General features: G+C 36.4%; 7 protein-coding genes and 2 pseudogenes across 12 annotated transcripts; 2 read left to right on the top strand and 7 right to left on the bottom strand.

The window, feature by feature from the left end:
* Positions 1–9,988: 9,988 nt before the first annotated feature.
* On the bottom strand, positions 9,989–15,921 carry LOC121322787 (annotated as a pseudogene).
* A 3,985-nt stretch (positions 15,922–19,906) lies between these two features.
* Positions 19,907–20,574, top strand: LOC121323016 (annotated as a pseudogene).
* Positions 20,573–28,270, bottom strand: LOC121323111 (ciliogenesis associated TTC17 interacting protein). The gene is made up of 9 exons (XM_041263901.1): positions 28,185–28,270; positions 27,172–27,357; positions 26,802–26,857; positions 25,297–25,383; positions 24,788–24,955; positions 24,315–24,439; positions 22,186–22,262; positions 21,532–21,620; positions 20,573–21,213 (listed from the first exon to the last, which is right to left on the bottom strand). Exons 1-9 carry the CDS (start codon positions 28,252–28,254, stop codon positions 21,004–21,006), a joined length of 1,068 nt encoding a protein of 355 aa, XP_041119835.1. The 5' UTR covers positions 28,255–28,270; the 3' UTR covers positions 20,573–21,003.
* A 3,247-nt stretch (positions 28,271–31,517) lies between these two features.
* LOC121323015 (probable hydrolase PNKD) lies at positions 31,518–40,589 on the bottom strand. The gene is made up of 9 exons (XM_041263734.1): positions 40,543–40,589; positions 39,668–39,783; positions 39,111–39,223; positions 37,792–37,850; positions 36,894–36,986; positions 34,575–34,738; positions 33,559–33,645; positions 33,174–33,289; positions 31,518–31,954 (listed from the first exon to the last, which is right to left on the bottom strand). Exons 1-9 carry the CDS (start codon positions 40,587–40,589, stop codon positions 31,781–31,783), a joined length of 969 nt encoding a protein of 322 aa, XP_041119668.1. The 3' UTR covers positions 31,518–31,780.
* Positions 40,590–41,732: 1,143 nt separating this feature from the next.
* On the top strand, positions 41,733–51,003 carry LOC121323113 (protein lifeguard 3-like). Of its 5 annotated transcripts, none has more exons than XM_041263907.1 (14): positions 41,745–41,759; positions 42,065–42,068; positions 43,566–43,605; positions 45,110–45,500; positions 46,250–46,347; positions 46,978–47,042; positions 47,460–47,513; positions 48,334–48,384; positions 48,476–48,515; positions 48,652–48,689; positions 49,000–49,087; positions 49,369–49,464; positions 49,951–50,004; positions 50,117–51,003. In XM_041263907.1, the coding sequence occupies exons 4-14, from the start codon at positions 45,167–45,169 to the stop codon at positions 50,261–50,263; spliced, it is 1,065 nt and encodes a 354-aa protein (XP_041119841.1). In that variant the 5' UTR covers positions 41,745–41,759; positions 42,065–42,068; positions 43,566–43,605; positions 45,110–45,166; the 3' UTR covers positions 50,264–51,003. The 5 variants fall into 5 exon arrangements, with proteins under 5 accessions (XP_041119837.1, XP_041119841.1, XP_041119836.1 ...); XM_041263902.1 differs by lacking the exon at positions 41,745–41,759 and adding an exon at positions 41,877–41,937 and having other exon boundaries at positions 42,062–42,068; XM_041263904.1 differs by lacking the exon at positions 41,745–41,759 and adding an exon at positions 41,923–41,937.
* An 806-nt stretch (positions 51,004–51,809) lies between these two features.
* si:ch73-71c20.5 (DUF4748 domain-containing protein) lies at positions 51,810–53,246 on the bottom strand. The gene is made up of 3 exons (XM_041263908.1): positions 53,175–53,246; positions 52,506–52,728; positions 51,810–52,222 (listed from the first exon to the last, which is right to left on the bottom strand). The coding sequence occupies exons 1-3, from the start codon at positions 53,221–53,223 to the stop codon at positions 52,054–52,056; spliced, it is 441 nt and encodes a 146-aa protein (XP_041119842.1). The 5' UTR covers positions 53,224–53,246; the 3' UTR covers positions 51,810–52,053.
* Positions 53,247–54,221: 975 nt separating this feature from the next.
* On the bottom strand, positions 54,222–64,412 carry LOC121322626 (zygotic DNA replication licensing factor mcm6-B-like). Its single transcript, XM_041262796.1, has 17 exons — positions 64,223–64,412; positions 61,286–61,432; positions 60,919–61,032; positions 60,313–60,562; positions 59,847–60,012; positions 59,318–59,463; positions 58,352–58,502; positions 57,966–58,107; positions 57,551–57,692; positions 57,157–57,264; positions 56,849–57,004; positions 56,610–56,738; positions 56,329–56,490; positions 56,014–56,152; positions 55,554–55,718; positions 55,130–55,269; positions 54,222–54,958 (listed from the first exon to the last, which is right to left on the bottom strand). The coding sequence occupies exons 1-17, from the start codon at positions 64,318–64,320 to the stop codon at positions 54,839–54,841; spliced, it is 2,475 nt and encodes an 824-aa protein (XP_041118730.1). The 5' UTR covers positions 64,321–64,412; the 3' UTR covers positions 54,222–54,838.
* A 632-nt stretch (positions 64,413–65,044) lies between these two features.
* On the bottom strand, positions 65,045–94,466 carry LOC121323268 (aspartate--tRNA ligase, cytoplasmic). Of its 2 annotated transcripts, none has more exons than XM_041264236.1 (18): positions 94,313–94,466; positions 89,725–89,821; positions 88,938–88,967; positions 88,359–88,416; positions 87,025–87,117; positions 85,191–85,293; positions 79,269–79,371; positions 78,862–78,942; positions 77,471–77,530; positions 70,745–70,856; positions 69,431–69,565; positions 68,410–68,557; positions 67,763–67,909; positions 67,265–67,307; positions 66,667–66,747; positions 66,459–66,570; positions 66,012–66,083; positions 65,045–65,508 (listed from the first exon to the last, which is right to left on the bottom strand). In XM_041264236.1, exons 1-18 carry the CDS (start codon positions 94,333–94,335, stop codon positions 65,417–65,419), a joined length of 1,590 nt encoding a protein of 529 aa, XP_041120170.1. In that variant the 5' UTR covers positions 94,336–94,466; the 3' UTR covers positions 65,045–65,416. The 2 variants fall into 2 exon arrangements, with proteins under 2 accessions (XP_041120170.1, XP_041120171.1); XM_041264237.1 differs by having other exon boundaries at positions 66,024–66,083.
* A 7,661-nt stretch (positions 94,467–102,127) lies between these two features.
* LOC121323684 (C-X-C chemokine receptor type 4-like) lies at positions 102,128–104,628 on the bottom strand. The gene is made up of 2 exons (XM_041264876.1): positions 104,517–104,628; positions 102,128–103,765 (listed from the first exon to the last, which is right to left on the bottom strand). Exons 1-2 carry the CDS (start codon positions 104,526–104,528, stop codon positions 102,698–102,700), a joined length of 1,080 nt encoding a protein of 359 aa, XP_041120810.1. The 5' UTR covers positions 104,529–104,628; the 3' UTR covers positions 102,128–102,697.
* Between the last annotated feature and the right edge of the window lie 13,427 nt (positions 104,629–118,055).

Genomic DNA, 118,055 nt, shown 5'->3' with positions numbered 1-118,055 from the left:
CTCCGTGATCCCGAGGCGTGAGAGAATGGCTTCTTTAACTTTGACATAGTCCCCTGCATTCGTGGCCGTCAGGGCTCGATATGCTGCCTGAGCTTCCCCTGTCAGGCAGGGTGCCAATTTCATGGCCCAGTGTTCCCTAGGCCACTCTGCAGCCTCTGCCACTCTCTCAAAAGTAATCAAGAAAGCCTCGGGATCATCTTCCGAGGTCATCTTCTGAAGATTAGGCTGAGCTGCAAACATCCGGGCAACCGCTCTCTCTGATGTTGATATTGATAGTTTTTCTACCAGCTGTCCCAAGAACTGGGCGAGCTGTTCCAGGTGCCGTGTCTCTCTCTCCTCTCGCTTCTCCTCCTGCTCCCTAAACATTGTCAAAACTGTAGCTGGATCCATTTTCACTTCTGACACCACGTGTGAGGCGAGAGTGTATTAAATGGAATGTCCAGACAGTAATTTATGTGTACAGAAATAAAATAATTTATTTTTATTTTCTATACACAACAAAATGGATTAAATAACAAAAGAAAAACAAAATGGTGTGAGGGAAGGAGTGCAGGGGTGGAATCCAAAACAAACTGTGATGACTCGTCTTTAATTTGTCTTCGTGGTGACCATACATAAACAAAAAAAAGACAAAAGAAATGTTAGTGTTTCAAAAATCCCGCTGCACAAAACCAGACTCTCCCTCCACCCGTTACTCCTCCTACTTTACTTTCGGACCAACCCCGAACACAGTAGTACGTTCCCTTTAGTATGTAATGTCCCGCCTCTGTAGTCAGTGGAACACCAATCCCCAACCGACACGTGTCCTTATCCTTCACTTGACTCCAGTGGCTGGAAGTTACATACTCGTACTTCCGCCCCTCACCAAGGTGCCGCCCCTCAAAAGATGACTTTTGCCATGGTCACGAGATCTTGGTAAGGGAAGTCCCGAGTTGGTTTGATGCCACCTACTGTCGGGAGGCTGAATCACAGACCGAAACCTCATCACAATAGCGGTAAGAAGCCCGAGTAGTGGATCTGGAATCCGTGTTCCTCTAATAAAATTTTCTTTGAGTTTCTCACTTTCATTTAATCATTGGGAGTTTATTCTGTTTTTTTTTCCTAAAAGTTTTAGTCTTGTGTGGAGAATTACTGCTAATGTTTTATACATGTTAAAGCCAAGTAAACTCTGACCAAAGTGAGGGTACGTGCCTAGCAAAAATTGCAAACAAGAAAGAGTAGGGGCCAAACTATCTGCCCTATGATTTGAAATCTAGACCTAGACACGCAGCCAATAAAATGTAAGGAATGTGTGTGATGTGAGCTGGCTTTGCCTTGTCATCAGATATACGCCCAAGACTGGCAACACCAAAAGTAGGCTATTCAGAGCATCAATGCTTGTCCAGTTCCCATTTCCTAGATTCATCCCAGAACTGTCTAATTGGCTTTTAAAATATATTTTTGCTAGTTGGTGGACTTGCTGGAGCACTAGTGTTGTCTGCAAATGTTACATGATTGCCAGTTTATCCTCCAGTCTATATCCTCTTTCACACTGGCATACACTAGCTGGGTCGGAACCTACCCTGTTCAGGGCCCGGTATCATGTGGGTCGACTACGAGATTTCACACAGCTTTTGATAAAGCAGGGTTGACCTGGGTGACAGACGCAAGAACACAATACGCATACAGACGCTTCCATCCATGCTTCTCTGGACTGAACCATCGGCCCAAATGTTGATTAGAGCAAATGTTTCTTCATCCCTGCTGCAATCTGGCTCATGGTGTGTCATTTACATGTTGGCAGTAAAGAGCAGAGGTCCGGGCACCCATCCCAGTAGCAGCCAATGGAGTACATACATCCTGCACTTTAAACAGTTGCAGGGTCATCGTCTCTATTCACTTCATATTTTGACTCATCACAAAAAATGTAAAGCACTGTACATTTGGGCCTATTTAAATAAAAAAAAAAAATATTTGATTGAGATTCAGATTGATAATGAAGGTTAAACAAGAGTGCTTTTTGTAACATTACAGAATGGGCGAAGCCTTTAAAAGAGAGCTCTTACGTTATACAAACTTAGAACTAACAGGTATGTTTTGTTTATTTAATTGTGTTGAACACTAGCATGTCGTTTATTAACACTTCAAGCCGTTTTGTTATTACAGAGTAGCTTAAAGATGGTTTTGTATTATGATACACCACCAGGAAATGTGTAATATATTAGATGTAAAATGTAGATGTATTGTAGATGCAATTTACGTCACTGGTCATAAATGTTACATGAAATGTCTTGTGAAATTGCCAAGGGTAATTTTAGTATAGACATTTTAAAAAGATGTTTTATATACATCACATACTAAATTAATTCCTCAACATTATTAGAGAATTCTTATGCAATGCCCTGTTGTAAATTCTTAGTTGAAGTCTTAAATACAGAGCATACCTTAATAAATTTACACTGGAAATTCTTATTCTTAAATGCTACACTTGTCTTGAACCTCATTGGGAGATTGTTTAGTTAGAAAGAACAATGTAATGATCAACTATTCCTTTAGCATCCTCACCAGGTGTTTCTTTTTATATTTTTGCATGGAAACTGATGTTTCTTATCACCTTATCTTTAATGAACAAAAATGTGAACACAAGAATCAAAACAATTATGTTTTTAATTCTGTGGTGTTTCTTTTTTATTATTATTTATTGTTTTAAATATCTTAGAGTTCATTCAGGTGGTGAAGCATTTTGAGGAGTATAGGAAGAAATGGCTGCACTCAGAGCTGGAATTAATGAAGTGCAGGGACCTCGTGTTCAGGATGGATCTGGATAAATCAGCACTCGAGGTCAAGCTGAAGCACACTCGAAACCAGGTTGACGTGGAGATGAAGAAATGCCACAAAGCAGAGACAGACTTCAAACATCTGGTATGCAGTCTTTTAGTGAATGTTTTCTGTAATGTTCTCTCAATATCAAGAACATTTATCTAATTAAACTTCCATTTTATATCCTCACGGTAACTTGCTAGAGGTTTTGTGAAACTTATTTTCTTAACTAGTTGGATAAAATGGCTGCTAAATATTGTTGTCATAATTCAGCAATGCATAATTAATTGTGCAAAAAAAAAGTACCACAGCTGAAATTAATTTATTGGCTCACTTCTAGCTGTGCTATTGTGACTGTATGGATTGACCACAACCACAATACCTTTCCGATGGTATTCAATGCAGTGCAAATGTGCTGAGAGCCAGCTGGAGATAAGTGCAAACAGCAGTGGTTACATTAAAATAAACAGTGTCAAGTTGTTTCTACTTGGTTTACATGTTGTTTATTCTTCTGGGGGTTACCATCATTTGATCTATGTGTACCTCTTGTACACAGTGAACATTTTTGGTCATTCTCAGTTGTGTGATATACCGGTATGTTGTGATCCACTATAAGCCATTAGGTATGTTTATGCTATAACTGAGAGACATGTCAGCAAACCAGCGCAGGAGGTTATGCTGTTTGTGTACCAAAGAGTATATAGTATGTCCTTTATTTGTGTTGCTGTTGGTGCAGCAGCTGCCAGATAACATTATGACATAGATGTGACTGCTCTGAGGAACATAAGCTTCAGTCTTTCATCACATTTTCACTTAAATTATCCTGCTATTGAAATTACAGGTACATCTTGGATGTATCCGTTTGCTACCAATGCACAATGACTGAATGGGATGTTGTTTTACCTGTTTTAAATTTCTGCAATAGTGGCATCCAATGTGTTTCCAATCTTTTAAATTGTAACTTTTTTTCTTTGTTTTTGCCAGTATTAAAAATAATAATTCTTACACTATTAGATGTAGTACTTACCCTTAAAGATATTTTATTTTTGATCAGGAGTGGCAGGTGCAGCTAATTTGTGATGTTCTCATGCATGATGGCAAGTCTTACACATATCTGAACGAGCAACAGAAATTGATGCTGGCTAATTTCAACACAACAGGAGGGATTGGTTTGGTACTCGCTCCTGGTGGAAGGTAAGCAGGGATGCTTTGCAGTAGTAGTGTCTGTTTTGTGTTTCTTCAAATTAATCACACAATAGGGGGGATGATACCCTTTTGCTGTAATTCTAGTTAACTCGTGCTGTAAAACACTCTGCTGTTTTCTATAATTTGCTGCTTGTCCAGAATGACAATGTTTTCAGATCATTACTCCACCCCCTACCCCATCCAGATTGTCTGTTATCAATGAATAATCCAGCTCTTTCCAGTCTCACTCTGATTATTAGTTATGACGGAACAAACAATGACCTGGTATACTTCTTTATAAATCCAAGGACACGAGAAAAAAGGGTAGGATTCTGTTTGTAAACCAGTTTGTGCACCAGTAACAGGGTTTTATTGGATGCTCTGGTTTGAAGAATATTTTATATTTCATGGGTTTATATTATCAAGTGTGTGAGAGAATTACATTCTAAAATGTATTTGACAAAAGTTGCTACATACTGTATCTAGTAAACTTTCTGTCAGTTTCTAGCATTCTTCCTTTGCTCCAGGTGTTGCACCATCGGTTCCAATAAAACACACTCGAACTAGTGTTTGCTCGGGCGAGTTGTTAATATCTACTGAATGTAAGTAAATGTGGGTGTTCGCTCCTTTTCCATATAAATATATTTAAAACACATTTGCCTTTAAGCTCAAATTAGGTGTTATTTGCAACATTAAAATATTTCACTAATTTACCTAATTCATCTAGATAAAGTATTGTGTCATTAAATGAAATTCCAGCTACTTTTTAGACAGAGGGCAGCAAGTTGTCAGCTCCCATTGGAAACATAATTCATCAATCCCCAGGTCCTCCAGTCGTCATCATCCTTGCGCTGCCAGTTTCCTCATGTGGAAACCTTGCTGTACCAGATAAGCAACATTTTATTTGATTGGGCAGCAGAAAATACCAGTTCTCATTTTACAGACAAAACTAATTGAGAAGATTTAAAATAACTGGTTGTTAGAAACCAGTGCTAACTTGTATATCTTGACTTAAATCCATGGCAACAGGCGGGTTCCTAATGTAACATGGTGCTTAAATCCACTTTTTTTATGAATACAGTCCTAATATTTTTTGCTTTAAAGTGTAAGAATCAATAGTAACTAAAACTAGTTACTTTATCAGACAAAAGGGGGCACCTAAGAGGAAATCATACAGGAGCAGGCGGCTTTCCACTTTAACAAGTAGAATGGTTTTAATCCTTTTAAAATCCTTTTTGTATGTAGTTTTCAGCATAGGGTAGCAAGGCACAGTTGTTTAGTTATCCAGGCTAGTCCTAGTTTCTGTAAAATTATCTAATGCAGAGTTGTAAATAATGTAATACAGAACACTACTAACAAAATATATGATTAACTCACTAGGGTTGCTCAGTCCAGTAAAAAAAAAAAAAACTGGTTTATTTGTTTTTTATCACAACAATGCCACCTTGTGGGAAGAATGTTAACTAAGTTTAGTGTTGTCACATTTGTTGGTGGGGGGGGGGGGGGGGGGGGGGGGGGGGGGGGGGGGGGGGTTCTAAACGGCACTGTAGGTTAACACTACTTGTCCAGTCAAAAAGCTACTTTTGTTTTCTCTTCACAACAAACCAGTTTGGACAGCCAATGTAGGCAGGCTTCATTGTGTTTAAAATGTTGTCTGTGTTGGTGCAATAGAGAAATTAATGGGAAAATCCAGATTTAAAAAAAAAAGACCAGGTGGCGCCAAGTGATTTAGACACATGATATAATATTTCAAATAGACCAGACAAGTTTTTTTTTTCTTTTTCTCACTTGTTAAATGTTTTTTTTTTTTTTTCATGCAAGTACGTTCTTCTATGAAAGAGCATGTAAGACATGAAAATCAAATGCATGATGTATAAAATGTATCTGCTGGCTGTACTGATGCAGATATGGGTTTTGCCTGATAAACATAACATGTAGACATTGACACATTGTTTTTCTCTTTTATTGTAATAACATAACATAAGAAATGCAAAACCATTTTCAGTTTACATATTCGGTATTTAAATTGAAGATAATTCTCTGGCTTGGTGCAAGACTTTCTATGTTGTTTGTTATGTGCACATGACCTTAACAATTTGGCATTTGTCAAGTTATCAAACTCTCGTAGCATTTGGGGAACCAAAGATGCCATCTGTTTTGTTGATGACTGAAATGTTAATCTTTGAGTGTCATTATTCAGGTTTGCCTTTTGCAGTGGGTCTAGAAATACCAGTAATGTAATTTCATTATATACTGTAGAGATGTTTTGTGACAAAAAGCATGTCTACCTCTTTTATAGCCTTAGTTATGTTTGTGGAACCCCTGGTCTTGCCTTTCGGGTTATTGCCTCCAATGCCTTTTACCCCCATGCAAAACAGTACGTATTCTGCACCAAGCTATTCCCTGCAGTAATCGTTCTGTGAACTAATGTTTCGGAAACAGAGGAATGAGTTACAGAGCTTACTTTATATTCGGGATGTATTCTATACATTATGCTGACCTTGTTTTTTAAGAAATTAGATGCAAAGTCTTTCTTGTATTTGAAACCTTCAAACCTGGGTCTGTTCTAGGGAGTTGTGGCAACATTTTCTCCTTCAGGACCAATGATTCCATCATTAGTAGCTCAGTGTTTGAATGAAATAGAGAAGCGAGAACGACACAAGGTAGCCATTTAGTTTCTGTTCCTCTCCTCTCCAATTTTATTTCCACCAGTAATTTGTAATGTCTAAGAGGATGTGTTTATTTCTTTGTAGACTGCAATCTAGAGTGCCTGGCTGTGACCATACAGTGTGAGAGCTAAAGGAGAAATACATGCATGGAAAAAGGTTTTCTCCTCTTGGTAAAGTAGATGACATTCAAGTGGTCTGAGGACTTCAAGGACTTTCTAAGGAAATTAAAGGAGCTTCTTGTTACATTTCACCTTCAAAAGAAATTAATGGTTGCAGGTGGTGTTTTCCAATTCAGAAATGCAGTATAACATATTTGAAGTGGAAAATGGTTGTGTAAGACAAATCTGTGTGTAGTCTACTTCAAGAAAACTTCACATTAGGATTTGTTATACTATACATAGTTGTTGTAACAGCATACCAAAAATGTAGCTTTAAACTGGTTAGTAGAATTTATATCAAGTAAGCAATTATAAAAAATAACTTTATTTTCCTATTACATTTTTAATGTTTGGAAACACCACTATCCTCCACCCCATTTCCTTTTCCTTCTCCCTGAATATGACTTCATGGAAGCCTGTCCTAAATTGCATTATTTAAACCACCAGTATGAAGAAGTTAAGTGCTTCTCTTGGGTACTTTTTAATACAAACTAGAAAGGCACGATGTGCAAGGCCACAATTTGAAACATTTTGAAAATTAAATGGGTAGCATTGCCTAATTTGTTTGACATTTTAAAAAGGCCTTTCAATAACTACAGCTGATGCTCATCTCCGGTGCAGCGCAGCATCAGAACTGACATCCCTGTTGAACTTGCTCTCCAGTTGGTTGATAGCCTTCCGGTTTGATTTTATACGCTTCAGGTTTTCTGTTAAAAAGCTGCCCATCAAGAACTGACCTGGCAAAGTCAAGAAGGCCAGGGATCAAAGTAATTTGTTTCCCTAACCCTGAGAAGCACACTAAATCATTACAAGCAGATGAGCTACTTTACATTAACAGCCCAGCTTACAAAGTTCACGCGTCCTGCTTTACTTGTTACTAAGCTGTTTTACTTTGTAGATATTCTTGATGATGACGGCACTCTGGCCACACACAAGGCTATTCAAGAACCTACTCAGCTAAACAAGGAAAATGGCTTTTCTCATGCTACACCTCCAACGGTAAGGATGTTTTTCAATACAAGTGAATATGTTGTCAGCTGTCCATTTACACATATGTACATATTTTACCGGCGACGTATTTCCAAATTTTACCCAATTACTTAGTTTTTTGTTTGCATTGGAAACTTATTTGAGATTAGGCTGCCACACGTCACCAATATGTTTTATGTACTCCTAGAGTTCACTATAGAACGGCAGGTAAATTAGAGCTACAGTCCATTTCCACCACTTGACAAGTAAATAAATGCATTTCTCTGAGGTTTTGTAAGATTAATGGTCTTTTATCGGGTTTTTTTGTTCATTGAGCCAGCTGTCCATGGAATCCAAAGTGGTCTACAGTGATGCAGCAGTCCTGTTGGTATCATAAATTGTGGTGTGGTCTGCTGCCTACCACAGATTATTCCTATTAATCAGAGGACTAGGACAGGCCCTTATTTCTTTGTGGGGATCCCTGTTTTTACACCAGGCAGAATCCAATCCCAGGGCTGGATTCAACTATTGGGTCAACCAAGGCCACACCACATGATTTCTTAGACTACTATAGAGTGCACTGTAACTGAAATGTATTTGCAATTACTGGTTAATGTGGCCACTATTCATTATCATTCAGGTTTTGTTATAAAGGATAACATGACAATCAGAATGCATTCACAGGGATGCACACAACGTGAAACCTGTCTTTCAATCCATTTGTTTTCCTCACAGAAAATGACTTTTATGATTGCCTTATGTGGTCCCATAGCAACAACATAAAACAGATACTGATTTCATAGAACATATCGGGGCTGCTGTTTGCTTCTCTACACACAGATGCCTTTACCGATATATTTTCTCTATAGTGTGACGTGCCCATACTGTAAAATGGGTTTGATGAACAAACCTTGTATAATGTGTGTCTGGAATATGTTAATGTTTAATTAGGCCAGTTATAATTATTGTATGTCTGTCCTATAAATGTAAAGAAAATTATATATGTGTTTGTAGTGCATGAACATGTATTTTATAAACTTAAGGTTTTTTTTGTTTTTTTTTTTCTCCAAAATGGTTGTTGCTCTTTTTCTGTCCCTTCCTGCTGAGTATTGGAATCAGATTTTCATGGTGGAAAATAATCCAGCACCATGCCAACATCAATATCCAGAGCATGGAAAAGGGTAAACTACTACAGGCTGTGTTTAATTAAATCTGTACTGCTAAACATAGGACCAGTGCACATATTAAGTTACGTAGTTTTTGAGTAGAGCTTGGCAGACTAAAGGAATTGGCATTGTCTACATTTGGCGTAGTCCTTTAGTTGTATTTTCATTTTGTTTGTGTCAGAAAAAAAAAAGTGTTCCTTTTTTTGTTACAAGATTTTGAGGTTAAGTAAAGGTGGGCTTTGTTACGAGGAGTTTAAAATAAAAAAATACACAGAACATCCTAACTTTATTATGATTTTTTTTTTCATATGCCACTTGTTCAAGCCATTGATTTCTCCCGAGATGGCTTGTTCCTAAATACCCTGTCAGGGAGATTTAAAACCATCCTTGGCACAGCATTCTCTCCTGTGTAAGTGTGGTTTGTGTGTCTATCCCTTGTCACCACAAAGCAAAGTGAAAAAAAAAAAATCTGCAGTTGCTTTCCGCCAAATAAGGTTTCAGAATTGCATTTCCAATAAATATTAAATGAGTAGTTCGTAGACGCAATTATTTTTATTTATATTTTGGTGAGGGCACGAAGGGCTACATTTTAATGCGATAGGAATACATGTATTTTAACAACTTTGAAATTGGCAAACCTAAAGGCATTATTTTTCAAGAAGTGTCGGACGACTAAAATGTAAAACCTGCTTGGAACTTAATTTCTTTCAGATATTGATTACAATGCACTCATGTCCAGGTTCAGTAACAAAACCAAGTCAGAGCAAGCTAGAAAAGTTTTTCACATCTCCAATCCTGAAGTAGGTTAAAAAAGGAGCAGGGCAGGCTGCGGAATATCATGTAGCTTCGTTGAGAAATCACAGGGTCTGTTCATGTGTAACACGTGAAGATGGCTTATTTTAAATGTTTGAATCAGTTAAAGAACTATCCCTTGTGCACTGTAATAAATGTAGTTGAGGCATGATAATCTTTGGGTAAAAAAATGAGAAACACAAAAGTAGAAAAAAAATGGTTCATGATTTTTATTTATTTTTTTATTTTTTTATCTCCAATCATGTCTGTGTGTGTGTGTATAAGCCCATGCACTGGTATTTGAAGGGTGATGTCTCTAAATGTCCTCTTTCCGAGAAGGAACGTAGCCTGTGCTTGGCTGGCATGACTTCTGCAAAGAAAAGGATTGTTCAGCGCTGGCTTCCTCCTCATCAGCTCTCCACGCGGCACTAGACACAAGCGTTTTTAGACATTATTTTTCTGGAGGTCTGGCGTCTATGGCTGATACCATACTAATGTGGAGGGACTCTGCCACTGCAGCGTAATATTGTCTGTACCTGAACCCACAGCTTATTTATTTCTTGACAACCCATGTAAGGGGGAGGGAAGGATTATTTTACCAATGTTCTTCTGTTCATTTTGTGCAATATTTTTCAATACTAATTTAATTACAAAAAAAACAAAAAAACTATCAAAAGAAATTTAAGAATTAATTTTACTAAATATTATTCAACTACTGTGTTGTTGTAGTCTTTTTTTTTTCCTTCCCCTTTGTCCCTCCCAAACTAATACTTTTACTAGAACATTTTGTATATTAAATATTTGTTTTGTTTATTATCAATTATATGGGAACTTACTATTTTTTAAACACAATGGTTAACACTGTCAGATATGCATGTTTAACAATCTAGAAACATTCAGATTTTTGTAAAATGCATTTACTATGTTGCTGTTGGGTATGCTTTGATGGAGGGGGAGGGGGGTACTTGGCTTTTTCGTCGTGGTAAATTTTTATAACAAATTGCACTTTTAAGTGTGACTCTTCTCTGTAATAACCTCTAAGTTAATAAAAAGACAACCATTAACTGAACCATAACTGCTATGTTATGCACTAAATTAAGCTGGTAGTTATAAAGCAAGAAATAAAACTGGATTTACATAATGAACATTTCTTAGAACTAATGAGATTTCACACTCCAACAAAGTCCTTCGGGGAAAATTAATCATACAGCAGATCAGTGTATTTTACAGCTTCAGCTGCTGGGTGCTGTTGTGACATTACATATTGGCATTTGTATTTAACACACTTCATACAGCACTTGAATTCCCAGAGTATAGTAACATGGCGGGTGTATTCACACTGGGTCCATTTAGAGGGTTTGGTCTGCACTCAGTACAGTTGGTGTGAATAACAAAGTCCGCTTGGGAAACGAACCACACCGAATCCACCTAAAGAGGTGATCTCTGTCTCTGCTAAATGTCAATGTGAACAACTGGAAACTAACTATACAAGGTAACCTGAGTCGGAAGTTAACATTTCACATGTAGTTTAGTTCATATTCTGAGGAAACAAGTATAGCAAAACTTTGGTAACTTCTTTAGGGTTACCAGTAGGGATGGGACGAATACAGTGGTTCTGAATAACAAATTGTGACCTTTTAATCAGTGAACCAGTGAGTTTCTCGTGGCCGATGCAGATCTGCAGATCCACATTATAAACACATAAGCATAACAATAGTGTGCAACGTCTTCAGGCAGGGTTTTAAACAAATCCCTCTTGTTACAATTCTTCAATCTATTGATGTTGAGGTTTAAAAGTTTTAAAGTGAGAGGAGGCAAAACATACATGATGATAACTGGCCAGTGAAAAGCCGACAATTCCCTTTGAATCGAAAGCACTCTGCAGAACCTAATGACATCATTTAAGAGCTTCACTGTGTTCAAATGAAATGTCACTTCTGGTTTTTGTTTTAGTTTTTTTTTTTTTTTAAACTCAACCTGAAGATGTTACACACTATTGCTATGCTTATGTTTTTATAATGTGGATCTGAAGCTCTGACAAAAACTTGGTCAAGCACCAAAATCCAAGCTGAACTGGACAAAACTCACAAGAATAGTACAGTATATTCAGTCTTTTCTTAAATTATTTTGTTTAATGCAGGCAGTAGGATAACTGTGCAGAACTGTATTAGCAACGTGCTTCCCCCAGTGCTTTGTTCCCCAGCAATATGCAAGAACCTAAAGGGGTTATTGCATATTGCTGGGGAAGAAAGGGGGGAGAAATCAACATAAAAAAGAAGACTGCATCAAAACAAGGAAAACAACTCAGGTAAGACAACCATTAAATGTATTTATCTAAATGCTAGAAGTATCAGAAACAAAATTTTAGAACTTGAAGCTATTGCACTAAGAAGTAACTATGATGTGATAGGTGTTACAGAAACTTGGTTGTCAGAGTGATGGGGACGAATATAACATTTGTGGGTTTACACTGTATAGGAAAGACAGGCTGGACAGAAGAGGAGGAGGGGTAGCGCTATATATAAGAAACAGTCTTGAAGCCCAGGTGTTAAACCTGGACAAATAAAATAAAGCCTAATCAATATGGGTCAGAATAACAGACAAAAATTCAAAGGGCAAAATAATAGGAGTATGCTATAGACTGCCACATTCAGACGGTGAGCAAGAGCAACATCAATAGCAGCCATCTTTCAATATGCCTGGCAAGGTATTGAAAACATCCGGTTCACACACCATAAAACTGAGTTCATTTGCAAACTGCACCGTAAACACAAATGAACTCTGTCCAGAAAAAAAAAAAACTGGAAAAGAACCAAAAAAATATAACTTTAGTTTGCATTCAAATTAACCTTTGCTCATAGACAAGTGTGACAGCAAGCAAATTGACACACTGTTTTAAACTAAACGAACCAGACCGAGTCCATTATAAACAGACTGAGTGTGAATGCAGCCTTTGATATACTGTTGGGTGAAAGGCATGTGGTTGTGGCTTGATCAGAGATCAAGATGGTGAAAAGTGTTTGTGGTCTTCAAATTACAATATTTTAAGCAATGCTGTGTCCCACATAATTTCTCATCTTCTGTAAGCCAGGGTTTTTATAAAGCTCATTTATGATAGAAAGCTCCATTTCATCTATTTTTTTTTTTCTCCAGCTAAGTTTCAAGGGTTAAAAACTTTCCATTTTGCATCATGTGTACAAAAAAAATGCAGAACAAATTCTACAGAATAATTTGGTTTTTAAAACCTTGGTTGAGATCTTTGTGAGGGAGGGCAATTGCACTAAGAATGATTACTTCTGATGGAATGTTCACATTACAGCATGTAAAAAAAATAATAAAAAAAATATTTAAATTAAAAAACAATCATGTAGAGGCATATCTAGAAATACTATCTTAAATTACACTGCACTACTTTACACAATATTTGTGTAAATAATGTGGAATAGGGTCCATACTGGAATATTTGACTTACCCAGAATAGTTATTGAAGGTATAAGCTTTCCTTCCCTGAATAGTGTTTCACTGTCTATTTTGGCATAAGGGTCATTAGGATTGGGACCACTGGGAGTCCCTTCAACTCTGTCCCATTTCCCGATTGTGCTGTCCCTTCCCACAATGCTATTTAAGACACAACTGTGGTCCTAAGTGACAAATTAAAAGGGGAGGGGGGGGGGGGGGGGGGAGTGAGGGAGGAGTGTATTACAAAAGCCAAAGTAGCACCCTAGTCTATCAAATAGAATTGAATTATTCTGAAACCTAAGGCATACATATTTATATAACTAAAAACACCCTTTTTTTTAACCACACAATAAGATGCAATCCGCATAGGCTATATCGTGCTGGTCCTTAAGGTAAAGTGACAACAAATCTCAACATTTATAATGGCATAGCCTTGCACTGCCTAACGCAGTCCTTGCAAAGACAAACAGGGACCAGAATCAGTCAATCCAGAACTACAAATGTTTCACTCCTACCTGCAGCGTAGCTCCATGAAGAATGATGGACTCTCTTACTCGAACCCCAGAGCCTATTGTCACTCCAGTGCCAATAGAGACATTACGACCCAACTGAGGGGAAACATTTGACGATTAGCTAAAGTACACGAATTTACAATACTTCATCAAAACCACAGCATAGATGTTAAATGCATTGGTAATCTATTGCCTTGTACAAGTAACAAAACACAGCCTACCACAGCAGTAGGGTCAATGTTGGCAGTTGGATGGATATACACATTTCCTAGAAAAGAAAATATGTACATAAAAATATAAAACAAATATAACAGGAATAATTATTGTTGTGACAAAAGCCATGACCCAGAGAATGCATTCTTCTTTATAGTCCTAACCTCACAATTCCTAATGGTAGGTCTTCCTTCTTCATTGTTGGCCAGCCTTTCAGGGTGGGTTTTGTTATACTGGTTTAGATATAGACGGCTGGCATAAATTGCTGATCTATGAAAGTTACAGCAAAGATTTTATTAGCTGAGTCTCCATCACTCTGATGATTAATTGAGCCACTATGATTACCTAAGTAAAAAAACTGCTTACAGAACAGTCTCTATACATGGACTGACCCCTTTTTTCAATAGATGTCATCTTACAACCATTTTAAAACAAGCAATCTACAGGAGAACATGGTTACTGGTTAATGTTTTAAGTTATGTACATTGTATAGCACCCCATCTATTATTTATTATAAAAACCAGTTAAATAAGAATAATTTAACAGTTTGCCTAATGTGATGTCATTTCTACCTGATAAAATGCAATTTTAGATGATCACTATGTTACGTCAATAGTAGGGTCTAGTTTATACATATATATATTTTTTATAATTCAGCACTTAAATAAAGAAATAAAATTAAATTAAAAATCTTGACCTGACAAAAGATGTAGTTGTATTTCTGGAATAAAATCAATCCAATTTGGTTGTTCACTTACCCAGCAGATTTGATCTAGCTCCAAAACTGATCAGTTTTGTACACATAAAGCTTTCCGCTTCCTGCCAGTGCTGTAAAGATATCTTGTTCCAGGTGAATAACTTCTGCTCGCTGCCAGCCACTCATCTGTTCCTCTCTATTGAACATACGAGTGCACACACACTGAAGAACCACACAAACACCTCTTTACCCTCATCACTGGCCCCACAAACCCATGAAAACAAACACATTTACACAAACAGCTTGAAAAAACAAGTAATCTTTTCAAATATTTTTTATTTGCATTATTATGCACGTCAAGTATGTTTTTGAGAAGTAATTGCTGGTGATTTAGAGCGGTGTTCATCAACATGCTAATTAATAAATTACAGAGCCTAGATACTACTCTGGCAATTTTAATCTTGAAATGCATGGATGGTTTTCAATTTATCACAAGCATGTATAGCTGTATGTTGGATTTTGACACTCTAGGATCTGATCTGATCTGAGAGATCCTAGATATCATATATATATATATATATATATCTATATATAATATATATATATATATATATATATATATATATAATATATATATCAAACAGAAAAAAAACATGAATAAAAAAGAGGATAGGAAATGATGAAAAGATAGAGACCGCAGATATCTTACAATAAGAGATCCTGTTGATTTTTTTTCTGGAAAACGAGCTCAATGTGTTGAAAGATTTCAGGTGTGAACAGGTAAATCCCACAGTTGATGATATCACTGACAAATATACTAGGCTTCTCCACATAGTGCAACACCTGCATTAAAAACAATAAACAGACATGTACACCCTGCTTTTATAGCATTCCTGATAAGGTAAGCATCACACTAGACCCCAATATGAACTTGTATGGGTTTTCACTCACAAAAGACTGTACTGAGAAATACAAATACACACAAAATAGTGCATATGGCATTCTATAACTAGGATGTTCAATTGCATATATGTCTTACCTCATTGGTGTATTGATTTTCCACAATACAGACATAGCTCATGGACTGTTTTCTGTTAGCCTGAAATAAAATAAATAATATATTATCCTTTTGTTAAAACAAGTATAGCTTTGACAATGTTATCAATATTTACAAAATACCACAAAAGACTACCATTGCGTATTGAGGCAAGCACTTTACAGATTGGAGTAAGATACATTAAACCCCTGAGAACCATAATACACCCCCTACTCGATATATCGCGGGTGTTGGGGTCAATACAAATCTGCTATATATTGAGGGCTGTGATATAGCGAGAGACACAAAGAAAAACAAACAGGCTAATAACAAATACTGTACAACCACTCCCTCGTTTTATTGTGGGCGTCAGGGTCCAGTATAAATCCTCTACGCAAACCGCTTTTTCTCATTTTTCATATAAAAAGCAGCACACCGTTTTAATTCGTACTGCGGAGGGAAACTGCTTCTCATCAACTTAAGTCTCCAACTAATTTCATTAATCTTCCTCTCCTTTCTCAAATGCCCAAACCGCTGCTTTGAAAGAATCCTGAGCTGACGTCACTGCCCTGTGACTTTTGCTAGTGCATTGCTTAAAAAAACGCTTCAGCAAGTAGATATTTAATTTACTTTGTGTTATTGTGCAATGCATGTGTATATGATACAGTACAATATTAATGCTTTTTTTTTTAATTGGTCTGTATATCTTAGATTGTGATGTGCAGTACAAACAAAACGAACAGTAATTCAAAGTGAAACTGTCTATGCATAGTGCAGCTAAGGCATGCACAGTTAGACTGTAAAAATGGGGAGCCAACTCCAGGACCGTGATATATCCGAATCCGCAGTATAGCCAGGGCCGACAGAACGAGGGTGGTGTATTTGCATAATTCAGTGTCCTTACTGTTGTTCCCAAAATGACATGACATCTCTAGAAGTGGAAATACAGAACATACATCCGCATTCATAACAAAAGAATGCCTCAGGGCTCCCTGACAGGATCTGATCTCTGAACTGGTAAATACCACCTGGGGTACTCAGAGCTGAATACTCCTGAAGGTACCTAAAGCAAGATTAATAACTGTATTAAAACACAAACACTAAACACATGGTTAATATGACTTGGCATTCATTTGTGAAAAGGCAATCATGGAATACAAGCAGGTCTTGTAAAATGTGATTAGCAAAATCCACATCAACATCCTGGACAAAGATTAAACTAAAGATCAACAAGTACAAAATAGAACAGTATTTTTATTATCTTTTGCAGCATACTAAACATAACCCAGGGATTTCTAGCAACAGACTTCATTGGAACAAAATAAATCAGCCAAATAATTCAATAAAAAGTACTGTTTCTTTTACGTGATGGGGATTTTGAATTCCTGCTGTGCACAAGACGGGAACCGATTGAGCGCCTCATTTGGCTGATAGAACCCCACCAGTATCATCTCTTTCATGTTTGGTACAAAAAAAAAAAAGCAAATTTGGAAATTCTTGTTATTGTGAATGAAGCTCTCAATTCATGGCCAATTTTACAAACATGTGCATGCAGTCACATCTAACATGCACAGAGTACAATTATATATATATATATATAATTACAGGCGTCAGTTCTATGTCCTACATCTACAGAATGCAGAATAAAATGTTTCATCAAATTAAGTGAGCAGGTGCCAAGAGACAACCATGACCTATATTCTCAGTAATTTGAATAGCACACTTGTAGCACATCTGAAGATTTAAGTTCATTAGCCTGATCATGTAAATTAGACATGTAATCCATACATTTTATTTAATTGAAAACTTTTCAGTCAGCTTATCTTTGTAGATGCTTCAATGTGGTGCTGGAGCATTGGGATCCTGAACAGGGAACAAGGGCTTTGGAACCTCAAAAGAAAGAGGTCTAAAACGAGTCCTGTAAAAAAAAAGGGGGGGGGAATAGCTTTATTTTGTTTTGGAATGCTAAAAAATAGATTTTATTAGCTTTTTTTTTTTTTTTAAATCTTAGCTGGGCAATTAAATGAAAACAGGTCTGTACCGTACTTTAAGCCCATATACAATGATTTACAAACTACTGTACTAAAAAATAAGGAAAAAAAAAAACCTTAAAACCTATCCTCATGTTATATTCGAATTCCAGTGCTACAATGCAAAATAATGAACACGTAACAATATCTGCTATTTTAATGGTTTTCATTCTTCATTCGTTTATACTTATACTTCAATACTGACAAAGAAGGATTATATTAACTGAATAAAATGTATTGCCAATTGCAGTGAGACTGCAATTGGTAATACAACATATTTATTTTTTTGTACTGCCCGAGGGTATTAAAAATACACTTAAAAAAAAAAAAAAAAAAAACCTGATCTACACCAATAGTATGCCTTCAACTGGAAGCAACGGTGTTTTATTTGTTAGCCTTTCATCTGACATTGCCACTTCATCCAGTTTGTAGCAATATTTGCTATTTACACAAAATAACGTTAATAATGTATATTTCATTTATATTACGTTACCTTTCTGAGGTCCTCCTATTACACTATGTAACACAATTTTTGTTCCTGGGTAGTAAGTGTTATTTCCTAATTGCTTATGACTCAAAAGTATAGAAAATGGCTATTATTCCCCACAAACTTTGCTTTTGTGACCAGGACAGTGATATTTCGAAATATCACTATTTCCAATGGGAAAACGGGCAAATGTGTGTCTTTTCGTTCACATAAAGTCAGAAAAAAACAACATATGAATCCAAATTAACATGTATTTATACTAAAGTAATACAAAAATGACTACATAAGATTTAGAAGTGAGTAGTTTTTCGAGATTTAAGATTATACTGTATTTGCAATTAGGAAATAACACTTACTACCCAGGAACAAAAATAAAAATAATAATAATATAATAATAATAATAATAATAATAATAATAATAATAATTGTTACACGGTGTTATATTAGTATTACAGCTTTAAACATCATTAGTTTAGAGCCTAAATAGTTTGAAATGGGGAAAAGGATTAAAAAGTACTAATGTCAACGTTTTACTGGTAATGCGACGAACATTCAATTAATACAATGTAAACCTATATTACATTATACATTAATTAAATGTTTATTATAATATTTAAACACACTTCAAAATAAAAATAAGACCTTTTTTGTGTATCGATATTGTACACAGTACCTTGGAAATGATGATGCGTTCAATCAAAAGATTACAAACTGGCATTACTTCACACTCAACAGCGATTAAAGGTACTGTGCCATGTAGTGAAACGATTTAAAAAGAAACATAATTTACACACTGAATAAATTTCGTAGATACGGAATTCACACGTTGCTTTTAAGACTTCCTGTTACATATATACACAGCTCTGCAGATTCAACAAGACGACTTTCCGAGTTCTCGTTAGATTGGGATTGTGGGAATTGTAGTTTTAACATGAAGCGCAAGGACTTCACATGTTGCGGTTATCAAACTTCATTGACTGATTCTAAAACGAATGCTGTTTGCGTAATATAACTTTAAGAACATTTCGGCACACTGTTTTAAAAAAAAATAAAACAGTCGCACAATGAGCTTACTTGAGCCTAATCAAACCTAAAGCTTACTGGATCCCAAATGAATTAGACCTCTAAGTGTTTAATCAGGTATCTAAACAGGTGCATACAATCAATTAACCCTCTAAAATGCAAACAATAATAACTGAAACACCTGATTCATCCGTGGAGTATATTTCACTTGTATATAAACCACCAAGGAGGTACACAAGTCTTAAGTCTATTTTGTTACAGCTTGTGTAATTGTAAACAACAGTGGAAGTAAGGTAGGTTTGGGGTATTTTATTTTTATTTATTTAATGTATTGCTATCGCATGCTAGCGTTGACTGCAATACTGTGTGTCTGAGATAATATCCGTTGAATTGCTTTCACTTTTACAGTTTTAACTTCAGAGTCTGCAGGATAAAACGGTTTTAAGAGCTTTTAAATTAATTTATGATTGGGCTTATGTTAAAATCTTTACTTGCAGCAGTCCTGGGAGTAAGTATGGTCATAACTTTAAATACAAGACCTGTGATTAATTGGCTTATTGAAATGTATAAAAACAAAGATTGCATGAAACAATTGTAAAATATGAAAGCAAAAAAAAAAAAACCTGAAAGGGGTTAAGATTAGAATTGAAAGTTCTATGAAAGCATTATATAGTATTGTATTAACTGACCATATATATTAACCCAGTGAAAATGAAGTCTGCTGCTGTCAAAGTGACAAACATGGAGAAAAGGACTGCCAAAGCATCCCATAAGCTAAAGGGCAAGAGAGCGAGCTACACAACCTATATCTATAGGCTTTTAAAACAGGTATGCTATACCATTTTATTTCTTTTCCATGGAAAAGGAACAAGTGCTGGATGAACATTCTTGGAAATCTAGTTATGGGTCCAACAATATTGCAGTAGCTCGTTTTCTAGTTTTGAGTTACACTAACTGGCCTTTTTTAGAAAAGCATGTTAACTACATTCTTTATTTAAGAGGCAGTACTAATGTGTGGAATGATGATGCAAAAGGCCAAATTGCAGTGTTCTCCCTTAGCCATAGGTGTGGCTGTCTATTTTATGTGATTTCTCATCTTTTACAGGTTCATCCAGACACTGGAATCTCTGCCAAGTCAATGGACATAATGAACTCCTTTGTGGGTGACACGTTTGAGCGTGTAGCATCAGAGGCAGCCAAACTGTCATTGTACAACAAGAGACGTACCATCACCAGCAGAGAAATACAGACTGCTGCACGACTGCTGCTCTCTGGGGAAACTAGGAAAGCATGCAGTGCCTGAGGGTACTGACTCTGTAGCAGAATACACTAGCTCAAAGTGCACTTCCTGGAAACCTTTTTCAATGTTATCTTTTTAAATTGCAAAATAAAATTTTTTTTTTTTTAAAGAAATGGTTTGTCTTCCTCTGAATATTGCTGTTGGCAGCCAGGGTCCCCCAAAAGTTTAATGTCACTGCTTGCAAACATGTCTTTTTCCTCAATTTGTTTTGCTGCCTTTGACTTCCTTCTGCTTCCACTTTCTATAGTTTACCAAGATGCAGGTGGAGTAAACAAAATTTAAGGGGCACATACTGCATGATTTCAACAGCAAGAAGCAATTAAGATGGTAGCTAGTTGGTGTGAATATTGTAGAAATAGAACTTGCTACCTCTAGCCTTTAATTCAGTGGTAGTCATTATGGATTATGGCCCTTATAATTTAAAAATAATCACTAATACACAACAATTATTCTGAAAGACAACTTTAAAAATATATGGATAATTTTTCAGACCACAGTCAAAAATAAATCAATTGTTTTTAGTTACATGATTTGCTTTGCTTGTTTGAAAACTAGTTTCTAGATGCTTCTGTGATGAAAATGGTGCAAAATAATCTGCAGCAAACACGAAGATGTCCTCTGGTTTTCTGAGTAATAAAAACTGAAGGAAATCTGCCATTATGGCTTTCAGCTCAGGGTGATGTCTCACATATGTAGCATGATTTGCCTTGAGCTCTTCCTGAAATAAAAAATTGCATGTTAAACCTGAACACATTTATTAGAACCGTTTACAAATTGATTTATTTTCACAAAACAACTGAATTAACATTACAGCTTTAATATCAAACATAAATTTGCAATCTGATGTTTCTCTTTTTGGAATTTTGTTTAAAAAAAAAAGTCCTGCTGAAACATTTGTCAAAGAAGGTATTACTTTATTTCACTGCTCACAAATTATTTCCTATTGTCTTAAAAGTTATCTTATAGCATTTTGAATTCTATATTAATTTGATTAACGACTGATCCCTTTTCATAACGATTAAATGTGCACTGTTACCTTTCTATCAAGAAATTTGGAGTACAAGTGCATGTCCTCCTCCCAGATCAATGGCTTCTTCTCAAATACTGGTTTATGCTCATCCTCCTCTGCTCAATTAAAATGATACACATTAATTCAGTGTCTTGAGTGTACAGATAGAATAATATTTAAGTACAGTCAGCTTAAATAGGAAAAACCATCTGTTCATAGTGATCTCTAATCAATTCCCACGCGTACAGTAGGATGACAAGATGAAATATGACCCTATGGACTTGGGGTTACGGTTAGGGTGACACTTATTTATGTTTAGATAACTTTAATTATCCATTATAAGCACCAAGCTGATGGTTAAAATGGTCTAAACCTGAATGACCGTTACCCTAACCTCTACCCCAAGTTGACAGGGTCGCATTTCACCTTGGGATCCCTCTCTACATACGAGGATTGATCGAAGAGATCACTATAGACAGGTGGTTCTTCATAGCAGTTGACTGTACTTAAATTCATAACAATATAGGGGAAATATCAAACTATCAGCTAGTTTCATGGACCCAGATTAGAACTAAACTTGAACTTAACCCACCAGTTTAAAAGCATTCTCCCAAAATTGTAATATGATTTATGTTTAACAAATATATTTAATCCATCATAACACACTTTAGATTACTGTACCTTTTTCTTTTAGCAATGGCATTTGTATAAGTCTCATTGTCACAGGAGATCCAATTTGTACTCTGCTTGTTAAATGTCTGAACAAAAATGGAATTCAAATAATTAGAGAGATTAACTATTATAATATTTTTGTAAGTACAAAGATTGAATGTGCCTTAATTTCATACTACATGTAATGCCTTAAATTGCTTTTAGAAAAGACCTTGTAGTGACATTGGCCTGAAATCACTGACATAAATCTGGGGAAAATATTTGGCTGTGCCAAGGACCATGTTTATAGTACAGACAATAGAAACTGAATGGAAAACTGCTGGAGATGGCATCCATCAACACAATAGAATGCCCTTGAAGGTGAGGTTTAATTGAAATACAGTGCTGTGAAAAAGTATTTGCCCCCTGTCTGATTTTCTGCATTTTGGCACATTTTTCACACAGAATTTGGTCAGATCTTTTTGTGGTTTGTAGTAGTATATAGAGAGAGTCTGAGAGAGAAAAATGACACCAAAGTTTGGTCTTCTTTCATTTGTTTGGTGTTTAAAGGTAATCAAACATATACTATTCAGGTGTGAAAAAGTTATTGCCCCCCCCCCCAGTTAACTCAACCCAATTAAAGGGATAATTAGGGTCAGCTGTTTGAATACTTTGGTTAACAATCAGGCCTGATTTGGGCCAACCCTGCCCGATATAAATCTGACTAATTGGCCCTTACCATCAGAGTGAAGTTGTCAGCACACAGGTTCTAGAGGCATATCATGCTACGATCAAAAGAAATTCCTGAAGACCTCCGGAAAAAAGTTGCTGATGCCTATCAGTCTGGAAAGGGTTACAAAGCCATTTCTAAGGCTCTGGGGCTCCACCAAACCACAGTCAGAGCCATATTGTCCAAATGAAGAAAGTTTGAGAGTGTAGTGAATCTTCCCAGGAGTGGTCGTCCTGCCAAAATCTTTCCAAGAGCAAGGCGTTAAATCATCCAGGAAGTCACAAAGAACCCTAGAACAACATCCAGGGATCTGCAGACCTCTCTCGCCTTGGCTAAGATCAGTGTTCATGACTCCACCATCAGAAAGACACTGGGCAAAAATGGGATTCATGGCAGAGTAGCAAGGCGGAAACCACTGCTCACTAAGAACATGAATGCTCGTCTCAAGTTTGCCAAAAAGCACCTGGATGATCCTCAAGAGTTCTGGAACAATGTTCTATGGACAGATGAGTCAAAAGTGGAACTTTTTGGCCAACATGGGCCCCGTTATGTCTAGCGAAAGCCAAACACTGCATTCCACAATATGAACCTCATACCAAGGGTCAAGCATGGTGGTGGTAGTGTCATGATTTGGGGATGCTTTGCTGCATGAGGACCTGGACGACTTGCCATCGTTGAAGGAACCATGAATTCTGCTCTGTATCAGAGAATTCTACAGGAGAATGTCAGGCCTGAAGCTGAAGCGCAGCTCGGTTATGCAGCAAGACAACTATCCAAAATACACAAGCAAGTTTACATCAGAATGGTTAAAAAACAGGAAATTTAAAATTTTGGAATGGCCTAGTCAAAGTCCAGACCTAAACCCCATTGAGATGTTGTGGCAGGACCTGAAACAAGCAGTTTATGCTCGAAAACCCACGAATGTCATTGAGTTGAAGCAGTTCTGCATGAAGGAGTGGGCCAAAATTCCTCCACGGCGCTGTGAGAGAGTGATCAATAACTACAGGATGCGTTTTGTTGCAGTTATTGCTGCTAAAGGTGGCGTAACCAATTACTGAGTCTGAGGGGGCGGTTACTTTTTCACACTGGGGCATTGGGTGTTGCATAACCTTCTTTAATAAATAAATTAAATAAGTATCAAAGTTTTTGTGTTATTCAGGGTCCCTTTTATCTAATATTAGATTTTTGTTGAAGATCTGATAACATTCAGTGTCAAAAATATGCAAAAATGCAGAAAATCAGTTAGGGAGAAAATACTTTCACGGTACTGTAGGTGGACCACTCCTTAGTGACAATACAGAGCATCAACCAGACACACCAGTAAGTGTCAGAACCATTGCAGACACTCTATTATGCAGCGTCCCGCTATATAAATGAAACAAAATTGCAGTAAATGTACTTCAAAGTTTTAACAAAATTGTATACTTACCCATCAGAAAGGAAAAAGAAGTGCCACATGGAAGGTAGATCTTTCTCTGACTGGATAGCTCTTTCAATTCCAAAAACCTCCATAACCTCCCTCCCAACTGTCTGACTCCTGAGCCCAAGCTCTTTCTACACAAAAATAATAACAGTACGTATTATGTAGAAAGGGGAATGTACGTAATACTGAGATTCATAAAAACAGATAAGAAACATGTATGTTTTTTTTCACAGAACTGCTGTGTAATGGTCTGCAGTAACCCCTGAATGACTTTTAAAAACTGACTTATACCCTTACAGAAAAGTTTAAAACCCCTTGAAGAAAAAGCAATGGCAAGGCAAGTTCGTAGATTTTAAACAAATATTGCAGTGCGGTCCTGATATCTGCTACCACTGTCTCTTAGTACAAAACTATTGCATTGCCATTTTAGTTTCACTCCATTGCCATTACAGTAAATATAATTTGGTAAGAGTACTTACAAAAGTGGATGTGCATAGATGCGTCTCGGTATCTAATGAAAGAAACACCATGTTTTCCGGAACAGCCTTCCTTTTAGCAAGAATCCGTAACATAAGAAGATTTGAAGCCTCTGATATAAATCCTTCCACAGAGCTCCAAGGAAATGTAAACGTGTGCCTCTTCTCATCCTAAAAGCAAAATATGATCTCAAAATGTCACGGAAATGGGTAACCTACTTAAACCGGACATCTAGATTTTGCAGATTAGTTCAAATGGCCTGAAAATCAGCTTTGATTTGAATTACTTAATTTGAGCTAAAGGCTAGAATGTGTTATTTTATCTATACCTTGATTGAAAAGTTTCCATCTCACAAAGGTCGGCAAATAAAACCAAAGCACCCACTAGGTGGCACTAAAACATATTTAATAATGTATGTGTGGTCTTGTTTTTAAAGTATTTCTCATCCAGTCCAATGACAATAGGTTTGTTTAAATACAGAATGTATTGGTCTTTTTTTTATTAAACTTACTTGTCCTTCCGTGACAATTTTGTTCACTACCAGCTGATCTTCCTGTCTGACCATGTATGACTTTCTGTCCAAAGGGTGATCCTTTATCTGCAATGGGAGAGTGACAACTTTAAGCAAACTGGGATAGTTAGAACTGGTTAGTTATTGCATTATACTATTTAAAGTTTACCTAATTAAATTACTTACTTGATTATAAGTATCAGACACTATCTTGCTTTTTACTGTTTCACTGTATAGATAACCACTAGATGGCAGCACCAGCTATTTGGTGCATCAATTTCGTGGGAAGAAGACTAATTACACTGTGTGACAAAATTTTTTTATTTTTTTTTGTTCCTGGGTAGTAAGTGTTATTTCCTAATTGCTTATGCCTCAAAAGTATAGAACATGGCTATTACTCCCCACAAACTTTGCTTTTGTGACCAGGACAGCGATATTTCAAAATATCACTATTTCCAATGGGAAAATGGGCATGTGTGTCTTTTAGTTCACATAAAGTTAGAAAAAAACAACATATGAATCCAAATTTGTACTACTTTAGTATAAATACATGTTCATTTGGATTCATATGTTGTTTTTTTATAACTTTATGTGAACGAAAAGACACACATTTTCCCATTTTCCCATTGGAAATAGTGATATTTTGAAATATCACTGTCCTGGTCACAAAAGCAAAGTTTGTGGGGAATAATAGCCATTTTCTATACTTTTGAGTCATAAGCAATTAGGAAATAACACTTACTACCCAGGAACAAAAATTGTGTTACATAGTGTTATTTGCTTGATGCTTCCAAAAATAGCCATGATAAGAAATAGTATTTATTTCCTGTGGGTGTCACAGGAACTGTGACTCAACAATTTCTAAACAATGATCTTAATAGTACACACAACGTCACAAATGACTTGATTATATAAAAATACCCGAGCCATTGTGATTGTCGGTTGTTACATCATCCCCCAGTTTAATTGTATAATTTAAATGCAGTACAATTGTTATGTGTAGCAGACATTATCACTGCTTTGGCCATGTGGACAAATAAAGCTCCAACACTGTTTGCTTTTCTGTGACAGCAACATAAATGTTGATATTGACCAATCACATAAGTTTTGTTAATCTCTATCAAATGTCTACATAGAGAGCTGTGTGATCACTCAGGCAGTTATGGAGATGCAGATGGATCACATTAGTTTACTGCAAAGCTACGTCTTACTTGGTGCTTATCTTGGCGACAGCCGAGTTTAAGTCAGCATGAAGTTCAACATCTCCGCTCATGTAATGGAAATCATAAATATGTGCCTGCAGCTGTTACTGTGCGATTTGAAATGGTAGCCCTATCAGCCCAGAGATGGTCTAACCTCTCCTCTTTGTCTATATTTGTATGCTAATTCTTCCAAAAGTGAACTGTGCCCCGTGTTGAGTGAACAGAGTCCACCTCTTCATAAATGATTCTGTGGTTTAATAGATGCAAATAAAACAATAAATGCAAATATAAATATAAATTTACCTTCACATATTCATGATGATGTTGCTCTAAAGTTGCAAGCCTCTTGGAAACATAAGCTGTTAATAAAATACATTAACAAAATGGTTAACTATTAGGTATGTTGGACAAAATGTACTGCTTATTTTTTTCAGATATCATGCTTATATAGACAGTTGAAGAAAAATGTTTGATCTTAAATGCATACGTTAGGTTAATTAAAAAAAAAAAAGGTTAATATTCTGTAACTTTTTTCTGAAACTTTTTCAGATTTTACAAAGGTTATTGAAGATACAAAAAATACAGAATAGTTAAATATTAAAATGACTTACAACTTAAGTGATTTTAAATTTGAATGTATGATACTATACTAATCCATGTATATCATACCTACCCATGATAGATGTTCCACATGGTATATCATCAATACAGCCATGGCTGTTAGCATGAATTAGATAACAGTCCTCATCATGGTATGTTGCCTGTTGAATGGTAATAGTGAATTCTCCAAGTTCTCTGCCTGTGTCTGAAATTGTGACTAAGGAGTCAACAAACAGACATAGCTGCAACTCCTCTGGCTCTAAAATGAAAGGTTTTGTTTTCATTATATGCTTTAATGAAATGGGGGAAAAAATAAAAATAAAACTGCATGTTCGTCGGATGTGTTAACTGTAATATCCAGAGTCACATTACAAAGACTATATTAAAACAACCCACTCCCAAATACATCATAATAACATCTTAATATAAAACAATCTTTCTTGTCGTTACTTTCTTGAAATTTAAAGAGTTCTAACAATGTTATGTGTCAATACAGTAGGTAACAACTCAGATGTCTAACATTGAATCGGCATTCTATGCTTCCACACAAATATTAATGCTTTCTTTCTTGAATGTGTTTGCACAATGGAAACTAGGTTAATATACATCTACCTCACTGAATACAAATAAGGAACCTACTATTCTAAAGTGCTCCCACTGTCAGCACCAGACAGATACTTACCATGTGAATAGATCAATGGATGGGTTTTAACTCATAAGCTTCCGACTGCTTTTACTCATTTCTGGCAGTGAGATGTGCCGCAAGTTAAACGCATTTCCAAAATACAACATTAAATCAGACGCCCTATACAGGGTGTGGCCAGTTATTAGCAGCTGTTATGGATCATTGATAGACCCAATCAAGCAACGTTTTGAAAAAATCTGAATGTGATAATTAACACCATAAAGTGCTTTGGACATTAGGCTTAAAGCATTTAGTTGTTAGCATTGTAACTAATATCCTGGAATAACTTTGAACGCAATATGTCCCACTGTCTTGCGTGTTCAGGAAGACTGATAGTCTGAGTGGAAGGAATGAAGCACATCAACTTTAGAATTTCACTGTAGAATGTAGTTGTCACTTACCAATGGATTGCAGAAACTCAATAGCTTCAATGCTAGCTTTTGGTACTATTAGATCTTTCAGTTCTTCCATGAATAGACCTCTTTAGTGTCTATTGAGATGTCTTTTTAGATTTTTTTAGTTATATATAATACTATATATATATATATATATATATATATATATATATATATATATATATATATATATATATATATTATGGAGATGGATACCTATACCTATCTACTGTATATATATATATTATATAAGATATATATATATAGATATATATATCTATATTATATATATGATATATATGCATGCTGTATACCATATTATTATATTGGGTTAATACTTTTATACATTTTATGAATCCATTATCTTATCTTTTATCATTCAACACAGTCCACAGTCCTCATTCAAAACACGTTAGGAACAATATGTGGGAAGGTGTATATTTTAATAAATAATCATACCAAAACCCATTCAATTACATTGTTCTGTTTAATAACGTTTTGCTGTGATATGGACTTCTGTTATTGTGCATTGTCTTATATACATAGAAATGTCAGCAAAAGTAAATAGTAGTATTTGCAATAAGAGAATGTTAAATGTTGGGACTGTTTTTGCTCGCACAGACCTTCCTTTAAAATATGCTGTGCTTAAAATAAAAACGACTACATTTACATGAAACGTACTATTTAAATAAACATCTAAGAAACATCTATCGTGTTACCGAAGTACTATGCGCACATTTTGAAATTCCAGACGTAGACTCACTTTAAGAGAATTTTTATAAACTGCAGTGAATATCAATTACTTTCAATTTTTAGTTGTTTACCTTTTTGCAGAATGAACCGTATGGTTTTGGTCCAATTTAATTTAATCCCCGGCTTCACGATGTAGTCGATTCTTAACTCTGCAGAGCTGTTGCCGTGACAACAGAAGCTGCTTGTCAACAGGAGGTGTCATTTCTTTTAAAGAAACAGTAACGTATTTTTTAACACAGCTACGGGGTATTAGGCGTGCAAGTCATTATCATGAAAGCACACCATTCCCCCCCTTATATCTTACAATAAACACGTTAACTTATACCTATAGGCCAACATTAATTTATATCTTCAGAAAGTGTATAGCGCATGATAGGTTAGTGACCGGATCTTACCACGGCTTGTTTGTTATCACCAAACTTTAATAATAATAATAATATAATAATAATAATAATAATAATAATAATAATACTTATAATAATAATAATAATAATAATAATAATACCTGTAGTTACTACTTTTTATTGTGGTTCCAGTACACCCAGTAATATGGAATTATCATAACATATGTGGTCTACTCTAAGAAAGCCTTGCCAAAGTAGGGTAAAAAGATTAGTCAAGGTTTTACCCAGATCTTTACTAGCATTAAGAGCAGAACACTTGAGATTCTAGGCGCTTCTGTTGCAGAAATATAAATATGTTCGAGAAAACTTGAATGCATTTTTTTGGGTGCCTGTCGCCTTAAATCACAGCTGAACCAGACTGTCAATTTACAAAAACTGTTATATTTTACAGTCTAAAATTCTGAAATGTTCAGATGCTGTTCCCAACAACCCCATGGATGCACTGTATTAATTTCAGAATTACGACTAAAAATAAATAAATAATGTTTTTCTTTTTTAAACTGACATCAATTAGGTCATACCACATGCATTATTTATAGCTATCATTATTTATAGCTATCATCAGATTATGATATATATATATATCATAATCTGCACGTGTAATACGTTTTAACACATTCAGTTTGTATTCATATTGTAGATCTCGGCTCCCGCAGGCTAGGGCATCACACTGGGCGAGGCAGTCCACTCGCGGGCGGTAGGCAGGCTGTACATCGGTATCGATTCTATGCTGAAGTGCGAAAAGTCACCGGTTCGCGCCTACTCTCCGTCTGTGTGTTGAGTGCCTTGCCCTGTGAGATGCGCCGGCCTGCGGGCACCGAGATCGCTACAATATTATGAATGAACATACTGAATGGGTTCTTAAATCGTGTTACACGTGCAGATCATGATAATATAAATACACTTGGTGAAACAACTGTAAAGCAAACTTTTTTTTTTTTAAACTGTAACTATGAAATACAATAACTCTGCCAAAACACAATTTAAAATCGTTAGTGATTCACAGCATTTTATTTTATAAACGTGTACTTACAGTTCCACCTTTGTGAATGTTATATTTGAAGTTTGATTTGCTCTTTATTTTTATAAACATGTGGCACATTGGCTTGGTTTACATGCACTTGAAAATCGACTCTGCAGCCATGACGCTGTATTTAAATGAAGTTAAACTATAAAAAAAGAAACTAGTGTGTAAACAGGTATATGTACATACAAAACTGTAAAAACAAAAGTAGTTTTTTAATCTAAAACGAAAGTAACTTGATTTATCTCGCGTGTGTTACTCTCCTACCTTGTACATCACGAAGGAATTGATGGCTGCCAGGTCCAGTAGAGATAACAACAGGCTTGTATATATAAAAACAAGCTGAATATTGTAGGTTATTGTTGGAGAAACATGCACCTTTAAGATTATTTTGGTAGCATGAAACATAACTACCATGCATGATGAATACTTACATATATTGTAATGGCCATAGCATGATAGTTTAGACTTGGGCAAATACAGAGTTCATACCCAGCAAAGAGGACAGGAGGCGACTCGGGGTACCTCGTGGGCGACTCTGGTTCTAGCATTAATGAAATTTAACTTTTAGATGTTCCACAAATACACACAAATATAAATTCTAAGTAGTTAAACTTGGAGAAATTATATTTTATATAATTTTGGTTGGAAAGGTAACCATACAAACAAGTAACTAATGTGCGGCATAATTCAAAATGTACGCAACAACACGTGAATTCATGGTTAAATGTTTTTATCTTCATGGCAACGCATAAAGCTCTTCTCTCGATACTCAGAGTCATGCATGAAGCTCTCCTCACGATATTCAGAGTCCTTCTTTTCCTACTTACTAAGCAGACACGGAAATTTAAATATCCCCTCCCCTAAATGACTGTGAATTGAGTAATCTGCACTGGTATGGCCGATTTTTTTTTTCTAAATCAGAACTGCTTAGCAAAGCATTTCCTGAAAAGTAGGGCAAACAGCTGGTGAGCAAAACTATTATGACTTGTGTATGTAAACGCCACCTGTGCTGCAAGAAAGCACCACAATCATTCAACATCTGCTACTAAACTGTATCACGACTATCCAACAAAACAGTTTTATATTAAAAGGAAAAAATACACAATGTTCTGTATTGCTTGATGCTAAGCTTCATCCCACAATATGCCTGTAACACAGCCATTCTACTACATTGCACTGTGTTTGATTTTTCACAGTACAAAGAATGGTCAATTTGATCAACTGTTCTAAAAACAGACCAGCAGAAATGAAGATCTGCAACTTTTTTCTTTTGTTAATATAAACAAAATCTTCTTGGCACAGCAGACTCCAAATAATATCTGCTTTCCAGTGTCTATTTGAACATAGTGATTATAACTGGACCACATAAATCCTCCCAAAAGACTTTCTTTCTTCATTTTTGCCACAGCAGGTGAGCACTATCTTCCTTTAAAAACGTCCTTGCGTCTGTGCACCTCCTCCAGAACTCTAGCTCTGAACTTGATCCAGTCCTCCTCACTCTCTTGCTGCAGCCCCAGAGCTTGATGAAGTTCAGTTGAGTGGCTGCGCAGGAATGGGTTGTATTCCTTCTCCTCTCGGATAGTTGATGGGCACTGCAATAAAAAGGAAGCAGGGTAAAAAGTTAAAAAAAAAAATTTTTTACTTTATTTTGTGTATTTCACATCAACTACAAAAGAACAGAAGGGTGTAGTGTAAGACATATTCATGTCAGGACAGTGAACCTGGGGCATCATGGGAAGCCAATACCAGTAGTCACTACAAGTGGATATACTATAGCCTATTAGATGCTGACATTTGAAAGAAACCAAAATGCACTGTTAATGCCCCCTAAACCCACCTGTTGTAATTCTGCCATGAATACTACCAATAATCTACTGACCTGCCAAACATACTTTCTAATTACCAAGTAAACAAGTTTGAATCCAACACTTATTTTCTTTACGATAGCAATATGTCTTGGTTGCCTACCGCTGGTGCATCTCTAATCTCCTGGCAGTGGTTGGAACCACTGCTCAGCTTAGAGCAGTCATCTAAAGTTGCGGCAAGCTAAGTGTTCAACCCCACCTCTGAACAAAACCCGTTTTTTTCCTTGTCATGACAGCCTCATCCATTTCACACAGCTTAAATGCGAAACTTGGAGCAACAACAGGGCGTGTACAGATACTACACAGTAGCCATGAACTTTTTCAAATAACTGAAACTGATTAGAAAAAAATGATGCCCTCCCTCCCTTTATTTTGCAGAATAAACCTAATGAGCACGCTGGCAGGGTTACAGAAAATGCAGGGTAACAATTACTCATGTGCTCTTTTGGTTTTCCGAGCTGCATTTTAATTCTGTGTTTCCATATTAACACTCTGGAAACATTTTACACAGTATAAATTCTGTATCAAAAACATTTATGTAACAAAAAAATAAATAAAAATGCTGATACAATTCTTTCCCACTGAGCTCCGACTCAATGTGCTGAAAGCTGCGTGTTACTGTGCATCTAATCTCCAAAAAATAATAATACATAATAATTTGTTATATAGCGCCTTTCATAGTGGACCACCATCACAAAGCACATTATAAATGTAGGCTGTGAACTGTGCATTATATGAAAAGTCACTTACAATAGGACAGTGATTTAACATCTCATCCAGAGGTTGGAGCACAAGGAGGTTAAGTGACTTGCTCAGGATCACACAGTGAGTCAGTCAGTGGCAGGGGTGGGATTTGAACTGTTAACCTTCTAGTTACAAGCCCTGGACTTTAACCACTGGATCACACTGCCTCCTAAGGCACAGATATGAAATGCATAACACTTACAGTGCACATATTCCCCTCTCTCTGCTGTAAAACCCACTGGAACTTGTTTTTCCGAGCTGTGTTGTTAGGCTCGACCTCAGCAGCAAACATCAAGTTATCTTCTGCATATTCGTGACCTGGTGAGCATGAACAGAAAGGATCCCAAGATTACACCCCAGTTACCACTTCCAAAGCTAGAAAGAAGTGCAGAAAATACACATATACAGGAGTAGCACTGCGGTTTAGTTGAATTGTGAAAGATGATGACTATTGTCAACATGTACTATGAACAAGGAGGTTAGACATAAGAGGCACAATATGTAATTAACCCCTTGGGAATAACCATGGGTTTACTGAATTTAATTGTATTTATTTTTTGTAATTGAATAGCTTTTAAAATCAATACCTGGCCACAAAAGGGTTTCATCTGCCAGAGAAGCAACAGCATCCAGCGATGCCAACATTGTTGTGGCATTCCCCTCAAACATTCGCCCTGAAACAGAACCTCAGATACTTCAGAACAAAAACAAAGCTACAGACATCAAGATGCAGATTTTTACAGCTCAGACAATCAGGTGTCACTCATGTTAAAATAAAGAGGGCAGTGTGGCCAATATTCACAATACACAGCTACTGTGCCAAATTAATGGCAGTCATAGTAGTTCACCAATAAACTGCACTCAAATAACCTTGTAAATGTTAATGTGGCAGGGCAGGGCCCTGTCTGTAAATAATAATATTGTTGTGTGGTGATTTGGTGGTGGTTGGCAGGGATGGGGTTAATTTCCTATCCCTGCCAAAATACATGTGAGAATGTGGCTGGAGCGAATTGAATAATTGATAATTAGGCTCCAACCAAATGCTATAAAAATGGGGAAATTCGTTTGTTTGGTGGAGGTGTTTTTTGGGTAGTGTTTTGTTTGACTTTTTGATTGCCTTTTGTTTATTAAACAGCGCAGTGGCACTTTAACTGCAGCTTCCTTGTCTCTGAGTCTCCTTGCCTGCCAATACCACCTGGGCCCGCAACGCTATCCTGTCACAATTAAATATGTAACTAAAATGGTGCCTGAACTGCATATTTTTCAGAAGATGCTTCATACTCACAAGAAATCTGATATCACATGACATTGTTCTTAAATCTGTGAGTTATTCTTTACTTCATAGCATTTTCTTGTCTTGTTGCAATTAAAGTAATTGTAGCTAACAAAATAGTTCCACAAAATGTCTGAACCACACACACACCTATTAATTATATAGGTCTCTTGGGGGAAATGGTTTCGCTTGGTGCTTACTATGCCAGGCAAGATAGTATTTACTACAAACCCTCATGAAGTCTTTTCAGACAAAACAATGTTTAAATCAATAACTTAACATGGGTGGCTAGAAACCTGAGGGAATAGGGAAATAAATGTTAAGATTTACCACAGCCAGAAAGGAATACCAGGTCTCCTGAGAACAGACTAGAAGGACCGTCAATGGACTTCCCATCAAGAAGATAAACCATGTGACCAACTGTGTGTCCGGGAGTGAAGAAGGCCTGAAAACGTAGCCTGCCAATCTCTACTGAATCTTTATCTGAGAGAGGACTGAAAATGCACACAAGAAGTAAGAGTCATACATCTGCCCATATGACTTCTTAGACATTACAACATTATATTCTGACACATATCAAGTCCAATTTCCACCGTGTAGGATGATCTGAAACAAAAACACATTGGAAATGTGAAAAAATGGCAAGTTATTAAAAGTGCACAGCCAATTAAAATGAAGATATCAAAACCAAGCCAAGTTTAAAAAAAAAAAAAAACATTGGGGCAACCTTGTCCAGCACCAAGCAAACAGGCACAACTGACAAAGTGGTGCAAGTGATGACTCCAAATCTCCAAAATATAACAAAGTCCCGATAGGTCTCAGCTGGTTGACTTCATCTTTCAAAATACTGCTTGTCTCACCTAATTGTGTAGCACTGACATAAACACAACACGCTTGCAAACTGAAGGTTATAGTTTCAAATCCCATGCAAATCAGACTTTTTTTTTATAGTCATCTAAATTATTTTTTGATATAGACATCACAATGTCTAGTTTGCTCTAGTATATTTCCATGTTGACAAAACAAGTTAACTGGGGTCTGCAAAAAAATATGTTGGGAGAAAAAGGGCATTTTTACCTTACTTTGGTGACTTATTTCTCTTACTGTATGACAGGTATTGACTTTCCATTCTATTGACAAAACAGTCAATTGCCACTTTTACTACAAAACCGGCTTGTTCCGTGAAAAAAAAAATGACGAAGTTTTGGGGACTTTTTGTACATTTGACTAGGAATGAGAACCATATCCTTTCACCGGTCAAGGAACTGCGCGAAGTGACGGTGAACCTACGGTTCACAATGGCAGGGAGAGAGTTAAGCTACTTTGGTCTACTTTGACATACGTGCTTACAACCCTATATATTAGCCCGGGAGTTACTTCAAGAAAGATGAATGTCCAAAAAAGTCTCTGGATACCCTTGTCACCGGTAGGACATTTGACGGATGCCAATGCCGAACACATCGTTTTTGTATGATCCGTCAAAAAGGCGAACAGTGAAAATTCGGATTAAACCACACCCCACCAAAAAGGGTTTTGTTTGACAAGGAACTACCGTTCCTCTCAATTATGCTAAACCAGATAAAACTGTACTGCAAGATGTGATTAATATAGTGGCCTATGAATTTCTAATTACATTTTCTTCCCTGAGATCTGCTGAGAAAGTGGCCATGCATGTAAACCAAGCCTACAGGTTAACGGCTATTCTTGTTATTGTTAGCAAACAATGACTAGACTGGAGTTTGCAGAAAATGTCTTTATTGGATAGATTTTTAGTGTTCCAAACAACTGCTTGTCACCCTATGTATGACTTTATGATTGTAAAGGTCAACGGTAAAAGCCAGTAGATCAGCAACTCCTAAACTGGAGATTCATGAGCTAGAAAAGCCAACTACAGTACCAACAGCAGTAACCATTTCACAGATTTAGCTCTGCATTTCTGCTAGAGGGATATTTTTTTGCATTACTATGTTTTGCTAACTGCTGATATTTAAAAAAAAAAAAAAAAAGTGAACTCCCTTTTTGCTTGAAATTGGCAAAACTGATCATTAACAAAAGGATAAACACACAGTTTGTAATGCCCTTCTAAATATAGCCTACATGGTTTGAGAAACATAAGCATTAGAGTACTGTACTATGCCTAGACAGAAGAGTAATGAATAAAATGTTTTACATTACTGAAGTCAGAGGCTGGAAACTAAACGGAAATACAGTTACGAAGAATTTTGTTTTACACCACAAGTGTAGCAATCCCTTATGTTCCAGGCAGGAAATGTCAGCTTCTAATCGTGACTTTTTGTGGTTAAAGCAAGGAAACAGCTGTTTCACTTCAAAATCTTCCAAAATAAATGTCAGTCCTTAAACAAAAAGGAGTGCAAATATACAATTATAAAGCATAGCCATTCACTGCCTTGGAAAACACAGACAATCTCTTTGTAAAAGATTAAAATGCAAGCATATCTTCCTTTAATGGTTAATCCTGTTACTAGTTTAATCTGTAGAACACAACCAATTGAGAAGCTGAGTGGAGCGCTGGTGTAAAAGTGCTGTCCACTTCCAAAAGTTACACACTACTGCTGAAGCATTTTGAATACAAAGTACAAAAAATATCATGACTCTGGATATCTGCTTCTGAACCAGATCAGGACTTACTTCGTGAGCCCTGGAATGTTATCCGTGGCATTCCCGTAGACTCGACAGGAGCTGTGCAGCCTCCTTAGGCCTTTATTACCTCCACTGTGATCCCTAGAACAAGAACAGAGTTACCATTGAACCTTGCATTATACACAGAAACTCCCCTCCAAACACACAACCTCTTGTAAAACTGTTTGAACTAGATAAAGACATTTTCAATGTGTATTGAAAAACACAACTGTCTTTGCCTGGTGTAGTTACCATGACATCAGCTTATGCAGTACTCTAGTTTTAAAACATATGGATTAGAAATTGCACTGACAATAAAACCCTGGCCTCCTAATAATGTTAAAATCTATGTCTTGCTGAACCTTTCACAGGCATAGGATAGCAGCCACCCTTAACGTTCACCCCACTGAGCTTGATATAGAAATATAGCTAACTCAGAACAAGCCTTGAATTTACAACCTACAAAACTGCAACCAGGAACAACCTACCAGACTGAGGTGTGCAGTGGTGGAAGTTTATTACTGCAAAAGCTATCTAAACAATATTGAGAAAACATGACTGAAGAAAGAAAAAAAAAACATGATAACCTAGAATTTAATTTCTTAAGAGAACCTATCTTAGCCTCTTATAACCAACCCAATACAATTTTCTGAAAACAAATTTCACATCATAAAACAGTATTTAAAATTGGAAAAAACCCTCAATAAATTCCTCCACAATTTAACATGAACAATCCTGGACCTTCAACAAAACCTTAGAATGCACGTGTTTCAACAAAACTGTACCAATCTTCACTTGAAGTGTAATGCAATAATATGGTTGATATTATAATTGTGAGAGGTTGCTTGCCTCAAATCAATAGCATTTTAAAATGACTGCCCTGCTGCAATTGTTCAAATTCTCTCACCAGTGTTTGTGTGTGCATAGGATTGCTTCCAGAGTCACTCCTTCCTGCTCCAGGCATGCCTAAAGGAAAACAGAAAACTAACTTATTAAAATCACATTTATCTTTCTTTGTAACCAAAATGACTGCCCTCCACAAGGATTACAGTAATGCCACTTGCTGTTCAAACTAACAGAGCATCTTTGTTTTATTAGTGGTATCTTGTGACGGTCTGAACTTGACGCACACAACATGCACACTAATTTATAGAGGGGTACATCTCGCAATAAAAGAACCTGGAAAATAAAGTCTAATGGAGGCCCTGGACTCCAATTATACAGGCAGCAAAGGTAGGAGATCCTGAAACCATTTACAAGGATATACAGTGTATTTATTAGTGTCAGGGTATGATAGGGCTATGAGAAAAATGGGTGCTTGTAAATTCATACTGCAAGGTCTTTAATGTAAAGGACAGACAGTTCAGATAACGAAACTAAACTGACCGGACTTCCAGCTCTTCAGGCAATGGAATGGATATATTGCGATAAATGGGCCAATGCCAACAGTGGCAGGAGTATCTCAATCTTATTCAGGTCAAAGGCCAAGCAAACCAGATGGTCACACAGCGTTGTCGGTACAGCACTGAATTTGGAAGGTAGCCAGGGAGAGGCTGCATTTCAGTTAGAAATACTCCCACCCAAGACAGCAGAAGCTCACAAGATAAATTATTTTAGTTACTTTTTTTTCTATGACCTGTATACACAAGGGCTGGTGACAAAGAACTTGCATTAATGCCCTTCAGAACTTGCATGAACGTTCTGTAGACTTTACAGCATTTACAATGATTTCAAGTGGAAGATGGATAATTTTGACTGGAGATCAAATCTATATTTACATCTTTTGCAAAGTCTTTAGTTTCAGACTTCCGAACTACGACATCACTCGTAAACATAAGGTTATGGGCTGCTGTTCCGGAAAGATATGGATGAAGCTCTGCTCTTCGCAGCTTTAAAGCTCATACTTGTGAAGCTGGTTAGTGGAATTAAATGATTTCTTCATTCACAAAGATCACATGTTCTTTGGTGACACGCAAATACAGTACTAGGTTTACAAATATGCATATGCAAATAGCTTTATGCAATCACAAGCAATATGATATATTGGATACAGTTTGCATGTTGTACTGTATTCGAGTCTGTCTATCAACAAACTGACCCAAGAGGACTCTAATAGTTAAACAGCAGTGTGTATGCAGCTAACTGCAAAAAATGGCAATACTTCAAAATGAACCAGTATTCAGAACTTAAACACATTTCTGCTTCTAAACTACAACGACCATTTACCTGGACCATTTCTGGATCAGCAGGATCCACGACCACAGCAACATTTGATGTTGTGTCAATAATCAGGTAACTGTAGTTATCTGTCAATACGGGAATCGGTACAATTTTCACATCTGAAATCAATATAAAACAGATACTATGTAAAAATACAAATAGGCAAGGCTACCTGTAGTATATGAACTTTGTAACATGAAGGTGGTATGTTACCTGCAGGTAATTTGAAGACCAAGTACCCAAAGTGCATAGGCAAAGACAATTTTGAATAGCAAATTGGAATAAAATAACAAATAGCAAGAAGGAAAAGTTACTGATGTTCTGCCTCGTTTCTTGCTGGTTTTATTCTGTCAAATAATGTTATTGCTCTATGAAAATGTGCTTTTGAACTTACAAGTCCCAAGTTGGTAGGAAACTCAATGGTAGTATCATTTGAAGTTCTACACAAAGCTTTTGCTCATGGGTTACTTATTCAAGTAAATTAAACCTGTGCGAATGAGACCCATTACTATATGTGTCTTTCAACTTATGAATGAAGCTTTGCAAGTTCAAGTGAATCTTACTATTTCTAGTCGTTGGCTGAACCGTAGAGTGGCCTGACGGAAAGCGTTCCCGAGCTTTCCTCACCTGCCTCTTATAAAACATATAACCCAGTTTAGTTTTTGTGTACAGCGTGTATCTGTGATAGAAACAAAATAAAGGTGAATATAGTTTACACAACTTAGGGAAAATGTGTTAATTTAGGTGAACTGCATTTAAAAGTGTAAAAAACACCCATTTTTGCTGAGCCAAAAACTCGGATTGCCTTCATCATCATTACAATTAGAGAAATGTCATCACCCACACTAAAATCCAAGGTGAACAAGGTTATCACCCCCCCCCCCCCATATATATATATATATATATATATATATATATATATATATATATATATACACACACACACACACACACACACACACACACACACACACACCTACTGAAAAAGCAGGAAAATGAAAATCTGAATTTCTTTCCGGTGAGCCCTACACAGTGATATTTCTGGAAAGAGGAGTGTGTTCAGTAGAGGAGAAAACATTTTGTTTTTCTTCATTTTTGTTTTCTACCAAAACGTGTTACACCATACTGTGAATATGTACTACTGTTGTTATCTACAAAAGTTCTGAAGTAATAAGTTTGCAACTTAACAGAGAAAGTTAAGTCAGAGCGAACGTAAATCATGGGTAAGTGTCCGACACAGCCCACATTGTACCCCTGACTATGTAACCTGCATAATAATGGGGGGGAATCCTAACAAAAAACATGCAAAAACTGTGAATGCAACTACTTAGCAGGATCTGATGGGAACGAATGAATCAGCCAGTATTTTCTATCCACCATAATGACTTACCCTGCTTATTTCTTCATAGATTGATCAACCACATTGCAATGCCAATACCTTAAAGCTAGAAAGATGAACAAAGACACCTGCAGTAAGCCTACCATTATGTAATTCTGTAGATATGTGCGTGCAGGCCACCCCTAAGTCTTAACTCATGATGCAAAACAGCTAGGTTAGTAAGACATGGTGAGACACACGATCTTAAAAGAACGTGACTTTACTGACATGCTAACACCTGGGTATTGTCTCATCAGCCACAACTGTTCAGTCGCCTCGATGGCCAGTTATTAAATTCAGGTTTATAAATAACAACAGGGTATAATGAAATCCAACAAAACACCTACACAATTTAATGACTTAAATAATATAGTTGTTACAGTAAGGAATTACTGCAGAGTATTACAGTAACAGGATCAATCAGGTTTCATTCTGAACTGAGCAGTACAACAGCAGCGCAGTAGCGTTACTGCGAGTGCGTTCAAGGTTTCGTAACCAGAAAAGTAATTGTTTCTCCTTTTTTTTTTCTTTCTTAGTCACGCGATTCTAAACAGGGGTTTCTCTGTCCTTGCCATCACCCTTGCACCTACACCCCAAAACCAACGGCTCCTTCTCGTAACGCTGTACTGAAAGCAAAGGCAAAACACACCAAGAACATACACCGGTCTAGCAGAGCCATGGCTGTGGGCGTAACCTCTACCGTATTGTCAGAAAGCGCCTCTCTTCGCTATCACGTGACAGTGATGTCTTTTTTTTTTCGGAGGTAAAATGACTGCATTTTACTGACACGTACAGAGGTGTCATTCTCTTATTAAAATCCCCATTGAAGATGTTGCACAAAAAAAAGTTAATTGTACGTCATACTGTAATTAAATTATTTGGTTAGTGTAATGTAATCGTAACCCAAAGTGTAAATTAAGACTTGCAACGTACATTCTTTAAACACTTTTTCTTTTGTATATGTGTAGTATTTTATATAATTTGCGTCTGGTGGACGACAAAGCAACCAACTGAACTTGTTTCTGCAAGTATGTATGTTCTCAGAAATCATAATTGCAAATAATATGGAGTATCGGGGAATATGCGTTTTGATTCCGAGTCATCTTGTCAGTTCTCGTAATTCTTCTTAATTGACCGATTACCATATTAAATTTATGTTCAATATCCAAAATCCACAACTCCCCCCCCCCCCCCCCCCCCCCCAAAAAAAAAAAAAAACTTTTTTTTTGGTTTCATTTTCCTGAATACGCTGTTACAAGGCAATCGGCTTGGTTTGGGTAAGCTAGTATAATTGCTGTTATAGTTGTTTTGCTGGCAAGTTTTTCGTGTTGCTGGATCGGATCCCAAACTCCTCCTTAATGTGCATAACTTGATCAAAACTCAAGGAAGTGTCAATTACATTACATTAATTCCAATAGAAATCTTGAAAGACTTACTTGGGAAAGGGTTTATTAGGTACGGATTTACAACTTTTTGTAAGGAAAGGGTTCATCAAGTTTGAAATCTATTGTAACCAACATATTTTTTCACTTGTTTCTACCTTTTCTTCTTTGCGTGTACCTGTATGGAAAACCACAAGAAGTACTGTAAGTAACTAGAAATAATACATATTCTACTACAAAACTGTACTTTACTTTTTTAAATTGTTATTTTTTATTTTAACACATTATATTTCAAGTTAAATTGTTTACTTTTACCGAAAGAACAAGGCGTGGTGTTCTCGCTTTAATTTTGGTTTATTTAGTTGGGTGTGCTGGTAATTGATGATTGTTCTAGGTATGAACAGATAGAATCGATTTTAGAAGTCAAACATAAATTACACGCTCGATTGACCTTTTGAGTTGAATAGTTTAATGCTCCTCAGCATGGTAATTATTTCACTTCATTCCGATGTGGTTGTGAACCTATTTTAGCCCGTTCTCTGGGAGCACAATTGTATCAGCATACAGACAGTACTAAAAAGTGATTGTAACTGCATACAAATTACATTGGTCATCACACGGATGGTACTGGGTCTTATTTAGGTGTTTTTTAAATTTAATTTTTATATCTATGCGGTAGAACTTGTTTATTATCATTTGGGTAGCTAGTGGAGCGACTTCGTAATTATGCTTTATGTGTTAGATGACACAATGTTTAGTGTACTCTACAAAAAAGCAATTCACTGAAATACTAGTATTTGGTGTCATTATTATACAGATGCCTTTTTTGTTCGAAATTCAAATAAAAGTTTCGTTGTATGCAGATACTCATTTAAACTATAGGTCATTTAGCTACTATTAACACTGTGCGTTTACAAATAGGATTATTTTCCATCAAAGTCGGAAATCTTGAAATGCGTCTGTAACATTCCATTGTTCCGGTGGAATATTACACAAGGTAAAATGACAATTTATGTAGCCGCACCTCGAAAACAAACATTGGGAAAAAAACACTTCCGTTACACTGTAGAGGTTTTGGCTTCTGGGTGGAGTTTAAATGAGCATATCACGGCCTGCACGACGCAATTAAGTTCCTGCAAATATTAAGATAAGTGCAAGTAAAGGCTAGTAAGTTAGGTTAGAGTTGAACATGACATAACATGCCTAAGAGTTGGTATTCATTCAAAGATCATTATTTTTTATTATTGTTACAAAGTGTTTTACTGTCTCCCAACAGTATGTGAACAATTTACTCTCTGTAATGGAATCTTCTCCTTGTGGAAACGCCTCACAGTGCACCAACGCCTAAACATGAACATATGAAGTACTTTAGTTAGTAATGCTAAACCCTACAGCAAGGGTGGAGATATGCATTGGCTTTATCTGAGTGGTTATAAAACTATTAAATGTACTCAAGGGTAATTATCAAAATCAGATCGGAGTTATTTTCTTTGATCGTTCTTGGTTATGAAAATCAGTCTAATGTTAACCAGCGTTTTATTTCTTTTTAAATGTCAATTGTCTGACCTGTTCTAAACCTTAGTGACTTCCAGGGACAGCTTCCAGCTTGGCTGGCTGATTCACACATATTCAGGAATGTGTTTAGTTTGTGTTTATCTTGTTGCCATGTGATTTATTTATTTATTTATTTATTTTTTACAGCACTTCATGTTCCTGAACCAAGTGGATAGAAATATTGCAAGTGAGTTTTACAATATTATCTACAAGCCCACAGTGTGTTTTATTTTTGGTGGGCCAGGGCATGTCACACTTGAGATTAGCTTTCCCAATTGTAATAAAACTTGGTAAGGGCATTCTTTAACACAGATTGTACATTTTCAAAATGTAGGATATGCTGATCTATTTTTGCATTATTTATGGTCTGATTGGGTGGGCTGCAGTAATGAATCTGCTACTATCTTTAGAACTGCTTGCTAAAATTAGGTGCATTGACATTTGTTATAAAGAGTGATTACACTTAATGTGCCCTACGTTTTCACACTGACTCCAGTAATGTGCTATTTATGTCCTTGGCAGGGTATGTACAGTATAAACTTTTACCTTGCGTGTTGTTTTTATTTTTTGTTTTTTTTCCCCAATTCACTGTGCCTTGAAGTTTTCGTTTAAACTTCACAATATGAAAACGCATATGCAGGTGTTGCTAAAAGGTTAACCAGAAAGTCCACATTTTCATTAGTATATGGTGTTATTGTCCTATTTTACGTTACAAATTTCAATTGTGCAATTGGAGTAGCAGACTGGTTTAATAGCACCTATTTATTGCTATTTAAACAGCAATTGGCATTGGCAGCTCTAGCATGCTCATACTTTGCTAGTCTGTCTGAAAACTACTTGTGGATGAAAAATGTGTACTCCTTGTTTTCTGTTAGTGCACCTCCAGAACGACTGCCCACAAAGAGTGTTGTTCCACAGTTTAAGTTTTGATCATCATAGTAGCAATGAGTTCCACAGTTAGTGTTTTTGCTGACAGGTACCAGAAAGAAAGTCAGGGTTCAGGGTTTATATAAATACAAGTTTAATAAGGAGCCCCGAGTGGCTCATCCAGTTAAAGTGCTGCCGCTGGGAGCGCCGGATGAGTTGCACAGCTTGGACGGTGCCAGTTCATGTCCAGGCTGTGCAAAGAGGTTGAGCTTTGCTGGGGACCCCGAGTGAGACGTCACATTGGCTCTGATGCTCCGGAGGGGGGATGAGAAACTTGCAGGGATTGCTTCTCCTCATCTCGCAACAGCAAACCCTATTGGCCAGACACCGAGAACATTCATCGCCGTAAAAGCGATTCTGGCTTTAGGCTTGTGAGATCGAATGACCCTCACACATCCTCAGAACGTCAGTACTGTGTGGGGACTTGCTGAAAAAAAAAAAAAAAAACATAATTGGACATTCCAAATTGGGGGAAAATAAAGAAAAATGATAATTGGTCACTAAAATAAAATACAAATAAAAAAGACGTTTACTAAGTACAGTATGTGCTTTTACTGGTAATGGTATAAGTAGCTTCCATAAATACAAGAGGTAATTAAGTAGGCAGAGTACAGTACATGTCATATGTATATTATATGTGGATGGGCAAGCTAAACCTCCTGTCAAAATTGAAAAAAATAGAGTAGCTAACCTTTGGTCTTTACAGAAGGCTTACTTTGAATACATTTTCTTGAAGCATCTGACATATGTTTTATTTTTAACAGCTTAAAGGAAAGAAATGTAAAAAACGAGCCAAGGAGTTGAGGGAAAAGCTTGTCCCCATGTCAAGGCCGGATATACCCCCAGGCTATGAGGATGCAAATAATCCTCTATACCCTCCCCACTCTGGGGGGTATCCTCACCCATCACCATATGGTGGCTTCCCAGCTTCTAGAGGATACCCACAGCCAGGGGGGTACCCACAGCCAGGGGGGTACCCACAGCCAGGGGCGTACCCACAGCCAGGGGCGTACCCACAGCCAGGGCCCTACTCCCAGCCTGGAATGTTTCCTCAGCCAGGAATGCAGCTCAATCCCAACAATCCGGCTGGAATGCCCCCCATGATGCCCCCCATGATGCCCCCGATGATGCCACCAACTGCCCCCCTAAACGGAGGTATATTCCAACATACGAATAAAGTGTTTCAGTGCTGAAGTACTGTTACAGAATCATATACGTTACTGTGTGAGAAGCAGTGTAAATTGGGTTCAACAAACAAATGTGGTTCTCCCCATATTAGTGACAAAAAATATTTGAGTTATGTTTACTTCAGTCATCTATTAGTTTCTTTTTGTCAATAAGTGCAAGCATTGACCGAACAGACAAATAATATTTATAAATAATGCATATGATTTCAACCAGTCAGAGTTATAACCATACTACACAAGACAGTCTATCCTAATGTATTAACTTTTATTGTAAATAAAAAGATCATACTGAAGATCTGCTTTTAAATAGAGAAAACTGTTTGTTTTTAACTTTATAACCATTCAATGAATGTAACTGTACAAACTGTTATTGTCTTTACAATATGGACAGTTCCAATAGGAATATGCAGTAGGTAAGACACAGTATATGTACAGTTCCAATAGGAATAGTATATGTTTCTATTTTGATTCTTAGACAGTACATGCAAAAAGGGCTAAACAAAAGACAAACTTTACACTACCCTCCTCAAACCATTGTGAAGTCATAGTTCAGCACAATAGTTAGTATTATTACTGTCATGCATTCTACTATAAAAATATGTTTTATAAGCAGCAAAAACTTTACAACTATTGGAAATATAAGCTTGCTTTTGTTACATAAAACATTCAGTAATTAACATGACCAGCAGAGCTTCAAGCAGTGTGATTGCTTTACAGATGGTAACAGAACATATGATCAACATGGTGATAATACTGAAGGGTTCACTGCAAGCAACTGGAATGATAAGAATGTTCGGCATGCTTTCATCCGGAAGGTGAGAACCAAATATTACAGCGTTAGTTCAACATTAGTGCTGGTTGTGCATTTTACTCTTGTGTATTGTCAGTATACTAGCATGGTGTTGCGAGTGAGAGAGATAGTTGAACCAGACATAAAACATAAAACCAAGTCATGTACCATAAAAACCCTGCTTAATGAAAAGCAGAACTGTTACTGTATGCAGCCCAGTGCCCTGGTCTGATTCAAGAAATTCCACTGCCCCACCCGATAATGAGCTCATGGAAATTAGTTCAAAGAGCTGCCTATTTATTGAAGCAATGGTAACACTGAAATCAAATTGTTTACATGCTTAGTTTTATGGTTGGTACAGTATTCGTTACAATGGCTGTTTCTGCAGAAAGTAAATAACATGTTCCTTTCTGAAATGTTGTATTGATATAGTCATCTTACTTCAGAAAAGAGTTAGATTAAAAAAAAAAAAAAAAAAATCAAATGCTGAGAAGTTTTGAAATATAAAGCAATACAATAGCTGATTTCCAATCTTAAATCAAACCTAGATGTGCAATGTCTCTGTTAACATGTGGGTTGGATCATATACAGTACCTCTGCTTGTAGGTTTCAATGTTTTATGCTGGAGGCTGAATTGCTTGTGTTTTCATAATAGGTATATCTCATCCTGGCAGCTCAGCTACTTGTTACAGTGGCAATTGTGGCCATCTTCACATTTTGGTAAGAAACAAAAGCTGTTAAATAACTTAAGAATTAAGATTATTGGGCTCCCGAGTGGCGCATCCAGCAAAGGTGCTCCACGTGGATGTGCCCTATAGTCTGGGGATCACAGGTTCAAGTCCAGGCTATGTGGACTGTGCATAGCCAACTGTGACCGGGAGTTTCTAGGGGGCAACCAAGCAGTGGGCCAAGGATACAGATAATAATTGGGCATACCAAATTGGGGAGAAAAATCAGGGTAAAAAATTGGTGACAACTAAATTTATAAAAAAAAAAATTGAGATTAAAATACAAATGTCTTCTATTAGTATCTGTTAACTGCATTTTTATAAGAACTGCCTCGTCCTTTGATGTTTTTTTAATTAAACGATTGTATCATTACTGTACTGAAACGCAGGTTTGTTTTTTTATTTTTAGTCACCCAGTGAAGTCATTTGTCCGCTCATATCCAGCTGTGTATTGGGTGTCTTAGTAAGTATCTTTTTGCTGCTCACAGCTATGTCAATTATTTAGATCAAGTATTAACCTATTGGCAACATTCCATCATAGAATTTTTAATCTTCAATCACGTGGAACACAAGGTGGAAATACTCATATAGGTCCACATATAGCACCAGTGAACAGCTGAAACATTAACCACTTTCGTTTATGATGACTACACAGATTTATTATTTTATTTTATTCAAACATTCAGTGATATATACATGAATTAATGAATGAGGCAAAGCAGGTAATAACCAAGTACGTGGTGTGTGCAGATTCATTAATAATGAGGTTTTGAATTGGGTTGCAGTCACATGGGGTCGGCTTTTCCGGTCATATGAAAATCTTCAGCAGTTATGAAGCCAGTTTCTTTATATATAATAGAGAGAGAGAGAGAGAGAGAGAGAGAGAGAGAGAGAGAGAGAGAGAGAGAGAGAGAGAGAGAGAGAGAGAGAGAGAGAGAGAGAGAGAGAGAGAGAGAGAGAGAGAGAGAGAGAGAGAGAGAGAGAGAGAATTTAGATACTTTTAGCATGGAAAACTAGCTTCAGTAACTACAGGAAAGTTGGTATAGGGGTGTTCAGCAAACTGTTGTATTATTAGTACAGACAGTATAATGGCAGGACAGTAAAAGACCTATAATGAATTTGTCAGGAACTAATTTCTTAATAGCATCCCTAATACCCTCATATCACACATTCTGTTATTTTATTCCAGTTTCTACACTTTCATGAATACTTCTGATGATACATTTTGCTGAATTGCCCTGAAACAATTAGAGATACATACTGTACCTTGTCCTTTTCTACAGTGGGATTTTCTTTGTAACCTACATGGTGTTATCTTGCTGTGAAGGGCCAAGGTGAGCTGCAGTTTACACATTTCTAGTGCTCATTGTCATCTATGTTTTAGAAGAGTTTGTGTTTTGAGAACATTTCTTTTTCTATTTTTAGGAGACGTTTCCCTTGGAATGTAATTTTACTGGCAGTATTTGTAAGTCAGCATTTTCAAAAATGAAGTTTAAATGTGAGACAAGGGGTTAACTATATGATAGCCCTTTAATTTGAAAGTTAACATCAGCGTATAATTAAAACAAATAACATAACATAATCTCTGTTTTCCCATGCAGACCCTGGCTATGTCCTACATGACTGGAACAATTTCAAGGTTTGTAATATGTGTAGCTGAAATACGTGTAAACATTTTAGGGGTTATTTTAGAGTTTCTGGTGACTGTAACAGAGGTACTTTTTAATGGGTTTTAAGTAACCTAAAACAGTGCATTAAGAATTTTGATTTCATGTCACAGAACATGAATGTATTACTCTAACTACATAAGTATATTTTATGTTTAACCGTATTTAAGTCTTTAATAACTAACTCTATATTGGGGTGCAGTGTAGGACAGGGTCTAAAGGAGTGGATTGCCTTCCTGTTACTTATAATGTTCTTGATACATTTGTAATCTTTGTTTGCAGTTACTATGACACAAAGGCTGTGTTTCTGGCCCTTGGCATGACTGCAATTGTCTGCATCATTGTTACTGTCTTCTGTTTTCAAACTAAGGTAAAGGTATCGTTTTATAAGTTGTTATTTTTTAAAAGTTGGTTAATTCAGGTGGAAGCAGCATTAGAACAACCTCGGTACTAAACAACAAGATTTGTAATAAGTCAACTGTATTGACCGTACTTCAGATTGTACAGATATTGACTGTAAAACAGCTGCATACCCATTGCTCAACCAAAGCATATGGATTGCTAATTGATTGGTGTGATTGACAATTAGAATTCTGAGGGTTTTTTAACATTCCTTTTGTGTCATGAATGACACATAACATTTTGTCTCAGGTGGATTTCACATCATGCGGAGGCCTGTTCTCTGTCCTTGGGATTGTTCTCTTTGTCACCGGCATCATCACTACTATCGTACTGTCATTTAAATATGTAAGTGGCTGTGCTGTCTTATTACAATGAATATGAAAACTGAACCCTTACCCTTTAGTGAAATATTATGTAAGCCAACAATAAGCAATCTCCAAGCCTATCTGTCAATCAGGAACATACAAAAAGATACCCCCCACCCCCAGTATTTCCTCTGAATGGCTCTTGCATGACAAAGGGCTGTGCAGGTGTTGTTTAGTTGAGAGTATTGAACACCACCATTTGCACAGAGTGACCAACATGTATTTTGCATTCGTTGATCGTATTCATATTATTTGCATGCTATTCTAATGTCTTTCTTTTTGATAAAGGGAACTTACTAATTCATTTTTAGCTCTTGTTTTTGACAAGTTTGAGAAATAAGTACCAAAGGCCCAGGGAATAGTTTGGGCACAGTAGAACACATGGTGTGTGTGTGCATTATAACTATGTGTTTGTGTGTGTGTGCATTATAACTGTTATTGAATTGGGTTATTTTTGTTACCCCAGATTCCATGGCTTCATATGTTATTTGCAGCCCTTGCAGCTATTATATTTACTCTGGTGAGTAACTTGTTTTATACGCATATTATCAATTTCTGTCTGTTTTACCTGACTCTAGTGATAAAGCGAATGTCTCTTTCTTTCAACTTATTTTTCTTTTGACACTCTACAGTTCTTGGCCTATGACACACAGCTGATCCTGGGCAATAAGAAGCATGCAATCAGCCCCGAGGAATATGTTTATGGAGCTCTCCGATTATACACTGACATCATCAACATTTTCACAAACCTACTGCAACTCATTGGGGCAATTAAATAGGATTGCTGCAGTGTCCAGATTGTGGACTACAGCAATGATGCTATATGTTAACTGCTTTGATCAAAAATTTTACCCTATTGCAGTAGCGTGTGTACCAGTATATTACATATATTTGTGTGGATAAGGTGTATTTTATGTTTGTACGTTTTTCATTAATACCTACATCACCTCTTTTGGTAATGTTATATTTAAAGTTTCAATCTCAAAACCCTTTTCAAGGTTAACTGAACTCATTGTTCCCTACAAATATGCAAAAAATGAACTAGTTTACTGGATTATGTCTGATTAGCATTGTGAGTGGATTACTGTATATGATTTGTTATGGCTTACTAACAATGTTTGAATGTAAAACCAAATGGAATTTCATGATATGAAAACATGCATAAAAAAGGGTTGCAGTTTTTAATCAAAATGTCAGTCTTTGGAGTGTTCAGTTGATTTTGTTGAATTAGTTTAAATGTAGTATATTCTAGAGTACTGCTGCCATGTACAAAGCAGGCACCATTTAGTTTATTTACCATGTATATATCTAGTACTTTTCCAATATAATTAAACTTAACTGATTGTAACAACATCACTATGACGTTTTTGTAAGTGGAAAATACACTTATGTTACTGTACTAAGCTGGACCAGTCATCATAGGATTGTCCAAGTATGTTTGTTTACAGGATGTTAAAAGTGCTAAAAGGCATTGTTATATATCTTTTTAAAATATATTCAATACACTCTTTGAAACCTGTATGCATTGTTCATGTGTGTTGTCCTAATAATATGAACATAAAGGTTATACATTTTCCCCATAGTAAAGTTTTGAAAATGTGGTACTAATGAATTCCCAAACTGTAGTACTGTGAAGAAAAAATACTTACTATGGGTTCAACATGACAGGTTTGTACATGTACTGTCCCTGAGAAGTCCTAAACTGAGCAAAAGCCATCTTATATAGAAGTATATGATGTACATTTGGGAGAAGCAACTGCTATAAAACTGAAAGGGTGCAGGATTAAAGTGGGTAACTAAGGTGTTGATTCAGCAGTGTCAATTACTTGTGGCTCTTTCAGTCCACTTTCTGTACAGTCCAGGACCTTGTTCTGACTAGGTCCTCAATTATTGAACTGAGTAGCCCAGTCTTGTTTAGTTTAACTCTCATGTTCAATTCACTAATTAAGGACCTGTTTTGTAACATGACTCCTTTGAAAATCCCTTCATCAATGAGTAGCCCACATATTTGAACTCAAACTTCTTATCAACACTGTAGGGAACAATGGTTTGAGTAGTGTGTGTTCACTGGCTCACTTTCAAAAATACTAGCGTGCAGCTGTTTACAATTTCTGCATTTTACCAAAAATCCCTTGTAAGCTAATATGTTTAGATACTTAAAAGTTGTTAAAATCCTAAAATACAAAATATAATATTACTATGACACAGCAGAAAAAGATCAAGAAATTGAATCTTAATACACCAAAGGCCAACAGATTTAAGATACAGTGAAAACTCCAGGTTGGTGAAAACAAATTTACAGCAAATAAGTTCAAATGTGTGTTATTTTAGTGGAATCAAGTTTACATTTAATTATGAATACATTACATGGCAATCCAACAAAAATCAAAATGTATAAAGCACATTTCGGTTAAAGTACTGTAATTTTGAATAATGCATTTGTCATGCCATGCCAGGAGCTGACTGCTATTAATATAAAAGGTTTTCTAGTCATCCTTATAGGCACACAATATTTACAATATATGTCCTGATTTTAACTTTGGTCTCAATCTTTTTAAGGGAAATCCAGTCAGGGCCTTGGGTACTCTGTGTTCTGTGTCCTGTGTCTGTCACTCTCATATTCTCCTTCATTGGATTTCTTCATCCTCTGTCGTATTTTTAATTGTTTTAAGCGATTCTTATCTACCTCTCGCTTGACAAGAAGAAAACCAATAATTCCTGATGGGAGTCCTATAATCCTGGAAATAAACAAATAGATAATAATAAATAAAACAGTATTAATGTTTTAATGGGAAATTTTTGACCTGCATTTTCAGCACAAACAAATGTATTTATTAAATCAAAACTGTAAAGGGCTCATATTTCTAGTCTGCGTTACCTCTTATGATGGAAATGTATTTATTTACTTAAGTATCCTAGAACTACTATAGGACTACCTTGAAGACAAAAAGTAGATGAAAATACAAAAAACAATCTTGAGCAACTATAACAATAATCAATCTCAATCTCTCTCTTAATTACCAGGCAAGTCCAACTTTCATCATGGGGTTCTTGGCTTTCTTTTTTGGGATGTACTCGGGTCCCTCTATACTGGGTTTCCCCGACTCTGCTTTGGAACACATCAGTGCGCCCCCGGGGTTACAATGGAGTGATCTGCTGTGCTGCCAGGCTGAACTTTGGGCAAAAGCATCAGTAGAAGGCAGAACCCTCCAAGTAATGCATTTGGAGGCGGAATTCAGTATTCCTGTATAAAAATAAATGAACAGTCTGTCACATTTTAGTTACTCATAAATCTAAAATGTCTAACTGCTCGCAACCAAAAGCAAGATGTTGTTGAAACAAATTCCTATCGCTTTTTAAAGCAAACAGTAACGACAGTGTTCGCGTTCTATTTGAAGTGCCTCATAAACTGAGAGTCATCATTATACTAGTGTACAAGTACTGTCCATTCGCCATTAAGTAGACGGTTATGGTCCAAATACGATACAGTGTTTAACTAAAGGGTAATACATCAATGAGCCAGTTTTGTGTAATTTTTACGGTAACTAAGCGTTGGAAGACAAACTTCTGTACTGCACGATATATCATCACACGTCTACACACACTGGAAACCAAATCTTTAAACTTAGTGTCAAGACTCAATACCAAATTCTAATATTGTGACCATGTTGTCATATCTGACTTTCTTACCCTTTGCAGCACTTGACCCCATCACTCGTATGATACAGGACGCAGCCATGTTTGTACTTATGAAATCCCAGAATGCACCACGGACTTTTATAATGAGAGAGAGAGAGAGAGAGAGAGAGAGAGGAAATTCTGGAGATCGTTTTTCTGGAGAACATTTTCTTTGTCCATTCTGATACATTGTATGATATTCGTAACAGGCCGCCCTAAATATATGTAAACTGCGTGTGTTCCACAGCCTGGACATATACATATAACACAAATTAACTGCCTCTTATATATGGTATATTTGTGGTGTATTTTAGTCCCGGTAACTGGAATGGCATTTTGTTTACGTGTTTTCTGAATCTCTTCCAGAGTTAAAAATAAGTGTACATTTTTTTGTCATTTTCTAGTGTACTCGAAGTGGGTAAATATGGGTACTTTAGAATATTAGTGTACTGCATCTAAAGCAATGCAATAGTGTTTTTTGTTGTTGTTGTTTTTTTAAGGATATGCAATAAGCATATATCATGCGGTTGCAAATATGCAGACACATGCAATGCTCTCCTTTTAAATGCTCACAAACAATTCTCTTTTACATGTACCTGTTCTTATGAATATTATTGAATCAGAAACACACACAGCAAAATCAACTTAAAGAATGATACAGAAAGGAAACATTGTTCATCCTGGGTTTTAAGCTTTACATACATCACCATACAGACTTCAACTTATTTTAAACTGTACCCAACCAGACGGTTATACAGTGTACTAGAATCCTGTTTTCAAGTCATTATGGTCAGTTATCAGGATTTGGGTCTATTTGACCTGACAGAGGTTCCCTCACAAATGTTTCTCTTGGCATTATCTGAAGTACATTCTATAGATAATCCTAAAACCTGGGGTCATAAACCTATGCACATAATTTTTATTTCATTTCAGAATGTTTAGTATTTTCTCCTACTGATTTTGTACAGAAAGGTCAGTGATAGATAAGCAACATTTTCAACATAAAACGTGGTTTAATACTGATTTTAAAAAGAAAATAGAAGTTTAGAGAGGCCAAAACGCTATCATTACTGCGCTTAACAATGAAATCTTCTGAGGTTTTTAATATAAAACCATTCATACACTCAAACACAAAAAGAACATGGATAGTTAAATGGGATTGTTTTTCATCTTTGGTTAACTGCTTAAAGAAAGTTAATACAGTAATCTCTATGAGCGAGCAAGTAAATGTTTAAACATTAAAAAAGGAGTACATTTTATTCTCTACAAAAATGAACATCAAAGCAATTTGCAGTTTATTACTTTTTTCCCCCCATAAGAACACGAATGCTTCATAGAAATCAAAACATTTGAAATTTACACCATTTCCAGAAAAAACATTGAAATCCCTTATAGACAACATGGAGTTTATTTTCTTTATACAACCTTTCCTAAAAAACAGCATTTCAACATTCCATTGTATACGAGTAGCAATGGAATTATATATAAAAACAATGCATGCAACAGCAGTACATGAAACCATAAAACTGATCAAAAGTACAATATCTAAACAAATGATAAAACACAAGGCATTCATTAAACAAAGATAAATCCCACTGGTTAAAAAAAAAAAGTGGTGAGTTGGTGAAAACTCCAAAACAAGCGTAAAATAACACATATCAGTCTATGTTTAAGTTTTAATCCTCCAGTGTGTAGTTTGGATTCACAACCAAAAATGGATCCTCCCCTGTTTCAGCCTCTGCTGCTTCTGCCGATCCTTTCAGCCCACTCTGCGTCAGCTCAATCAGAATGTGGTCCTTTAAAACAAGAGACATCCGAATTAGTGCCAGCCTTCAAGTAAACGCAGATAGCTTTGGTTCTGCGCGTCATCCAGAATGCAATAAATGCCTACATTTAAATGGTCATAATTATAACAAAAGTTAGAAAGAGGCTCTTGACACCATTAACCATATTACTTCAGTACTTACATAATGAACAAGTCTATGGATGACTTTTTCAATCATTTTCTTTTTGTTAACAAGCTCTTCTTCAGAATCAATTTCAGATTCTATTTCCTTCAGGTACCAGTTTATCAGTCCACTTTTCTTAAGTGTAGATTCGTCGTCCTCTGTGGGGAATACAATAAAACAAATGTAAGCCTATATATTTGTCCCCACTACCAATCACTTTTATTTACTAATTTTTACAGGAACAAATTTGTCAGTTAGTGTTTGCACCTTATAAGCTGGTGGTTCTAAAAGTCTTATGGCAGTTAGACTGATACATGAGAATTTCATTAATGCATTGCTAAAATTATATTATAAACTACATTCAAATGAACTTCTATTTAGAAACAAATATTAAGCTACCGCTTTAAAACGAAAAAAATTGTTATTTTGAAGCAGCACTAACCTTCCTCTGCCTGTCGGAGATGGAGGACCACAAGGTTTGAAATCCGGCGGTACTCGGTGAAAGAAAGTTTAAACGTTGGTTGAGCAGCCGAGCCACTGACCCCATTTTCAGCATGTCCATTGATTCCATGTGCGCTGACACCATTTGGTACATCCCCATCATTACCTGTTGAAATAAGTTTTTGCATCATGATTCAGTTTGTTCAGATTTACAAGTGCACCGAAAAATGCTTTACCAATGAGATGGTATATTAATTTAATAACACTTAAATACCTTAATTATGTACCCAGGAGGATGTGCCGTTACTTCATGTAAGTATATATAAAATACATGAAAAACCGTCTTCACCTTTATATAACATGCAACCAACAAAATAACCCCTGCTCCAAAGTCTTGAGTTACTTATATAAATCATATAGATACTAGATCAGATAAGAAAATTTGAGGTATCCCAGCCCACCATTAACTCCATGTTGCACTGCTGCATCCTCTTCCTCTGGCTCCACCTCTTCCTGGTCCAGATTGACATCTGGAGTCTCCACCCGGATGATGGATTTGTTCAGCAATCGGAAAGCTTCCTTTACATGCTTTGGTTGGACCTGCAAGACAGCAAGCGAAACAGCGGATACTGATGAAGTCACTCAGATTCAAATTTGACATTAGTCAGAAACAACTTGGGCTATTTAGGCTCAATTTACTGTATTTAGGATCAGTGCAGATGTGAAACCCTAGTGCACAGGGGGTTAGCCAGACTGAAGCAGATCCGGTTCCTCACCTCATCACAGCAATGCATCCTGGCCATGCTTTCAGACAGGCGGATCATACTCTCCAGCTGCCTGACAGTGATCCTCCAAGCAGACTTGGTCACCCCTGATCCATCTCTCTGGCGTAGGCGCTTGTACTGCTCAACGATGAAATCCTCCGACTCCTTTGAAATCTGAAGGAGGACAAAATTAAAAGGAACAACAAATTTTACAAGCCACTAAAAACCATCTATTAACAAGTAGGAGCTTGGTTTACTACAAAACCGATCATCTGTAAGGTTGGGTTAGTTACCTTTGGTTTGAACTGCCTTGCAAAGAGCAGGTATCTCCGAATTTCATCCAAGGTATAGAGGCGTTCAACAGACTCTTCAATTCTGGAATGGAGATCCACTATACGTCTGGCTATGGCGTAATCCGTGACCTGGAACAGTAAGAAACAAAATGGATATCAGCGAGAGTCACAAACGAAAGCAGCTTTACGTCTGTAGATATCAAGGAGAGGACACAGGGCTTTTGCTGTTCAGTTCTTACCTCATTGCAATCGTCTACCAGAATGAAGAAGAGATCGAATCTGGACATGATGGGTGCAGAAAGATTCACATTCTGTTTCAGGGACTTTGACCTATCGTAGCGCCCGCCTACAGGGTTTGCTGCTGCTAAAATGGACGTCCTGGCATTCAGGGTGGCCTGTTGAAACAGGCATTAGTTTAGAAGATTTCTAAATTAACCAGGTGTCAGCTATTGCTTCAATCAAATTTTCTCCAACCTGTCACTACACTTCAGTTCAGTTTGCTCACAAGTCCTACCTAAGTCATCATGTTTATAACCAGGTGCTTTACCTTGACTCCCGCTTTGGTGATTGAAATAGTCTGCTGCTCCATGGCTTCATGGATAGCCACCTGATCCTTCAGGTCCATCTTATCAAACTCATCAATACAGCAGACTCCCTACCAAACAAACACATTATCCATTACAGTTTAAGAATCTCACTTGATCTACATTAATCAAGCAAACATTAAAAATAGCCAAATTATTAAATTAATCAGCTATACCAAATATAACAAATTAATTATATATAAGTGCACTACAGTTTTCACCTAGTCAGCTAAGAGTGACTAACAAATTCTCACAGAAACACATAAAAACTAGATGCACAAGGACAAGTTTTTTGGACTGTTGTATTTCTTTATCTTATGATTGATGGAAGTGTAAAGTTACAGATAAACTACTTACATTGTCAGCCAGCATCAGCGCGCCAGCCTCAATGACAAACTCATGGGATTCTTCATCCCTCACTACAGCAGCAGTCAGCCCGGCAGCACTGGAGGCTTTTCCACTGGTGTATACAGCTCTGGGACTGAACTCTTCAACATGCCTGGGGGACAGTGACAACACAAAACTATTGTATTAAAAAAATGCTTTAATAGTTAAATTTGGCTTTATTTTTTACTTCCTTTGTGTAGAGTACCAACAACAGATTTCAATGGCAAACGGCATCTAAATGTAGCTAGAAGCAAGCCAAGGAGCAACAAGAAAATAATAATAATAATATAAACAAAAAAAGCATGGCATAGACACGCAATAAAAAAAAAAAGCTTCAGCAATGCAGTAGGTTCCAATGCAGATAGATGGAGTTTCAGCCACTCACTTGAGGAACTGACTCTTTGCAGTACTGGGATCTCCCACGATACAGACATTGATGTCGCCGCGCAGCGATGTCTTCTCCACTGTGGTCTTGGGAACTCCGCCAAACAGCATCAACATGATGCCTCTCTTCACCTCATCATTACCTAACAGAGAAACAACAAAACACAGATTAGGATGGCACCATTCTTCATCAAAACCAGTAGCTCAAAGACTGCTGTAATTACATTAACAAGCATACCTTGGCGGTCAACACTACTTCACCCAAAACCTCACAAGATGCAGTTTTTGATCTAAGCTAAAATAAATTGATTATATTAACAGTTCTATAAACATTTCCCTGCAGCTGCTATTGGTTATTTATTCAATCCAGTGTCGCCAACCTCTTACCGTGTATGGTGGGGAAAAGGCTTGTACAGAGGTTGTGGTACAAGTTCTTATCCTGGCTCATCTCAAACACCTTCTCCCACTCCTTCACCGACATCTGGTTCTTAATGCTCTCAGCAGTCTGCTCTTCATCTCGCAGCTCCTTACCGCCGAACTGAATAATCAACACAAGGGAGTTCCTTTTACAACATGGAAGAGCCAACTACTTGCAGTTGGTACTTGTGTTATAACTGGTAGGACAGCTAGACCAACATGGTGCAGAACACCGACTGCATGTTATTTTGCAATATATGTAGCAGAATTCATGCCCTGTGCTTTTACAGGGTGTTTTATTTAAAAGTTTACCCAATAATAAATTTGAAAAATGAAATTTAAACTTAGAACCAGTCTCCCGCCATTTCTGCACTAACTTTGAATGGCCAGCTTTGATGGTGGCTCCCCATATTCCTCAACAGGATATTTCTTTAAATAATTCTCTGAACATTTTGTATGACTGTTTCAACCAAAAAAACTAGTTTAACACCATACTTATTAGCAAAAAGGTATTCACTCTTTTACAGCTCACCCTCAACTGATCTGATCCGCCTTATTGCAGCTCCCATATGGCAGTCAAAGTCTGAAGTGTCATGAGACTAGTGTTAGATTCCCCTCAGTCATGTACTTCTTGAGAAGGTAAGGGAAATTAATATTCTAAATTTCATTATTCTAATTTATTATCGGGCAAACTTTTAAATAAAACACCCATGTAGAAGAAAAAGAATAGACAGTTGCCAAAGAATTGGGGTCCATATGTTCAAACAAACAGGTTGAAAAGCAACATTCTGAAAATTAGTGACTGAAGTGTTTATATGGATTGGAAAGGCAAAGGGGCTGTTAAACTCCTATAGCAGAGCAGATAGCCAGGTGTCAATCTGTATTACATTCATTTTATGGCACTCGGACCCCCTCCTGCTCCTATCTCACACATACCCGGGGATTAGTCGGTGCCACATAACAGGCTAGGAAGGCCAGCTTGTAGGAGAGGTCTCTCACTCCCAGAGCACGCAATCCTCGGACTCCCTCATTTTCATAACCTTCTGACCCAGCAACACGGGAGCTTGTCTCGGAACGCGATCCTGAAAAAGAAACGCCTCCAGAGTTAGGAATGCCTCCAAACACAATCAAAACCATCAATAAAGACCTCCTTTAGATGGTCCGTTGAGGTCCTGTTTTAAAGCAGATAGTACTACAAAACAATCAAAAATTCAGGAAGGGCCTTGTATTTGTAAATCAGAGAGTGTGGTCGTCAATCCATGGTATTTCAATTTCACAAGCCATTAGGCAAATTACAAGGTAGCAATACATACATTTACATATTCCTCCTTAACAATGCACCTACTCAAACTCTAGTCTTGTACAGGCAGCAACCCCTCAAAAGCGAAATGGCAAATCGGATGAATCAGAAAAACACCCAGCTTTGAATAACATTCCAGGGAGAAGACAAGTCAAAGGCTAATACCTGGGGAAGAAAGCTGGGACACATCAGGGACAACAATCAGAGTGCCGGTAAAGTCACACTTGTCCCCAGCCTGGGCCGTTTCCACTGCCTCGGCACGCAGGATCACCTCCAGACTGCGAGGGATGCTGCCACGGGGCAACTCTGCCTGCGTCTCCTGGACACGAACCTGAAGAGGAAAACGGGGAGGGATATTTAGATTACTACAAAGCAAAAACAGGGCCACATATTTGTAAACCAGACAGTGTGTTAGTCATTCCATGTATCTTAAGTTTTACACTTTTTTCTTTCTTTTTTTTTTTAATGTTGTACAGAATTTGGAAAATTGTGACCAAAACTGAAGTTTACAAATGATGGTGCTATAACAAAACAAACAAAAGCATATTTCTCAAAATATTGAGACTGGGAACAGAATATAAAACTAACAGCTTTGGTTCACCAAATTCTTCATAGAAGTAGTTTGACGTACCTTCTGAAAATCAACAAATCTTGATTTGTTGGTGTCTAGCATGAATCTCCTCCTATTGCTACAGACTGGGTTTCGGCAAATGTTGGGCTGGGTGTACTTGAACTGCTGCTCTACATCTTTAACCACAGTCTGGCAGTCGAGACACAGAAACGTGCCACTGACCAGCTCAGGGTGAACAGGGTGGGTACGAACCACCTGGCCGCTGATCCGTACCAGAGCTCCAACCCGTGCGGTCGTCAATTCCCTGATCCTGGACAGGAAAGAGGATTAGGTCTCAGTGAGCAACAGCTGACCTAAGCAATGAGAAATACACTGCACTGATTTCCACTGAACACAGCCAGCACATCTGATTTAATTACACTGTTCTCAGTGTACTATGGGAGAACCATCTCAAATTCCTTCAATTTAAACCACATAACCCTGCAGTAGTGATCCATCTAAGAAACTGCAGCTGATCAAGTGAAAATAATACCAAACTTTCTATTGATAATGAAGTTATTTAATGTTATTTAATTTATAACACGTCACATCTTTCTAATGTATGGTTTCACATGGTCTTTTTAATAGCCTAACACCTAACACCAAACTGATGAAATGCATTCTTACTTGTGTCTGGAAGGCAGATCCTGGATTGCCAGATAGAACTCTTTGTTGGCTGGAATCATGTTCCCATGATCTCGGGCAAAGCTCCGCACAGCCCGGCACAGAAAAGGATACACTCTGAAAGGAAACCATGTGTAATGGATTATTATTATTATTATTATTATTATTATTATTTTTTTTTTTTTTTTAACAATACAGCCATTCATTCATATTACAGTATTTGATAGTGTTCTTTCATACTTGCACCCCACTGCTTTCTCTCTGTGTTTACTTAAAGCATTCCCTTTTGCACACGTGCAAATGGATCACAGTAATTTACAATTCTATGCCCTCTACTTCAAACTGCCATAATGAAGTGTTGGTTCATTACCTGTAGTACTCCTCCTGAACAGTGGTTGCAAGCTCTTGGTTAAACTGCTCCAAATCTGCAAAGCTTACAAGCAGGGTGTTCCTCTCGGGACGAATCAGCTCCTCTGCATCACGCAGGTACTTCACATCCCCATCACTGTTCTGAAACCTGGGGAATAACTAGGAGTTTAATTTCAGGTTTAAAACTATACGTTTCAGAACAGCTCCGCAGTAAAATGTCCTGAAATGCAGGAGGCAGATGGAAAACAGAACAGCTAAGGGCTAACCATCATAAATACAGGACGAAGCATTTTATTTTTTATATTTAATTATAAGAACATTTAATAACTTTGTTGAAATAAGAACATAAGAAAGGTTACAAACGAGAGGAGGCCATTCGGCCCATCTTGCTCGTTTGGTTGTTAGTAGCTTATCGATCCCAAAATCTCATCAAGCAGCTTCTTGAAGGATCCCAGGGTGTCGGCTTCAACAACATTACTGGGGAGTTGATTCCAGACCCTCATGATTCACTGTGTAAAAAAGTGCCTCCTATTTTCTGTTCTGAATGCCCCTCTGTCTAATCTCCATTTATGACCCCTGGTCCTTGTTTCTTTTTTCAGGTTGAAAAAGTCCCCTGGGTCAACACTGTCAATACCTTTTAGTATTTTGAATGCTTGAATTAGGTCGCCGCGTAGTCTTCTTTTTTCAAGACTGAACAGATTCAATTCTTTTATCCTGTCTGCATATGACATGCCTTTTAAACCCGGAATAATTCTGGTCACTCTTCTTTGCACTCTTTCTAGAGCAGCAATATCTTTTTTATAGCGAGGTGACCAGAACTGAAAACAATATTCAAGATGAGGTCTTACTAATGCATTGTACAGTTTTAACATTACTTCCCTTGATTTAAGTTCAACACTTTTCACAATGTATCCGAGCATCTTGTTGGCCTTTTTTATAGCTTCCCCACATTGTCTAGATGAAGACATTTCTGAGTAAACAAAAACTCCTAGGTCTTTTTCATAGATTCCTTCTCCAATTTCAGTATCTCCCATATGATATTTATAATGCACATTTTTATTTCCTGCATGCAGTACCTTACACTTTTCTCTATTAAATGTCATTTGCCATGTGTCTGCCCAGTTCTGAATCTTGTCTAGATAATTTTGAATGACCTTTGCTGCTGCAACAGTGTTTGCCACGCCTCCTATTTTTGTGTCGTCTGCAAATTTAACAAGTTTGCTTACTATACCACAATCTAAATCATTAATGTAGATTAGGAATAGCAGAGGACCTAATACTGATCCCTGTGGTATACCGCCGGTTACCACACTCCATTCTGAGGTTTCTCCTCTAATCAGTACTTTCTGTTTTCTACAAGTTAACCACTCCCTAATACACGTACATGTGTTTCCTTGAATCCCTACTGCGTTCAGTTTGAGAATTAATCTTTTGTGCAGGACTTTGTCAAAAGCTTTCTGGAAATCTTAACCATGTCATATGCTTTGCAATTATCCATTATCGATGTTGCATCCTCAAAAAAAAAAATCAAGCAAGTTAGTTAGCCACGATCTCCCTTTCCTAAAACGATGTTGACTGTCTCCCAGGACCCTGTTACCATATAGGTGATTTTCCATTTTGGAACTTATTATAGTTTCCATAAGTTTGCATATAATAGAAGTCAAGCTTACTGGTCTGTAGTTACCTGGTTCAGTTTTGTTTCCCTTTTTGTGGATCGGTATTACATTTGCAATTTTCCAGTCTGTTGGTACAACCCCTGTCTCAAGAGACTGTTGCATGATCTTGGTTAGCGGTCTGTAAATAACTTCTTTCATTTCTTTGAGTACTATTGGGAGGATCTCATCAGGCCCTGGGGATTTGTTTATTTTAATAGCTCCTAGTCCCTTTAACACTTCTGCTTCGGTTATGCTAAAGTTATTTATCACTGTTTTTGGTTAAGACTGGTAACAGTTTTGGGTGCAATAGTCGGATTATTAATTTTGTAGTTTTCAAAGTTAATACAGAACACCAAACACACATTTTTCATATGAAATGTACTTTTTTTTTTTTTTAAAGTAACATGAATAGGCAATAACGTCACGTGTGCGCGCCCCCGCCCCCGCATAAAAAAAAAAAAAAAAAAAAAATAGAATTGTTTCCTGTTTTATTAGAGCACTGGGGTAATTGAAAACAGATAACAGTGTCACCTGCTGGCTTGGTCACGTTACAGTCACTGCAAGCCACAGCTTTTGTTTAAAAAAATAAATAAAAGCATTCAACAGTCAAAAAACTGTAACACATCACAAACTAATTTAATGAATAAACATTGTAACACGTGGGTTGCAACATACAATGTGCAATGACATTTGTATGCCTAATAATCTAACCATGAAACTTTCTAAGGAAGTTAAATTAACATGCCATGCCAAAATGATCAATAAACTAACTTTATAATTACATTTTGTATGCATTTTTTGGCATAGGTGCAGAAAGACGGGCCACGCTCTTAACCTGTTGCAGAAACTGTACTACGCCGATTGCAATCTTATTTGGTATTCGAATTATCTCAGCTGCCTCGTCGATGAAAGCCGCGCCCGTACTTGTAAATATACACTTTTTTTTGATGCGAAATGATCCAATCTGCTACAAAAGTACAGTAATTCAGCATAATTCTCATAACGTGTTTATTATGACTAGTGGTCCCTATTCCCCGCAGTAACAGCAGAATATCACAGTAACTGTGTATTTGTTTTTTAGCTGAGACCTCGTCTTGCAGGCCATATTTTAATAGACTTATTTAAATTATATTGTGTAATACTCACTTACTTAAAAACACACGCAATATTAACACGTTTTATTATATTATTTCAGACCGCTGGAAATGTGAAAACACAAACCAAACATATAATAGAAATATATTGCATTGCTATTTCTGATGTTGCTATATTTGTACACTTACTCTTCTAGAAAATCCTGAAACAATTTCTGACACTTCTCTGCCAAGTCGTCTTTAATCTGTTGGCCGGTGGCTCCAGCTGTGGGTTCTGGAATATCCATATTTTTTTGAAATGTTGTATAACTCGGAATTAAGTTTTTCTGAAGTTCTCACAGGTACACCACGGATGCAGTCACACAGCCTTCCTATAACTCTATTGCAGAGAAATTCGCGCCAGTCTCTACCCCACGTGTTCTCTTTCCCGCCACCAACAACCAATCCAGTGCGCTCCTTCTGGAAATTCTTCTTTTGCCCTTAATTTCCTTGGCCAATCCCGGCTGCGAGCAAGTGTGGAGGGAGTGGTTTGTAACCATACATGAAAGCATTAAAAATGGACGCAATTTCAGCTTCGGTCTTTGTGTTAAATCTTAAATATGCTTTCTTGTTCAGGAATGTTACGGTATATTGCTGAACAGTGCCAAACGCGTTAGTTTTGGTCACAACTTATTTTAAAAAAGCGTTTCAGTTGGAGGATAGAGTCCATTACATAATATGACAAACACTGTCAAAGCAAACCCTTTAGAAACAGATCTGCCCCCCTCTCTCTTACCAAATTATTTCATTTGAACTCTGCCTGTGTGAGAAATGTCAGGATTCATTTCCAAATACAATAATAAAGCATTACCTCATACAGCAGATCTCTAACAACCGAACATCTATTCATAAGACATGTTATTGCATGTGGGTTTCACCCCAGGTACTCTATATAAGTTCTTCCATGCATAAATTGATCTCTTTAAACTTGTTCCTTCATGTAAAATAAACACCATTACCCTGAAAACCATGTTTCATTGGATTTACAAACTTTATTGCAGTTATAAAGCTTTACAAGCAATGTATTCTTGTTTTAAAAGGACACACCCTAATTCAATTCACTGCTGCTGTTAATTATAACCTGTTGCCAATGTATCCAGTTTGCACAAGTAAACTACACATTGTAGTGTATGATTGACTGTTTATCATTATAAAATAATATTACTAAAACCCTTTATTGTTATGTTAACTTTATTTGCTAACATGTTATTTCCTTCATACAAAAACTGCTTTATTTGTTAAATGTTTGTGGCACTTCTGTTTATTACATTTACAGCCTATTGCATTTGATCAGCTTGATTCCAAGGCAAATTGATGGAGTGAATGTCCTGTCAGCACATGTCCTTAAGGAGTCAACCTCTTGGGGTCACGTGGGAACATAGAGGTCTGGCGAATGTTGTGTAGTCCCAGATACAGCATAACGACTCGCTCCAAACCTGTAGAAAAACAACAACAATCCACACAATAAATAATGTATCCAGGAGAGGATGGGGGCAAACTAGTACTTCCAACACAAGTTAATAGGAGTAAAATCATAATCGTTTATGTTTTATAGACTTTTCTCGTTATACAGTTGACTTGACGAATTACATCATCACAAAACAGCCAATGTTAGATTTCACTAATTAGTACTGCTGAAAGATGGAAAAACACTACAAACATTAACCTGTACATTGTTTTTAATACAAATGTCATAATGCAAGTTATTTTACACAAATAATCTCCATTACAGATTCAAATATATTTGTTAACTTTGTGAATTAAGTTTGGTATGGAATTTGTAGGGCATAAGCACGTCAGTTTAACATAACATATGGTACCACCTAGTGGATGCCTGCCTGTATTATAAAATATGCAATGTAGGTAAATACTTGTGCACCGCCCCCACCCCCACCCCATTATCAATTTGTGCTTCTGCCTGGAATATGAGATCCATTACCTATACCACCACCTGCATGGGGAGGTGCTCCAAATCTGAAAGAGTCGATGTAGGACTTGATTTTTTCAAGGTCTGTCAGAAAGAAATAGTTTTAGAGTATACCCTTTGGTCAATGTCGTTCTACACCAAGAGGTAAACACACACACACACACACACACAAAATAAATAAAATGCAGGGACCTAACATCTATATTCTGTAATGTAAAAGTTTACATATTTCTAAATAAAATTTATGATTTGGTTAAATAACTAGCCATTTTACATAGAATGTAATTATTATTTATTTCTTAGCAGACACCCTTATCTAGGGCGACTTACAATTGTTACAAAATAAAACAGTACAAAGTATCTCAATGTTACACTTGAGCAATACAATACAAATCTACCATGGAGTGTTTAGGGGTGAAATCTAATTCTTCACTCCATGCTATCCTTTAGAGTAGTTACCAATGTTGTGATGCAGGGCTCTTTCTGACAGCAGCTGGGGATCATGGATTCGCTGAGCACCAGACAAAATCTCCTCTCCTCTCATAAACATGTCATACGAATTTGAGTATTTCTGAAATATTGCAAAATGCATCCGGTTAATTAACATTGGAAACGGATTTCCTTTTAGACACTGATGCGACTCAAGGAGATCCCCTTGCACACTTACAGGATTGCTGGGGTCTGGCATGGTGTAGAAGGGTCTCACAGCCAGAGGATACTTGTCAAGGATGTAGAAATCAGTGTCATACTGCAAAATAAAAATATGAAGTGACAACAAAATAAAGGTATTCTTTAGAATATGTGCATGTGTCACTCTTACTTTGAATGCCAATAACTACTATATTATATTTTTCAGTCAGTTAATCTCTATGTCTCTGTCGTCAAGTAGACTATTTATACAACATTTAATTACATGAAGATACTACTTTATCAAATACCATAATCGTTACCAACACCATTTAAAGTAGGAAAGATTCCACTTTTGTTTCAAAAGATGCCTCCCTGTTAACAGGGATTGAAGAATTGAATCTTTGATTTTCAATTCTGGCCTGGGAGCAATGGGAACGTTATTGTTCAGACTACACTTGACAGCATGACTGTTTAACATCTCACCTGAAGGTTTCTCCCCAACAATACGCTGGAGCCGTTGGCAGAGTGCCCCCTACTCAGACATGAGCACCATTATTCTGCACCCTTTGCACTATTAGCAAATGAGTTTCTACAGTAAATGGTTAACGACTCATCAATTTGAATACATTAGTTACCTTTTCCTTTACTAGACGGCCAAGAAGTTTCTCATTAGGTGTACTAAAAGAAAAAAAAACATTTATTTTTGTTAATTCTATATTTTTTGGTCCTCATCATGTGATGAATGTCTATTTTCAAATGGTGTGGATTATCTTTTATTTAAAAAGTATTTATTCCTTCCCAGTCTCCATCCATTATCAGATTTTAAAAAGCTAGTTACCCTTGTTTACACACCAGGTAAAAGGAAGAGCAACCTCAAACAATGAGGTTAATAGTGTTGGTCTGTATTTAAATTCATGTGCAGCTACCATGCTCTTGTGGTTTGATGTGGATGACCCACATTTTTCAAATATAAAAACAGTAACAATTTCACAACCACAAGTTTGAAAGGTTTAGAAACTCCCAAGTAAATCTGCAAATAAATGTAAATCAATCAAATCAGGGACCGAAAAGGGAATAGTGAAGTAATAACATTGTTGTCTTTAAATTTAAGTTTTAAACATGGCCTGCTTTACCTGAGATCATCCTCATCTCCCATCTCCACCCCAGCTTCCTTGAGCATGGCCACACCCTCCTTGTATTCCAGCCTGAGGGTGGGTTCCAAGAACTTGAAGGGCTCACTCGGATACTGTTTGTTCACTGTCTGAATCTCCGTCTGGAATCTGAGCCATTTAAAAAACAGAATTAAAAAGGGCACTGTTCAAAACATTTGCATAAGAATGCAGTCAATGACAAATCACACAATCATTCCTATTTAAAATGCGTGTGTGTGTGTGTGTGTATATATATATATATATATATATATATATATATATATATATATATATATATATATATATATATATATATATAGAGAGAGAGAGAGAGAGAGAGAGAGAGAGAGAGAGAGAGAGAGAGAGAGAGAGAGAGTACAACAAAGTTTATCAATAGGGAAAGCAAATACATTTACACAAAGTCTCAGTATTGCACTCTCCGTCCACAAGGTGGCACTGCAGTTTCAAATCAAATTGGCAAACCTACACATTAAGCCTGTTCATTAACACTTTAATCTGTCCACAGTGTGAAGTTTGACAAACCCTTGTGTGTCCTTGTTTACAGACACGTAAGGTGTCTTTGATTCCTTTCTTAATGTCATATTTATCTGAAAAATTTCAAGTTTTACCTGTCTCTCAGTCCTTTGAAAATCTGAACCAAAGTTGCTGCAATTTGGTCCACCACCTCATGATAATGGTAGTTAAAAGCCATTTCAATATCCAGGCCTACAAACTCAGTGAGGTGGCGATGTGTGTTGGAGTCCTCTGCTCGAAACACTGATAGAACAGATTAAATAAAAGATTAAAAACAATACAATTTTGAAACAAAAATCCCCACGCCCCCCAAAAAAAAGATAACTAAGCAAATAACATTCTGCTGTAGAAGCTTGTACAATATTATACATTATTATATTTTGTACTTACTGTAAAACCTGACAAAACACATGGCAAAATGTTATCAGAAATTGGAACCTCATGTCCATTTACCTTTGTGGGAACTAAGCAAAATCAGCTTTTAACCCTCCCCTTATCAGTTACACTGTTTTAAATACTTATATTGCTATTTCTGGAGATTAATATTTGTTGTTATAAGTTGAACAAAATGTCTAATAGTATTTTAAAATCATTCTGGTTATATGGCTGGTTATATGGCCCTTTTAGCATCACAGATACTGAAAATATCATACTACATACTACCATTAACCACTAGAGGTCACCTAAGAGCTATATACGTATATATATTTTTTTAAAGTCGAGTATCATGATGACATTGCATTTAAAGTTTGGTTATGTTATTGCTTTCAGTCTGAAAATGGGGGTTTCCAAAAACTATATTTTTCATTTTGATAATATAAACTGCCTTTCGCATCTATGCAGTAAGGAGCTCTGTCATAGTTCTTGTGAAACTTGAATCATGTGTTCAGCTAAAGTAGCTATATTACAAGAATGGCTTTAAATTAGACTTTGCTTTTTTTAAACACAGTATGCATCTACTGTCGTGCTGTATAAGTAAAGAACATGTATTCATTGTATATAAATACATGTATTCATTGTATTTTTAACAAAATTTATTTTGTAACAAAACCTAGGATTTTCTGGCAGTGACAGGCAGAGAGCCTCTGCAAATATAAATAACCTGAGGCATCTTACCAGGCCCAATGCAGAACACTTTATCAAAGTCCGCAGCAATGCACATCTGCTTGTAGAGCTGTGGCGACTGGGCCAGGAAGGCGCTGGTTTTAAAGTAGGAGACCGTGAACACATTGGCTCCTCCTTCACTAGCAGCTGGAATTAATCATTTAAAAAAGTTAAACAAATGATGAAAAAGGTTATTTGAATCTGAAACAGACTACCTGGATGCAACATGTATTCCACTCTGATTTAACTTCTATAAACAGGAATAAACAAGCAATTATTGCTGTGTGTATAAAAGGAAAGGGCACATCTTTTCCTTTTGTCTTAAAAAAAAAAAAAATATATATATATATATATATATATATATATATATATATATATATATATATATATATATATATATATATATATATATATAATTTTTTGAAACTGACATTTGATATGTGTGCTTTGACTTACAAAACAGTGCACTGCAATTTGCAGTATTGTAATGTAACTGTTTGCACCTGACCAAGAAATTAAAAAAGACCACCCCTGGGTATTCTGATTGGCTGTCTGGATTTCAGGAAGTGAGAATAGGGTGTGCGCTGTAATCCAGGGCTACTTTAAATACAAACAGGGCAAGTAAACTATTAATACACTCATGTGTTAATCCAATTGTTGGTAAACCAGCCATGGTTATAAACCAGTTAAAACTTCAACAATTATAACAAAATGTACATGGCTGACAGAAGACTTAGACTAAGGTTTTGAAGATTTGAAGACAGACATGTATAAAGCAGTGCTTCTTTACATTTTCAGTTGCTGTATTCAGAGCATAAATAAAAATAAGATAGCAAGTCAAATGAATGAGGATGCTTTCACATTTAGAAGAAATTGACTGATTGTGAAGGGTACAAGACTCCTACAGTCATAACAAGCAAAAAGGCAGCTGATATCACCACAGCTAATGAATGTTAGCTGATGGAAAAAGCTACAGCTCTGCAGTTGCCTGCCACTGTCCATTATAATAAACTACTCAGGCAATGGAAGAGTTTGGAGTAAAACGACCCAGAGGGGACTCAGAAAATCTAGTAAAGGAGTACTGTCTGCAAACCAGTGCAAAGATCCCTGGGATTGTGCAAATAATCACTTTTAACAGACAGCGCTAGCTCACGGCTAAATCTGGAGCCTTATAAATCACAGACCTCTCATACCTGTTTCTAATGAAGTGTTTATCCTAAGACAGGCACTTAAGTAATCCACAACCAGCCACACCTGTTCTGTGTCTGACTATGGTGAAAACATTTGCATCTTAAATGTCAAAGAATTGTTGACTTCAAAAAGTACCAGAAATAATTTTTGGAGTCTGAATTTCCACAAATTCCTTGTTGATGAGCGTCTCCCTGAAGAGCTGGCAGACTCCTGACTGTAAGCGGAAGATGGCCTGGCTGGTTGTTGTCTGTAGAGAAGTAAACAAGTAAATACCCGTACCTGCAGTTTCAGATGAATCACCATGGACCAATCCACTAGAATATCAATATAAAACCTCAATTATTAACGTTTTTGTCTAGACATGTTTTGACAGTATAGAGAACTTGAACTTTGTAGGTTCCATGACAACGGTGCACTAATAGAAGATGTTAAAAATTCTGGGAATTTACCTTTTTGGGTGCCAATCCAAAACCTAAATCCATGACTAAGAGTTGGCCCCAACCCAGTTTGTACAAATTGCACCTCCCCCAGTTTGTGCTTTGTGCCAAGGAAACAAAGGATGCTGGCCCTAACCCTCATTGTTCAAACCTGAAATTTGCTTACTGAACAAAAGTAGAAGCATAGTCCTCCATGTAAAAATAGAGCTATGCTAAAGCAGTTAAGTGTGTCCCAGGGGTTTCAGAAGCCAGGCATTTGTTTTAGACTGCAGAAGCAATATTCCCCAAGGACTCGCCACAGAGCAACACAGGCAGTTAAATGGGAAGGTTGTGTCTAATTCAGAATACAGTTGCATTGAGCATTTATGCAACGCTAATGCTGGAGATCAAACAGATTTGTTTCATCTGGTTTTAACATCCCTGTCAAATTCAACTGGTATGTGGTCCTGTGGATGCTGGTTACAGTTTTTGTGAAATGCTAGGAGAAGTGCTATAGAAGTGGCTTCATATTGATTTTAAGGCATTGTCCTAAAGTAGCTATCCTAACATATCCATGAAAGGTTGAAAATGCACATATGTGAAACTTTAAATATACTTACTAGAACATGTATTTACTTAAAAGGGAATATGGGGTCAGCCACTATAAAAAAAAACATGTCACTTCAGTGTACACCTGGATTTTATAAACAAGAAAAAAGGCCCACTCTTGTCTCTGGTAAATAAAAGTCTTCCATCTCTGCACTGAACTTTATGTTTACAGAACACTCAGGCGTCAAAAGAAACCTTTTGTATGGATGTTGGCATGCATCAGCAGAATGTTGATTTAAAATTAGATGTCTGTGACAGCATGCATCTGTTTACTTGTATTCTCTCAGCCACTATTATCAATTTGCATCATATGGCCTAACCACAAAAGCTTGATAGAACTTTCCTTGCAGATGAAAAAACAACAAGAAACCCCAAAAACTTTCCCAGCGTAGCTGAGCAATGTCCCTACTTCCTGTTATGTTCTGAATACTTTAAACCCACCCCAACTACTGAGTGGCAGCACATTCCTACATTTCTACTGCAGACTCCACTTGCAAGACTTAAAACGAGATTACAATCAGGAATGAGGGCTTGATCGCGGGATTTAAAGCTGTATTACAGTTAAGATACAGAGGACTTAAAACTGAATTGCAAATTGTGGCGAAATTTTAAAAAAATACCTACACACAAAAACCCCAGACAAATGTGCCCATGACCATACGGATTTCACTGTGGAAGACAGTAAGGAAAGGTGGTACAACTTAAGTGTGCAAGTACTGTCGAGTTACTACCACACATATTGCGACAGAAATAAACATCCAAGCATTTTGGAAAGTAACCGAAAACAATAATTTAATACAGTATATAAATAGCTAAAGCCCTGAAAAAAACGATATACATAAAACTCAAATATAGCAAAAAAATAAGCACCGAAAAATGAAATTATAACAAAGCTTACTTACAGTATAGAACAAAACAGTAAACTTTTCAAAATCTGAAAGATGTGCAGTTTCCAGAAATAAAATAAACTTTGTTCACTTTGCATCATGACAAACACTTCCTATGCTTTGCCTCAACTCCAAAAAATCATCACTGAGTACCCAGACAAAGATTCTTACATCTGTATGGGCACTGCATTGTTGCAACATTTATATTCCTGATTCACAATCTAGAAAGCATCACACTGTGTGGATTAATTTATGTATTTCTATTACAATATTACATGTACATAATTGGAAATCTTAATGAAAAAACAAACATAAAATATCACATCAGTATACATGTAAAACATCAAGAAAAAATATTATAAATCAATTTAGATGGCCTTACAGCAAACTACTACAGAAGAAGCCTGTGCCATTCTTTAGCTTGTAATCACCCATGGATAAAGTTCAGTTATTTTAGCAAGAGACAAACACACAGACAGTACAGCATTTAAAGGTGTTGAATGCAAAACCGTGTATTAGTCAGCTGTACAAACAGCAAGGTGCAGACAAAGATGAAGGAGTTGGATCTGATTTTCCAGAGCAGAGTTAGCAAAATTTAGAGAGACCTTACATATATTATATTTGTCCTTACAGTCTTGTGCAACGAGTCAGAATCCTAGCCTTGACTAACTCAATAATTACGATAACATCACACTCATTCTCCGGTTGGCGTGGTACAGTTATGCTCAGAGTAATATTCACCATGGTCTTTAAACTGAAATGTACTTTATAACGGTTATTTAGAAATTCTAAAGGCAATATAACACAGGAAAATTGTTTTCCATTTTTCTCTAAATGTTTTTTTTTTCATACAGATTTTGAAATAAAAACAGTGTTTGCTCCACATTCTAAAAATAATATGGTCTACAAACAACAAGATCCCACTGGGTCATTCCAGCTGAAGTGGACCAAAATCTGGCGTGGTGTTTGAGGTTGATGCGATGGAGAAAGGGATAGCTTTAAGCTTAGTTGTAAGGATTATAATACAACAAATGTAATCCATCATCTCAAGGTAATTCACCCCACTAAACATGCAGAATCTTGGGGGGGGGGGGGAGTACTCCAGGCCCATGAGTTTAGCGGCTCCCACACAGCAAAGACCATTTCAATAGCATTTGACGACACGTTTGAAACGTGGAAAATTCCACCTACCAAAATTCATGTTATTGTCAGAGATAATGGAAGAAACATTGCAAAGGCCATGCTAGACTCTAGCCTGTCAAGTTTGCCTTACGTTGCACATACACTACAGCTCGTTGTGAACAAAGGTGTGTTATCATAGCGTAGTGCTTCCGACATACTGGCTATCGGGTGAAAAATAGTTCTGCATTTTAACACTTTACAAATAATGAGAAAAGGCTACAATGCCAAGGAATGCTGCTGACACATCTGGAACTGCTGCAATCAAACACAAATGGCACAGATGGCACATAAACAGAGCCTGCCAACAAAAAACAGGAGAAACCAGATGATGGGACTCCTACAGTGTTTGAAGAAATACTGGAGGAATGCAATGCCAGGGTACAAATTGATGAACAGAGCAACAGGGTTGTGCTATAGACCCAGACACACCTGAGTGAGCCAACGCTTACAAGAAAATCAGAAAAACTACAACATTGGAAAAATAATGAATGCCATTATCCAACTTTGGCTGAAGCTGCAAGAAAGTTTCTTTCTGCACCTTGCAGAAGTGTTGGCAGTGAACATTTATTTGATGCTGCTTCACATGCTGTGGATGAGTAGAGGAATAGGATTTTGTGTGAAAAAGCAGAAAAGTTGTTTTTTGTAAAGAAAATCAATGTGATGTGTCGTCCCTCCCCCTCCCAATACAATTTAATTTTACCTTATTGTTTATCTTGCTTAATCTGCATTAGTTGAGGGTGTATTTTGAAGTAAAACTTTATTATTTTGCCATCTTTTGTTCACTTTGGTCAAGTGATAAGTTCAAGTTGTGATGCAGTGTGCTTAAAAAAAATATGAAAATGCTATGTTATTTTATAGTACAGTACAAGTTATGCTATGCAATGTTTGGTTATAAATGTTAATATATATATATATATACACACACACACACAGTACTGTGCAAAAGTTTTATGCAGGTGTGAAAAAATGCTGTAAAGAATGCTTTCAAAAACAGACATGTAAATAGATTATATTTATCAATTAACTAAATGCAAAGTGAGTGAACAGAAGAAAAATCTACGTCAAATCCACATTTGGTGTTACCACCCTTTCCTTTCAAAACAGCATCAATTCTTCTAGGTACACTTGCACAAAGGCATATAGTCAGGTGTATGATTAAACAATATACCAAACAGGTGCTAATGATCATCAATTCAATATGTAGGTTGAAACAGAATCATTAGCTGAAATAGAAACAGCAGTGTAGGAGGAATAAAACTGGTAGAACAGCCAAACTCAGCTAACAAGGTGAGGTTGCTGAAGACAGTTTACTGTCAAAAGTCATACACCATAACAAGACTGAGCACAGCAACAAGACACAAGGTAGTTATACTGCATCAGCAAGGTCTCTCCCAGGCAGAAATTTCAAGGCAGACAGGGGTTTCCAGATGTGCTGTCCAAGCTCTTTTGAAGAAGCACAAAGAAACGGTCAACGTTGAGGACCGTAGACGCAGTGGTCGGCCAGGGAAATTTACTGCAGCAGATGAAAGACACATCATGCTTACTTCCCTTCGCAATCGGAAGATGTCCAGCAATGCCATCAGCTCAGAATTGGCAGAAACCAGTGGGACCCTGGTACACCCATCTACTGTCCGGAGAAGTCTGGTCAGAAGTGGCCTTCATGGAAGACTTGCGGCCAAAAAGCCATACCTCCGACATGGAAACAAGGCCAAGCGACTCAACTATGCATGAAAACACAGGAACTGGGGTGCAGAAAAATGGCAGCAGGTGCTCTGGACTGATGAGTTTAAAATTGAAATATTTGGCTGTAGCAGAAAGCAGTTTGTTCGCTGAAGGGCTGGAGAGAGGTACACGAATGAGTGTCTGCAGGCAACAGTGAAGCATGGTGGAGGTTCCTTGCAAGTTTGGGGCTGTACTTCTGCAAATGAAGTTGGGGATTTGGTCAGAATTAATGGTCTCCTCAATGCTGAGAAGTACAGGCAGATACTTATCCATCATGCAATACCATCAGGGAGGCATCTGATTGGCCCCAAATTTATTCTGCAGCATGACAACGACCCCAAACATAGAGCGAAAGTCATTAAGAACTATCTTCAGCGTAAAGAAGAACAAGGAGTCCTGGAAGTGATGGTATGGCCCCCACAGAGCCCTGATCTCAACATCATTGAGTCAGTCTGGGATTATATGAAGAGAGAGAAGCAACTGAGGCTGCCTAAATCCATAGAAGAACAGTGGTTAGTTCTCCAAGATGTTTGGGCCAACCTACCTGCCGAGTTCCTTCAAAAACTGTGTGCAAGTGTACCTAGAAGAATTGATGCTGTTTTGAAGGCAAAGGGTGGTCACACCAAATATTGATTTGATGTAGATTTTTTTTTTTTTTCTGTTCACTCACTTTGCATTTTGTTAATATAAATATAAACTATTAACATGTCTATTTTTGAAAGTGAAATTCTTACCTTACAACATTTTTTCACACCTGCCTAAAACTTTTGCACAGTACTATATATATATATATATATATATATATATATATATATATATATATATATATATATATAGATTATATATTCATACCAAGAAGTGAAGTTCACAAACTGATGTAGTACTGTAATTTTATGTCTTGTAAAACAAATGTATACAGAATAAATTGCAGTCAAGCATACTGCACACTACATTACTCTTGTATTTGTTGTCGGTTCATTGTTTTTAATATATGTAAATTATATTTCCTATTATTGTTCTTGTACAGTAGTTTGAAATAGCTTACCAGCACTGTTTATATCAGTATCAGCCAATAAGGTAGATCATTATCGGCTGTTGGTATGGGTCTAAAAAACTGATCGGTGCACCCCTAATTTTTATCCATATGCAGGGTGACAGACAAATAGTGTTAGTAAGATTTTAAAAACTTTTCAACAAAATATAAATTTACATAAGGGGTTGAGTAACCTCCCCTTTGTCCACTAGCTACACCAGAGTCAGCAGTTAATTTATTTTTATTTTTTTAAACAGCTCTGAAATCAATAAAGTACCGTAGTGTTGGTCAATGTTAGTAATAAACAGCTACATCTATTTATTACTAATCAATATGCAGTTACAAACTTGTTTATGATATATGTTGCTCCAAAAACTGTTAAAAACAGGGCTATCAAAAACGGGCGTTCCAAAGAAAACACATAAATGCAAGGACCAATAAGTAAACCCATTGTTTTCCTGTTGCTGTATTAATGATTAAGAATTGAATAATGACTATTTTGAACACTGAGGATGTCCTCAAGGCTGCTATATTACAAGTGATTTCTTTTGAATAGATTCCCTACATGCAAAACTTCAAGAAACCTTAAAATACATGTTTATAAATCCATGTGTACATTGCTGTGTAGAAATCACCATATTGATTATTTTTCAACAGTGTCACAAGCAGGTTGTTGAATAACTTTACTACAACACCCAACTACCTCAAAACAAAGTTGTGGTTTGATTTGTTGCTATAGCTTTGATCGCTTCCATCTTTTTGAAAAAGTATATGGGCCAGTTAGCTTTACTCTGCCAATATGCCTGCTTTTCAGTAACTACTTTCACATCTATTTATTAAATCTCAAATGGGGCATACTGTTGTCAAAAGAATGCTTTTGGTTAAACATGATTTCTCAAAAAATGTACCTTTACCCAATACACCCTTCTCCAAATCAAAGGTTTACAAAACTTACTAGAAAGCTAGAAATGTATTTTTGTAATACTTAGTAAAAAATAAAATATATATTTACCCTGAGGTCAATAACTCTGTTGTCCAGTCGGGTATCCTGATTCACAGTGGCTCTTCCTTCCTGGTGGGGGAAATTTCTTTCTTACAAAAATACAAGACAATCCTAAAGTAAGGAAGGGCACGGGCAACTTGTTTTAATTTTAAATATTAATGCAATTTCCCTCGAGTACTCTTATGTTTCTTTGCTTTGGAAATTTCTGTCAATTTAGATACCAACTTATTTAGGTTAATGTATGTATATTTTAATTTTACAGGGTAATAATCAAAAATAGTGTCAAGTTACTTTCACTTTTTAACCACTAAGGCAAATGTGTTTGAGAAAGAACACTGAAGATTGTTTACAAAGAAAGAGATTACATACATTGCTAAGTCTCTGTGGACACTTCTAGTAGTTGTTGAGAAGTTCACACTGGAATATAGAGGGCCCCACTGTAATCTTTCAATAATCTGGTTTAGAGCATTTTGATGGAATCTACCATCTTGGGAACCAGTGAGGCATTAATACGGTGAAAATGGCTTACTTGTTTTTATTTATTTCAGGTAACAGTGGATACCAGGCAAACAAACATGGACATTACCAGAAAACATTAGCACCAATTTATTGCAAAACATTTTGCTGAATATCTCCTGCACTTAAGATGGCAAAGTTATCCCTCATAATATACCATGTATGATTTTCAAGTTGTTGACATTTCTGACACCACGAGGCACATTATTGGTAATAATGCTGTGGTACCTTTCTATTTACAATATGCAGTTTTAAAAGCTCTAGCCAAAAAATTACAAAAAAAAACCAAACATAGCTCCACATGCCACATTCAATTATAGCCAATTATAATTACTGTTCGTTCAATAATCTGTATTCGGTGTTCACATAAAGCATATCTAAAAAGGAAATCAGTCTCTTAACTACAAGATTTAGTGGTTGAACTTATGAACTGGAAGATTGTAAAGATTTGAACACAAGCCTGTGCTGGCTTCACACAGATGTCTGTTTAAAATGAGTATACCGGTCACGTGGATCACCTATCCATAGGATATGCTACATCTAGTTTTGTCAGAAAAAAACTGCGACAAGTCAAATAGATATTGGTTACTTGGACCTCCATGCAGCCTTTTACCATTTGAAAAAGCCAAATAAACAGAGAAAGACAAAGAAAATATATGTATATGTGCAACTATTGTGTTTACTTGCGTTCACTGCAAATGGTAAGGCAAAACTCGAACAATCCTTTTACTTGTGTGCCAAAATAAACTTTTTTTAGAATTTGAAAATCGACAAAATAGAACAGAATCTTTTAATAGAAACAAGATATGCCCAAGATTCCCTTCCTTGACAAGGCTCCTGCCTGAGGCCAGTGGAGCTCATGAGGAGAAGCCTGAGCACCTTACCTCATCTCCCTCCCCCTCTGGGCGGACAGCATCCTCCAGCTGCAGGGGCAGGCGAGGCTCAGCCAGGCTGATCACAAAGATCTGACAGCAAGAAAGAGCAGAAACGGTCAACTGGAGAACTGACATCCAGACATGCAGGTAAAAAAAAAACAAAACAATGAGCAAGTCTCATGGTTACAAATGATAGGCCCTCGTTTTCATATTTCACTTCAACTGTCAATATACTGTACAGCACTGTGACTTTCATCAATTAAATCTTAGAGGCCAGACGATGACAGAACTGACTGGAATGACATTAGATCAAAACCTTCCTTGTTTGGATCATGGCAGCACAGAAAACTGCATTCACAGAAAAAAAAAAAAATATTAACTGATAGTTTTATAAAATGATCAGTCTACATACTTACCCTTTCAACATGCAGCTCCACATCCTGCTGGGAACAGCTTTCAATCTTCTGATCCACCTTCCGAAGAACTCCCTCCACATCAACTATGCTTTCTTTGTTGATGCTGCATTCAAGTAAGAACAAATATCAATCAAGGCTTGTTTTCCATTTATTAAAATCAGATACAGGCATCATGACTTATTTGTTGCATTTAGACTCAATTACAAGTTTACAGATACTTGTAGCACACACAGTCACTTAGAGGGTTCTTTACTTGAAGTTAACTATTGTGCATTATAGGTCTTTTTCAACAGATGGAAAATACAGATGCAGACAGCTTTATCCATGGGAAAATGCATGAATATGCATAGATAGGAATCATGCACAGATGCAGAGATTAATGGCTGATGACACCACTCATCTCCAGCTTCTCCCTGTCATGACAGGACAGATGGGAGAACAGGTACACCTGCCATTTATTTTGCAAAATATATATTAAAATGGCCTCTGCAAACAAAAGCAGACAGAATAAATAATGACTTAAAATAGAAGTCTACATCATTAATATATTTCAGTAATTAGTTCTTTTTTTGAGTTTCGAAAATTATTACATTTTTGCTCTTAGTAAAAGAAAAAAATCAATCAATTTTGTAATGTGGCTACAATATTGTGCAAAAGAAGCCAACCGTCAACCTCAAAACCCTTTTTTCTGATGTTACACCTTATTCTTATCCTCATATGATATTACAAATTGATGAATCACAGTTACACAAACAAGCCACAAACTTTCTCCATTCCTAATTATAATTTCTAAAAACTCAACCTACTAGTAATCTTTTTATTATTATTCCACATTCCTTACCTACTAAAATAATAAAGAATAGCTATCACAAATAGTAAAAAAAAAAACAACAAACAAACAAAAAAACACAGAAATAAAACATAATAGTAGATTTGTTTTTGGCTCCAAGTAACACAATGTGTTCCAAACAGTCCAGCTGTTAAATGTGTACTAAAATAGCCTGCAGCCATTCACAAGGAGCCAAGACATCAAGCAAATTGGCCTGTTGAAAATGTTTTGACAAAAAAAAAAAGACAGAATCTTTGGATGACTAACCCAGTGCATGCCATCCAAGCACCACCCCTGGAGAACACATGGAGGGATAAAATACTACCAATGCACAGATCTGCAGGTACATTACTGATCCCCAACATATGAAGAACACACTCTGCACAACAGTTTGTGAGTTTAGTGTTTGTAGAACAGTAGTATTGAAAATGTCCTAGACATATGGGATTCTTAGGTAATCCTAATGCTGTCTGAAACAAACAAGCAGTCATTACATGAATAGACCAGGGTATATAAACACATTCTGGACATATAGGGCATATTGAATGCTTTCGGTGAATAGACAATTGGATCAGTTTAATATCCTTCTTTTTGATTCTCTTACCGTCTGATGGGATTTTGTTTCATTCAGAATTGATGGATTGTAAATAGTTTTTTTTTATTCTATTAATTTCACTGTATAAAAAAAAAAAAAAAAAATACGGAGGAGAATATGGATCTATTTGAGCTTCTAGAAAACCTCTTGGAATCCTGTGACACATGGATCATTCTGCAATCATAAAACAACTGAAAACAACCACAATGTTTATGGATTAATTGACCACTACAACAACTTAAACCACACACAAAGCTCTGAGCACATAACCAAAGGCCTACTTTAGCTAAGTCACTGGGGCTAATAGAAACCCATCTGTATTTTCATGGCAAACCTCTGATTAAATTACACCTTTTTTAAATGATTGTTAACGGCTGTATATTTCTGTCATGTTCTTGTTTTCCTATGCACTGTCCCATTACTACACAAGAGCACTGCAAGGAATACAAAATGCAAACTGTCAATGGCTGGTGCGGTATGTCAATCTTCACAAGCAATGTGATTTTTTTTGTTGGGTTTGACGGGTCCCTGAATTAACACAATGTGTGTCTAAATTTGTTTTTTTAAATGTAAAAACTACTTGCTGAAAGACCTCTCTGCCTGCTGCCAGTCACAGGATGAAAAGTGTCTTTAGCTAGAAAAGAAGCTTGTTAAACTGCAAAGCTAGAAGTACAGTTCTATTTTTATACCATACACTGCCTTACAAAATAATCCTGGAATCCACCATTGCAAGGAAACCACAGGAAGGTGGAATTACATAAGGCAGTGGTTCCCAACCTTTGCCCTGCCGCGGCACACCTTGATACCTTCAATTATTTTTTGAGGCACATCACCATATTGTCTCCAAATGAACTTGCCCTCTAGTCACCTCGGTTTAAGCTGTTTACCACCCTTGCCGTTCCTCTTACATCATTAACTTTATTGTACTTTGATCTCTGTCAACGTACCTTACATTAGTCAAGAGTTGAGTGTGGCCACGGATATCTGTCTATTCATCAAGCTGAAATGTAAGGTGTCGTTTTAACTTACTTGGCACCATGGCATGAGACATTGTGAGAGAGGGCAAGATGGTTTCCCTCGAAACAAAAATCCATATTGCAGACAGCTCTCACAGAAGTGTCGTTCATCACTTTCACTTTCTTAGTTTCATGTTCAGCTTTATCACTACAAGTAGACGTGGAAGTGCGAAAATATCCAACTTTTGGGTAATACATTTGAAATTCAGAGTGGCTCTTCTATATGAGCTTTGGATTGTGGGTAGACTGTTGGGATATCAAGATTCTTAAAAAAAACAACAAAAAAAGTGAGTTAAGGAAGGATTAGCCGGTAACTGATGTATAAACAGAGTCACTTTGAGATCCGTAAGATTTGAAAAACACACTGACCACCACATGACTACTGTAACGGCAAGTTTGTAAGAACGCAATGTTGCGTCTGTCATGTACATCCGGAGATACAGAATGCCATCCGGTTCCGACACTAATTAAAATACAAGAAGGTGTTTTTTTTCTCATCTGTAGTTTTTATCAAAACATTTTGCGCCACACCTGTGCGTGCCTGACAGCACACCGGCTGGGAAACAATGATATATGGCACCATCTGGTTCTTGATCTAAACCAGTTTATTACAATACATACATGATTAAAGAAATGGCACAAAATGAAAAACTGAAATATTTATAAACTCTTTAGTACTATAACCTTACTTGTGTGCCATTAATTGTGGCGAGATATGCTGTGCACATTAAATGTCAGCTAATTGCATAACATGCAGTGACATTGTTTGTCCTTGATCTCTAAAATGAGATGGTCTCAGTTTCTTGAACAATTGCTAATTAAAAAAAAATAAAGACCTTGTGCATATACTGTAAGGGGGTTTAGAGCACAATTTGCTTGTTCAGATAGCATTTATAAAAAAAAAAAAAAAAAGTATTACAGGTTTCAAATTATGTATTTTTTTCTCTCTCCATGTAACACGATACACTTAATGGAAAGTTTTCCCCCCAGACTGCAAAGTGTTGCTTGCAAGAAACTCTAAAAGTCGGTTTAACCACAAGTAGTTTTGCAAGTACACGAAAGAGGAACTTATTTGTTTAAGTTCTAGCTACTGTACTACTGTAACATTTGTCTGTTACCTCATGATTTAGAAACAACCTATTAATATAATGCAACAGAAAACTATAAAATGCATGCATTTCTTTTTTCGATATACAAGCAATTGTCTCTGCCTTGAGCACTGTCGTGCTGTTTTGGCAGAATACATAATTTTCAACAGAATCTCTGTTAAAGAATATATCTGTATATAACAAAGTTGCCAACATAAAATTAGTTGCCCTGCTCAAGAGGCTGACCATATGTCAAGCTTCATGTTGAATGAAAAACATATGAAAGGTTTTGGAAAGCACACAAGGTCAACATACTGCTACACTTGTGTACTGACCCTCTGCATCAGAAGGTCATGAGATGAAATCTTAGCTGTACTTGCACTGGAATGTAGCTCCTGTATTCAATCGCTTAAGGCTAGGGTCACCTTCCTGAGCACTGTGGTCACAGTGGCTAGGGACAGAAGGTCAGAAACAAGGGAATAGAGTAATAGCAGGTACAGACTAAATTTGATGAGGAAACAAGATTCTCTTCAAGTTAGTAGTGTTCTCCCTCACACTACACACAGTATTCTGGCAGGGCGTGACATTAAATACTTCAAATCTGGTGACACCGTGGTCAGCCTGGCCAAAAGATCAAACTCCCAGGGTTTGCACATTGGACAAACCTGTTTCAACCTACAGCCTACCCACACGGTGGTCATTTGTTATAACTAAAGTATGCGCCTCAATTAGCTGTCTGTAACCAAATACAAGCCAGCTGGAGGGAGGGCAATTTGAAACCATGTGGCAGTGAAATGGTTAATATCAACTGGACACCATCTATAACATAACACTATTGAGAAAGTGATAAGAGAGAGAGCATGTCAAAGCTTGTGACCTGGTCCATTTATTAGGGTAAAGCAATGCGACAGTAAAAGGATACATTTTTACTAGACAACATCGGTAATGAAACTTATGTATGACAACGACCATAAAGAGTTTCTACAAACGCTATGTCATGAAACTATGTGCAGTTCTGACCAAAATGTCACTACAAGGCAGTGATGAGTCCGGTTTGTGGGTTGAGGCAATGCAGAATATGGAAAACTACATTCTTCATTTCCATAAGTTTGTCACGTTTAATTTGTTCATCGGAAGATAGAAATGCAAAAACATGTAAAAAAATTATACACAAACCGGACCACCACAACAGCCTCACAAGCAAGGTTAAATGTACTGTAATCTTTAACCTCACATAGTCTTGTTCCAGTGCACGGTCTCCATGCAGCTGAATCTTCAAATGTCACATGACTTAAATATGGCAGCCATATTAGGTCTGGGGTCAATGTTAATGAGGCGGTGGCAGATTTACAAACTCATCTTGCTGGGATGCTTAATTACTCATGTCAAAATCATGCCATCCCAAGGATTTAAGGTATTGTGCAAAGATGGAGCCCTGATTAAGTAGACAGCGACCCTTGCAATGTAAGGTTCCAACAACGGCATACTGTTGCTACCTGTCAAGTGTCATCGTTATGGTCAAGTGATTTTTATCCATGATGCAAGTCAATGAACTCAAAATGAATGTAATAATGTAGTTTTTTATCGTTTACAGAGTACAAGTGGATTCACAGATGTTTTAGCTTTGCAGTAAGCATTCTTCATGTGGATGTGGCCATCGTTTACGGGAAATGAAAAAAAAAAAGAAGCGCTTAAAGGTCAAAAGTATATATACTGGAACATGAATAACAAACAACTGAGAAGAGCATAAGGTGGTAAAGCACAAGCGCATTTCACACATTTTGCGCACAGTCCTCTTTAGTGAACCAGCTACTTGGAAGAAGCAACACATTTCATATGTTAATTTAACACATGTGGTATGGTAAATCTCACTTGTGAATATTTCATTTCATTCCTTTACAAAGATTTTAAACCACATGCGTATCTTAGCAACTGCTGTCATGTTTGTTTCCAAATACAAGTTTTCAGTAAATATCCTTGATTTAGATTGCTAAATCTTTTAAGATTTCATGGATAACTTGCATACAAATACTATACTTTATTGTGCAGTGGAGTCCATATTCATCTTCTCAAACAGTAGTTTGTGACATAAAAGTCCTCTTTGCAATAAAGGGTTTAAATTAGTGACACACTCTAATACTGGGTACATGTCTGACTGAGTATGTGCAACACAAAACCCTTTAAGACACCTGCGGTTTATTATCTTTATAATAAGACTGAATGACAATTGACTGTCCAGGTTCATTCGAACGGTTATAGTGGTTTTGATGAAAAAACAGCTTTGTCCTGCAGAAATAATTAATTCACATGAATGTGTGAAAATGGACCCAACCATCAGAAGTTTGTTTTCCCACCATTGTTTACTCTGACAACAGGATGCAATTTCTTACTTACTTGGCAGCGAACTTCACCATCTGCTTGCTTACACGATCTCCCACAGCCACCAGGGCTTGAATGTTAAACTGCTGCTGACGCAGAACCAGAAAACACTGCTTTCCTGGAAAATAACAGCAGAGACGCTACAGCTGTTAAGGCTACCCCCTGTCACTTACTTCCAATGTGCCTTATAAATATTATGAATCCCTTCCACAGGAATCCTTCACATTAGCACTGCTAATGTGTCACACATTATGAGACACTATGTTATTGAGCACAATACCCCATAATGTATCACATGTTTTTAAACGTAATGTCTGTACTTTTCAGTAGCATAACTGAGCTACCACTACTATACTGTACCGCCACTATCCGTAGATGTTTATTTTTTGTATAAAATTTTGTCTTTACATTAGCAAACTTAGCAAAGACATATCTACTAAACAAGCTAGAATGAATTTCTATTATAGAAATGGTCTGTGTAATGCTTTGGATAATTTTAAACTCCATTTTGCATCGTTAATAACCAGGTGCATGGGGATTTGTGAATACTATTATTTAAACTGTTTATTTTATTTGCTTGTTTTTCTGGGAGGGTTTCACTAACCACTGAAACCTACATCTTTCTTGCCACAATAAATAAATAAATAAATAAATAAACAAACAAACATTATTCAGGTAATCCCTAGGGTTGTGTATGCGAGCATGTGTTCGAGTGACTATCACCAGAATATAGTAACTTCCAAATGCTACTCCCTGCCAACAAACAAGGAGTGATGCCATTCTCCCAGGGCAGAACACGATCTTCAACTTCAGTTTTAAATTCATCTGTTTTTGTTATGCAGCCAGGGGTGTCAACTGCAAAGCAGAAGGCACAAAGTCTATTTGTGTGTAAATCAGGACATACTATCCTGTCCTGAAGGATGCCCTTAGGCTGCATATTTGTGAATGAATGAATGTAAAAAGCAGGAAATCATGGAAGTCGTTCTGGAAAAAACCCATGCTGGCAGGAAAAAGTGTGGTTACAGAACTGACATATTTAGCGACTGAAACTCCCCATTTAAAGAAAACCAGTTATTCACAGCCACACACTAACTCAGTACAGGTTCCAAGCACCAGATTTATAAAGTGAAAGGTAGGCTTTCAGACCAAGGCACTATGCACTATATATTTTTTAACTGCTTAAAAATGTTGTGGTTATATTTGCAACTTTTCACAAACACCAACATCATTTTAGAAATCAACTGAAAGTTACACTGCCCATCTCCTTAAAATACTTTTTGGCACTTGCAAACCAGGCCTGAACCAGTCTTGCAATACCAATATCTGATCTGATTAATGCATGTTTCAAAACAGCAGCCTTCTTAATAAGGATTATTGAAAGCCACCTCTTTCCATAACATATAAACGTACTGGCTTATACCCAATCATGTGTACATTTAGATCCCCAGCAAGGTGCATTAGGAAAAGCAATGGTTGTTTTGCAGCAACATACAGAGAATGTGTTAATATAGCAGTGAAAACAACAGCCCAAATCAGTATGCTAAATATACAGATTTGTTTTTACAAAAATACATTTCTTGATGATCAGTTACATAAAGACAGATGCTTACAGTATATTAGTGTTCGCAAGAATACACATTTGACTATTGAAAACTCCAATGTTACACAACAGTAACACAAGTTAAGAATCTGTACATACAATTATTTAACTGTTATTCACTATTTGACAACAAAATATTGAAATACATGCAACAATTAACAGGGGGGAAAAAAACAAGAGTTCATGCTACCTGTCCTCTATTGTTTGAGTTGATATTGGAAAAAGGCGAGATGAATGTGGAAAACGTACCTTTAGCTCTGCTGGTGTGAATCCTGGCACGAAGCCACAGCAGCTGGTCAGCCTTCTCTGGAGTCAGATCCTGCACACGTAGCAGCAGCCGGTCTGCAGTTCGTTTTTTTGTATTAATATAAAAACAATAATAAGAAAGTAAGCACCTGCTGTCCAGTTTTCAGCGGGAATACCATTTAGTAAAATATGATACATAAAAAGAATAGAGCATCAACTACATTTATACAGTTTCTAATACTGCACTACCTAATGAAGATTCATCAAATATATTCATATCTTTAATCATGGTGACTGGTTGGTGGGGAATTGGATTATGGACAAATAGAAATTATGTATGTAGGTTTACTCATTGAAAACAAACAATTTTACAGCAAACTATAAAAATCTCAGGATAAAAAAAAAAAAACAGTAAGAGGGAGGGGACATTCTGGTGCAGTGGGTATTATATGTCTCCTGTATATATACACCATAAAGATCACATTACTCAAGGAATACTTTGCACTAGAAATCCCTGTGACATTTTATATACAAAGGCATAGCCAATCATTTTTAAAACATGTTATAAAACTATATCAGTTCAAAATGACTTTAACCCTTTGCAGTCCTATGTCGGACCAGGTCCGACATTACAATTTTCCCTTTCCTGTCCAACATCATCAAAAAGGCGTAAAGCACAGGTCTCTAGTTGTTTTTTCTCCGGAAAAAGCAGAGAAAACCTTTCAATGGCCGAGTGAGACCGATAGGATCCAAATGAAGTCTAAAAAAATAAATGGGGGGGGGGGGGGGGGGGGGGGGGAGCCTATTTCATAGCTCCATGCACTACAGAGATAACACAGACATAAACAAAGGAGATAGCTGCTTCTGCATCCAGCACTTAAAGAATATCATGGACATTTGCAGAGCTTTATGAGATGTTATAGTAATAAAATAATGACTTGGATCATATTATTGAAGAGTTTGGTGCTAAAACAAGTGCTCAGGAGAGGATTTATCAGTATGCACGTCTATAAGAGGTATGTGAAAAAAACAGCGAACAAGGGGTGGGGCTTGGCTGGATATACAGTACTGAGTGTCCTTTTGTGATTCTGTGCCTTTTAAACCGGTTTTACTCTGAAAATAAAATATTTTAAAACTATGCATGTGAAAATAAATTGGACCTGACATGCCTGACAAGCGCTGAATAAATGGACTGCAAAGGGTTAAAAATGTAGTTGATCCCAGTGGTGTTTACAGTAAAAAAAGCACAAAAACTATTTGGTGATGCAACAGCCAAGTCGCAAATCAATGCCTTGTTATTGAGAGCACACCCCTAAACAAAAATGAACACTACTGACCTAGTTTTTGCTGTGACTGAACCAGTGGAGACAGTCCATATCTATCCTTTGCAAAGTCCTGAATAACAGCAATACATGAAGATGAATAAACAGACACTGTCAAAGGCAGGGAATGATATATGCAATATAAAATGAATTGCAAAGACTTGTTCTCCTTCATAACAAAATAGCTGTAGCTGGGAGCCATGGTTAAATAGTGTTTTACTACAATATACTGTACTGTTATTTAAGACCATTAAAGCAAATATTTTAAATATGCAATGTGTGTAATTTTTCCCTTGCAGTCCTTAGGATGTTATCAAAAAAACAGGATACTTAAATCTAAACTTCAAAATTACCGTAGAAGTAACTTACACTAAGCAGAAGATGTATTACTATCAAGAACAATATTTTCTAAAATGTATGTGAACAGCAGCGGAGAACACGTTAACACCTGTGAACTGGTTATAGCTAGAAAGAAAATCTATTTACTAATGTTATATCTGCAGGGATTTATCTGCTTAGTACACAAAGCCAGTCCACTATTTGCTGATTTGCTCTCAGAGGCTGAATGGCTGCAGATTGTTCAAGGACACTGACCTCTTCATCAGGGCTTTGATGCTCGGCTGCCTAAAGACAATTGAAAGAAAGATAAGATCAATCACATGCAGTAGCTTTATTTTATAAATTGAAATAACTTCAAAGTAGAACTTTTTTCTTTTCTTAAACTAGTTTTATTTTTTGAATAGCTGCAATAAAAACCTAAAAAGGCATCTTTTTTTTCACTGGGTGTAAAAAAGACCTGTGATGGACTGAATATAAAGTCCAGATAAACTTATGTGCAATGCATTTTTCATATAAATGTAAAAATGTTCTGTTTGCATAACTATTTTAGTCTGAATCCCTATATTAAAAAAGGCAGAATTGCTTCAACCAGTTTGCACAGAAAAGAATTCCAGAAAATAAATAGCTCTTATTTGTGTATTTTTTGAAAATGTAAACCTCACGGAAGACTGGGCCCATTCTTTGCCCTGTTGGAAGATTTAAAACTGTTCAAAAATGCAACATGAGAACCAGCTTTACAAGGTTATCTATAATTTTAACTCTGTAAAAACTTTTAATAATTTACTGTACTATAGTTTGTCATGTACATGAGGCCCTAGGCAAGCAATGCTCAGACAGCATTGTTGTTTACTGTGTGCCGTGCCTTGTAATCCCATTTCTAGCAATATACAGCCTTGTCGGACAAAACAGGTCTGAGCACAGGAATAGAAAAACAATAAGCATCCTTTTAGTTTGTAAACACATGGCATTCTCTCCTTTTCGTGCCAACGTCACATCACAGCTGTTAAATGCATGAAGTTTTTTTTTTTTTTTACATACTAACCAACTTGGCTTGCTTTTCAGCTTTCTTAGCGGCTTTCTCAGCTTCCTTCTGCTGTTTCTTGACGGCTTTCTTTGACTGTGCCTGCAGTTCCTCTGCACTGTAACAGGAAGACAAAAAAAAAAAAAAGAAAAACAAATGTAAACTTCCAGGTCTATTTCTTATACTTCCCGTAGGAAGTTTTAAGCCACTGGGAAAATTTTTCCTACACTTCCAACTTCAACCCACCCTATACACCTATTGTTTTCAATAACGTAACTCAGCCAATGTGAAGTGGGTAGTCTAGTCTGAAATGTCAAGAGAGTGTTGATTTTAACCATTACAGTAAGGTAGCCTATATTTTACCTAACCTCCCCAGTATGTGACTGAAGTAACTCCATGAAACAAAAAATAAATAATATGTAATAATAATTAAAAAAAAAAAAAAAAAACTGCACTTCATGACAAGTGCTGTGTGGAGTTATCTAGCTCATACGCCAAAGTCTAAAAAAGGAACTGTTCATGGGTCTGCTGTATGTCGGAAGCATAGCCTTCTTAAATAAAATAGGACCTCACAGTTCAGGTCTCAGATCGAACCCCTTGATCACACTACCTCATTTTCTGAGCAATTTCTGAAAAAAAAAAATACACACAAGTTTTTAAATGTTGCTATGACTTTTTTGTAACACAACCACGTTATTTACACAATTTGGGGGCATACAAACCAAACCCTAAAACTGTAACTAGTGGTGCATCTAGTGTTCTGCAATTTGCATTGCAATATATTTTATAACAAAACTTGTACTAAACTATATGTGTTTCAGCAGAAACAACAGCCAACAGCCTAATTAAAATTATCAGTAATGCTGCAACAGGAAGATAAACATGCTGAGTTTCTAAGTTTAGAAGGCGTTGACTAAATGATTCCTGAAGGAAACAAACATTTGCATGAGAACGGTGTCTGCACAGCAATCCCAGGTGCAAGGAAGACGGCAGCACAATTACTTAGGCAGGTGCCTCTTCACAAATCTTTCTTCAGCTGAACCTTTCATACCACCTGTTTTCAACTGGTTTTAAACTTTTCTCCTCTGCCCAAAGCTCTGTATAGAACACAAAAGTGGAAGAATACCCGTGCATTACGTGCATCAGAAGTCTGTCTCCCACTGAGTTCACAGCAGATTGTGTTTTTGAGGACATAATACAATGCAGCAGATGTAGAGTTCCAGCACCATTGTCCCTCCCCCGTCCCACATGGTAGCCATGCTGTTGTGTTAATCATCATGTGCTTCAAAGTAACGTTGTTCGATTCTGTTGAATGTTCTAAACATTCAAACTTTACTACTTAATACTGTATAAATGCTGTAGGCTAACATATATACGTGCATTATGTAGGACAACGTTAAACATATATTAAACTTTACATTATTCACACCTCTACTGTATACCCATCTTTTAATTTGGGAATAACTTCATATGAGGAAACAGGATTTCTGCAAGAATACAAAATTCTGAGGAACTGAGTTTATCACTATCCAGACTTTATTCCCTTATGGGTCTTGAAACTGGTAAAGATCCCCTGTCCTTGTCAACTAGGCTAAAATGTCTACATCTACAATATTGACTGGTGCCACCGATCGACAAAAATTTAAAACTAATGGAAGAATATAAAATGAACCTCTTCATGAACTCTGGTCTCTATGGTCTTGACCCGAATGTCCATCCTAAGGCTTGGTTTTATATTTGTTATTGCTACTGTTGGAGACCTATTATGTTAGAAACTACAGCCTGCTTAACATCACAAGCTAATTTACAAGGAAGAGAACAGGAAATTAACTGTTTCAGTGACCGGGCAGCAATTATTTATGTACTGAGTGACCAATTTCAGAGATGTTTTTCTAAGCCACTTACAAGATCAAAGCAAATGCTATAAAAGGGATGATTCCCTTGCAACAAGCAAAAGGTGATTATTAGTTATGATGTTTAGGAAATTGAACCATTTCCTGTTTTGGAGTGTTAATTTGGGTTAACTGATAACAAGTTGTGTTTACTTCCTCCAGCAGAACCTAGCCAACACAAAATGACAGCTATGTGCTTTAGCTATGGAGGACACATTTCCAGGCTCACAAGCTCCGCTTCCAGTACTGCCTTTTTAACATACATAGCTGCCACACTGTCAATATCAGATTCACTTCCATTCCTGTAGTTAGATTTTGAGGATAAACCTAACTAGCTTTTTTTTTTTTCTTTTCCAGAATACAGATTACTTTTTGGTGTAATATTCTGATTACACTATGTAACACAATTTTTGTTCCCGGGTAGTAAGTGTTATTTCCTAATTGCTTATGCCTCAAAAGTATAGAACATGGCTATTATTCCCCACAAACTTTGCTTTTGTGACCACGACAGTGATATTTCCAATGGGAACATGGGCAAATGTGTGTCTTTTCGTTCACATAAAGTCAGAAAAAAACAACATATGAATCCAAATTAACATGTATTTATACTAAAGTAATATAAAGATGATCACAAAATATTTAGAAGTGAGTAGTTTTTCGAGATTTACAATTACTGTATTTACAGTATAATTGTAAATCTCGAAAAACTACTCACTTCTAAATCTTTTGTAGTCATCTTTGTATTACTTTAGTATAAATACATGTTAATTTGGATTCATATGTTGTTTTTTTCTGACTTTATGTGAACGAAAAGACACACATTTGCCCATTTTCCCATTGGAAATAGTGATATTTTGAAATATCACTGTCGTGGTCACAAAAGCAAAGTTTGTGGGGAATAATAGCCATGTTCTATACTTTTGAGGCATAAGCAATTAGGAAATAACACTTACTACCCAGGAACAAAAAAAAAAAAAAAAATTTTGTTACATAGTGTTATCTTTCTATATAGAACTACTGCACCAATATCCAAAAGATCTGGACAAATGCGAAAATACAGTCACTGATAAAGTTAACCCTGAAGTATTTAAAATCTCCATTCAGCTCATTAAACATGATACAATTAATTTACTCATAGCAATTTCATTAGGTAAAGGCAATGGAGAATGCCACTAGACAGGTCTGAATTATGTTTTGTTCTAAGAAAGGGCAGGATTTAATTTAATTATCAAATGAGAAGCCAGGTTATATTGGGTGATTTTTGCAGTAGTCAATGACACTCGTTTAGTACTATATCACAGGAAACCTAAACAGGGAGCTTGGTCAGCCATGCAGGAAACGCAAGTGTTTACACACCAATTGAACACCACAACCGTCTCTGGTTTATTTTGTCAACAGAGATTTGGCAGTTTTAGCAACTTTACAAGAGGAATTCATGAATTTGTAGAATGTCTTGGAAACATCAACATAAAGGGTTTAAAAAGTGTAGTTTATGTACATTTTAAACTGTACTTCCTTACTATTTTATGTAGAAAAACTGTTTATTTTTTTGCTCCATGTAGTGATTCTGATTTACTAAACAAATAAGAAATGTATAGCCAAGGCTAGAACTTGGGTTCTGTATTTACCTTAATTGTCCCAACTTACAGGAGTATGAAAAGCATGTCTCAAAAAAAAAAAAAAAAAAAAAAAAAAAAAAAAAAAAAACTGGTTGTTAGAAATGAGTAAGCCCAACTTTGTGGTGGAAAGTTTACTGTCTTAAGGTATGTAAACATGTGTTAGGCATGGGGTGGGGCTCCCCAGACTTGATTCCTGGACCAAGTGGGTCTCATATATGTAACTACTCTAACAGTTATTTCCTAATTTTATTGCACGTATGTTATAATTTTGTATAGAGCATGAACAATTGATACAGACATAGGAAGCAATACACTACCATTCATGGTGGATTTAAACAAGACGTTAGGTTTGGGTTCCTGGCTGAATTTATATGAATTCACAAATTAATAAAACTTGCCTCTTTTTTTCAAGAAAGTAGTTCTTGTGCAACTACAGGAATGTGGCTGCAATTATGAGAACCACATATAGTTTTATGCAAAAATGAAAGTATAAAACTCTTCCAATCTTACATTAAGGGAGGTGCTGTAGATCCAGGCACTAGTAAAGGTGTGTACATGTATTTATATAAAAGCCAAACCTGCTTAGAGTGACATCACCTCTGGTAATGCCACCCTTATTATCACCACATTGAAATGCCCTGGCCAGAATATAACTGGGAGTCAGTGGATACAAACTGATCCACTTTGGTTATTCTCACACTCCAGTGTATATCACGGTCATACACCAGTCATAGAACTGTATTTAAGGTCACATACCAAGTGTACTGTAACACTACTAGTTTCCTGATGATAACACCACCACAGTGTGTGTTAACAACAACTACAGTTATTTATTTATTTATTTTTATAATTTTTTACAGTTTATAGAGATTTTCATGCATATACATCTATAAGACGAACTACTGGGACACTGTTAAACCATACTTTCACAACCAGCAAGTATTTATTGACAGGTAATCATCTATGATACGAGAGTTTTAACAAAAAGTGGTGCATAAACTGCAAGAAATTGCAAAAGAAGGAGTGCAAAAAAATTAAATTAAAAACCGCTTGTCGTAACTTAGTGTGTGGTGGTACATATTGTCAATTACTTCTTACCCGGTGCTATCTTCTTTAACCATTGTTCTCGTAGTTCACACTGTCGTTCGTAATTTTTTAAAACAATAAACCTAAATATGAACCGCTACACCAACACTGACTCAGCGCAGACCCTGCAGATCAGACATGAGGAAGAACTCGTTTCCTAGTGCAACCTTCCTGTTGTTCCGGATAGAAACACAGACATAATACAAGTTCCTCTACTAAATATTCACTAAAGGTGATGCATAGGATTACGATTTTAGCTTAATGTTCATACTTGTAGTTTTTTTTGCATCAGACTTGTGGAGCTTAGTATTTTATATGATTTCCCCGTCTTACTTTTGCCAGTAATAACTGCTAGTAATAATTAGCACTGGGGTTATGGTTGTTAATAATGTAGGTTAGGGTTGGGGTTTTGGTGATATATAGACAATAATGCATGGTAGTGTGTGATATGAAAATTTATGCCAGAAACCTGCATAGACAGGGGTGGTCAATTCCGGCCCTTAGATCAGGTATGTGTTCCCAACATTTCCCTAATTTGTTAAGTGAATCAATTAAAAAAAAAAAAAAAAAAAAACATCCATGATTCAAAGCAGTTAATTATTCCATTGTACACTGTACCAGTTACACCTGTTTTAGAATGACCCGTATGTTTCTATCCCCGCTCTAAGATACTAGTCCCCCATGTAGCCAACCACTATGACCCAAATATAAAAGCATCATACTTTTTAATACACTTTTCTCTGACTGTACAGACTATATTAACAGTGATCGAGTTATTTTGCAGTTAGGGGTAAATGATACAGGTTATTTCATCTGAAAAAAATTATATGCAGCACAACGTGCTTTAATTCCCACATGTGCCATTGACTGACTCACTGTGTGACCCTGATCAAGTCACTTAACCTCCTTGTGCTCCATCCTGCAGATGAGATGTTAAATCAATGTCCTATTGTAAGTGACTCTTCATATAATGCACGGTCCATTGTATTGGGGTAGGTATACAACACAGGAATGGAAACAGTTTGTTAGAACTCTGCTGCAGGCATACAGTATGTGGCATTTATTTTTTTTTTGTTTACATTTATTTGAAAAACAAAAGCAAATGTTCAATGTCCAGTACCAGATAGCTATTTTACAGCAGGTATAACAGGTGTAATGAAATAACTGCTTTGAGACTTGAATGGAGGTTTAACTGGTTCTGTCAAAACAATAAGAACACAAGTAGGTCAAATCTGTCTCCTGGAAGAGCTGAAGTTGTCCACCCTGGTTTAAATGGAAGTGTAATTTGTCTGGTCCCTGAATACATGCTATATGTTGTCATCCTTACTGACAGTTGCTAACACTGCTACCCAAATTCTTAGTAGAAACAAATACTGCATGTAATGTACAGCAATAGTCTGTATTGGTTTATTTTACTACTATGGTATCAACTTGGCATTTCTTCTGTTTCATTTGTAAAGGTTAAGAAATTTAAGTCATATTAAAGGATTTAGCAAGAACTATGCATGTACTATTTATTAACAGGGTGGACCATGATAATAAATTGATGTGATGAAGGGAAGTTATTGCTCTGAAACTTCTGAGCAGAGGGCAGGTGACTCATGCAATTTCTACCAGATTTTTTTTAAATAAAAGAAAAAGGGGAGCTGTGACATTGTACTGATTCATAAACTATAAACATGGTTCTAATTGAGTTTTACTTAATGAAAATCTACTGCCTTCCTTCGCTCGTTGTTGCAATTAATGCTTCAGCAATGTGATTTAAAGTCTGTATCTTTTCAAGCAATTGGTTGGACCCTGCTACATAATGACATAAACTTGATTTAGCAAATGTATTAGATGGATGTAGTTTCTCGTGTAACTGCTTAAAAGGTACTTAACTAATAACCTATCCACATTACCTAAGACATGCACTATTAGCATGTGTTGAAACTGCATTGTTCACATTTACTTTATTCACAATTGTGTTTTCAAAACGTGCTGGTCATGCATTGTTTAGGTAGTGTGAATAGGGTACACAGAAGCACTTTGCACAGCTGTTCTATTGGTTGATAAATAGTTGCTGAAAAGGTGTGAAACTGTTGCTACATTGTTGCAACAATTACAATTGGGAGCTAAATCTTTTTCAAATAAGGTGAAAATAACCACATCTGACCCTGATCTGTTGTATGTATATTTTAATGGTATCCAAAAACCAGTAGTTTTCAACGTATAGGTAGAAGTGCTGCAATGAAAAGTATGTGAAAACATGGGTCAAATAGAGTAGTTTAATAGGTAGAGTTCATCCTGTTTTATACACCATGAACTTGAGGTTTCATACAGTAAGCAACTGTACTGTACTCATATTAACCAACACTCCACTGCCTACCCGTCTGTGGTCTTATGTCATTTGTCATTATGTCAACAACCCTAAAAAAAGGAAGTTTGAAAAAATGTACCATATGCTAAAACATGATATATGCTCGTATAACATGTAACAGTTTATTAGGACCACTTCTGCTTGCATGGCATTTAGTATTTCAGCTATCTTGAACACCAAGGTCTGCAACTCTGTTCTGCAAAAAAAAAAAAAAAAAATAAAAAAAAAAAGTTCCTTCTGGGAAATGGTTTAGTATTCAAATTTGTGTTAGGGAATTTTTAAATGTTTAGATTTCAGAATTATTCATAGAAAAAGAAAATGTACATAAATACACATGGTAGAAGTAAATGTTTAGCTCATGTTCTGCTAGCAAAGAGAATGGATATTTGAAATGTTAGTTCATAATAGGATTGGTGCCAGAATAGGATAGCTTTTGTCCAGCAATTGATGAGGATACATGCACAGGTAAAATAATAACACATGGACAGAAATCGCAATTTCTTTACCATTAAATCTTTTTGTAGGTGAGGGTCACAATACCTTGAGGTCAAGTTTATTTAAAAGGGCATAACTTGAGAACCAGGAAAACCAGAGTTACCAGTGGCCATTATAAAAATGTACCATAGTAAAAGCATAGCAAAGTGTAATAAAGCATAGTAAGCATTGTAAAGAATAGCGAGGTATGGTAAAGCATATTAATATTGCATGTTGAGCCACCAAATATCCTATTTGTGTCTTCTTGAAGATTTAAATTCTAACAACATGGTTTACTTCACCTACCTTTTCTTATATACTTAAAACTGTGAGTCATTAAATGCAAGTTTTACTTCCTCTGATGTCAAATACCTGGAATTTTATGTTTTGTTTTTTTTTTCAAGTTGTGATTCATGTTAACACCTAACCGTTTTCATACTGTGGTCGGTTTAACAACTAAGCAATGTTTTACTCACTAAGCATTGCCCATTCTGTAGTGAACCATGATATAACGCCCATACAAGCTTTTCAGTTTTCACAAAATTCAGTACTGTTTAGTTATGTTCTTGTTTGACCAGTATAGTGAACCGCCTCTTGGTTGTTTCATCTGCTCATTTAAAATGTGAAAGTCAGTTATGCTGTACTTATATTATTTCTATATTGTACCTCTCCAACAACGTTTAATATTTTTTATAGAATATGTAGAATGTAGATAAAACACAATCCATTTACAATATGCAACTATAGAGAGTTTTTTTTTGTTTTGTTTTTTTTTTGTTTTTGTCGAGTATTTTGTTCAATGAAAACAGTGAAATTGGATTCAGAGTGATTTTTGTTTGTGGGCAAAATGTAGGCCAGTTAATAAGTAATACTCCCCAGGGCACCTTGTTTCTTTATCCATTCATAAAGAAAGACACTTGGGATTGTATCAGCTCAGGAGTCATATAACTAATTGTGTAGAAGACATCTGGTGCAAGCTGCATTCAGTGCCTCTCTATTTACTTACATTACAATATAATTAGCCTGCTTCAAATAAAACCTGGCTGTCTTTTTACAAATCCCATGGGCTGTAAAACTCAAAAGCTCTGCACTCAGGAATCAATAATTGGATTTTTTTTAAACAAGTCTTCTGAGAGATTTAATAATCATCTAATACTGTCTCTGTTTTTGGAGATTCCAATTATACATAATTCTTTAAATCTGATTACTTATATCTAATTTCTGCATAAGATACAATACTGTATTTGATTATGTTATGGTAGATTAGCTTTGAAGACTGCTGTCTCTTTCCCAGCTAGACCATTGTTTCTCCTAGTATCTAATAATATTTATGCGTAAAGCAATTTGATTGCTCCAGAACAAGTGAAAGGGCATTTGTTGGCCCAAAAAGGGCTACAGGCTTACTCCATAAAAATGTATTTGCACTGTAATTATACTATGCTTTATCATATTTATCTATACAGTACCATGTTTCTTAATGCTTTGTGATAGTTTGTTATGACTTTATATTTTACAACTGGACTACCTAATGATATCAGGGAATTTGTGCTAATTGGGGTCTGTAAAACCAGCCTTTAAAGCTTAATGGCCAGTCTTTGTGTGTTCTGAAATGATTCTCTCTTAATTGTGATAGCCTAGAAAAAAGGGGAAAAAAAAAATCTACGTTTTTGTTTTAACAAATGTGTACAGTGTTGTGTTTTATTCAAATAATTTTTCCTCTGGATTGTGTATTAAACTATGTATGTACTTTCTAATGAATGAATTGTGTACAGCTGCACCTTTTTTGTTCCTACATAATTTTCGAACACTCAATGGTAAGCTACTGTATGTATGTAACAACACTTATATAAACTGCTATAATTCTTTGGCAAATGTTTTGACTATCTTAATTTTGGACATCTAGTTTATCTAGTTTCTTTTTAGTATTGCTACATAGCAACTTCTTTTATTTGACAGTGTGGCTGAAATGTTTTGAAAATACAGGGCTGCTAAATCCCTGTGGATCAAAAAATCTGTCACAATGATTCAATGACAGTAATGATCAAGTGAAACCAAACAAGCAGTGGTTCATCAAAACAAGAAAAATACTGAACTGAACTGAAATCCAAAAAGCCTTTTTAGTTTGCAAATGTTTTTAATTGCTCTATATTTGTTGTTTAATTTTGTTATGTACTGTGTAATATAATAATGATATTTAATTTGGAACAACAGTTATGTTTAAGGTTTTGTCATCAAAAGGATTCAAGGTTGTGATTTCTTATCATTAACACACTAGATAACTGAATAAGCAACTTCCAAGTCTGCGTTTTAAAGATAAACTGCTTTTTTTTTAGGAATGGCTATTGAGAATGTTCAGTAACTTCCACCAGGATTTTTTTTTTTAAATGACTCCTAAATCTTCTGAAAAGCCATTGAAACAGTAGATTCAGTGGTCAATATATTTTGAAAACTTGTTCAAGGATTTCCGGCAACATAGTAATGAGCCTTTGAAAGCTGATACACTAGGCTTGAATAATAAATCAGAAGGTAAGTGTTTCCAGTCTCTGAGAGCTTTGAATCACACTTACCGTATGCAGCTCTTACTTTGGACAGCTGGAGGTAAATGTATGTATTTATTCAAAATGCTTTACCAGATTGACGTCCTTTTCGATGAGGGCCTGGAGCCAAAGTCGTCAACTATTATATATGTGACTACCATCCACACAAAACCTACCCTGGGCAAAACAGTTTACTGTTTGTTGTAAAATCTGGTGTCTTACGCATTCCACGTTAATAATATGGAAATATCCTTCAGAGGAACCATGATATGTTGAGTGTGAAAGGTGTTACTTTAAATTTAAGACCGCCAGTGGAAAATTAATACTCAGCCATGTGGTTTAAAAAAAAAGAAAAAGATCAGCATCTGCCATGGGGTTTCCATGTACACGTGTTTATTAGGACCTTCATTTTTTAAACTTGTGCACAATAATAAAAAATGTGTGGATCTAATTCTGCACTAAACAATGTTGGCCCAAGCACAGGAAAGGTTTCTTAATGGTCATTTCCTAGCCAAAACAATTTCAAAAACTTAATAATGGGCCCCTGCTCAAAGGAAACACTAGGAGCTAGCTGTTGTTGTTACTCGAAGCATATCCAACAATGCCTCCATAAACTTAATACAATCTGATACATATAGTGAGATCCGTTAGCAGGATAAACATCCTGACCATAATGAACTCAGCAGTAAGCTCCGTCACATTCCCACTGTGCACTGCAGGTCTAACTACCAGGAGTTCTCCTCATAGAAGATAATTAATTGCTAATGGATGTTGTAAACACAAGTTCTTTCCTGCCTAGATATTATTGAAGATGTTTGAATGCATTTACCCTCTTGAACTATTCTTTTTTTATGTTTTAAGGCTGTAACTTATTTTAAAGGCCTTCTAGCATGTATATCATACAATTAAGGCATGTGATATCATAGAATTGATCTGCAAAACACGTTTCTGATCAACCCATTTAGGGGTTGAGAAACAAAATGTGAAACACCTTCCATTGCACAATTTATCGGGCGCTACCATACTATTTCTCAAGGGGAGTTGGATGTTGAAATGTGCAGCCAGTCTGTTCGCTAGAAGCCCCATTGTTACTGATCCCTATTGATGTTCAGCCTTTGATCATCTCTCACTATTTTCTTATTCACCATAGCATATTAATCACCCATGAGATGGACAGGCCATTTACTCAACATGTGCATACAGTGCATCTTCTAAGTGTTTACTGATCTACTTTTTTACACATTCAAATTTTATGAAAGAAACTAAATTAGAACCAGACAACTATGCGCAGTAATACACTCAAGGTAATCTCAATTTTGCTATACAGCCTTTGTGAATCATAGGAAGATTGTGAAATAAAAATAAGAGATGACTTAAACCAGTATGGAAAAAAACAATGAGAACATCACCAGATCCAAGAAGTCTGATAGCATTTATTTTTAATAATCGTGTGGACAGAGAGATGAATTCATTTTGATCCAGATTTCTAATTAATTCTGATAACAACTGGCAGGAGAAAAGAGGAACAGAAGGTTATAGGGAGGAAACTAATGTTGGATAAAATGAAAAACAAAATCCCAGAGGCACATAGCTTAACGTTTTATTTGCTCTCTGTCATAGTGAGATATCAGGCTCCCCTTCACAAGATAAGTCATGCCAGTGCAAGGGTTCCTTATCAGACAGAAAGTCTGTGAAGTTTAATGGGAAAATGACAGTATGAATTGTGCTATCAATAATGCAAAGAAAACAAAAATACATTTATGGTTTCACAGCAGTAATTGTAATAGACATATTTTGCTATAAAGCTTTTTGACAAGTGGGTCTGTTTTAATTATTGGTGGCATACTTGAATTGTATTTAACAGTAAAAGTGAACAGTTTCTGTCTCACTATGCATGTTGCAGTGCTTGTAGAACAGTTTACGTTATATGTGCCACTCAGGGGAATCCCCATGTTCGTTGACCTTCTACTCCGCTCAGAATGACTCTCAGGACCACAGGTGTGCCAACACTAACAGCAAGCTTAGTGTTTAAGGCAAAATATTTCTTGAAAGTACCTTTTAACTACTTTTACTAATTTGGTGAAGTTATTAGAGCTAAAATAGTGATTTGGGGATATACTAACCTTTCCCTATGAAATAAGCAGAAGAGTGAAGGGATTTGTTTCTCATACCAGTCCGAACGTATTGCCGTCTCCGAGTCACACAGGCTTTTAAAGTTGTTTTAAAAAACCTTATTTGCATTTTTTCTACATTTCTTAAATGCATATTACACTTAATCATTGGAAGTGTGTGGATTCCTTGGTGTGATTCCTGATTTTAGGAATATGACGCATCATAGGATAAGGTGTGGTTACTTCAAATTCTTCAACAGCTCCTGCCAAAAATGTATGAGTATCACAACCTACAAAAGCCAAACAGTTGGTATTTGGTTTAAGAAAGGAGACATTCAATGTTTTGTTCAATTATTTGTCTTTTATTAACATTTACCATGAACAGACTGCAGCAACTTGAAATTAGTTGAACTTTAGCAAAAAAACTACACAACTTTGTGTAAACTACACAAATAAATATTCTCTATTAAAAGAGATGGCTTTAAGTGCTAAAAAAAAAAACCCAAAAAACCTGAACAGTTATTTTAAAAAAAAGTGAATCTGAAGTATCAAAGTCTACTAATGGGTCTAAAGCTGTCAACACAATTTTAAGGAGCATAACATGCCTCAGATAACAACTGCAAAGCATGGTATATACATTTTTTTTGGTAGGAATGGTATACAGGTAAGATAACATGATTATTTACACAGGTTTAAGATGACCAATCAATGGCCCACAGGCTCTGCCTGGATAACGTGGTGTTCTTTTAGGAAAAACTGAAATAATGTATGCAAAATTAAATAGAACACATTTGTACAACAGAGGCATTAACAAAATATAAAACAAGATAAACTATATACAGTTCAAAATGTAGTCAGTCCTTTTTTGACATGCAAGTCTTAAAATGTCCCTCATTACTGAATGAACACGTCTCTGTTAGCTGGACTGGAAACTTGAAGACTCAGACTCTGTGGAAACTGATGAAAGCCCTCCTCGCTTGGGCTTGGACAACATTTTTAAGCTTGACCCTCTGCTGTTGACAGTCAGTGCACTCTTGGCTGATTTCTTGAACTTGACTCCAAGGAAAGCATACAAAATTGGATTGAGACAGCAGTGGAAATAAGCCAGACCTTCAGTAATGAAAATCCATTTTTCCATATGTTGTAGGAAGGTGCAGCTGTACTGGATAACATTAAGCAGCGTCAAGGTGTCAACTAATATGGCGATGCAGTACGGAAGCCAGCAGATGAAGAAGGCAAGAATGAGAATGATGGTGGTTTTCAATGCTCTGCGCTTTTGCAGGCCCTTGAAACCTTGGGAGAGCTTGGAGATGATGATGCAGTAGCAGGTCAAAATGACCAGACCTGGGAGCACTAATCCAACAACGATGTGCTGAAACCTGAAGACTGTCATCCAGATGTAACCTGACTCAGTAGGGTAGGTGCGGTCACACATCATTCGGGTTCCTTCATCGTGTACCTGGGCAAACACCAAGTCTGGCACTGTGAGGAGAGCAGCAGGAAGCCAAACACCCACATAAATGATCTTCTCAGCCAGCAGCCTTCTGGGTTTCTGGCTATTAGTTGCACGCACTACAGCCAAGTATCGATCAAGACTGATAAAAGCCAAGATGAGGACACTGCTGTACAGGTTGACAGTGTAGATACTATTGACGACCTTGCAAAGAAAACCACCAAAGTACCAACTGCTGGCCGCATCTACAGCCCAGAAAGGCAGAGTGAGGACAAACAGAAGGTCTGCAATGGAAAGATGCAGCCTGTACTTATCGGTCATAGTTTTTGACTTTTTTTGACAGCCCATTACAATGACTACCAGTCCATTACCAACAATGCCCATCACAAAAATGATAGCATAGACTGTGGGCAGAAATATCTTCCTGAGATCATGGTTTAAATCTCTGTTGCAGACTTCATCATACTGGCTATAGTCACCAGAGGCAGACCCTTCTGTGTTATTTTCATCTATGAAGTCTATTGTCCAAATCTGGAAAAAAAAAAAAAAAAAAGAAAATATGTTAAAGTCTATTACTAGTACCAATACAAATTATATTATTATTATTATTATTATTATTATTATTATTATTATTATTTAAACACTGAACCGGGACTCCTGAAATAAACGCATTACTGTCGTGGATATATAAAAGCACCAAATAAAAACAACAACAAAAACAAAACAAAAAAACACAACAACTTACTGACTGCTCGTATAGCAGCTTTCAATTCTAAATGCAACTTTTAAACATCGCGCTCAACAGAACCTTACACTACACAGTGGAGCAGCGCTAAAAACAACAGCTAGTTAAAAACTGGTACTCCCGAATCTGTCCATTAAAGCAATTTCATTTTTTTTAAGGTGCAAAATTTCCAAACAGAAGTTGAGTAAATCTGCACATTCCCTTAGAACTGAAATAACAAGAGAATGGTTACAACAGTAGAAACAGATGTCCATGTAGTGCTTGTGGCAGTCCGGGAGCAGAACGACGTTTCAAAATAAACTGCAGATTTATTCTTATACAAATTTGTACAACGTGCATTCGTTTAATTACAGTTGATATGTAGGTCTCATTATAAGACAACAGATTTATTGCAATTGTCCATTTTATTAATACGAATATATTTAAATATCGTACGTTTTCTCAAATATCAGTGGCTGAAAATAAGGTTAAAAAAAAAAAAAAAAAAGTCAAACCATCCAGAGCAAAACATACAAACGTGATAAAATGTGTACTTACTTCATGATCCATGGTGTATCCAATGTGCACCTCCAAATCTGTTTAAGTTTTGTCACTGCTTTACCAAGCAATTTAAACCAGATTATCCCTTCATGAATTTAGTTGCACACACGGCACAACATTTAAAGTAAAGACCACACGCGCCACACCCACAAGGGGAGGAGTTTTCAGTTGATGCTGCCAGGCACAACCAACCGAGTCGCAGGACAAACTCAGTAACTTTTGAAAACAAGTTTTTCTTGTTTTGAATGTAACAGGTGTTGGTAAGTTTTCACCACGTTTGCCTCCTCATATATATATATATATATATATATATATATATATATATATATATATATATATATAGCTTACATGTTAGTTTGGGGCTACCGATTATATGAGTGAAAAGCGGTTATGCGAGGGATATATTAATAATTATTATTATTATTATTATTATTATTATTATTATTATTATTATTATTATTATTATTATTATTATTTAATATGTGACAGTAACATTTAAATATTGTTGTGAAACAAAAGTAATGTTGTTAACTGTTGTCTGATACATTTCCCTCATCCCCTTGCTGTATTTCAATAAACGTGTTAGTGAACTCACTATCAAAACACGGTTACTATCCCTCAGTGTATTCTTTGAGTTGCTGTGACGTATTGGGACAAACGGTTGGTTTGGTATCTGGACAAATGGCGGTTTAGTTGTGCAGGGATGTGGTTACTCTATCTGTGGTTTGTGTACCTGATTGTGATGAAGGGGTAACGAAGTATGCGACAGGAAATAAACTGAGACCTTTCCAAAAGTCAGGACAGTGTATTCTCTTAAGGACTATTTCCTACACTGTTACTCTGGTAGAAACCTTACAGGGTATTGAAGCAGTTAGCTTTTCTATGCAATATGGATTTTGGCTGAGTTTTATTTGTATCAGTACGTACTTGCCAACATCCTACTTGGCAATATTTGGAAACTGTTCAGCTGGGTAGGCTCGACCTTGTGTTGGTGGGTGGGTGGAAGGTTCGGGATGGGTCATAAACATCATGCACATTGGAGGTGTCATATGCAAAAAACAGTCATTATCATATAATAGACGTACCCCCGCCCTCGGCCCCTCTCTCCCCCCCCCTCTGGAAATGAAAGGTAGTGCGGTCAGATAAAACCACTGGGGGAAATTGTGAAAAGTACACCCCAGAGTCTGGAAACAATTTGCAAAGATACAATATTTAAATACATGTTGGCAGAAACTGACATTATTTTGGAGTAAATAAAATCATATGTTGGTCTGAAACACATAACCATTGTGTTTACAATACCTGGGTTTAATTGTAAGAAGCTGACATGGGTTAATTGTTCAGAGAGTGCAGATAGAACTTGTGTGAATGTTTGTTGATTGTTTATATTGACTACTTGATTACCTGGTGTCTGTATTACTAACTTTGCTCTTTTTCTTAAGAATTTAAAGAGTTGTGAACAACTAGAAACAACCAAAGGATAATTCACTTTGCTTCGCTATGGGTAGGTACACGCACATCTTTCAAATGATGAATAGCATGATTTAATGAACCTGTTGCAACACAATTTGTCAGTAACCAATGGCAAAAGGTTCTTATTTCAAATAATTAAAAATGAAACATCTGGGATTGAATCCACAGATTTAAAATCTGTGTTTTTAGAAGCCATGTTAAACCAACAATGATACACAAACATACATTATACTGAATGGATTGAAAAACACATAGCAAATGTCGGCATTAGGTGAGTTAGAGGATTTGAAAAGCAGTTAGCAGGTTTGAAATACTCTCAAGTATGCCTTTTACTCTGAATACAAATTAGGTATTAACTCTTTACAATACAAAGCAAGATGTAAAAGCGGGATAAAGTAACGTGATGATCAAGAATAAGTACCACTATTTTAAGGCTAGAATGGGGTATAATTTATGCAGAAATGGTCCATTACTCCCTGGAGAATGGGCCAATAATGTCTCTTAAAACAGAACGTTCCAGAATAGCTGTAGATTACCTTACTGAAGTGCAGGAACCATTACTTCACATTTTACCACCGGTATTACATTAGTGTTCTTTTAAGGAGACGCACTTATCAATTTGTAATGAAACTTGGTATGGCCATTCCTTATTACAAGTTCCATAGGGTGCCACATTTTAGATCACAACAAACTACGAATGCATTACTTCTGGCTTCAGATATTTTTATTTTTGGCTAATTATGATATTTTCTGTAAGGCAAACTGGATGAAACTTTGTTGTTGCGAAAAAAAAAAGTTTTATGAAACACAGAGACAGCAATAATGCTCATGGAATATTGTTTTCCCTTTTTTTTAATTAGTCCAATGTGATCTGCATGGTTACTAAACATGTTCATGTCTCTTTATTAAGATTCACCTGTGGCAATTCAGTTTACAGGTGCTTTCAGTATGCAGTTCATTATGATTGTGTCAGGGTCTGTACAAGTATATTGCATACTTTTGTTATCAGAAGAAAAACAATGTATGATAGAAGTATTGATACCTGCAAATTGATGTTTATGTACTAGGCTGTAGTTATGTTTTACATTCTCAGGCAAAGAGTTATTAAAAATACATTACTACACACCAGATGCACAATCAGTGATTGCTGGCCCTGATCCTCACTGAGATGGTGTCTTAAACACATGGACAGAAAATCCATAATCCTTATTCATAAGCAAAGTGCAAACACAATTTTTAAAGAGGAATATACTGTTTTGTATGATGCCCAACAAGCAAGAAACTACCAAAACATTAATTTACTCCTCCTTGCTGTAGTTGCTTCTTGCAACTTTTTATTTATTTATTTTTAAAATTGTATTTATTTATTTTATGTAAAAGCTGTTTTTAAATGGTATGGGGAAGAATTACTCCTTTAACAAATTGGCAGACTGAAGCCCTTTTTACCATTCTGGTCTTAGCAAACCACACCCCAGGAGTCTTCTGCAGCTGGATAGCTAGCTATTCAGATCATAGGAAGAATTTTCTTGTGTCTGGGTTAATTGTAAAGCTTTTGTCAGAAAGAAAGTGTCCCGGGAGGAGGCTTTTTTGCTGAGAACAAAACAGTAAAAACAAAAGGATCTAGTTGGGTACAGAGATCGAAAAACCTCTTTGAAAGCAAATAGACCAAATGTCATTTTTCTGGGTGATCCCCAAATTGGGCATTAATGCAACATTAGCTGTACAAAAGCTAATATGACACACTTATTAACAACAGCAAAAAAAAAAAACCTCTTGTTAATAATAAATACAACTTAAACAAAAAACAGATTGAACAGACACATATTTAATGTAACCTTAAAACTATGCACCGGGAATTTCAATAGGAAGAGAATTCTAAAGTTGTGGGGTATGATGATTACATGTCCTAGTCTCACAGCTATGATTTATATATTCTATTCATGTTTCTACTGCAGGTAGAGTATGCTGTTCTATGTATTTGTAAACCTAACATAATGGAAACCAAATCATGAAAATGAAAGAATCTGGGACCGTTCACTATTGGAAAGCACTTATATTTTTCAGTATAGATTAGAAAACAAGTATACAATTCCTCTGATGTGCATGCTTATTTTGAGGTTAATAACATACACCACTAAATGATAACAAGATAAGATTGTGAAGAGGAGAATGAAGTGAGATACCACAGGGATATAGCAGTAGACCATGATAAAACTGACCATAATATAATTTCCAGACTTTTCATCTACACACTGCTGAGTTCACCAGAATGCAAGTGTAAACGCTGTTATGGAAACTGCTTAAAGAAAGCTGAGTGCTTTGAACAATAGAATGCATAGAGACAAAGGTTTGCCTTATCTTGAAAAGCCACCTTTCATTGACCTTCCTCTGTCTGATTGCCCTTAAGTATGGGAAAATATATTTTCTTGACAGACAGCATTGGGGGCATCATCAATCATTAGGTAAATCAGGTGAAAGTTTTTTTTTGTTATTATTAAAATTTTTTAATCAAATCAAATTATTTGAAAAGATACACCCCATTCACATTTAACAAGGTGACTTGGCAAAGTAATGCAGTTTTGTATGCATTTTACATGCATTTACAGACCTTTATGTTTTCTGGACTATTATTTACCACTCTCTACACTAGTCTTTACAATGTTTTTGATATCATTGTACCTTTCTATACTGTAACACAGTACAGTTTTTATAAGACAATGCACATAGAAGAGTTTGATTAACACAAGTATTATTTTTTTTCTCCAGATATGTTACTAGGAAACATATTGGAGCTTCTTGTTTCTAAAGGGTATCCAATATTTTTGCACCACACCTCAGTGAACAAAAATACAATCAAACTGATATTATAGGCCTGATGTATAACATCCTCTGTGAAATATCAAACTGACAATAAACACTTTTAGATGGTCTCTTATGCAATCATTATAAACAGGTTTAACATTAATTGCTTGTATCTCTTAAATACTAACAAGCTTCTCACACCAAACCAAAAGAGTGTAAAATAAGACCTCATAGTCTAACCTATACAGTAAAGAGTTAAATCAGCACAGAACACAGTGCGCTAATGTGGGCAAATTACCTTTTTTTATCTTTCTGGTTGCATTGAAAACAGGAAGTGGACCGTTGGTATTGGTACATACTGTGACTACATGCTTTATCTCATGTGCTAGAGTTCAAAGACGGTTTAAAAAAAAAAAAAAGAAAAAGCGGGCTGAATTGCAGTATGTTTCCCCCGGTTTGTTAGGGAAATTCAAACCTTTTTTTTTTGGCACCGAGCCCTTAAAGCCACAAGAGCAAGAAAGTGCTAATGCCAATGCTGAAAGGGTGTTCTTACTTTTATTCTCAGTAATAAACATTTTGTGGTTCATTTTTTTTTTTCTCTCCTTCTAACGTTTGAGTTGCAGCTGGTATAGTGTTGCAGGTTCAAAAAAGAAGCAGAAAATAACAGGCCAGCAACAGCTGTCAATCTTGAGCACCCACACACAACCTTGCAGTTGTGTGTTAGCCTGCTAACATTATTAAAAGCAGAGCACCAGATAAGTTAATATATATATATATATATATATATATATATATAGATATATATATATATATATATATATATATAATACGTTGTGCAACCCGTCAGCCGAAAAACTCGATTATATATATATATATATATATATATATATATATATATATATATATATATTATATATATATATCAAAACGAATCGTACTGTTTTTAAGTCTGACTAAATATTATCGTTATTAGTCTTTCTGGAAATGGAAATTCTTAACAAACGAATTTATTCGAAAACACCCATATCGTTACTGACCACCCCCGTCATGGATGGGAATTCTTTTGACTTGTCGTCCCACTAGTTTCCTCCTCATTTCAGGAGAGATAAAATGATAAGTTGACCGAACATTTGGTGACCATACCGCCACCCATATGGCACAATGGTTAGATAAGGGCAAAGGGGAGGTCATCCTGGATTTGATCTTTGATTGGCTTGACTCAGCCCAGAAGTCATACATCGATGGGGGAGGGGTGGAGGAAAATCCTACTTTAGTCAGATAAGAAAATTACAATGGGGACCAAAAGTTAGCTGACCACAGACACAGATGAAGCTGGGACAAGTTGTCAGCAATATAAGTGGACACACAAAAGTGTGAAAACTGGGGCTTTTCCACCAAGCAGTACAGAGAGAGATATATATATATATATATATATATATATATATATATATATATATATATATAATATATATATACACACACAAGCAAAACTGCTGTGTACCATAAGTTTTTCTTCAAATTCTGGATCTGGTTGGCAATAATGATAGTGTTATTGCAATGTGTCATAGTGTAGATTATAATGAAAACTACAGGGAACAGCAGAAAGAAACTTCCAGAAACTATGGCGTTTCATTAGTTCTGTTAGGCAGCAGGTGCTGGTACAGTCCTTAATACTTATCCACCAACAGCAATGAGTCATTAGAGCTGTAGTTTGGATTAATCTTAACATTGCTAAAAACTTGTATAATGAAGTATAGACTTCTGATAGTAAGTAAAAAACAAACAAAAAAATATAATAACAGCAATAAAACAATAAGTAAAAATGAACTTTATGACAGCAGTGGCTCTGGCACAGGTAACCGAGATAGAAATTCCAGTAATGACCAGGAATGGTGTAAACTGGTCAGAACTGGTATTCAGCTGGTTAAGATGGCCAAGAAAAAATAATCCTTTAAAAACTACAACTCCAAACACTCCAACACTTAAATTAATCTATTTGCTGTAAACCTTGTATATCCCAATTCCCAACTCTTAGCTGGACTGCAGCTCACCAGCAGTTACTGGAATTTTTAGCATGCAACAGTTCAATTCTGTATGATAAAAAGGAAAAATGTTACTGAAATGTATTTTTGTTTTGATTTTATTTTACTCCATGTGTTTTTGTGCAACCCTTTTCAAGGGCAAGTTATTAAAGATGGTGTTGTCCTTGCTAAATCATTAACTGTGAGTATGCCTACATCTTAAAGGGTTATTAAACAGATAATGCCATATATGTATGCCAAACTGGTTTCAGTAAAGATGAGCTTTAACTGCTAAGCCTAGTCTAGAAATTAGTTGCATTGTTGTTTACTGGTTCATTCAACAATTTATTTATCCATTCAAGATAGTCTGATGATGTACAGACATCATTTATAGTTTATAGGGGCAGGAAGCAATAAATGCTCTTTGAAGTTGAGGCCTTGCTATGGAAACCACGGTCCACAAGTACAGGCCACAAAAATGATCTCCCACTAGCCCCAACAATAAAGGGGTGGTACAGATTGATCAATATCTAACTGGTCTGAGGGGGTCACCGTGGTGCTTGGTAGTCTGAAAAACAATACCAAGGCAAGTGCCTGAGGCCACTGGCAACAAACTGTTACTTTCAATTATTTTGTTGGAAAAAAAATAGATTACCAAGCCACCTGTTCAGTTTTCTTGCATCAGTCAGTTTGTATTCTATGATTAAATCTCTGTAACTGTAACTGTTTAGCATGTATCTTAATTATGCACATTTCTATGTCGATATAGCTTGTTTGTCATTATACATTTTACTTTTAGTCTATTTTGTTTGTTCGGGCTGTAGTATAAAGTTTTGTTAGGATCATTTGCATAGGCAACTAATGCATGTATCTTGACTCAACCTAAAACAGCAAAATAACACAAATAAATATTGTGAAATATTAGATAACAGTTACATAACAAGTACAGAACACTCTCAAACCAACATTGTTCATTTTTGTCTTGTTTTGTAAATAATACTCATTCGTGATAAAAAAAAAAGTTGATTAGAATTTCCATATTGAATGCAATCTTACAATGGCCAGTTAGAATTTTATAGACCTGTCACAAAGACGGCTGCAGTGGGTGACGTCAGACCAGAAACAGGAACCAGGAACCAGGAAATAAACAACAGAGTGGTGGAGTTTGGTGAAGCTGAGCGATTGGTTTCGCTCAGCGTTTAATAATAAAATGGACAGAAAATAAAAGGTTGTAAAGACAAAACACACAGCACACTGCACTTTCGCCAAAATAAAGAGACAAAGAAAACGGACTACACAGACAAAACACGGTGAGCTGATATTTAACTATTATTATTATTATTATTATTATTATTATTATTATTATTATTATTATAACCTCCGTCTCCAATCCCATTCTCCACTCACCGAACACACAACCCCGAGTGAGTGAAAACATGCGGCTTTTATGCAGCTGTACCGAGACTCGATTGCTAATCAATCATTCAATTGGAGTCGCGGTACAACTGCACGTGAATTAATAAAATGCAATTTCCCGTGCTCACATATTATTACATTTTACTTGCACGTAAAGTGCTGTGCAATCCTCGTGCCTAAATACAAATATATATTTTAAACACTCGTGTCACACAGACACGTTTATATCCCTTGTACCCATGACTATACACCAACATTAACACACAACACTCAACATATAACACTGAAATACACACAGAGGCAGGCAACATTGCCACATATCCCACATATCCCCCCGCCCCCTTGTGCATAGCACACATGGCCTCAATGGCCACCTCCCCCCTTAAAATCCCCAAAGTCTTGCTCAAAGTCCTGGGTTAAGAACAGGGACTTTAAGGGGTTGATGGGCAGCAAAGTTGCCAGTAGCCAGGCTGCTGCTGGCCATGCTGTCAGCAGACGTGCTGACAGTGGGGTGAGTGTCTCCTCCCGCTGTACCACTGGCAGTGGAAATGGAAACCAATGGAGACCTGTTTATATCCCGTGTACCCATGACTATACACCAACATTAATAAACAACATGCAACATATAACACTGAAATACACATAGGGGCGGGCAACATTGCCACAAGACCACAATATTATTATTTTTTTTTGTAAAACTACAGAAAACAGAATAACAATTGATAATTATACATTCAACTGCAAACTCTCTGTGCGGCATTAAATGTACAGTGAATGTAAATGTCTGGTTTCAACCCGTTTCAATAGAGGGTACTCTCCTCTAGCAACAACAGGTTAATTACAGTGAAGAATACCTTTACAGAACAGTATTACATTGTAGCTTTAGAATGTTTTGCTGGCATCACATTAAAACATTAAAACAACAGCACAGTCCCTTGTCTTACTTAGAATTGTATTTCATGAATAAGTCCAGCTCTAAAATAAAATTAAAAAAAAAAAAAAAAAAAAAATGAACAATGTAGAAAGTAGAAAGTATGTTGTAAAAGCATTGAGTTTTGAGCAAATTCCCATGAGAATCATGACATTTTAAATTGAACAAACACAACCCTCCTTCTAAACCCTTTTAAAACGTTTCCTTGGTTTATAGTTGTGCTTCTGGTCTTTGTGAGTGCAGCGGGATGAGGATCTCTTGATCTGCTGATTTATCTTTGTATTCTGGAGCCTTTGGGTTGATTTTTTCAGTCAGTTGTACTCCAAAAGAGTTTTCACAAACCAGAATTCACATGGGATCTGACCTTTCCTGGCATATCTAAAGTATATATTTTTTCTTTGCTTGAGTTTAATTTTATTTTGTCAACAATAGAACTCTAAATAAACCTACAAATGAGTTTCCATGGTTTCCAGTAGTCTGTCACCTGTCACCTTTCACCCTTTTTTAAATAAATATTTCTAGGGCTTGGAACATGAGGCCCTTTAAAATGATAAACTGTCTTCATTACTGCTGCTGCCTTCTAAGCAATTAAGATTAATGAGGGATTTTAAAACCACAGTTCAATAAAAACACAGCTACAGACAAGTCTTCCTATAATTGATCAACTGTGCCTAATGGAGCAGAAAAAAATGTTTTATGTCTGCTCGATCAGAAGAAAGATCAGAAGATTGGCCGCAACTGGCCCGCAGAAGTCCTTGATCAATCTGAGTGTGGAGCAAATTAATCAATATTTTTGCATCATAATAAATATTTATTCTAAATATGTTATATTTTCATAACACATTCTAGGTTTGTGTGCTCCATTATAGACATAGCACAGGGCATTGCCTCATAATATTGAGCATGTATAAATCTGGATTGGGCATAGACACTGCAAAGGACACTATGATTTTGGGTAGAATCTTTACAGCTGGCCTGAAATAGTTTAAGGTAGAATAGGTTGATTTTATTATGTAAAAACAAATGTTGCTATAGTACAGACATTTTTGGCACTCAGTAAAAAGATTGGAAAGCTATAAAGGAAGCAATGCCCAGCATTTCCCAAATTATGAGCATGCACAATTATGTAGCATAGCTTTTGAAGATATTAAGTTATGTCACATTCCCATGAAAACAAAAAAAAAAACATAAATAATATGAAACAGATAGAATCTTCAACATCTGAAGCTTACTCATAGGCTCTGACAATTGTCTGAGCCTAGCAAGTTCCTTATGAAATGACATTATTTTAATACAATCATTTTAGATAGCTCATAGACTGCTAAACAGATTCATTTGTGCTTCTTTTCAGAGATGGAGTTGTGTGATTCTGAAAACAAGAAGATTGCTTTTATGAAACCATCCCACCCTCTCCTTTAGAGAATGCAAACTATATAAAGAACACAGCTGCCACTGCGGTTTCCACCTCCACCCTTCCAAATAATCTGAGAAGACCCTACAGGATTCTAAATTACTATGGAATAACAAACAACCCCCTGATCTACTCCCTCAGCTTTATCATAGCTTTCCCTTATGGGAATGTAACTTTGTGTACCAACATAATTTGCCACCATATTCATATTAGGCTCCACTGGCTACATAGCAATATACAAAGAGGGCAAGGAAGAAATCAATATGTTATGTGTCAAGGGTCTTAAATTTAGGTGAACAATGTGACAAAAATAAACAGCACCTATTATTAACAAAAAAATGAATCAGACTGAGAATTTTGTTTCTTTTACAAAAGGTACCTAACGTTTTCTCATTTGTAATCACCAAGGATTACTCTAGCTATGCGAACATTCATCCTGAGAAGTTGTGATAAGACCCCACCCTCACCTTCTGTACCAGACAGTTAAGGTTCGATAATGGTTGTTGTCGCCACTGAACCCCTGTCAACTTTCACATCCTCTTGATCACATAGCTTTCATTAGCCCCTGAATTATTGCCTCTTTCAATCTTTGAAACATTCTAATAGCAAAGGAGAAGCCATACTAATGGGGGATTTCAACTTCCCCCAAATAAAATGGGAAAACCCGGTGGGTAGCGCGAAGGATGAAATAGAAATGGTGGAAATGACAAATGACTGCTTCCTAACACAATTTGTGAAGGCACCCACTAGAGGGGAGGCATGCCTTGATTTAGTCTTTTCAAATAACGAAGATAGAATAACTAAAACAGAGGTCAGAGAACCACTGGCAAACTCAGACCACAACATGGTCTCATTTGAAGTGTTTTTTAAATCCCCAAAAGTAAAGACTAAAGTTAAGGTTTACAATTTTAGAAAAGCAAATTATGAAGGCATGAAACAGAGACTAACAGAAGCAGATTGGAGTAAAATAGAGAAAACACCCACAGAAGAAGGATGGTTGTTCTTCAGAAATGTAGTACTAGAGGCACAAAACAATTACATCCCTAAAGTAGACAAATCTAAATGTAAAACTAAATTGCCAAAATGGTTTAATAGATCAATTAAAAAAAATATTCAGCGAAAAAAGGCACTTTACAGAGCATTAAAAAAGGACCAAAAAGAAAGTACGCAGAAAGAGTACACGGAACTGCAAACGCAAGTCAAAAAGGAAGTTAGAAAGGCCAAGAGAGAAATAGAAATGAACATTGCTAAGGGAGTTAAAACCAACTCCAAAATGTTTTTCCAATATTACAACAGCAAGAGAACATTCAAAGAGGAGATTAAATGTTTAAGAGATACAAATGGCAAAATCGTAGAGGAAGAAAAAAAAATAGCAAATATGTTAAATGATTACTTTTCACAAGTTTTTACAAAGGAAGATACTGACAACATGCCCCACATGTCATCCAGTTCCTATCCAGTTTTAAATAACTTTAGCATAACTGAGGCAGAAGTGTTAAAGGGACTAGGAGCTCTTAAAATAAACAAATCCCCTGGGCCGGATGAGATCCTCCCAGTAGTACTCAAAGAAATGAAAGAAGTAATTTACAAACCGCTAACCAAGATCATGCAGCAGTCTCTTGACACAGGGGTGGTACCGACAGACTGGAAAATTGCAAACGTAATACCGATCCACAAAAAGGGAAACAAAACTGAACCAGGTAACTACAGACCAGTAAGCCTGACTTCTATTATATGCAAACTTATGGAAACTATAATAAGATCCAAAATGGAAAATTACCTATATGGTAACAGGGTACTGGGAGACAGTCAACATGGTTTTAGGAAAGGGAGATCGTGTCTAACTAACTTGCTTGATTTTTTTGAGGATGCAACATCGATAATGGATAATTGCAAAGCATATGACATGGTTTATTTAGATTTCCAGAAAGCTTTTGACAAAGTCCCGCACAAAAGATTAATTCTCAAACTGAACGCAGTTGGGATTCAAGGAAACACATGTACATGGATTAGGGAGTGGTTAACATGTAGAAAACAGAAAGTACTGATTAGAGGAAAAACCTCAGAATGGAGTGTGGTAACCAGCGGTGTACCACAGGGATCAGTATTAGGTCCTCTGCTATTCCTAATCTACATTAATGATTTAGATTCTGGTATAGTAAGCAAACTTGTTAAATTTGCAGACGACACAAAAGTAGGAGGAGTGGCAAACACTGTTGCAGCAGCAAAGGTCATTCAAAATGATCTAGACAAGATTCAGAACTGGGCAGACACATGGCAAATGACATTTAATAGAGAAAAGTGTAAGGTACTGCACGCAGGAAATAAAAATGTACATTATAAATATCATATGGGAGATATTGAAATTGGAGAAGGAATCTATGAAAAAGACCTAGGAGTTTTTGTTGACTCAGAAATGTCTTCATCTAGGCAATGTGGGGAAGCTATAAAAAAGGCTAACAAGATGCTCGGATACATTGTGAAAAGTGTTGAATTTAAATCAAGGGAAGTAATGTTAAAACTGTACAATGCATTAGTAAGACCTCATCTTGAATATTGTGTTCAGTTCTGGTCACCTCGCTATAAAAAAGATATTGCTGCTCTAGAAAGAGTGCAAAGAAGAGCGACCAGAATTATTCCGGGCTTAAAAGGCATGTCATATGCAGACAGGCTAAAAGAATTGAATCTGTTCAGTCTTGAACAAAGAAGACTACGTGGCGACCTAATTCAAGCATTCAAAATTCTAAAAGGTATTGACAGTGTCGACCCAAGGGACTTTTTCAGCCTGAAAAAAGAAACAAGGACCAGGGGTCACAAATGGAGTTTAGAAAAAGGGGCATTCAGAACAGAAAATAGGAGACACTTTTTTACACAGAGAATTGTGAGGGTCTGGAATCAACTCCCCAGTAATGTTGTTGAAGCTGACACCCTGGGATCCTTCAAGAAGCTGCTTGATGAGATTTTGGGATCAATAAGCTACTAACAACCAAACGAGCAAGATGGGCCGAATGGCCTCCTCTCGTTTGTAAACTTTCTTATGTTCTTATGTTCTAATATGTTTATTTTTATTTTCGTGGCATTACAGAAGTAGACAACCAGCCAGCCAGTGTGAGCTTTTGACCTTGATTCAGAAACCTAATGTGAAACCATGGGAACTGTTGACTGTGGCACTTGAATGCTGAGGTTAAATACACCACAAATCATTGCTGTTTATTATTATTATTATTATTATTATTATTATTATTATTATTATTATTATTATTATTATTATTATTTATTTCTTAGCAGACACTCTTACCCAGGGTGACTTATAGCTGTATACAAAAAATACATTTCAAGAATTACAGTACAATTAAGAGCAACATACAAAATACAATGACTTCAGTTGTAATAACAGCAAATACAAAATACAGTACGATTTGATATCGGGGCAGTTTAAATGCAGATAACAGTGTTGATAGTTGCATCAGGGTTAGATACTA

Source organism: Polyodon spathula, chromosome 11 (assembly GCF_017654505.1).
Source record: "Polyodon spathula isolate WHYD16114869_AA chromosome 11, ASM1765450v1, whole genome shotgun sequence".
NCBI classification, from domain to species: Eukaryota; Metazoa; Chordata; class Actinopteri; order Acipenseriformes; family Polyodontidae; genus Polyodon; species Polyodon spathula.
This window is presented reverse-complemented; position numbering and strand designations above follow the sequence as displayed.

What these genes read in the sequence shown, in the direction of transcription:
- si:ch73-71c20.5 (XM_041263908.1), bottom strand. Translation starts at nt 53,223, where the DNA reads ATGGCTGCGTCCTGTATCATACGAGTGATGGGGTCAAGTGCTGCAAAG. An exon ending in GGGGTCAAGTGCTGCAAAGG is followed by an intron (nt 52,729 to 53,174) that starts GTAAGAAAGTCA and finishes ATTTTTATACAG; the next exon opens with GAATACTGAATTCCGCCTCC. An exon ending in ATGAAAGTTGGACTTGCCTG is followed by an intron (nt 52,223 to 52,505) that starts GTAATTAAGAGA and finishes GTTTATTTCCAG; the next exon opens with GATTATAGGACTCCCATCAG.
- LOC121323268 (XM_041264236.1), bottom strand. Translation starts at nt 94,335, where the DNA reads ATGGTTAAAGAAGATAGCACCGG. An exon ending in CAGAGGGGGAGGGAGATGAG is followed by an intron (nt 77,531 to 78,861) that starts GTAAGGTGCTCA and finishes TTCCCCCACCAG; the next exon opens with GAAGGAAGAGCCACTGTGAA. An exon ending in AGCCCTGCATCACAACATTG is followed by an intron (nt 66,084 to 66,458) that starts GTAACTACTCTA and finishes TCTTTCTGACAG; the next exon opens with ACCTTGAAAAAATCAAGTCC.
- LOC121323111 (XM_041263901.1), bottom strand. Translation starts at nt 28,254, where the DNA reads ATGGAAGAACTGAAAGATCTAATAGTACCAAAAGCTAGCATTGAAGCT. An exon ending in ATCATCATGAATATGTGAAG is followed by an intron (nt 25,384 to 26,801) that starts GTAAATTTATAT and finishes CTCCCATTGCAG; the next exon opens with ATAAAGGATCACCCTTTGGA. An exon ending in ATCTATGCACATCCACTTTT is followed by an intron (nt 24,440 to 24,787) that starts GTAAGTACTCTT and finishes ATTTTTGTGTAG; the next exon opens with AAAGAGCTTGGGCTCAGGAG.
- LOC121323015 (XM_041263734.1), bottom strand. Translation starts at nt 40,589, where the DNA reads ATGGTAGGCTTACTGCAGGTGTCTTTGTTCATCTTTCTAGCTTTAAG. An exon ending in TTCATCTTTCTAGCTTTAAG is followed by an intron (nt 39,784 to 40,542) that starts GTATTGGCATTG and finishes TTTCTATCACAG; the next exon opens with ATACACGCTGTACACAAAAA. An exon ending in GAGAGGGGAATATGTGCACT is followed by an intron (nt 31,955 to 33,173) that starts GTAAGTGTTATG and finishes TTTTTATTGCAG; the next exon opens with TGCCCATCAACTATCCGAGA.
- LOC121322626 (XM_041262796.1), bottom strand. Translation starts at nt 64,320, where the DNA reads ATGGATATTCCAGAACCCACAGCTGGAGCCACCGGCCAACAGATTAAA. An exon ending in TGGTAGACGATTGCAATGAG is followed by an intron (nt 56,739 to 56,848) that starts GTAAGAACTGAA and finishes TTACTGTTCCAG; the next exon opens with GTCACGGATTACGCCATAGC. An exon ending in CAAGGCAGTTCAAACCAAAG is followed by an intron (nt 56,491 to 56,609) that starts GTAACTAACCCA and finishes GTCCTCCTTCAG; the next exon opens with ATTTCAAAGGAGTCGGAGGA.
- LOC121323113 (XM_041263903.1), top strand. Translation starts at nt 45,167, where the DNA reads ATGTCAAGGCCGGATATACCCCCAGGCTATGAGGATGCAAATAATCCT. An exon ending in AACTGCCCCCCTAAACGGAG is followed by an intron (nt 45,501 to 46,249) that starts GTATATTCCAAC and finishes ATTGCTTTACAG; the next exon opens with ATGGTAACAGAACATATGAT. An exon ending in GCTGTGTATTGGGTGTCTTA is followed by an intron (nt 47,514 to 48,333) that starts GTAAGTATCTTT and finishes CCTTTTCTACAG; the next exon opens with TGGGATTTTCTTTGTAACCT.